Consider the following 144,179-nt stretch of genomic DNA (forward strand, 5'->3'; position numbering starts at 1 on the left):
ATATTATAATGCGTACTGCTTCGTTTACCTTGGTATGGCAGTGACTAAGCCTTGCTGTAAAGCGCGCAGGCGGACGTCACGGCAAATCAGCTTGGTACTCCGACTGCTGGAAGAGCAAAATAGACCGATATATTTATTCAGCTGCTCTATAACGTTGCAAAGAAGTTCAAACTGAAGAAACTTAACTTCAAATTTGTAGCTAACGCATCTCTTCTGCACATGCGCAACGTTATGCTCATGTTTGTCGCCCAAGCATCCGCGCCATTTTTCACGTTACGGTGGTTTGGGGCGTCACTTTTTGCATAAAGAGATACCGCGCTTATTGCCGTCTCGCTCGCAACATTCAATTTATTTAAGCATCGTCGCCTTGGCTGAAGCCAACAACAAGGTTGATCATCGTGGAGCTAAACCAATAAATCAGGCATTGTTTTGCTTTGGCCGGGTGGCTGAATCGAGTCACAAACAGACAGACGGACAGACACAGACAGACAGAGAGACATACAGACAGACCAAAATTTCTGGGTTTAAGTAGCCCAAGAAAGACTATCGTCTTTAAAAAATGAAAGCAGTTCCACTCAACGCAAAACTGCCAAGTGCGGAGCAGTCATTCGTCAGAAGGGTTGTGGCGCCGTCTCGTGAGTGGTTTCAGTATCAGCCTGGCGTTAATGCCGAAAGTACTCAAGAGAACGCGCCAAGGCCTCTGAGAAGGTCTATAAAGATACACTGGATTGAGTTTTCATTACATTGGGGTTATATAATGCATTATTCCTAATTTACTTCTGATTTTATACAACAGTATACTTATTTGCGGCCTACCAAGAGCAACCTCCGTGGCAAATGCGCAGCGAAAGGATCACCCACCACTTCGCATATGAGTAACTTGTGTCTCTGACGCCGCGGGATTGACACCGCCTTCGTAACGCTAGGGAGACAGGTTCTATCCCGACCAGCGGACGCTGGGGTCTTTTAGAATCCTCTGTTTGGGTGCTGACACAGAGTGACTCTAGTGGCTAGATACCGTGCATCGGACGAGCTATGACGACAAGCCAAGACCCTCAAGTGCTCCGCTCTTTAATAAATGGCCGCGTATCTGCTCGCCTCACCGCAGATGTCATCTAAAGACGATAGTCTTCTGGTGGCGCGTAACTGCCTGTCCTCTCTCCCCCGGCCACCACTCACGCTGACTGCCGCCCCCCCCCCCTTTTTTCTAGGTCCTCCCCTGATAAAGGCAAAGTGGGTTTGCCAAACTCAATTTAAGTTTTTCGCTTTCGCACTGCAGGGGCGCCATTTGTTAGGACCTTTTTTTTACCTTGTGCCTGTCACTCAAACTACGTGCTAGAGGCTCTAGCGCGAGCCCTCCTTACTCGGAACATCGCTGGCGCTAGGCGGGACAAGGACGACGAATTACACCCAATTGAGCGCACAAATGAAGGTGCGCTTCATTTGTGTGTAATTCGTCGTCCTTGTCCCGCCTAGCGCCAGCGATGTTCCGAATAAAAAACCAACTAGCCCTGTTTCAAGCTCTGGTTGAGCCTTCGTTGTATTTTAAGCTTAAAATACACCTTTTAACCCGCTCCTTTTCGCAAACATTAGGCCTACGTCAATATTTAATTTAACAGCACTTCCAGTATATGTTATGCAACCATGTACTGCCTCGAGTTTTCTTTTTTTGAACAACGTTGACAAGTATGAAGTCTGCTATTTCATTTAGCAGTTTGGAAAAGTTTAGCCTATTTAAATGTCTCGTTCAAAAATAATTTTTCATTTTTGCCAGGAGGCGGAATCGAGGGACGGACAGACCGGCCAAAATTTTTGCGTTTAAGTAGTTCAAGAGAGGCTATATCGTTTTTAAGACGAAGCCGGGACAAATACCAATGGTTCTCTTAAGGGGCGAAGATCAAAAGACCCCCGAATAGCAATTGCACCCTCATCAGCATAAATGGTGCGTGGTGCGGCCACACTGCCCTCTGTTCAGAGCACGGTGCTCATTAGACGTCCGGTTTCTGTCTACGGAATAATTTAGATCACCGAAGAATACGACACCCACGCGAAACAGTTGGACATGCAAAAGCCTCTCCTTTTAAATCAAAGCTTTCTAGCTCTACCAGCCAATAGTTCCTTCTTGGCGTGCGGGACAACAAACTCCCAATGCGGCGGACGCGGTGGCAGGGTGGAAGGGGGGAGGCGAAGGGTTTCACTCACGGAGCACACTGCAGATGGTGCGGCGAATTTACCCACTGTTCCCCGTGCCGCAGTGCCTGCTCGCCGACGGCGGCGGCGGCGGTACGGCTTTGTCGTCTGCTTTAGCGACGGTTGTTCTGAGCCTGTTTTGGCGCAGCTTCGCGTCCATTGCGCTGTGCCTTCGCACGGCTTCATAAACTTGTTTAAGAGCACCTCCAGGATAACCTGCACCCGACGCAATTAATGGTCTTACGGCAAACATACGTTAACAATTGGTTTGCAGAGCGGGAAAGCAAAATGTACAAACCCCATACAGATATCTGGCCGCTGGAGAAACCCTACCTTTTGCGCATGGTTTGCCACAATGGAACTCTGTTTTGTAAATTGGTGAATACAAATTCAGTTGTGTTTTAAGAGGTATTACAAAAGGCGAAAGTAGCAACTGGTTCTGATAAATACCGAGTATAAAAGTTCCCTCAGCTTTCTCGCAATTGTCAAACTTACTAAACTAACTAGTTTAAATCGGTATAAATGGGAATCACTAAGCTCACATGCCGAATTGTTTCGGTGTCTGCTCTTGTGTCGAGCGGTGGTGTAGCCCCAAGCTAGCACATAAGCATGGCTAGGTTCCTCTGTCTCACCCTTCGAAAGACGCTCCTGACCGCTTTCTTTCACCCGACTCACGGCCGACGCTGCTGCTGTGTTCGGGACGCCGCCGCCGCGAATTCCAGGTAACGGCTTGCAGAATCTCTGGTTTCACTCATTTTAGAGCAACGTGTGTGAATTCAAGTGACGGTGCGTGGGCAATTGTTTTGGGTGTCGTTTAAAGCTTTGCTTTCTAACCACCTTCACAGTGTGGACTCGAGCCAATTTTTTCGGCTCCATTAGAAATTCCGACCTCGCATACAGGAACCAAATTTGCGACCTGGTGCTAAGCACCACAGCTCTTGTTACCTAGCTACGACGCTACAAGGTAAATGGTATCATTTCCCATCCTTCCGAATCTCCAATTGATTGGGGGGCGGGGGGGAGGTGTGAGGATTTCCTATGTTCCGGGGAGCCCCTTTGATAACTCGCTGCCTATTTTGTGGGCCAGACCACAGAAAAATGTTCAGCTTTCCTCTGTGGACCAGACCACAGGGTGATGTTCCACTTTGAGGCTACTGCTGAAAGGGTCCCGCTCGTAGGCCTCCTTCTTTGGCCCACAGAAAAGGCAGTGTCCTTTGAGAACCCCTTGCTTAGATAATTGAAGAAAAATAACAGTCGCGAGAAATGGCACTCAGTTCCCAGCATGCCCAATCTTTGACCTCCTCACGGTCACAGTACCCTCTCTGCCAGTGGCAGGCTGTGCGCTGCTTTACTCTAGCGCTGCCCTCGCATTTCGAACACCGTCCGTAACGTGAAACGAAGTGGACATTCATGTCACGGCAATGCTTCTCTATCACAGCGCTTAGAACTACTCTTAAACTCGGGATCAAATGGTTCGCTTCGGGCTTACCGGAAAGTCGACAGGGCAAACCATCAACCAGCGCACAGATCTTTGTCGGCGCTCCTGGCAGCACCTCCGTCACGAAAGGGCGCGAGGTGGATGAAGACGACGGTGATACTGATGGTGATGACGATATGACCATTTGATGACCTCATCAAGAAGAGTAGCCTTTTCCAGCAATTATTCATTGCACAGTACGATTTTGTCCTGCGAGTAGCAGGAACTTCACGAACGTCAAAAAGAGAACAACGTCTTTGCGCCAATGCGCAGATACATTGATTAATGCGGTTGTATGTTGCTTATATCGCAAACCTACAATATAAAACACTTTTTTATTGCGATAGTATGCCCTTCGTCATAAGTACTAAAGGTACAAGTTGCCACCGGTTGCCCGGAGGAAGTCCAGAAGACAAAGGTGGTGGGGCCCCCAAAGCTATCTGGAGATCGGGTGTCTCCTTGGGTGCAGGCCTGTTCCGCGAAGGTGTCGCGATCTCGCTGCACTCAGGACAAGGCACGCCCTTAACAGGTGATTGGCGTCGGCGTCGTTGGCAGGAGCCGCGAAAAGGGGGCAGTTGTTGGTAAATGGGGCATCACGGTGGCCACGCCCGGGTTGCCGCAGGAGAGAGAGGACCACCCCAAGTCGAAGCCTACGTAGCAGGACCTCCTCCAGCGAGCGAGCCCAGTGAGAAGGTCTGTTTTACACGGTGGGATGAGAGCCCATGTGACACGACGCAGATCTTCATTTAGTTGAACAAATTGTTCATGCGGGTCAGCTGTCAGGAAGGGCAGCGGTCATGGAACCGACGTAAGGTGTTCCGAACTATCCGCCGCAATATGAGCGATGAGACTATTGCTAGTGGACTCACTCCTTAATGCCTTAGAAACAAATACAGCTTTGGCTGCCAAATTTAAAACATTTCGACTGATACCTGCTGATGCCCACCAGTATCATGCAGGCAGCCTTCAGTAATTCTTGGCCCAACCCCTACAACTGTATGCTGTGTGCACGTATGACCCAGAAACTGCATTTTAGTCGGTGTCAATGTGGATGTCCCCGAACTGGACAAGAAGTGGTTCATCCAGATCATTTTGGCACAGCCTAGTCTAGAGAGGGTACAATTCCCAGCGTAGGGCATGCAGCCATGTCTCATTCTTGGCCAATCCCCTCCCCGAAGAGTGTCATATGCACAAGTGGATACAGGTGCCGGAGACTGTTTTTGTTGACACATGGACACAAAAAATCCTGCCAACCTCGGCATATTAATTTTCGCTGTAAAATATCGACTCATAAGCTGTGCGTTCATTTCAAAGTCCTATTCCGGGAGTGCAGCCTGATATAGGTTGTTTCGCTGCTACTTCACGGGAACTGATATGATACGCTTGAATAAATTATCTCTGCTGCTAGGCTTTAACGTCGCTGACTAAGCAAAGAAAAAAATATTTTGACAAGTTGTAAAGGGACCGATTGTTCTTTCCGTGCTTCCTTTTCAAAGAGGTACTCTAAAAAGTCAATTATAATGTTTAAGGCGATCCCTTGGGCATCGTTAGATGCGACACCAAGCAAGCGCATTTTTTTTACCAATAGCAAGTAGATGTTCCTTTTTAAGAATGAACCAGTGGAGTTCCACAGAATCCGAAGATCTACCGAAATATCAGTAAACATGGAAACATTGTGGAATATCAGTAAACATTGCAACACTGTTGGCGGATTTCGAACATGAACTTGGAACACAGTATGGGGTAGCGCAAATGCGATATTCTTTTCCGCGATAGCTACAAGCCAGGCACTTCAGGGGTGATGCGGAAAGTTAATTAACCCTCGGCCAGAGGGATCATTTCCCTCACACAAAATCTATCACAGGGTATGTATAGGCTCATGGATGCTACGTAAGACTTGTGCACCATGAAGACACCACACCAGGACCCACTTGTAAGTGTGTGTAAGTAGAGTTGAAGACAGTTGAAAGCAGTCAAAGGCTGCAACCAAAAATGAGGTCCGATCGGTGCAGTAGCCGCCAATGCCTGTGAGAGAGAGGGCGTCGTGGTAGACGCATTCCTGCAATCGAAACACAAGTGCGGGGGTGAAACGCATCGCTGTAGTGGTATACCCGACGACCTCCGCTCCAGGGGTGAAACAAGTTTCTGGTGTACGTCTCTGGTGACCTAAACACCGGGGAGACCCACCGCCGGAACTGCTTGGGGTTGACTTCAACTTTCAAATCTCTAGGAGGCGCGAGACACACTTGCGCAGAAAACAGAGACAGAGAAAATGTTTATTGTGAGAATTTATGGTGTTCTTGGCGGAGTGGTTCCCTTTTCACAAGAACTCATAAGCCGTCTTAGCATCCACCGCTCTCCCGGTGAGCAGGAGCTGGTCCGTGAGTAAGGACGTGGAACGCGGCGATGTGCTAGTGGTGAATGTTCACTGCGTGCCATGGCAAGGGAGTCGACAGGGTGTGTCGACGGGGACCGTAGGGTACTTGGAATTGGTGTTCTCAAGTGACCCTTAAAAGTGCTGCCAGTATGCGTGCAATTAAAGACTACTGAATTGCATATGCGGCTGGTGTGTCACTCGAGTCAATTCCAGGTACCAGTGTATCAGCTCTACGGTACCAGAGTTCTTCAATGTATACGAGTTGCGAAACTCCCCTCCAGAACTCGGGTGGTGCGGGGCCACCTGATAAGTTTAAATGGACGGACAACTGCACTGGCGCAGTACCTGTGGGACAAAAAGTGTACTTTGCTCAGCAGTTACCTAATAACAAATCTGAATAAAATAAAGCTTGTTTTTCAAGTTAACAAAAATTGCCGTCACTACCACAAGTGGTGCAAGGGTGGAAATGCTTGTCACACGTCTTCAGTGCTGGCTTGATATTTTTCAATGGTATCACCCGGCGCAAATTGGATTCAGCCCTCATCTTGTACGGAAGATAGCTTGGAATTCCTGTCTTTGTTTGGTGGGAGGCCGTTTTCACCGTGTGAGGACAGTACTAGCTATGGACATATGCAAGGCGTATCACAACGTTAGTCACGCTGAGATATTACAGGTCTTAAGTTGTCTTCACCTCCCAGTCTGTGACGTTATCCGATACTTTCTTCAACACCGGTCTTTTTCCATGCGCATCAATGGCGGAAGTTTCGGCTCCTTTACACCAGTGCGCGGGGAACCACAAGGGTCTTTTCTGTCTCCACTACTTTTTAATATCGTTTTGTTTTCGCTAGCCTGGCACCTTGACACTATTCAAGACCTGTATTTCCTCATGTGCGCGGATGACATGGCTGTATGGACAGTCCATCCAGACCTGCCACGACAAGCCTTGTGCTCCCAGCAAGCGTTAACAGACTGCCAGAAATGGTGTATGTGGGCCTCAACCTCTCTCAAGAGAAGACTGCTGCACTTCCATTCGCCAACGCCTGGGGCTGTCGCTCCCTTGCAGTTTCGCCAATCGTCCTGCAGTTGAATGGAACCGCCATTCCCATTGTCGGACACCTTCGGGTTCTGGGCGTAGAGATATCGGCATAAGGGGCGGCAGCTCAGTGGCTCCGATCTGCTCAAAAGAAAGCAGGAAAACTGCTCCACCTTGTTTGCCGCATCTCTCAGAACTCTTGCAGGGCCTGTGCCCGTCTCCTAGTGCGTTCCATACTACAGCCAAGGCTCGTGTACCAGGCACAGTTTCATCAGATGACCCAAGTGGATTTGGGGTCGGCTTGAGATGATTAATGGGGCCGCCATGCACACCATCACTGGCCTCCCCCGCTTAACGCAAATTCTTCAGCTGCAAGCAGAAGCCCAGTTAAACACGCTCGATGAAATCATTCATCAGCGTCGTTCCGCCCGCCTGCTGGAGCATGTACTAGTTCCAGAGGTGGCAGCTTTCGCCCCGTACATGAGCCAGCCGTCCGATACGATGCCAGCCTTTTCTGCCGCTAGGCCGCCCTGTTTCTGCCATCAGGTGACGGACAACAAGCCTCTGACAAGGCTCCATGCCCGTACCGCTTGCCTTCATCAGCCCCCAGACACCGTCTTTGGTGTCCCTGACAGGGCGCCTGTGACGCAACCGGTTATCCACGCTTTCGTGGACGCCGGGGCATACGACTGCATCGTCACCATGGTCTTGACGTGTCCATGTTACCTTGCCTTGAACCAAAGCTGCGTGTACGAGACCTTCCGTGCTCTACCTAGCCTGCTAGCAGAACGTACTGCCATTCGGGATGGCCTGCAGGCGCTTGAATTGACAGTGTCTAGTGGGGTGTGAACTTTTGCTTGACTCAACGGCAGCGATTCGGGATTTACGTCGCGTTGCGCGGGGTACAATCCTGGCTGCATGCATTCAAGTGGTGATGGACACCTACCCATGCCCTGTCCGTGGGTTGTTGATTGGCCGTGACATGCTTCCTGCCCACACTGCGGCAGATCGCGCCTGCCACCTAAGAGACCTCTCACGGCCAGTACCACTTCTTCCAGTATCTACCGTAGAAGAACTGTTGGTGAAAAAGGAGAACCTCTGCCACGCCATGCATGCTTTACTTCCACCGCGTGGAACTGACCTCCCCAGTGGGCTCGTTCGCTGGGAGGAGGTCCTGCTGCGGAGGCTTCGAGTTTGGGTGGCAGCAGTTACCCACGCTTGGCTTGCCCGATATCACGCCCCGTTCGCGGACACCTGCCCCTTCTGTGACTCCTGCGTCAGAAGATGACGTTCAACACTTGTTGTGGACCTGCTCAGGTCTTAGAAACGCCCGAACGCAACACCTCCGAGGCACAGGGCTCCATCCTGGGAGACCCTTAGACCTTAAGCGTTGGATATGGGGACCCCAGCAATGGTCTCTTCTTGGATTTGTACTTGAAAGGGGTGGAATGTTGTACCGTTAAAACTTCCTGTTATGCCGTAGGGCAATCTCTCGCAATAAAAAAAAAAGAAACAGCAGAGCTGGCAACCCCTCTACCCTCGTCGGATACCCGGTTGTTGCACCTCGCATAGAATCCCGAACGTTCCGCTGAGAGTTCTTTATGACTGGCAGGACCGGATCATTTTGAAAAATCTGCAGGCTTTCACATCTCTCCCAAAGTGGACCACGTTAGCGCGGGCTAAAATCGGCGGTAAATGGCTTCGCCAACCCGGCGTGTGTAACGCGAGCTGTCCTGTGTTCTCCCTTTAGGTGCGGACGCGCGTGAACGGTTCCTGCGAAGCCCACGCGCAAGCCTGGACGACGCCTGGCGCTCCTTACGAGGCGCACCCAAACGTGCGCTTGGTATTTGGGGGGGATATTTTTTTCGAACGCTTTTGCGAACGCCACCTGACCAAGCTCAAGCTTAAACAGCTCTGCTGTTCAAATTGGCGCCGCTTGCACTGGTGGTGCAAGGCTGGAGAAACAGCAGAGCTGGCGGCCCCTCTAAAAACCGCAATCAGACTCCCACAATGCACAGCCACGAGTAAGCTGCCAACAAACACCATCGAGGATGTCAAAGAAGCCACGCTGATCGTCAAAAACAAAGGTTACAATACAATGGAACAGGCCGAGCCATATACTCGAAAGAGTCGGCACGACCGCTGATAAAACCAACATCGCAAGTAAAGTCGACCTTGACAAAGAAATACGCAGAAATTTTTATATTCCCAATACCAAGACACATGGGCAGGACAGCCCACCAATGAAGAAGAAAAGCAAGAATATGATATATAGAAAAAAAACTTCACGGAGGGCCTTACACCGTCTACACCGGCGCAGTAATGCACAAAAAACAATGACGATGGCAACTGTCATTGATTCTGACCACAACCTAATAGACTGTTTGACTATCAGGAACACCAATCCCGATGGGGCGGATGCCGGAGCAACAGCCCTTGCTTTCGCCCACTGAGAGAGACAACAGAAGAGGCTTCACATAATTACGGTCCCTAAGCAAGCATGCTACGACTTCGTTAGAGGAAGAATACCACGAGTGGCAGCAAACATTCTGAACAAGATCAAGCGAAGACCCCATGGCACTCACAGGTTAACCTGGACACTCGGCCACGAGGGACATGTTGGAAACGAAGCGGCTAACAGCACCGCCGAGAATTGACGAACCAGGTGGATGAAAGCACGTCGCTTTTCACCCCGCCTCCCAACGGCTATGGCGAAATACCAGAAGCACTCATGGCAGTCGGGGCACTATATCCGGCCCCTCAAAACAAGCTGTGCGCAATGGATGCCACCTCCTGGAGACAGATTTAGTCAAATACTCATACAAACTTCCACAGGTATAGGGCCATGTACCCTGGAAAATGCCGCCCAGATTGTCCAACCTGCAGAAGCACTCCCACACGATACCACATCACCTGGCAGTGCAACAGCAATTGCCGTGCGGACACAACAGAGAAAAAACGAGCTATGGGAGGCAGCCCCCGCCAGCTCGAGCGTGGAAGACTAGGACAATCTTGTCAACCTGGCCCGGGAGAAGGTAAGACTCAGTGGAGCCCTGGACTAGGGACCCCACCCATCAGGGACACCTAAAGTCTTGTTTTGCAATAAAAAACTTTGTTGCTCCTTCGTTGGAGACTCGGCCGCTTCACCTCACATGGATTTCAGAACCTGCCGCTGAGAGTTCCCTATGACTGGCAGGCCCGGATCGTTTTGTCCGCAGCCTTTCACATCTCTCCCCACAAAGTGGACAGCGTCAGCACGCGTTAGAAGCGGCGGCAGCCGGTTTCGCGAACTCGGTGTCTGTAGCGCGAACCGTTTTGTGTTTTCCACTAGAGATCACGCCACGAACGCTCGGCAGAGTGTTCTTCATGGTTTAGTTGGACGATGCCGGGCGCTTCTCCAGCGGCACACGCTCACGTGCGCTCGGTAATTTTGGTATTTTTTGCCAGCTCCTCACGTGGCGCAAGACGACGCGCAAGCCTGGACGACGCCGGGCGCTTCTCACGAGGCAAACGCTCACATGCGCTCGGTATTTTTCTTGGCATTTCTTTTGTCAACACCGACGCGCCAAGCGTAAGTTTAAACAACTCTGTTGTTAAAGCCTAAACAAACTTTGTTGTTAAAGCATAGATCCCTACATAGATTACAACAGCTAATACTTACGTTTCCATTATTTTTCCCTTTTTTTTCTAACGGTAGCAGCCACAAGCCCTTGAGTACTGCTTCAACGTTCTGCCGGCAGATGACAGGCTACTCAACTTGTCCGGTGCTGCCCCCGTTTGCCCCAGTGCAGAGGGCGAACAGGGGCAAGAATCGCAACTCTCCGAAAACTGCAGACCAACACATACCCCACAACACCTGCCTTCACACCATGTTTCCCGCAAAATGCACCGCTACATGACAGCATTGCCCACAGTTAGGCGCACTCTTCACATAACAGGTGCATGCCTACACATCAACTCCCCCTCCCTCACTAACATTACACCACCGCATGCGGTGGGTGAACACTTGTACGCCCGACACTTGAATGCGCCTCTGTCGTATGGATCCCGCACAAACAATGTGACATCAACCGTATTGAAGCCATACAAAAGAAAGCCGTCCTGTTTATCTGCCGCCGATATGACCGCAACTGTTCACCAACTTCAGCCCTTCCATCCTTGAAACTAACCGAACTTTCTGCGCCCCGACGCATGGAATCACTAACTTTTTTTCCACCACATCATTCACTCTTCGTATCGCTTCTCATCTCCCGGCTGTGTAACACTAACTAAGCCGTCAACAACAAGAAGCAATCATCACTTGTGCGTTTACCCCCACCACCGACGCACCGACACATTTAAATTTAACAAGGTCGAGAAGTGGGCTAGTTCGTATACATTCATGTTTTACCAGCGCAAATTAAACGGGACGAGAGAGGAGTACACAAAACGAGCGGTTCAGTTGTTAGAAGCGCTCGTGTTGTGTACTCCTCTCTAGCCCCGTTTAATTTGCGCTGGTAAAACATGCATTTAAATTCAGTTTTTTTTTTTTTCCCGCGCACGATAGAATTTTGCAATTCTTTGCCAGGCCACGTACATTCGCTCCCATTGAATAAATTTTTCAGTGCACTTCAAGAGAACTAACCAATGCATTTTTTTAACAAGCATATTGTATCTTCTCTTATTTATTCCTGGTCTATATCTAACTATGTGCTCTTTGATGTGCCCGTGCGCAGGGCGTAAAACATGCGTGAAAATGTTTTATAAATACGCATACCTTGTTTATTGTTATGCGAGGATATGTCTGTGTGCTTTTATTGTACTTTTTTGTTTACTTTGTTTTTATGTACGACTGCTGTACACCCGTGACTGCAAAGAAACGTTGCACAGTCACCCCACCCCTGCTATAGCCCCACAGGCGCTGCAGTTAAATAAATAATCTGCTGACCAGCTCCGCATTAGCCGTCCTCAGTAATTTGGTGGAGAGGCCCCTCTGGCCATCAAGCACAAAGGCGTCCTGGACTGAGGACGTCTAACACCCTGAGAGCGCCAGAAGCTCGCACTTGTTGCTATATAAACTTCATTCACCCACCAACTCGCTCACTGTTCCTCGTTCCTGTCCCCACCATTCTCATCCCGACAACCATTGCAAAGCCCGATTCGCAGCTTCTAACACGAACCAGAAGAGCGTATAGATTATTATATGCACAGGAAAAAAAAACTAAATTTGTCAATACGGATATTTCTGTTTCTCTATTTTTGTGTGTCCCAAGCAAACATGTGAATTACACAAAAAACAAAAAGAGGTCCTCCGTGGTTACAGTCCAACAACCGCAGTCGATGTCCAATAACCACCAGCAGCGCTTCCAATGGATCCTCGATGCCAGGATCAGTGGTGGCCACACGGCGCGACCCTCATCGGCGAGGATTAATATCAGAGCGCCTTAAGCCCACCGAGCGCTGAGGACGGCATACCTGGAGGACCTCCCCCAAGCGTACACTCCCCTAGGTAAGCCCAGGGCACCGGGGCGGGGGTCGCTTGTACCCAGATCAACCGGTGGGTATCCGGCGGTGGGGTTCGAACCCCCACCTCCCGCAGCCGAGGCGGGTGCCCTAACCACTTGGCCACGGCTGCGGTGAGATTTTGGGGTCAAGTCACTGCCTTTTATATGCACTAGTACAAGTATTGGCCCGTGAAGCTGTACTTTAGGCATTCAAAGACAAATAAAGAGGCCCATTTTTCGAAATCTTCGACGCGTGTCCAGCATTGACCGCATTCAGTGAATTCTTTCCTTCCACCCCAACCACAGCAGTGCCATCGTACTGAGAATTACGTTAATCATCATCATTTTATGAGGCGAAACAATGCGCCGCTTTTTCCGTCGCGGCTACTTCAAAGCACCCGGTGGATTTGCCGGTAACGTCGCACGAACTGGACTATGCCCCCTGCATCATTTAAACAGCACCCTCCTTCCCCACCCCAAAGAAAAAATTCTCCCCGCGAGGGGGACTCGAGTAAATGCGTCGCATAGGGGGCGGGTGTATTGCGTTAACGTTTAGTGTTTGGGGAGTTGGTGGTAGTGAATGCGTTGTATCAGCAGCTTCTTGACGTAGTTTGAATGAGTCAAGGATATAAGGCACGTTCGTAGCCTCCAATTCTGTGTCGGCGTTGTGGCACAGTGGGTAGACCACCGTGTACATTGCGTTCCGCCCGCAGGGTGGAGGGATCGAAACCAGGCGCCGGATAGTATTTTTTTATATATAGTGTAGGGGGAGGGGTGCGGACTACGACTACGGACGTCAACGCGGGTGACATCGTGAGTTACTGAAATGATCTGCATTTAAAAAATGATTGCAGGAGTCGCCAGGCGTTCCCTCTCAGGCTGCTGCTCCTGCTCGCGCTTTCTGGGTTATGAAAGCTGCCCACTTTTACGCTCATTAAATATTTTTCAAACACTGACACCCTGGAGTAAAAAAGCGTTTGGAAATTATTAAATGAAACCAACAAGATTCCACCGGAGCGAAGACAACGCTTTCGTTTTGGCCAATCTCCCCGTGTGAGAGCCTTCCCAACATGATCGAGGTCGTCACCATCATCATCATCAAATGCGCTGATGACGAAGGCAGGGCACGAATGAGACGCGTTGAGTAGCTTCCCTTTCTTCTGAATTTCATGACTCGTGTAGTTGTAATCAGAAATCTCCTTGATCTGGAGTTCTTAGTCTCAAAGCTACGGCTTGCTGCGTTGAAATCGCTGCGAAGTCGCTAATAGGCTGACGGTGGCGATTATGATGATGATTATGATGGTGGTGGTCGTGGTAGTGGTGATGACGATGATGATGATAAGGAATGTCCGTATTACTCATTGAAACTCGAAAGGAATAGAGTTTTAGGGTTTTACCCAATCACACAAAAGTTGGGCTGTCCGTTTTCCCCCCGCAGAAGCCTATGTATATAGACAGCCAGCCCACGGGAATCTTTCAACATATGCAACTTCACTACGAACACTACTTAGGACAAACAAATGAAAGTCACCGCAACCATAGAGTCGTCAAATTTTCACGTACACCTTGCCGTGTACCCGCCGCGGTGGCCCAGTGGTTAAGGCGTTGCGCTGCTGAGCACGGGACGGGGTTTAGATTCCCGGCCGCGGCGGCAACAAGAACGCCCGTGTGTACGAGATTTCGGCGCACGTTAAAGAGCCCCACGTTGTCAAAATTAATCCGGAGCCCTTTACTACGGCGCACCTCTTCACCTGCGTTGCGTCGGCGCGCTAAATCCTACAATCAATAAACATAGCTAGATACGCGATATTTCTAACGAAACAAGAGCCTTTTTCTTCAGCGATACTACTGCCATAGATGCCGATGTATGGACACCATTCGAGCATTATATACCGTTTACAGCTTCACAGTGATTTAACTCATTATGACAAGCAAATAAAACTCGGAGGGATAATACAGTCGTCTTAGCGGCCACTCGTCACATACTTCTCTTTCGGGAAAGTTTTCGGAAAACACGTTGCAGTCGTTTTTGGAACACTCCTGCGGCTCTGTTGTTTTTCCTTTCCCTGTGACCGCTCTGGTTTTTTGTACCACAAGTTCAACTGTTTTTCTACACATTTCTGTCCCTCACAACACTACCTCGAAAACAGATTTCGAGTGCTTTAGCTTTAAATAATTGATACAAAATTAGCTTGTGTGATTTCGAGACAAAAAATTGAACGACGGCGATGCACTGTGATGCGCTTATCAGAGCCTAACAGTGATAAAAAATAAACACTAACAATGATGATGATAACTATGACGCTAACAAAGACGACAAAATGGGCTAGTTAGTGGTACTTCATAAAAGCCTGAAGCTTTATGCCAACAAATATGTGCATGTTCACATCCTGCCCGTATAACTTAACGCACCTCAAGAAGGTGTTGCTTTTCAGGAAGCCAATTTAGCCAGTGACGCTATAAAAAATCCGCGTCTTAATCAATAAAGAGACAACTACAAAAGTGATAACATTGATTTTCGTCGGACGACATGACACCCAGCGTCAAAAAAGCTACCAACAAGTGACCGGCACTGCGTACAAAATGAATTCATTTGTCATACGCTTATAGAATATACAGAAGTGAGGGTCGTTTAACTGAACTTCAAATCGACATAAAGGGGTCAGGGAAAAAAATTAAAAATTAGGACACATCCCCCCCCGCCCCCTACAAAAAGGAGTCTTTATCAATCACAAACATTCCTGCAATGTTTAGGTTAAAATATTTATCTAATGCTTGTTATTTTAACAACTTGCACATTTCTGTCTAACACATTTCGCAATTTAATTCATTTGGATTTCCCACAACATGGCCATAACTAATTATCCTATAATCATGCTAATCGTTCTAATCATTCGCTCTTCTTAATCAACAAGCAACAGAGTAAGCCAAACACTTTAAAATTAGTTACAGCTGTGTGGCAGCCTCCAAGGAACCCTGACAACCAAAATAACCGGCATCTCACCTACCTCCAACCCAATATGAGCGTGTCTCGTCGAGCACTGACCAAACTCTTCGTTCTTTCAATGGCTCTTCTGATGACCTCATTCGTTCCTTAGAAACTAAATATCTCCACACAGACAGAAATTTCACTTCCCTTCCTACACACAGGCCAGCCGAATTCGGACCTTGACAGAGATTTCAAACTTTAAGAACTCCGCACTTCTCTTTCCGAATGCAACAAAAACAGCACCCCGGGCCCGGATCATGTGACCTACCGTCTGTTATCCAACTTGAATTATACATGAAACACCTTCTACCGCATATTAATGCTAATTGGAAATACGGAAAAATTCCCCCACAATGGAAAACAGCAGATATCCGCTATGTCCCAAAGCCTAACAAGTCCCTTCCCCTGGACAACCTTCGTCCTATTTCTTTAACATCTTGTGTGGATAAACTGATGGAACGTATGTTGCTCCGGCATCTACAGCTCTACCTAGAGGCCAAGGGTCTTATCCGCAATACTATGTATGGTTTTAGAAAACATCTATGCACGCAAGACATCTTCCTTCGCATAAAAGAAGAATTTATCATACCAGGCTTTTGAAATCCACCGCGTGCCATTCTTGCATTGGACCTGAAGGGAGCCTTCGATAACGTCGCTCGTTCCGCCATCCTCTCCCGTCTCAACAAAACAGGCTGCGGCTTGCGTACTTACTGGCCGTGTATATTGCCGATTCTATTCTAATATATTCTATATTGGCGTCCCCCGGCGTCCCCCAAGGCAGCGTGCTCGGGCCGCTGCTCTTTCTCATTTATATTAATGATATAACAACTTGTATAAACCAGGACGTGAATATTCGTCTATTTGCAGATGACTGCTTGCTTTTCAAAAATATTAAAAATGTTAACGATAAGGTCTCACTAAACGAAAGTCTCGATGGCGTGCTCACATGGTGCAACCTGTGGGGCATGACGCTAAACCCAGATAAAACAGTGTTCATGCGTATAACTAACCAAAAGAACCCTCTTGAATACCACCACACAATAAACAACACCCCTGTGAGCTTAACAAATAGCTTTAAATACCTCGGTGTAACGATTACTGGAAACCTGTCCTGGTCGGCTCATGTTGACAATATTTGCGCTACGGCTAGAAGAAAACTGGGACTCTTAAAACATAAACTTAAACACTCCCCGCCCAACGTTAAATTGTTGGCCTATAATACGTTAATCCGATCGCGCCTTGAGTACGCTTCAGTGGTCTGGGACCCGCATACAAAAAAAAATATTGGCAAGCTCGAACAAATTCAACGCCAAGCTGTTCGGTTTATTTATAACCGTTATCAAAGACACGATTCCCCTACCACTCTAATGCATAACAACGGAATTCTAACGCTAGAATCCCGAAGAAGAATTAACCGACTAAAATTCCTTGCCGATCTTCAGAACCGCAAACTTCGCATTGACCCATCAATATATCTGACCTGTCTTTCTTCCCGGCCCACCAGGCAATACCACCCCTTTAAATTTACCCCATTGTTCGCCCGCACAAACACTCATAAATACTCATTTTTCCCGCGAACAATATCCGATTGGAACAATCTTCCTGCCTCTGTGTTCACTTCGTCTAATCTGCATGCATCAATTCATCAGCTTTTTCACATGTAGAAATTTTTTTGCCGTTTGCCATTTTTATTGGTGTTTTCTAAGATAGAGATTGTATAATTACATTTTGCCTGATATGCTATGTTTTTATCTTTCCACTCCTGCTTGAGCCTAATTCTGGCCTGCAGTATTGTCTAAATAAAAAAAATGCCGATTTTCTCATTCCTAAAAGCAGGCGATGTCAAATCTGACCCCACTACACTCGGAGAACGAGGCACCCCTCAAGGTTCCGTTCTTTTAGCTTTATACTTTTTTATTATCGCACTTCTAGACCTCCCTCGTAAGCCTAAAGCCATTCCCCACGTTCATCACGCACTGTATGCGGATGACCTTACCATTTGGACTGACACGGGTTTCTTTCGGGGAAATTCAGGATACGTTTCAAAGAGCCACTGACATTGTGAAACAATGTGCCTCATCAATTGGCCTTCGCTGTTCCCCTCAAAAATCGGACCTCATCATTGTACAAATAAGTCCTTCTGCGTCCAATGAAGAATCAGTTCAAATTGCCCTCGATGGTCGCCATATATGTCCAGCCCTTCCCTCAAGATACTAGGTGTTACTATCCAGGCCATTACACGGAACGATCAGTCCATATCCAAGCTCACCAGAGTATTTACTCAAGTTACCCATATGCTTCACTGCATCTCCCGTCGACATCGCAGAATGAAGGAGGAAGACCTTTTTCACTTTATCCGCGCCTTCCTCATCTACATCGTCCCCTGCCTTATTCTCATGAAACGTGACACAGAAGCCATTGATCGCCTCATCCGCAAAGCTATAAAAAAAGCTCTTAATCTCCCTATGTCCTCCGCGAAAACTAAACTGCTCCAATTAGGCATACACAACTCGGGCTCAGAACTCGTCAAAGGGCACCTGTCCAGTCAACGTCTCCGCGTAACTCTAACACCGCCAGGACTAGCACTTTTACAGGACCTCAAAATGGCAACCCCTCAGACCACAGACAGAAATCTCTGCCCCTTAATCGGCGTCAATCCATTCGTATCCACCCTCTTCCCAAAAACACGCATCCCACTTTGCACTCCGGTCGTCGCCACAATCGTGGCCAAGCCCCAGAACGAATCTACGGAAACAATCTGAATGTTTTATACACAGATGCCAGCCCTCACTCCAATCCGGCCCATCACATAGCCATGGTAAGCACCAAAGACAAGATCGTCACCTGCGCCTCAACCAAGACCGTATCTATCTGGGCCGCGAAAGAATTTGCTGCGGCCCTTGTCATTACTCAAACTCTTGCCACGCTTCTAATTACAGACTGTGAGGCAGTCTGTCGTACTTCTTTAGCAGGTAACGTGGCCTCTACCACGTGGAAGCTACTCAATCAACACGTCCCCAACCGGAACATCGACATGCATGGACCACGGGTCACTCCTCACTAACGGGAGATAACTTTGCCCGCAGACAAGCCTGCGAACTTTCCTCCCAGGCCTCTCAAGAAACACCGAGTCTCGTTCTCCTGCTCACATTTGAAGACATCACCCACCATTACTGCACTTCGAGACAACAGTTCCCACCTCCTCACCGGCAGCTTACTAAAGAGAAGAACTAATATTCCGAAAACTCCAGACGCACATTTCCTCACCCAACTTGGCTACATCAGATACACCACCCATACTTGGCTACACCCCACCCAATGCCCTGCCAAATGTAAATTCTGCCCTAAACCATGCACCCTCATACATATGATCTTGGGGTGCGCACATAACTCCGTCCTTCCACCTTTATCCACTTCCCTTACCCTCCGGTGACGACCCAAGGGCCGGGTGCTGTTCTGAAGATATATGTACTCCAAAATGCCCATCACCCACTCTGGGGAAGATCCAAGATGAACCACAGGGGCCGAAGACTCGCATCGTTGGCGTCTCAATATGGCCTGTGCGTAATGAATGATGGCAGCCCTACGTTCCTCCGTGGCACATCATAAGGGAACCCCCTGGATCTTGCCTTGGATTCAAATCGTTTGACTGACCGTCTACGCTGGTTCACTGATATTGAAACTCATGGCAGCGACCATATTTCGACATGCATTAAGATTATGGGATTCCATCACTATTTCCCGCCCACTATAGCCTCTAATATCGACTGGCCTAAATTCCAATCCATAATGGAGGATGCCGAGATGGGCTTCCAACAAGCCTCGTGGTTGCTATCAGTAATGCAACCCAATCATCCAAGAGATATACCTCGTTACCTGCAAGAGTCACGGATTTTGACATCGAAATCAAGCGCCTGCGCGCAATTTGACAGCGCACCGAGCGACGGTACAGGCGTACAAAATCCGTGCAAGGGCTGCCAGACGTAAACAGAAGAAAATACAGTGACGCATCGCGCAAGTCCAGGCACACAGGTGGAAATCATTTTGTGAGTCCCTCGACCCTCGTAAACCTGTCCTTTATCTGTAGAACAATGCATGGACTGGCAACGCCTGTGCAGCAGCGATGCCCGTTCAAGGCATTGGCACAACATGAAAACCGTCGGTAGTTGGAAGTTGCGGAGGATTTCTGCGTGAGAGTTGCTGTAATAACCGATAACGTTGGATCTGCGAGGCACAGCCAATTTCCTCTTTCCCATAATGAGCGTATGGACGTTCTCTTTTCAATGGAAGTATTAGAGGCAGCCCTGGCATCCTGCAGGCGTCTTTCTTCACCGGGTCATGATCAAGTAACGTACTCCACCTTATGCCACCTTGGCCCGGGAGCTCGACAAGCGCTTCTGGGCCTTTTTAGCCAGACATGGACAGATGGTGTCGTACTCCCACAGTGGAAAACAAGCCGTCTGGTTCCATTGTTAAAACCTGGCAAAACTACCCTTGACCTGGCATCGTACCGTCCTATTCCCTGGCAAGCTCCCAAGGCAAGGTCATGGAACGAATGATCCTCACGCGGCTGCAGTGGTACCTCGAATACCACAAATCATATCTAGAGGATTTGGCCGGTTTTCGACGAGGGCGTTCTTCTATTGACTGTGTGGTAGATTTAGTCAAGTTTGTACAGCACGAAAAAAGCCGCAAAGATCTGTCAGCAGCCCTCTTTCTTGACGTCAAGGGGGCCTGTGATAATGTGCTTCACGAGGCTGTACTAGGCGCCCTTCAGCACTTTGGACTCGGTGGCCGAACTTACAAATGAATACACAGCTTCTTGTCCGGAAGATCATTTTTTGTAATGAAAGAAGACGGCCCAACACCTCAGCACATCATTCACCGTGGTGTCCCTCAAGGTGGGGAGCTAAGCCCAATCCTCTTCAACCTAGCGATTATCGGGCTTGTCCACGCTCTACCGAAGACAGACTGTGTATCCTTTTACGCCGGTGACATCTGCCTCTGGGCTTCGGGTGTTAATCGAACTCATCTGCGAGCACGGCTTCGAAAAGCGGCTAATGTGACGAGGCAATACCTCCGAAAGCAAGGACTCAGCATTTCTAGTGAGAAGTGCGCGGTGGTTGCGTTTACCCTAAAAACATGTCCCGATATCCCATCCATCAATGGAAAGTCGATACCTTACTCCAGAAATCACAAATTTCTTGGCGTGGTCATCGACAGTGACATGTCAGGGAGCGTACATGTGTGTTTCTTAAAGAAGAAACTCACCATCATCGCCCACGTTTTCAGATTTCTCGCTGGAAAGACGTGGGGCACATCGGTCAGAGGAAGGATGCAGCTGTACCAGGCACTTTTCCTGGGAGTTTTGCGCTACAGCTTGCCAGCGATATCCGGTACATGCTCCACTAACCTTCGGACGATCCAGAGCATCCAAGCACAGGCTCTCCGCACGTGTCTTGGTTTGCCGCGATGTGCGTAAACAGTGAGAACAATATACATTGCCCAAGACTATCCTACAGCAACTTATGTGACCACTGAGACGCTACACCTACACATCAGGCTCCTCACGAGGCTACCATGTAACCACCTTGAGCAGTTTCCCCAAAGTCGACCACGCTCTTCCTTTGCAGCCATTGTCGCAGCTCACAGGGCTGAGGTACCGTCAAGTTACACGTCTGCGGTCACACCGTTCTCCCCGTTGCGGTGCCTGACAACACCGGAGATTCGTCTCCATGTTCCGGGCATTGGAAAGGCCGACTTACCACCGCTGGCTCTCAGGCAGTTTTCTATGTAGTTATTGCACGAACAGCACAATGACCGGAAGCATATGACCGGAAGCAGGTGCGGTGGTTATACCATCAGAATCAACCAAAATTCAATTCCGTGTTGCCCATGCCATGAGCTCTACGGCTACTGAACTTGCAGCCATCCGTGAAGCTCTTCAATACACTATGGCAGCTCCTCCCTAAAAATGGTCCATTTTTACCGACTCCGAAGGCGCCCTGCAAAGTTTCCGAGCAGCCTTGTGCTGCGGTCCTTTCCACCAACTGGTGACCGAAATTAGAGAGTTATTTCACCAGGCCGTCATAAAGGGCCATAATATTTTATTTCAGTGGCTGACAAGCCACTGTGGAATAACTGGCAATGTTTTGGCTGATGCCGCTGCCCGCACAGGCCATGACAGTGACAGGACCATCTTCCTTCCGCTTTCAAGGACTGATGTTGCTAGAGTGCTTCGTCAGTTCGCGCGCGGACCTCCATTACTGAATGGAATACACCGGACTTTGTGCATCCGCGCCTCCACAACCTGGACCCTCTACTCCAGCGTCGTCTCCCGTGTGGGCCGTCTCGATCACAGTCTACTTTACTTTGTAGACTGTGGTTGGGAGTGGCTTTCACAAAAGCCTACTCTATCCTCATCGGGATGGCCAGTAGTGCCCACTGCGACGCCTGCGAGGTTGAAGAGAGAATCGAACATGTGCTTTGTTGTTGCCCCCAGTATTCATCAGAAAGACGCGTTTTTGCTGCCGAGCTCAGCCGATTGGAGAACCAGCCGTTCAAAGTAGAGACTATTCTAGGACATCGATCCCTACAATCAACTTCGCAGTAGGCAGCACAAGCCCTTCTGCGTTTCATGAAGGACACACGCTTGGATGAAAGACTATAGTGCCCACGAAGGGATTAAACTGTGTGCGCGACCCCGCTCCTATCCCCTCTTTTTTGCCTGCCCTGTCTTTCATCCCCTGAACACCCCTCCCCCAGTGCCGAGTAGCAATCCGGGCTCTAAGACTGGATAACCTCTCGGCCTTTCCTTTCGCTTTTCTCCTCCTCCTCCTCTCCTCCCTCCTCCTCCTTAAGCTGTGGGAGAACCTGACGACTAGCGCCGGCTTGGATTCCCAGCAACTCCTGGTGTCCAGGGCTGAGGCAACACGGTTGTCTATCTGGTCAGCGTGACGCGAGCTGGTCAGCAGGTCCTCCAACTGCTCTGGGAGGTCCTGCTGACCAGCTCGCGTCACGCTGACCAGATCTTTCCTGTCACCCGTGCCAGGGCTGCAGCCAAGGCCCGAGAGTCCTTGGACCGAGGCGAACCCATCCCACCGAGTGGCTGCTCAGCGAACACCATTTTCTCAATTAAACGTTTATTCTCTCTCTCTTCCTTCTTCCTTCATTCGTGCTCTGTCTGTGACATCGGTGAATTTGGTGATGGTGACGGCCTCGATGATGTTGCGAACGTACTCACAAGGAGAGATTGGCACAGGCCACAGCGTTGTAGGAGTTCCGGTGGAAGCTTGTAGGTATGATTTAAATCTCCCAACATTTTTTTACTCTACGGGCTCATTTATTGATTGAGAAAATAAATATTAAATAATACGAGTAAAAGCGGGCGGCTTACTTGATTCAGGAAGCGCGATCTCGAGCAACAACTTGGGTGGGAGCAATTGATGACTCCTGGGAATCATTTTTTTTTTCTTTTTTGGGGGCGGGGGAGGAGGGTGCTGTTTAAGTGATGCAGGGGGCATACTCCAGTTGGTACAGCCTTATCGGAAAAGTCCCCCGGGTGCTTTGAAGAACCACGACGAAAACAGCGGCCTATTGTTTCCTCTCATCGAATGATGATGATTCACTTGGCTCTGTGAAGGATGACACTGCTGTGGAAGGAAAAAGTGCTACACACCTTTCCCCTAACACAGCACGCACTGCTCTACAAATTTTGTTTCCAATTCACACTTTTGTGAATTTCACGAAGCGGGTATACATTAGCCCCTCAAAGCTCCCGATTCCGGGCCAGGTGGGCATGTGCTACGAAGAAAGGAACAACAACGACGACAAAGACTTTAGTTCTACGTATTGCTCGTTACGTACGGGGATAGCAGAGCCGGTAGAGGGGCCGGCTGCTACAGTAGCGAAGACCGTTGTTCAAATCCCATCCAATCACACATGCACAGCGTGTGTGCATCATACATGGACACATGCATCTCGCCAGCAAGCACCAAGGTATCCTGGACTGAGGGCGCCTCTCACACGGAGAGCGCTTGACGATCGCGCTTGATGCTACATAAAGTTTATTCACCCACTCCCTCAGTGTTCCTCGTTCCTGTTCGCACCATTCTCATTCCATGCAAAGCCCCTTTCGCACCTTCTATAACCCGAACCAGAAAAGCATTTGGCTATTATAGACACCGGAAAACGCAAGTAAATTTGACGACAAGGGGGTTTATTTTCCTCCATTTCTCAAAACTAAAAAAAAATACTTTAAAAAAGAGGTCCTCTGTGGTTAGGCCAATAACCACCACCAGCGCTTCCAATGACCTTCAAGGACAGGAGAACCCCGTTTTTCCGTTCCATGGCGGATCGGTGGGGCCGATCCCGATCGGCGAACCAGGACCAGTGGGGCACACTTTCCGATCCTTATCTGGATACGGGGGCCCCACTTATCGCGATCCCAATCAGCGAAGATCATCGGTGAGGACTAATCCCTAAAGGACCTCTCCCAAGCACACTCCCCCTGGGAAAGCCTAGGCACCAGGGGCCGGGGGGGCGCTTGTACCCTGTTAAACCGGTGGGTGTCCGGCGGTGGGGTTCGAGCCCCCCACCTCCCGAGGCCGAGGCGGGTGCCCAAACCACTAGGCCACGGCTACGGTGAGATTCCCGGTGGCATGGCACTGTCTTTTATGTGCACTAGTACAAGTATATGCCCGCAAAGCCGTACTTTAGGTCTGAAAGTACAAATAAAGTGGCGTAATTTATTGGAATTTTGGGCGCATGACGTGCATTCACCGCATTTGTGAACTCTTTCCTTTCCCCTAACCACAGCAGTGCCATCCTTCTCAGAAACCGCGATTCCGCCAGGGGGCCAACCAATGCAGGCGTGATTCACATCGGCTCTACCAAGTACCGCTTCAAAGACCCTCCAAGTGGTTGCAAGGCCACGAAACCGGCACCAATCGACGGAAATTGTCAACGCGATCACCGGGAGACCAAGTTTTACCCAGGCAAGCCGTTATTTCTCGCATTACTCACCCGCGAAGTTTCGAAGCGGCGGTCGCCACGCTAACCCTAAATCAAGGGTTGGCCGGCCATCGGAGGTGACGCAATGGCTTCATCGAACTTGGCAACCACTCAGCGAGTAGGTATAGACCACCAAGACGTCGAGAACACCTCCACCGGCCCTTCCTTCGACTGGTCTACGGTTTCGGGCGGAAAATACGTCAAGCAATTGAGACTCATACCAGCAGCGAGCGGCACGACCCCTGGCTCGCCATCTCCTGCCCCGAGGAAGTCACGACTGCCACCCTAACCGGTGGGCGATTACAAAGTTGTCCTTCGCCCCAGAGGGCTCAACCTTGAGGAGGTCAGCTCCGTTCAACTCTCCCTTGCCGTTCAATTCCCCACTGAGGCCCCGATAGTGATAAGCAAGGCATGGAAAGTTCGCATCGACCCGGACCAAACATTGCCATTATCGGTACACCCAGCCAAGCAGCAGCCAATAATTTCGCCACACTCACCATGCTTCACCTCGGGGGCAAAGTGTACGAGGCCCGAGCTTATCAAACTTCCCCCCACGACTCGGTACGTAGAGTTATTCATGGCATTCCTGTCGAAGCCGACTCCGACTATCTAATTGAAATGGCCTGCGCCCACGACGCCACGCTCATCCAAGCTCGAAGAATGAGCAAATCCAACTCAGCCCTCCTGACTTTTTGGGGGGAAAAGACTACCCCGATATATTTTCCTCGCAGGAGGGGAGCCCCGCTGCTACCCCTTTATGAAATAAGTCTTTTACTGCAGCCGATGCCGAAGAAACACCAAGCATAGGACGGACGTATGCCCCGTCCTCGACACACCCATGTGCGCTCGCTGTGGCCAACTTCACTCCCCAAACCAATCTTGTGAACCGAGATGCGCAGTGTGCGGGGAAGCGCATCTTTCGGGGAACAAGGAATGTCGGCACAGACATCGACTCCGGCCTGCCAAATCCCAAGTATCGCCCTCTCGTGGATGGAATACAAGCCGGAAAGGGAGTAAAAGCAGAGGAAGGCAAAAATATTCACCCAGGGATTGTAGTCGTAGCATGAGCCGAAACCGATCCACACACGGACCATAGGTCACCTGGGCCAAGATCGTCTCTGATTCACCTAATACAAGCTCTACTCCAACCCCCTCAGCCAGAGAGGAGCAACTTCTAAAAGAAAGCAGCGAGCCCAATAATCGGATCCACGCCCTCCAACAAGAGATGTCCAACATGACCAAGGCTATTCACACCCTCACTGCAACCATACAAGCCTTCAAACAAGGCCTACCAACCCCATCATCACCAGCCCCTGCCCCTCTTTCTGACGAAGTGGGTGAATTGCCAAAACGAAAGATTCGGCGCGGACACCTTACCCAGCAGCCAGGGACAAGGAGATGGAGTGCGATGAGAACGAGCAATCTACTCTGCAGTCTGCATTTGATTTCCAGGCCCAACAGACCACTAACCTCTTGTCCTAAATGCAAAAGCAAATGCAAGAGTTCCAGCAACAAACGCAGCAATAACTGCAACTTGAAGCCATCCAACGGCTCCTTCAAATGCAAGCCTCACCCCTCAACACAGGCTTTTCCGCAGAACCATAATGAACGGAAGCTTAAACAAAACTGTGATATGGCAGTGGAATTGCAGGAACTTCTCAAACAAAAAAGGGGATCTGCTGCAATTCTACCAACACTCCACAATCAAGCCTGACATCATCCTGCTTCAAGAACCCAATGGGAAGGCCAAGCCACCTGGCCTGATCTCGTATGAAGACTCTACGGGAAGAAGCACAGCCACTCTAATCAAGAACAACATCGCAGCTACCCACCATACCACACCGCAGAGAGGACTGGAACACACACTCACAGAAGTCCACCCCAAGTCGGTCAACAAACACGAAGGAGATCTCTTCATACTCAACTGTTATTGTCGACCCAGAGCGAAGAAACCTTGGGGCCTGAATGATACGTTCACCGAAGCAATTCAACTAGCCACTGCCAAACCAAACTCTACACTCCTCATCGCCGGCGACTTCAATGCATCACATCAAACATGGCGCTACCATTGGAATTCAGCCCGGGGAAAGGAAATAATTAGACTCCTGATGGACAAAGACCTCACACTTCTCAACGACCCTGACACACCAAACGGACTGGGAACAAGCACAGCTAGAGATAAATGCCGTGGCCTTGTTTTTGTGCTTGAGCCATCTATACTAAAGGTCACCCGGAGTTCCCTGGCCGAAAATAGCGGACCAGAGCACGCTATACGCCTCGAGCGCGGCCTGTAGGGGCGCCACTGAAATCCCCCTAGCGGCCCGTTTCGAAAGCAGGCGCGGGAGTCCCCGGCCCGCTCCGCCCTGTCGCCGTTGCTTTTGGGGCTCGTTCAAGACAGCGATTTACCGTTTGTCCGCGTTCTAAATACCGAATAACGTGGAGCAGGCACTCTGTTTGCAAGCGTGGTGCGTTCACGAGAGTATAAACGTTTATGACGCGATCTTGGTGAGATCTATATGAGCGCCGGGCGTGTGTCACAGGCCGCCGTCCTGAAGCCAGCATTGCATGCAGCTGATTGCAATTCCGCTGCCCTGAAATTTAGTGGCAGTGTCTCCGTATGCGGCCATACACACTATGATATAAATCGACTTTGTGCTCTTACAAAATCCAGCGGAGCACTCATACCTGACAGCGCGTAAGTTACGCCTGCCAATATCAGATATTGGCAGGCATTACATATCAGATATTGATCAGTACCATGAACAAGCCAATGCGGCATAAATTTCACAAGCATTGCACCAAAGAAGTACGATGTTTAATGCAAAATCACCCCGGAGTCAGCACACGACGACAAATTTAATGCTGGGTCGTCTTGTCCCGAGGTGAGCGCTCGCAAAGATTCATCTGTTACATTTATCCTCCACGAGACGCGCGAAGATGGGCTTATAGAGTAATCAGCGTCCGTGACCAAACTCTTCTTCGAAACATCGTCATATGACACAGGGAGACTGCAGAATCTAGCATAAACCGAAATCAGATACCCTTATGAGATACGACACTCTTCCAACGAGCCCGTGTGTACAAGATTTCGGCTCACGTTAAGCATCTCCAGGTGGTCAAAATTAATCCGGAGCCCTCCACTACGGCGTGCCTCGTCATCTCTGTTGCGTCGGCACAATAAACCCTGCAATCAATCAATCAACTCTTCCAACGACACCTCGTATCGCTTGTGAACCGCCTACCCTGTATTCTACAAAAAATGCGTCCGCCGAGTGATCAGCCGTTCGTTGAAGGCGAAAAACAAACGAAAAGTGAACACACAGCTTGTGTGTGTGATTACTAAAACGTTCAGTCGTTGATTTCGCTCCGCATTTGTAAACAAGGATAGTTGAGCGTCCTCCTCCTCACCCCCCCCCCATGTCTAGCGAAATACAAGTGCATTTCGCATCTTCTGCTGAATACTACCTTGCTCAAACAAACGTCGTTAGCATTTCAGAAGCTGCACTCGGTTTTTTTTTTTTTTTTTCATTCCCGTACGACTATTTTATTTATTCCTGACTTGCAGACCATTCATTTTCCCGTGATTTCATTAACATATCCCTTGGTTCTTACTATAAGGCATGAGTGGGCACATATCTGACAATGCGCAGCCTTTGAGTGTACGTAACATTTTCGCGTGGCTTATATTCCCATAAAAGGCAGAAGTTTTTGTCAGCTATTGGGTTATCACATCCCAGAAACATACATTCTACGACGTACATATTCGAAGCAAAGCCGCATTTGTTGTCTGCGCTGCAAACCGAACCAACCTCTTACAGTGCCAATATCAGGTCTAAATGAGGCGACAATAAATAGAATTCACTTGTGCTGACGTGTTCGAAGGTGACAGCGGTGATATGCTGCTGCCGTCGCCGACGCCCGCAAGAGCGGCCAAGGAGCACGCAGAACCGCCTCCCCGGGTAGCCGTTGTTGGCGTTAGAGCGCTCTACCAAGACGCAGCTGTTTTTTTTTTTTTTTTTAAGTGCCCTAAACATGCAGTTAGCTTACAGACGTCACCATAACATGTTGTTTAGTGCGCGGAAAGGCAAAAAGAAGCTAGAGAGAACCAAAACACTGCATGACCACCTATCAGCCAAGCAGCGCTAATCCCGCTAACGCCGCGGAGAAGCGGCGGCAGGCGGCGCAGCGATCGCGAATCTCGAGGCGTATTCGCCCCGAGCGCGAACACAGTCGGCCCCTGGCGGCGGCGGGGCGAACCGCTCCTAGTGTGGATGGCGCTCTCGCGTCGTCTGCTTTTTCACGTTGCGTGCGGCGAAAGACGCGTGCTGCACGCGACAAAACAACCAATATGTGTGCTCGTTTGGCAGTAAGCAATGACATAGTAACCTCTGCGTGCTCGTTTCCTCTACAAACGCAATAATCAGCGGCCGTTGCGGGTTAATGCGCTGGTTTAATTCCACGAAACATCTTCGCTGTGGTCACCGGTTGAGTGTCAAACGTGTTATAAATATTGCTTCCACACATTGCACTTTTTTTATTGTTGAGTGCAGTCGTCTGCCGTTTCGGGAACGTCGAATGGTGATCTTTGAAGCTGGCGTGGCGATTATTTCAAGGATAAAAGTTTAGTACACGAAACGGGTAAGAAGCGACAAGACCTGTGCATACGCGTGCAAATTCCACACCCTTGTAAAATTGCGCTGTGTCCTTATAGAAAGAAGAAACAAACAAAAACATTTACACTGCACACGACCCGTGCGCTATCGCCCATACATTACCGGACACGTATTTTACACCCGCAAGTGCCTGTGTGATCGTGTCCTTCCCGTACCTTTTCTAAAATAAATACCATTTTGGACAGTCCTTGGTTATACTCTGGAGGAGCAATAAACATTTATTCAACTGTATCGAGTTGCTAATTTTACGTATTATTTAAAATACGTTTCTATGAATGCGCAAGAGTATTTAGGGGGAATTTTTCGGTAAAATTAAGCCGTTGTGAGTTTGCGTCAGTCATATGGCATTTCGTGTGTCATTTTCATATATATCATTTTCCAATCCGACATGAATCTCCTAGTCTAGAAACGTGTCTCACTCAGCATAACCAAATGACTAATTTGTTCACGTCTTAACCTCTTAAGGTGGACCTAACTTTAAAGAAAGAGGAGAAAACGCGTAATATAATGAACGTTGTTGCCCACATGTGTGTGGGGTGTGCGCCATGACTCGCTGCTTTTTTTTTTATTTTTTTCCCACAATGCTTGCTTTCAGTGCAATTTTGAAAAAGGCGTCCCACAATTCCTGGACAATCTGGGACCAAAGGGGGGTTAATCATTTTGGAAAATACGTGTACTGCTTTTTCACCGCTACAGAACATGACGCCTAGTGTAGTTTCTATTGTAAGTAATACTGATAACCATAGTTTGGCTTTTCGCGCGCGTTACATGCGTTCTCTTCTCGCTGCTCTTGCAACGTTGGCAGGACCCCCCCCCCCCCCTCCCCTTCCCTAAAAAAAAATGAAATGCGCAGAATTTCATTTTTTAACCAATCCTCAAGAATTAAATGCCAAGACAAAGGCCATGGAACCCGTTACGCTGATTTGCAACGAGAAATAAAAAGGAAATGTTTTACTACATCTGCAACAGCGCAACTTCGTTTATTGCCATCTTTAGGGTTCGTAAGCGACCTTATACGCAAGAATGCAAACACATCTCGCTGTTGCAAGGCACCTGTTAGATTTTAAAAGGAACGCAAATGGTCAACAGAGGAGCCGTCACAGAAAATTTGTGCTCACTTTAAGGTCCCAGAAGCGTGGTTTGCACACTGTAAACCTGCTTGTCACTTTGCGAAAACCTAGCTAAACATGAGATGTTGATTGTACTGCGTGCGTTGACAATTCAATTCGCAAGTTCACTTGCGACGAAAGCTTTAAATAAGTGATCCGAAACCGTTATTCATGAAACCTTCCTTCAGAGTCGCTAAAATTTCATTTAAAAGACCCGTTAAAGCGCGGTTACATTTATATCTTTGCGCTGATCAAAATTCAGTAATTTTATGTTGCCTTTTGAGCACACAAAAAATATCGTAAGCTCTTAGAAAGAATTTCGGGGCAGTTAAGTAGTGTTACCATTTCAGAGCATCCCACAAATTCAAGAATGCGTCATGCTACCAGTGAAAGGGATTGAGATTGCCATTGTAAACATAATTTCAGAGATCGAGGCTTCCTGATTTGTTTCTATTTATGCTTTTATTGAAGGCTCAAAGCCATAGTCTGGAAAAATCGAGCTTGCTACGAGCCACAGCGTACAAGATCACTGTCAGAATTACGGCCATTCTGAAATACCCGATGAGTCGTCGCGTTTTTTGGCGTAATAATGAAAACTGACGGCCGGTTCCATGCTATACATTGAACGTTGAGTAACCGAACTGCAGCATACCACTCTTGTTTGCACCTTTCGTGCGCACATACGGCGAGAAAAAGGCACGAAGCGCGCCCACAGTGTGCATTCCTACGGGCCGCTCAGCGGAGCATCCACACTAGCAGCGCGACGCTGGCGCCACCTACATGTCGAGCTCGCGGCGAATAGTCCAAGTTGCAGCCACAGGGGCCCAATACAAGACAGCCATTGGCAAAGCGCGTCACACAAACTGGGAAAAATTTCGAAAAGCCCGGACTACCTCTACCCAGTCAGAGCTCGGATTCTTGCAGTCCACAGGACTAAGTGAGTTGTGGTGACATTGTGTGTCTGTTATTTTAGGACTAAGTGAGGTGTGATGACTTTGAGAGTTTTGATATGGTATTGGGGACGATTAGGCGGAGCAATTGCCGGCAGCTATGCAAGGCTAAGTCCGCCTTATTCAACAATACTTACTTACTTACTTACTACCCAGGCTCGGAACGCACGTAGACATCACCAAAAAAGCCACGCCCCGGCCACCACCGGGAGCCCTTGAGTTTATCCAGATCGTTAATTGGGGGGGGGGGGGTCGAAATTCTCCTGGGGGGGTGTTGGGGGGCGGTTGGGGGGATATATAAATCCCTGGGTGGAGTGCTCACAGTTGTGGAGTCTTTTTTTTTTTTTTTTTGAAAAAAAAGGGGGGTAGGGGAGGGGGGCGTGGGGGTGTTGAGGGTGGCCCTAGATTTTCTTCTTTTTTTTTTTTGAAAAACCAAGTTGCCACTTCAGACGAATTCGATACCGACTTAGTTCATTCCCGGATTAGTTGCGCCCTGGTTCTTTCTTGGCCACCTCTTCACCTATAGAGGGCAGGCGCTGAGCCACTGACGGGCCATGCACATGTGCTTGAAAGGCTGGAGTCTGTGCGCGTTGCACCTGCAAGACCTTGTGGTCAGAAGACTCTGTTTGGAGCCCGAACATATATTTTCTTTTTTCGCGCACGTTTGCATGGCCCTAACTACAATAAACGAGGTTACGGTGGATATGGTTAGCCGTTCTGACCTCGTGAGCCCTTACAGATTCCCCCAATGACCTACCGCGTCATAACGCTGAGTCGCTATAATACCTATGTCCCTCAACGCATTTAAAGGACTCTGCCTATAGTAACCCCGTTCAAAAATGTCTGCCCACGAAGATTGGCAAACGGCGTCCCCGTTTCCCAACCACAGCGAACACTGCCGCGAAGCAGACCATCGTCAGCGTGTCGGTTCGGCAATCCGTGCCTGCATTCATTGTTTGTGAGTGTTATCAACGTAAAATTGGCTACTATCAAGTCGCGGAAGCAGCCAAAATTATAGGAACGAGGAGATCGTAAATTGTCAAAAATGTCAATCTTCCTGCCCATTGACATTTTTGACAATGGGGAGGGGGGTGCACATAAAATACTTTTGGTAGTTCAGGCCCCCGAAGGAAAGAAAACTAAGGAAAGGCACCTAATATGTCTCCAGTGCACTGTAGAAAGTGTGGAGGAAGCTACGTCGTTTTTAGCATGTCCACGGCATCGAGTTATCAGTAGGAAACTCTCCGGTCCACGGAGCATTAGTGTTGCTAGGGCGGATTTCGCGGCGTACACCGCCCCGGCGTTCGCATGCATGATCAGCGCGATTTGAACGAAATTAGTGACGGAAACGGAAAGAAAGGCTCATTATTGAGCCCGATCGATGAGCTGTTATTTTAATTGAAGTAGCGGCGAAAAGAGTACGAGAAAGGATATCCTAACATGGCGGAGGCGGCTCCATAAAAAGTGGCGTCAGAGCATGGAGGACAGGGCTTCTTCGGAATATCCTGTCCTCCATGCTTGAACCCGACATTGAGAGAGGTATTCCAGCTAAGCTTGCGACGAAATATGCGACACAAGAATTCCCCGAAGAACTGAAACATGGGGTCTGGCTTTGAAAGTGAAGAAAACCGAGAAATTGATGCTACGTAAACTTAGCGAAAATCTAGGAGTGGGCTTTGAAAGTTACGACGGATTTTTTTTTTTTTTTCAACACCCCTTTCTCTTGTCCACTTTGAACTGTAATTTGGGTCCCAGGTTGGGTACGCAAGCCTGACTGGGATGGGCAATTCTGCCTTTTGCGGCCCTGTACACCTGGTTCCACCCACGATGAGTACAAATAAAGTATTATTATTAAAGAAAAGATTAGCCACGTACCTGCTTGCTTCACTGTCGTCGAAAGACCATATGGTTGTCTGCCGCCCCTGCCACGTGACTCTTTCTCCGTTTTCGGCACTCGCTTCTTACGCCCATCCCAAATCCACCCCCGTTCCTCTCCTGATGAATTCAATAGAGACTTGTCCAATGCAATTTGATTTTCGCGCCGTCGCACTGCTCTCGCGCCATCAGTTGGGACAGCGCACATCTTTATATTTTGTTTCTTGTTCCGCCGGGAACAGCACGAGCAGGAGCACTGTTATTTTTGTGCTTGCTTTCATGTCCCATGAGCGGTTACAGAAAACTGTACAGCCTTTCGGTGCCATTTTAAGCGCGTTATTGCTATACTACTACTACTACTACTACTACTACTACTACTACTAATAATAATAATAATAATAATAATAATAATAATAATAATAATAATAATAATAATAATAATAATAACAACAACAACAACAACAAAACGCCGACTACCGGCGAAATACATTTTGACTGAACTGTGCCTGAAGTTTCGATAAACAATGGTGACATTTGTTTAGCAGTTTCTACTCTGGCACGAGGGCTAATGGAGGGGCAGGTAGACAGACAGACCGAAGTTTTCGCGCTGAGGTCGCCCAAGGAAGATCGCCATTTAAAAAAGACTCCGCGAGCTACTGACCGCAACCCCCGCGACTGTTGCGGTCACGCCCATAAACACTTCCTTTTTTTTTTTTTTTGTCAGACACAATTAAAACCTCGGGAACAACAACTTGTTCCACCGTCACTAGGTTCCACCTGCAGAGCAACAGGATTGGTCGAACGCAAGCGGGGTTAGCAGAGCCTTTCCCAAGCGATGCACCCCTGAAGAAGCCTAAGCACCAAAAGGCCGGGGGAACGCTTGTACCCGCTTTTACCGGTGGGTGTCCGGCGGTGGGTTTCGAACCAGTCACCTCCCGAAGTCATGACGGGTGCTTGAACCACTAGGCCACGACCACGGTGAAGAACCCAGGTTTTAACATGGTCTTATATCTGTCAGGGGCGGTATGGCGTTTGTTTTGAAAACGTCTGTTTCGCGCCCACTTTATTGTGACGTACATCCCGTTGTAGGCACAGAGTTGTAGGCCAGCTTTGGGTTGACTTCTGCGCAACTGCTTTGCAAACACATTTTAAACGACTACACCTATTTTAAACTATCTTTTATGTGTTTATTTGAACGTATTTTGAAAACTCAGTGTGATAATTATATGACGAGGTTGAAATTTTTCACTACAAGGGGACCAATGCCGTGTGGCAGTAAAGCGTAAACGGTGTAACAGGTGCTCCGTTTTTCCTGTTTTTCCGCTCTTGGACCACGATGTTGATGTCCATGCCGAGTTCCATGCCGAGTACTTGTGAAATTTCGATCGTCTGCTCGGCAGCTATCAAGCACGCAGATCACCTATTTCACTGTCGCAGCTCGTCGCATAGCCACCACACAGTCCTCTTCGAAAGGCGGAATGCTTCCGCAGGCATTTCGAACGGGTCAACATAACTTCTTGTCCTCCTGTCCGCCGGCGAGCCATGAAGGCAATGACCGGTACGTTCATTTTAGAACTGCCACATTCGTCTGCGCCACAGAACAGGGGATGTCTGCGCCGAGAAGCCGCGGCTCAACGCAGTAGCTCACCTGCCCTTCAGGAGAGGAATTAACCAACCTCTTGGGCGGGTGAGGAGCATCGCTAGGCGGATGTGACGTCACGTTTGCTCGCAGCGTTCCCGCGCGGTATGTTTACATTTTTCCGAGTGCTGCCTACACGGCGTACGTGCCGTAGCGATTCAAGTAGTCGCGTTCGACTTATGCGGTCAACGCAAGAATTCATAAACTGGCGATGGTTGTCGCCCTGTCAGTCGTCGTTCAACAGCTCCAGCGTCTTCTGGCACAACAGCTTTGCAGTTATCTGTTACCATCGGCCGGTTACCAGTTACCATCGGCCGACCAGGTGAGTGTTTTTTGGCGGGTTTGCAATCAGTTCGCATATCTCCTACTGCAAAGCGTGCTTTCTGCTTGCGGCAGTTATATTAGCGACGTTTACGAAATTGTTAACGGCGCGTTCTCACCGTCTTGCATTATTGTTGCTGTTTATGCTGCTCTGTTCGCGTCTGTCGGCGATCGCAAGCTGTTGGCGGGTTGTTGCACGGCGCGGGAACCCGTCTCGCCCGTGGCGCTTCTTTGTCTCTTCTTCAATGTGGCGTCATTAACATCGCTTGTTATCCTTGGGCTAACCTATCTTAATGTTGTAACGAAAATGAACTTGCTGTGCGAACTGAGCGTGACAGAACGCTGTTGGCAAGGTTTTCGTGTGCGCGTGTGGTTCGTGAGGGCGTTGTAACACGCTGCTTTGGCCTCTTGCACCTCTTTCCTGCATCTAGTACTCTTGCTTGCCAGGAGTGCCTGCCAAGGGATGGTTACTTCGTTATGTGTTTTCATATTTAATAGTGAACCACTCAGCGTTCTATAACTGATGCAAATGCAGGCGGAACGACCCCGATAACAACGCAGGGCAGGGGCAGTGCTTGTGTGGTCTTCTCTGTCGTTTGCCCTTCTTTTCAGTCGTCGTAGATTATTTACTGTTGCGTGAACGTTGTTTGATTCTTCACGTTTCATTTTTCTCTTGCAGCATCTCCTGACTGCAGTCGCGGTGCCCCTAGCCTGCGTGCAGCACTCATCCTGCCATTCTAGTGGGAACTGATGTTCGCAGGCCACTTGTCACGACCTAACGGGTTCCCGCCCTTGCCTGGCTTATAATTGATGGTATACTTCAGATACACTGCTGCGTTCTCTCTCTGCATACATTTAAAGCGAGTGTTTACACTAACACAGCAGTGGATAACCATGAAGACAGCAGCGTGTGTACTGGAAATGCCAGTGAAAACAAAACCAAACGATCTACAGATCTATGCCAGCTTGACCATTACAAATCTTTCAGCGAGTGTCAAAGCAATGGACAGCTGGGGATATCTCGTGCGCTAAATTGTGTTCTTCTTTCTGTTTGTTTTCTATTTGCTGGTATAAATTTACGAATTGATAGTATGAGTAAAGTAGACAGAATGTTTTCTATTTGCTGGTATAAATTTACGAATTGATAGTATGAGTAAAGTAGACAGAACAAAGTGATTGCGTTGCTCTTAGAAATGCCTTACACGAAATAAAACTGCTTCCTGCGAGTTCGCACTGCTCAGTGCGGGGAAAAAAGGTTCCGTATAACAAATAATTTGGTGCACCCAAACCCATCTGTGATGAACATATGTCATGCATGGATTATTTAAGGGCATGTTATTAGCTTTGGCAAAACAAGAAAGTGACCTCTTTCTTGTGCAGAAAACTAGTTTAGTTGTAATTTTGGCTCTTATCTGTCCAGTGTCAACAGGAATAGTAGCCTTGATGTGCGACTTTGCGGACACTTTCCTGTCACCTTCCTTCAATGTAACCACAGTGGTGGTGAAGACTCCTGGGCAGTCGAAATCGCATGATGACAGGCAGTTATATTCTACCACGAGAAGCACCCTCCACAAGCCATGAGGCCTTGCTCTGTTTTCAGCTGGGGCTCCTTTCGTTGCCAAGTGCCTTGGTCTTTTGGGGTAAAGCTCCCAAAACAGGGTGGTCTTGTCCCTGTTGGAATTATCATGTTGATCATACTTTTCACCCACAGCTTTCCAGTTCATTTCACTTTTCTAACCCAATTCTAATGTTATTAGTGTAGGGAAATCTGGTGTCCAGCAGCTTGCGTTTCAAAGGGAATAGATGTAGCAACTACATCAAGCACTAGCTGATTCTGATGCTTAGTGGACTTTGCTGTGAGCCGTCCAAAGCACCACAAGGGGAAGCAGTGCTGGTCTTATGTAGTGTACTACTTTGGAGCTGCAAAATTACAATGCACCTTTTTTACCTCAATTTTTTATGCTGCAGTGGAAATCATGCGAATACATGTTTGTAAATGTCCATTCCACCAACAAATTCACGGCATGCCTTGACAGTAGGCGCAGTTTTATGCATCTAGATAATCACCTGTACCCATTTATCACAGGCCTGCAATTTGCACATGGTCGGATTTAAGCACCCTAAATGTGGCAAGTGTAACCGACCGTAACACACAATCTTGAAAACTCTACCTTATCATCGCGAAGGCAATAAGTGGCCCATTGACTAAGAAGCCACTATCCGCTGTCTGTACTAGCACAACAGCTCCTAAACCGGCCGGCAGTGCAAAGAGAGCAAAGAGTGGATTGAGTTCAAAACTTTGGGAAGAGTTCAAACCACATGGGAATCAAACCCAGGACATCCCTAGTGCAAGTCCAGCACCACATCCTTGACACCACTATAGCTCAGTGGGTCTAGCTGACTAAAGGTGGACCCAGGGAGCGCATTATGACCTTAAACTGAAAAAAAGTCCACAGGTACAAGCAACCCGACATACAATGAGTTTTAAATTTCTTGGCAATTCATTAGGCCAGCACATAGCCGTAACATCCCCACTCAGGTGAATTGGCCAGTCACGATGATAGCTGCTGTCAGAAGCTCATGGCTGTTTCACCAATTCCCGTTTGTCTTAAAACAATGCTGCTTAAATTACACACTGGCCAACTGCACCTCATCGAGTATATTTTACGCTCCTAGCATTCTGCAGTAGCCTTGTTTAGTGTTAAAGAACTACGTATTTGATCACATGTGAAGACTGCGATTTCTGTTAGAGCATTTTGTGCTTTCAACCTGAATTGGTTGACGCTCGTCAATTCAACACTGGCTGCAAACTTTTATTGTGGTGTAATAAACATAAAACCTGGATAGAGTAAAAAACCTGAAGAGTAAATTATGCTAGGCTTATACATTGCACAGCGTAGCTGTAAACATCAAAATTCAACTTTTTAGGTTTCACGAGGAAAAGCTCAGCATAACTTGGGCCAGCTATGAAGGGTAACTGCAGTGTAGGGCTATAGGTTAAGTCAGGCCACCTATAAATCTTTGACATGCTTCGAAATCTTGGCACACAGGCATTTTTTTTGTTCTACCTAAACCAATAATTTGGACTTTGGCGAAATGTTTTGTACGGGTTAAACTGCACAATGCAATTGCAAATAAGAATTGAACAAACGTCTGTTGTGTCTATTCGAGAATCCAGTGCTTGCCTAATATCGAAAATTGCATCCAGCAATCGATTCAAGAAATGTACTTGTATGTCCAAGAGACAAGCTCAAATAAAAAGTTACCCTACTTCAACTGCATTCCTTGCATATTTATTTATTTGAAAATATTTAGCACAAAAACAACAGAATGGTACCAACAGGCAGTGCTGTCACTTTTCGTGCTCTCTCTCTCGTGCTGTGTTGTTTTTCCAGTTTATTAATTTTAAAAATATGCCACATTTGCCATTTTAGTTGGTTTTATTTGTTTTGATGTTATGCTGTGTTGCCAACGAAACTTTGTAAATGTCTTCCTAAGAAAAAAATAAGAATACCTAGCATTTGTAAGTGTATGCTTCTTGATGGATAGCAACTCTCACTATATGAAAGTGAAGCCAAGAAAACACCAAAGTCATCACAAACACTGAAGAATGTTTATTGACATGGCATCACATCAATTGCTGGACAAGCAACAAGGCACCATAATGCTGCTCACACAAGAGTGCGAAGTATGCGCCGTGGCTAAAACCACTTGATAAAAATACAAGCAGGCGCTTATCTGCCCCAAGGTGACCCTGAATGAAAATGTGACATGCGCAACACTACTGGAAATCAACAAAAGTTATTGGGTCAGGCATAAGTGAAAAGTGCGGGCAAAAGTCGAGGGCACTTTCATGTGTTGGATGACGAGACTGCTGGCACAAGACAGGAAGGATCGAAGGGTGCTAACTCAGTATTGTATGGTTACAAATACGTGCAGATTGCTACTCACTGGACCAAAAGTGCTTGAAGACCCTGATTTTAAAGCAAAACTTTCTATGTCTCACCAGTGGAATATGCCATGCCAAAAAGGCATTACAGAAAAGCCAACTTTCTCTGACAATGATAATGATCGTGGGTAAAGAAGTGCAGAAAAAAAACGCTTCCTGCAGTCAGAAACAAATCAGGACCCTCGCGGTATGAAACCAACATCTATTCCGTGACACCATTGCAACATGGTCGAAGTAGTTTGAATCTGGATAGCGGTGCATCGAGATGCAAAATTAGACAAAAATGGTGCACCTCACATTCTAATGACGACGACAGTTTGAACGCGAAGCTTTCGTCGAGCAAAATCAAGCGGCGAAGTTTCAAAGCCACTGCAATCAAAAGTCCAAACAGCATGCAAGTAAGTGATAGCTGAAACAGGCAACGTCCAAGCTCAGATGACAATCTAGCAAGAAATCCCTCGCGAGAAAACTGAGTTAAACTGAAAGACAATTTCTCCTAGACACCCTTCCCACTAACTTAAAACCAAATTCCTTAAATGATCTCTTGCGTCCCTCCTACCACCTAATTTAGCGGAGGCAGTGTGGGACACACTCCTGCATTTCATATACCGACCCACTATTTTTCCCTTGCTATTTCCCACCCATACCCGTCGTGAACTTTAACTAATCGCTACTTCTAAGGGGGTCTGATGCACTAGCAAGAGGCCCCCGGGTGTTTTTTTTTAACAGTTCAAGAAACGTTAAAAAAAAAAGACATTATTGTCGTCAGACAAAAGCGTGCACGTTTTTTTTCCTTGCAATTAATTACAGCAACTAATGAACACATGACAGAACAAGTAACAGAGAGCAATGATGAAACTGACAACCACAGATTTGCACATAACTGTGGAGAGGAACTCTCTGGATAGGAGACTGAGCAATAGAAGAGCACAGTAGCTGCGGCTGAACCTTCCCACGCAGCTGAACAGAGACGAAGAATACGGCAAATGGACAAAATTAAGGGTTGGGAGTCTTAGTAGCCACTGTAATTTCTTATCAACCAGGCGTGTGGCTGGATGGTATAGATGAACAGCAACGTGGGAGCTAGAGGACTGCTTGCTGACGACACTACTACCACCCAGTAGTCTGTACTCCACAGTACACAGTAGGAGGAAACAAACTGGAAGTGGGACTGCGAATTGCCATGATGTTACAAATGAAAAAAGTGCTGCGTGGCTGTCACAAGTCAAGGTCAATCACCCTTAAGGGGAAGTGCCAAAACCCCTTAGAGAGAGGATGAAGACATGACATTTGAATCTAGTGGCTAAAAATGAACCATTCATGTAGCACCCCACCGTAAAAGGGGATTGATCTTCACTCATTTCCTGAAATAAAGTTTAAAAGCAGTTCATCCAGGGCAGTTGCCACCAGCACCCTAGAGTAGTATGGTGGAAACACACCACAATCTTTGCTTTTGGGAGGTCTTTTACCGGGCTGTCTACCAAAAAACTCAAATTCTTTTTTTCTAAGTGGGCACCTGGTCTTAAAAAAAAAAAAAACATGGTTTTTACAGTTAGGACGATAAAAATTGGGTGATGCATGTGGTTTTTCATTGAAATTGTAGATATGAAGTTTGTTTCTGTGTAAAACAACTACATTAAACTTTATTTGGCTTTTATGTTTGATTTTTTGACAGCCTTTGTAAAAAAACTGCTTGAGGGATGCAGCTGAACAAGGTACCGGTGAACTGTGCACAAATCAAGGACTGACTGCCATAAGACTAACATTATCATTCTATCTGGTCTGTAGCAGAAGTGACAGCTGTTTGAAGTTTGGGCCTGGACGGCAACACCAGTTTTCCTGGTTCCCATTTTCTAGGCCCGAACTTCACATGGCTGTAACTTCTGCTACAGACCAGATAGAATGATAATGCTAGTATTATTGCACTCCTTGACTTGTGCACAGTTAACTGGTACTTTATTCAGCTGCGCCCCTCCAGCAGTTTTTTTATAAAGGCTGTCGTAAAATCAAACATAAAAATCTAAATAAATGTGAATAGAGTCGTATTACACAGAAACAAATTTCATATCTACAGTTTCAATGAAAAACCACATGCATCCCCCGATTCTTATCATCATAACTGTAAAAATAAAGTTTTTGATCAAAAACTGGTGTTCCTTTCTAACTTGAAGCTTTCTGGCCAGCTCCGGCCTCGAAGGTCAGCTGCGCCTGATCAAAAGGACTGTCAACGCGGCTTGAGCTCAAGGCATCCTGGAATGAGGACACCTCTCTGAAGCATTTTGCGTATTTAATTAAAGTTTATTCTCGCTCTCTCTCTTGCGACTTGAGTCAAAGTCCAAAATCTAAACTGCTTCGACCGTATCAGAAGGGCGCAGTCTGACAGACAATGGTTTCATAATGCAAGGGACACTGGTTCCATTATGACCATGGAAAGCGTTTTTTCTTGAGGTGCATGTGCTTTTGCTTATCATCCTCATCACTTTGTGAAACTCACTGTGTAAAGTTAGCTTTCCTGCAGTGCATTATGTAGCCACATTGAATGCAATCAGTGAGGTCCTGAAAGCTTCACTTTAACAACAGGAGTTACGTGCTCGTCAAGACCCTCGTCTCACAGCAAATTTCTCTTCACCAGCAGGCACAGGCTAGAGCCCAGTCAGCAGGTGCTGCAAAGACATGATGAGAGTATTTAAGCACGAACCTCAAGATGGAAAGGAGGCGGAGCAAAGAGCAAGAAAAATGCATCAGGAGGAGACTGCAAGCTCTGGGATGAGCAAGCTAGGTGTGGTGCTGTCAGGACACTGATGTCGCAACCCAAGCCTGGGAACAAGCAGAGCCAATAGCGCAGTTGTTCCAGCCTCCTCTGAAACAGTGATTCAGCTGATACGCCAATGACACGCCAACAGTGACACGCCAATTTATAGTTATATTCTATATTTATATTAAATGAAGCCAGTGCACGTGATGCCATCTCCCGAGTTGTGCCATGCTTGCACCGCTCACCCCCTTGCTGGTAGCCATGTGCTCGTACCGTGGTCAACCTCAAGTCTTCACCCCTTTCCTTTGAAATCCTTTGTGTGCACGCACAACTCACCACATGCTGTCGAAAAAGAAGAAATAAAAACGTGCATCACTAGAAAGCATAGCTGCTACCCCAACAACAAGTGGAGGGGGCACCCTTTTGTTTGTTTTGCCCGAGACGACTGTCCAGAATGGCGGATTACCAGCCCGCGCATGTGCAGATTGCTAATAGAAAAAGGTCCATTACCGCAATCTCATGGAGTCCGACGTATCACAGACGCTGCGGCACATACATGGCGGCGCACACACAGGGTCGCCCACTTGTGGGCCACACCAGTGAATACAACCTATGAAGTGCTATACCCACCACCGATATAGCATTATCTAGCTGCAGTCAGCAACACTTTTTTATATGTTTACACGTACTTTCAAGCGTTCGGAGGGTCAAAATGGCTGCTTGTCACTGCTTCTGACCGATCATCCATGGGTCGATCCCACCAATCTGGCTGCCACAAATCACAGTAATAACGCGGAAGTCTTCAATTGTGGGCCGGACTGACACACACGATTCGCGCCAGGGCTGTCAAACTGGCGTGGCAACTTTCTGATCGCGGCGTTAACACGCCACAGTGGTTCGAACACTTGCCCAGTATGAAGGTAGCTATTTCTGTCGTCGTTGGTTTGTCGCATAATGCATGCTTTACTGATGTTTAAGTGCAAGACCTGGCAAGCTTCTCTAGCTCGCCCAGAATTTCTCGATACGCAACTCTGAGCTGACGTGTGAGCACGTCTGTTTGTCGTGTGGTTCCTTGTTAATGAGCCAGACCATGCAACTGAACGGTGCGAATGCAGATTTGATGCTTTCAGCGCACTTCACTCCTTTCTTCGATCAACATGAGAGAAACTGTCAGTAATGCTCGTAGAAAGACGGGGCGAGTCAGAAATGCTGCTTGGACACTTCCTAGTACCATATAAATAGTGTACTTAATCTTACCGAGAGCCAAAGCATCATTTTAGGCTGTAGTGAAGCAGACCAGAAAACACCCCTGCCCTTTTTCTTGTCCTTTCTCTTTGAAGCACTCCTTTGTTTATGTATTGAAAACCAATTTGTGCAGCGGCACACTTCATTAGTTATTTGTGTATATGGCTAATTTTTTACATTTTAACATTTATATGTTCTCATTGTAGTATGATACTAATCTTGATCAGTGCATTTTTGAAGCAGAGGTGGTTTTCTTCAGGTGGCAGTTCCTTTTCTCTACAAAAAAGGGCTTGCTGTAAACAGGATCAAACAACAAAAAAGGAAATCTGTTTTAAGTAAGGAGGAAAAAGGTTCACGTCAATTTATAAGGCTGAGACAAAGATTATGGCAGTCACTACACGTGCTGCGGTTCCCGTAGGGCTAACAAGCGATTTGCAAAAAACTGGACAACACTTCCCATGGTGCGGAAACCGAAGATGTACTCCTGCAATTAAAACACGGAATTATCGCTGCCCCTTCAAAGGTAGATAATTGAGCCATTTTGGCACTTGATCTTTAGAAAGGTTTGATCGTGTATCACACCAGGCTATTTTGTGTAACGTTGCCACTTTCACTCCGTGTCGCCGCACATACAACTATATCTATAACTTCCTTTCGAACCACACGGCTGTTATTCAGCTCGGTGACCTACAATCCGACACTATCCATTTCCCAACCATTGGGACGCCTCAAGGTGCAGTATTATCCCCACTCCTATTTAACATTGCCCTAATCCACCTTCCCAGTAAGCTCGCCGCGATCCCTCGCTTACTCCACAGCATATACGCCGATAATATTACGCTGTGGACCACCAGAGGCAGCGACTTTCAAATCGAGGAGGTTCTCTAACAGGGAGCTGACTTAGTTACCGCCGCCGCACAAGTTGGGCTTGGATGCTCACCTGAAAAATCTGAGCTTTTAATCCACCCCGCCAAATCAACCGGCAACCCGGCCCAGACACCCACCATTGAGGTCCGCATTGATGGTAGGGATGTTCGCCAAGTGGAAGTCCTGAAAATACTTGGGCTCTGCATACAGCGCAATTTCACAAACATTAAGTACCTAGCACAGCTGAATTCTCAGGTGAAACAGACGATCGCCCTCATCCGCGGGATTGCTGCCCGCAACAAGGGGCTCAAAGAAACGGAGCGTATCCGGCTGATGCAGGCATTTGGGCTCTGCCTTCTCACTTACTCCCTCCCGTATCTCTTGCCCTCGCGTACCGAACTCTCTAAAGTCAACTGCCGCATTCGAAAGACCTAAAAAACGGCGCTACAAATCCCTCAGAGCACTACCACTGCCAGGCTCGAGAAACTCGGCATTTACAATACTGCGGAGGAACTCATTGAAGCCCACCTTATCGGTCAGCTAAATAGGCTCTCATCCACCCCCACCGGTCACACTCTCCTTGTTACTCTTAACCTTAAAGCCCCTATCCTCTGTGATGACAGGCCCCCGGTACCAGCCGACATTCATGGCTCCCTCACTATCCACCCTTTACCGCGCAATATCACCCTGTTTTCAACAAGCAGCCTAGGGAACTACGAGCACAAGCACTTACAGAGAAATACCCCATCCACCCCACTACGGTTTACGTGGACGCAGCTTGCTATCGATGGCAGGATGCATACGCTGTCGCAGTAGTAATCAACCATCCCAACACTCCTCCTCTTAAATCCCTAACAGACCGCACCAACTGACCGCTGAGGCGGAAGAGGCGGCAATAGATGATCGGTAAAAAGTGCAAATGCTCATGGGTGCATTGTCAGCTCCCGCGGAGTTCTGTTACTTCCGGTTCGAGAGCTCTCCTGGCCTCCCATATGCCGACGGCTTTCACGCGCGCTTGTGCTTGTTGTTTATCTGTTTCCATTGAAAAAAAAAAAAAAAAAAACGCTCATGCATCGCACATTCAATGTGTAACAACAATGAATTCTACTAGGGGCTTCTCTGAAAGGTTAGCACTCTGTGACAAATAAACAACACGCACACACGCGCGTGAAAGCCGCCGGCGTACGGGAGGCCAGGCGAGATCTCGAACCGAAAGTGGCTGGAGCAGACAACGTACCCATGAGCCTTTGCACTTTTTACCGGTCACCTATCGTGCTAGCCCTTACACATAGGCCGCCCCCTATCACTATCATCTCGGATTCGAAAACGGCCATTCGAAATTACGCCAGAGGCATGATCTCGCCCCTGGCGCTCAAAATTCTCCTCAAAAATCCTCCTACCATACAAATAAAGCTGATCTGGAGACTCCGGCCCACATGGGCGTGGGGGGAAATGAGGCAGCACATAGGGCCGCTCGAGAGCATACCGTCCAAGCAGGCCCTAGCCTCGAACCCTTTCACGGAGCCCTATCAGCTTGGGACAGTCTCTTGACCTTCCAAGACATTACGGCACATTACCGCCTCTCACGCCGCCAGCTCCCCCCCGCACACCCGGATTTATCCAACAGGGAAGAACGGCTGCAAGAACTGGTGCAAACCCATATCCTCCCGTGTCGCTACCACCTGCACCGTATTTATCCTTCCGTCTACCCCTCCACCAACTGCACGGCCTGTGGAGCAGTGGAAACACTGGACCATCTTCTTTGGAACTGTCCCCACAACCCCTATCCCCTTTTAGCAGACGGTGGGCACTGGGCTGAGGCACTGGGCAGCTTCGACCTGTCTACCCAGCGGGTGGTGACGGCGAGGGCTGCTGCGGACACCGGTACGCCGGTCACCACGTCCCCTAAGGGGCCTTTAAAGGCTCAATAAAATGTTTGTCCTCCTCCTCCCATGGTGCGGTCACATGCGGTTTTGCACAGATGGCATCTGGCCCCATTTTGTCTGACTGGCAATGAAAACTGCCTGCTTCAAAATAACTAAGACATTTTTTAGCCACATTTATATTCAGGCAGAAAGTGCTGTGCAGCCATTGCATGTAATGTTGCCTAGTATGAAAAATTGTGCTCAATAGGTTTCTGAGGAAAGCTGGTTTCGAGAATTGCATTGTGCCATAGGACAAAACAAAATTAACTATAAATGAAAAACAACACAACAAAAGTCCTGAGTTTTGCCATGCATATTTTTGTGCTCCTTTTCTATCATGTTTACAACCAACATGACCATACTGTTAATTACATTGCACCTTTGGTCTCATAGGTCACCCAGAAAGGAAAACAACTGAAGTCGATTAAGTAGTGTAAGGAAAATTCACTTTATATTGTAAAACAACAACAGTATTAATGTATTCTTGAAAGCGTAAGAAACAACAGCCTCGCCTGGACCTTTTGCAAATGTAAAATAGTTTCTTCTTGTCTTCTTTTTATTTTATGGTGAAGGAATGGGGCTGCTTCTTTTCCACAGCTTGTTAAGTTGGCCAATTTTTATGTGATCAGGTATCTAAGCATTCAGGAGTAGACGTGTCCTGATCAGGTATATCTTGAGTCCAACTGAGTAAAGCGTATTCTGATTTTTATCATGCTAAGGGTCATATTCCGAATGCTCCCCATGAGCACAAACGAGTTGCAGTGAATGAATGAAGATAGCACGGAATTCTTTTATCAACACGTAAATGCCTAAGACTAGTTCACATACTTGAGCAAATCACAAGCACCGCATAAACTTAATGCGGTTGCCCAGCAGTTGGGCAACATGCGACTATTTAAACTAAATGCATATGCTACTCGATAGTTTCCCTCCAGCTTAGAGACTGCCTTTTCCATGTATTTTCTAGTTCATAAATATACCATAGAATGCTTGGCTGCAGCAGCTCTCATAAATTACAAAAGGACAAGAATAAGATGGGCATTGCTTCCACAGATGATCCCTTTGTATCATTCCTGACATGAAATAGCCAAGTGAATCTTTGGACCTTGGTAACAAACTGTTTCAAAGCACAGTGCAAACCGTGTTGAACAAACAGCATTGCGTCAGGTGCATAGCCTGCGACACTGTGCAGCTGAAAAAAATATCTATGTCTTTCTGCTTCATTTTCCTGTGTCTACATATGCAAAGTGCCTTTATTAACAATAAAAGCAGGGCGGTAGGAGGGGTGTAAACGTTTAAAGAGCTTACGGCAAAATAATGTGACACGCTTTTTTTAAACATTATGTATGAGCTGCCTCACGTAAGAGGCATTTCTTACAACATTCTTAGCCCTTTATGGCTTTCTCACACAGCTTAGATGTCGTGCGAAAAAGGCAACTTAGTCTAACAGCTCAAGGCGAGGTAGGTGCACCTTCTCCCGTTTGCACTCAAGAGTTTACATGAGAAGGCATTAAGTAATTGCATCATAATCGAGTAAACTGAGGTCACTTCGCACTATGAGGCACAGGGCAGTGTGGTAGACCTCTCAATCAAGGATCTTTAGCGTAAACCAAGACATTGTGTACAGAAGGTTGTTTTTTTTGGCTTTATAAATTCAATGCAGCCCCGGCAGCCAAGAATCGAACCCAAGACATTGTACATCCCTGCAGCCATAGGAAACCATGTGAGATCTGAGCAATCTGGCACTTGAGAAATCTCATTACGATGAATAAAGCTACCGTGCGATATTACTTAGTGTTTACAAAAACCAAGGATAGACAGCATAGGGGCACTAGATACATCCTTGCTTACACAAAACTCAAAAGTAAAATTAAAAAAAATATATATATATGACGCGGCCATCCGAGGCACGGTATATCTATGGTGTTGACTAACACCATGTACTGTGCCCTGGCCGACGACGTAATTTATGTTCCTGCCTCCACTGGAAGCTGGAAAGCACTGTAAACAGCCCTGCGGTCAGCCATAACCCATTACACGCCCAAGACTACAGTGCAAACTTTGTCGTGACGGAAACCACGTACGGTGCTGTTTGCACGAAGGTCACGCCAGCCCACCTCATAGATTGTGCTATATCGGTAGTGCATATAACAATTTCTGGTGGGACTTCACTAGGTGGTACATATAGCATCATCCATAAATTTTCAACAGTAAAAAAATGAAGGTAGTAATTAAGCAGTGCATGAGCTATCCCTGCCTCTTCATTGTTTCACTAGCTACTGAAAGACTTGTATTTGAAAATGTCAGGCTGGAATGGATGCATAGACCAGGTTGGTTTTTTGACATTGGCATAAATAACTAAACTTGATTTTTAGTACACACGCTGCTGTCTTCATGGCTATCAACTACCATGTTACTGTAAACCCTCGCTTGAAATGTACACGGAGTGAGAACGCACTGGTGGATCTAAAGTATACCATCAAATAGAAGCCAGGAAAAGTCGGGAACCCGTTTGGTTGTGACAAGTGGCCTGCACTAGAATGGCAGTTCCCACTAGAATGGCAGGATGAGTGCTGCAGGCAGGCTAGGGGCACCGTGATTGCAGTCAGGAGATGCTGCAAGAGAAATAAATGGAACATGAGGAATGAAGCACCGTTGAGGCAGCAGTAAATAAACAATCTAGGATGACTAAAAAAAGGGCAAACGAAAGCGAAGACCACACAAGCAGTGCTCTTGCCCGCCCTGCGTTATCCGGGTCGTTCCCGCTGAATTTCCATCGGTTATTGAACGCCGATTGATGAGATGAAAACACATAACGACGTAAGCATTCCTTGGCAGGCACTCCTGACAGCAAAAGTGCTGGATGCAGCAACGAGTGCAACAGGCTAAAGTAGCGTGTTACAACGCCCTCACGAACCACACGCACACACGAAAACCTTGCCAACAGGGACCTGTCACGCTCCTAACTTCACCAACAGATCGTACTGCAAGTTCATTTTCGTTACAATATTAAGATCGGTTAGCACAAGGCACGTTGTCTAGAAAAAGCGTCGAGGAAAACAAGTGATGTTAATGACGCCACATTAAAGAGACAATGAAACGTCATGGGCGAGACGGGTTTGCAATGCGAGCGAGTTTCCGCGCCGTGCAACAAACCGTCAACAGCTCGCGACCGCCGACAGACGCGAACGAGCAGCATAAACAGCGACAATAATGCAAGACGGGGAGAACGCGCCGTTAAGAATTTCGTAAACGTCGCTAATATAACTGCCGCGAGCAGAAAGCAAGCTTTGCAGTAGGAGATATGCGAACTGATTGCAAACCCGCCAAAAAACACTCACCTGGTCGGCCGATGGTGGACAGTTGAACGCCCACAGATAACTGCAAAGCTGTAGTGCCAGAAGACGCTGGAGCTGTTGAACGACGACTGACAGGGCGACAACCATCGCCAGTTTATGAATTCTTGCGTCGACCGCATAAGTCGAACGCGACTACTTGAATCGCTACGGCACGTACGCCGTGTAGGCAGCACTCGGAAAATGTAAACATACCGCGCGGGAACGCTGCGAGAAAACGTGACGTCACATCCGCCTAGCGATGCTCCTCACCCGCCCAGAAGGTTGGTTAATTCCTCTCCTGAAGGGCAGGTAGTAGCTCCGCCGTGCTTGCGTTGCGTCACATCCGGGTGTTCTCTTTTAGCCATAGAGTTTCTCAAATACTAGTAAGAAACTCTATGCTTTTAGTAGGGTTGCCACCTTTCCCCGAAACAAAAAACCGGCCCTTCGGGGGAGTATATAGAATGTTTAATTTATGTGGGAAAAAAGACGCCATGTTTTTGACATGCAGTGCCATTTATTGTAGTGTTTTCTTAGATAGAAATCAACATAACGTTTGTACTGAAAGTGATTTCACTGAAAAGTAACCGCAATTGCTGACCGCGGCGGTAGCATTTCGTTGTTTTGCTCCTCCCTTAGGTCCCCCTCCATCTCAGGCAGTGCGCTCGCCCGCGTATTTTCTCTGCTCGTGTGTGTTTGCGCAGCTTGTAGACACATATTCATCGTCTTAGTTGTTGAATTGATGCTTATAAAACGCCAAAACGGACATAATCACGGCAGAAGGGCCAAAAAGCCGGCCAATGACGGCCGGTTTTAGATATGGACTGGCAACCGGCCCGCTGTTTAAAAAACCGGTCGGGCCGGTCCAAAACTGGGCAGGTGGCAACCCTAGCTTTTAGCCAATCAGGGCTCGCTCAGAACGGACACTTGTGAAGCTGACACGAAACGGAAAACCCTCCAGAATACCGCCCCTGCATCAGTTGAAGTCGGACGTTGAAGCTGCTACCCTGAATTTTAGTTTAAATATGGCCCTCGTCAGTTCTAAGGAATGGAAACTTCCTCAAACAGGGGTGGGTCATTGCGTCACAATGCTACACAAACACTAAAATGAGAGAGAAAAAAAAAAGCGCTGGTTGAGAACACGGTTACCAATATAATAGTATGCGACTCTGAGACCACGCGCTGCTAAAAAATACACAGATATTCCATCTGCAATTACTTCTTTCCTCCTGCACTGCAGTCATTCAGTTTTCAGTCACGACAGAATTGATGCCAGCACCTGGACTTCTTAGGTGGAAATAGCCACTGCACATAGTAAATACATGTGTACATGGGTAGGAGGGGACCTTCACGGTGACCTCTTCAGGTTGTGCAATCGTATCTTTAGAACATACATGCCAAAATAAGTACATTTTTAAATTACCATCCAACGACCGCACATGCAAGGATCTAACCTCTTACTAAGGTTTTCCTGTCCCTTTTTACTGCCCAATTTATATCTAGAGCTCGTTGGAGCAAGGACAACCATACAAACCAGGTGGGCAGCGAAATGATGGCAGTCATCTTCTGTGATGCTGGAAGCAGATGGCGGAACAAGTCTCATGTGGGGTGCTGTTCCAACATTCATTTCTTACCTGCATACCTATGGTCTGAGGGGAACCCGCAACAGTGACATCTTGGTAGGGGTGAAAAAAAAAAAAAAAAGCTGTAATGGCAGGATACCTAGCGCATGACCAAGGGCAGGGGGTGCTGTAGGCATAGGACTAGTTCAGAAAACAATCTGGAGTCTTTACAACAAGCTAGCATTTTTGTACTGCCTAATCCAGTCCACCAATCCTGTACCATCATCCCACAAATAGTCCAGGACTGTCGGCCCATTGCTGTTAAAGTAGAATGGAACTTTGTTATGTAGGTAATCTACACGGAAAGCAGCCAGGAGGCTTTTAGGTAATCTACACAGAAAGCAGCCAGGAGGCTTAGCAGTGATACAACCCTAATAAGCTACTCAACCTTTGGTCCATGGGGGGAAACCACTCCTTCAAAATTTTTGGTCATGCATTAGAGGAAGGCACTGTGCCATATGATATTCTGTTCCAAGATAACTGAAAGCCGGGAACTTCCCATGCAATGCAGAAAGTTAATTAAACATGTTGGTATGACGCACCCCACCTCTAAACTGACATCGAAGACTATCTTATTAATACCCTTGTGAACAAAAATTATGTGTAGAATTAAGGCAAGACAACATTTTACAGTAAAAAACACAGATCACTGTCCTTGGCTAAATTTTTTTGCACTGCTGGTGCTCAACTCCAGGCCACCGCCTCCTGTATTTTACAAACGCATCGCCTGCTTCCCAGTGGGAGTGAGTGGTACACCTGCAGTGCCCATATGTCTCAAGGTGGGGCCCCGAGCTGAACCGGGATCACCAGACCAAAACTGAACTCTAGAGCGGCTTGTGCCTGGTTGCCAAGGCAACTGATATGGTGGCTATGTTTGAGCCTGCCAAAGGAAGGGCGCTCCCGCCAGCGTTAGAAAATTCAGACTCGCGGCGTAACACGTTTTGCCAACGTAGCCGCTTTCCACCATGCGTCGCCCCAAGATGAACCGGTCACGTGACTAAAGCGCTGGGAAGGCTAGCGATTGGGGGAGAGTGGCCGGAGTTAAAGGAGAGGGCTTGATTGGCCGGTCTGGGCTGATGGGTTTGGCATTGTGAAGATACAGGAGGCGATGTCCAGGCCGTCTGCGCCAAAGCTTGTGGTTCTGCCCATTAATAGGCCATACAACAGGGCTCTTTTTGCATTTGATCAAAACAACAGAAGGAGCGGTCGCAGTGAACCAGTAGGTGGCGCTAGGTGGGTACAGGAAGCAACCGGCTTGTACCGACAAGAGAACGGAATCTCGCCAGTACCATCCCCTTCCAACTGACAGAAAGCTGACACCACCACATAGTAAATAAAAGGCTGCCTTCAGTAAGTTTCCCCCCCGCTGCACAAGGAGTTGAACCACAGGCAGGTGCATCCCAACTGCAATTCAACCATTCGACAGAAGAACCACAATGCACCGATCAGCTCACACAGTCACAGCCTTTAATGCGCCAGTTTTTAACAACCAGGGGAGGGTTGGGGGGAGGGGGCAGCCGCACTTCGGCACCATTCACACAGTGTGGATGGAGAGGGAGGGGGACAAACAGGAGGGGAGAAGAGACAAACCCCAGTGTAAAATTGCAAAAATACCGTCGGCGCCGAGTGTTCCTTTCACTCCTTGCCGCGTCGTCCCCGCTTCGCGAGAAAACCGAAGAACAAAACGGGAGGGTGTGGCAGCAGGCCCCCTTTTTTCTTCCCTCTTCAACTTTTTTTTGTCCAGGCCAGCTGCTGATGTGCCTCTTTTTCGATCTCTTCGCCTACTATTGAACTCTCTCCCTTGCAGGTTGAAGACTTGGAGGTATACCGCGTGCCTATTTGCCTAGGATGGTGTCCTTGATGGCATCCACGTACTGTGCTGGAACCCAGTAGATCCAGTAGCGGGAGGCTTCTGTCGTCCCTAGCTGAAGGGCCTGTGCGGGTAGAGAAGTGTCGTTGAATGCACGTGCCACCACTGTCATCCGACTGTCAAATGCCAATTACTCAATGAATCAGTTACTTTCTCCCTCTTCCGAAAATATCATGAGGGGGAGCGTAAAGAGAAGTAGGGGAGAAAGGGGCCCGTATACTAAATTTCGGTTATGTCAGTACATCTGCATACCTGCCAGATTTGCCGGGATGGCATTAGGGAGATCTTACCGGGGGTGGGGGAAGGTGGGGGGGAAGGGGGGGGGGGGGGTAGTAGAAACAACAGAATGGGTAACTTTACACACATTTTTTTATTTACTTACAAGATAGCAGGAAATGAACTGTTTCTTCGCCCAAACTACCAACAAGGTACACCACTTAATTGTTCGACGTTGCTAACGCCACCCTTTTCAGAAAGTTTTGGAAATAGTACTGCAAGCGCAATAAAAAACAGCAGGAACTGAACTGTTTTGTTGTTTCGTCTAAACTAACAACAAGCTACACCACTGGAGACTTGCTAAACCTTCAGAACGGCCGTGCTCGTGAGTAAATGAAAGTTGCGGCGGCGCTGCATTTCTATAAACAGTAAACTAACAATGGGGCGAACAGGTTCACCGTCTGCGCATGGCTGACTACGCTTTTTAAGCACTTCACTGATAACGATGCCGATTGGTGTCGGGTTGGATTGTCAGGTATACTTCCGATGCGTTGTGGCCATACTGGGAAAAGGATTAAGCCAAAGACGGGTGCGTTTTCGGGAGATTTTTGTTTCGGTCGTACAATCGTACAAAACCATGAAAATTCGGGAGTCTCCCGGAAAATTCGGGAAACCTGGCAGGTATGCATCTGAGCAAATATCAGTTTGGCCTTGTGGCGCAGACTTTAAGTTACTCTTCTGTTCCAGAAGAACTTTCACGAGCTTTTCATTTCCTACAAAATTCGAGATCCTGCTGTCTAAGCCCTCATTCACACAGCCGTCACCTTCTCCGTCACGGCACCGTCACGTCAACAAAAAGCGACGTTGACGGAACGGAGAAGTGTTCAGACTGGATCTACACGGGAGCTCTCCGTCAGATTACAGGGTCGTCTGCCTAGTGATCAGTTTAGCCTAGAATTGAGCGTTTGTAATCTGAAAAGTAAAGAAAATGGTTTGTGCTCACTTTTTGCGAAATTTAGCCGTAAAAATTTGTTTTCTGGTTAGCTGGTTTAGCGCGGGGCATGGTCCCGTCACGGTGACGTGACGGAAACGTAGAGCTCGGCCTCCCGTCACCGTCGCACCGTTTTCGGCGAGAAATCGGTCGTAAAACGGCGCCCATGACGGAAGACGGTGACGTGATGGTGACGTGACGGGGTGAAAAACGGCTGTGGGAATGAGGGCTAAGAAGACAATAGAAAGCATTTTCTAGTCTAGCTGGACCAACTAGGTGTTTTTTTAGTTGCCCTCTGCCATGGCACCAAACCGCTCGGGTGCAGTTTTTCTAACCAACCAAATCCTTGCGGTTGTGCATCAGTAAGCACTGTTTGTTGCGAACTAATGCCCAAATCAACTAGTTTCTGTAAACGAAATAACACACCTCCGCCTGCCACGCTTATGTCGGCGACAAGGTTTAGCGACAAACCAAGCCAAACTTCACGAAAACAACCTTAAATAGTGTGCGTACACAATTCCACAGCAAACACGTGTTGAAATCACTCGTCGAATTCGTACAAGCTCTCAGAGCCCTGCGTTGCCCGGCAAAAACTTGACACTCACCATTATGTGGTATTCTTCGTGACCTTCGATAGCTTCGCTAATCACTTGTTTGACGGAGCTCATGTTGATTTTTTCTGTCCTCTCTGAAATATGAAAGCAGATCACCACCTTCAAACAACAGCACCATTCACAAACACCACAGCTAGATGTAAACAGCTGAAATGTCACAATAGTCACGGCAAGCTGTGAATGATGATGATAATGTTAGCCATGGGCAAAAAAAAAAAAAAAATGCACACTGTGGTTTGCAGGGTTCAAAAAGAGGTGCCAGTTATCTCAACCCCTTCGCACCGTATTAAATTCACAGCACGTAACGCTCTTTCGCACTTTATGAACACACGCCGTATAGGTGAGCTACTGAACGCGAAAAATAGAAAAATTCGAAACAATATGCGAGGCCTGCTGAGCAGGTCCTCCTTTGACGTGGTTATTGATTTCGCATTTCAAAAATGCTGCAAGGTGTGTCTTAATGGTAAATTGCTGGGAGGTCAGGGTACGCAACTTCAACAGTGACCGCGTGAGGTCATTTTTAACAGCTTAAACAGAAGTATGTGTACTTTCGAACCTCTGCCGACCTAATACCAGTAACAGCACATATACACCTTGATCTCATCCTGGCTAGCAATCTAGCAGCCAAAGCGTGTTAACTACCCACCTTAGTCTCACTTGCGCTGTGCCATAATGATAGACAAAACATGCTAACAAAAAATATTGTCACCACTTTTCTGCACTAGTGGTGGAAACCATGTAACCTTTCCTGCAAGTGCAAAAAATTCAACGAGCACCAATGTAAATGTGGCAGGGTATCATACTAATATAAACAAGAGGAAAATCTGTTGGTACAATCGCAAGCCAATGTGGGTGCCATCACAGAAGCAAGAAGCGTTCCTCTCTTGGCTTGGCTTGCCAAATCGACAAAAACGGGTACCATTTTCTTTAGTTTTCATCATGCATGAAGCTAGTAAGAAATTACCAAGTAGATCTTTTGGAGCTTTGGAGCCCTGTTTTGCTATTGATAAAACAACTTTAAATAAACACTTTACCATAATATTGTTGCTGTTTTGCAGCCACAGGCAGCTTTAAAGCTTGTTGGCGACCCACACAGAGTAACGATGGAATGTTCCTCCACGGTACATGACACTCCGCTCGCTGAAGTGCGGCTCGCTCAGATACTGGTGCCTGATTTCCCCCCAGTATATATTAGTGCACTAGCCTCAAGAATGTAGCAGGTGCCTTGCCCAGCGATTAGGAAGGCGTTTTGCACGCAATCAGGAAGGCTGTTTCAGTGAACCCAGCCAGAGAGCCAATCACGCTTTAGAAGCGACCGTTTCCTTCATTTCACCGTCTTTCATTTCCTACTATTTGCACGCTTTTGAGAGATGATAAAATAATAAGCGACCAGAAAGCGCAAGACGAGGGCTCGGCCAATCAAAACATACCAAGACGACGGCGCATGGTGGTGGTGTGCCGGAGATACAGTGCTACGAAAATTGCAGTTCTTTCGTCAACTTGCGCAAATAGTTTATTACCTCAGCTCACAGAAGTATTTTTATGGCACTTCAACAGGGAAACTTTGAAACTGTTCTAAAAAACAACCTTAGGGACATTTTTCGTTACCTGATCCTGATGTTTTTTTGATTGATTGACTGACTGACTGATTCATCAATCGATCAAACCGCTAAAAACATCATAACCTTTGGGCTGCTCGGAAACTCATGTTGCGATTCCAGCATTTTTCCCCCATTGAAGCAGACGTGAGCGTAAAAAATCCTTGCTTATGAGGATATTTTGGAGCAGTCTAGCGCAAATTTTATAATTTCCATGCTTTTGGAGCGGCTTGGCATAGGAAAACGGATTCGTATCAACAATGTACGCAGGTGTCTCACCCTTGCATTAGAAATGCGAGCCGGTTACAAATCGGTCAAAAACAGAGCAAGTGCGGACAGTGGTCCCTGAGTGATAATGTGGCGCCACCTATGAAGGTGGACAGTAAACAAAAGAAAACACACCTTTCGCTGTTTGCAGCAGCCTTAGTCAACATACTAACTGTCGTTTCAGGTACCTCTCTAGAGCACATCATCGCTGACAACACGAAACACACAATTTAACCGGCGAATTGAAATCGTGTCTAAAACTGTTTAATTTCTATGAATAACGCATCCTTTGCTGCCAGACAAGCGCTGGGGGCACTATGAAACCCCAAATTTTTGGAATAAAAACAAACCTGTATTTTATCTTAATGGTCCCCTTAACGTAATGATTGCTAATAGACTGCTAACGCAACAGGGGTCCGCCAAGGACTCAATGGAGGGGTGAACAACAGAAATTAGGGGGCGAAGGGTGGACTCGGCTAGCACTCGGTAGACGTGGCTTGGTTCTGGAGTGCACACAACCAGGCTGATGATAACGATGATGCTAGACTAGTGTGAAACTCCATGTTCGTAACGACACTAGAGAGAACGGAGTCTTCTTTCCCGCTCACCTTTTGTGCCGATCCACACCTGGTCTAATTCGAGCTTGAAGGTGAGCCGAACCTTCCCTCCGGATTTGTTTAGCATGCCCGAGAGCGGGGCAGCTGGCAGTGAATCCTGCACGCAGTGAAAACACAGAGGGCGGGCATCAGCAACAAACCGTGCAGCACATAATGAACGCTAACTCGCAACCGTTAATGGAAAGACCGACTTCAAGGGAAAAAATAAAAAATAAAAAATCTGCCTGGACAGCCAGAAGAGCACAGCCTAAATGCGAGCAGAATTTGTTTGCTGAAAACCCTGGTCTCCTTGCCCTTTAGCCTTGAGGCACTGGCATCGATAATGCATTGGTATGGACAAGCTGCAGCTCTTTGAATTGGGCGCCGACATGAGCAATCTCTTTGTAGCGTGCTTTTAACTGTGCTCGCAAATGCAATTGGTAGCCTGTGTGTTTGGCCATTTTATGAGCAAAGTAATGCCACCGGGAACTATTACAAAAAAGAAAGAAAGAAAGAAAGAAAGAAAGGAAGAAATAAGAGGGACATAACTTTGGAAAGTAACGCAGCCCTTCACATTCACATGTATTCATCCAAATCTAATGTGCCTATTTAACTTGCACCAATTTTTGTGATGAGTATAAGAAAAATGTCTGGCAAACCACACATAGTGTTTGCCCCCTCCTAACTTAGGTCATGAAAAAAAAAGAAGGAAGGAAAAGAAAAAGATGGGAGTTCAGTAAGAAGAAGTCAAAGAGGCACTTGCTATCAGCTAGACCTTCTCTTGAACTTTTATCGGCACAAGAAACCCTCACAGAGCCTCGCAGAGCCACTCAAACTGGCTGCGCGCGACCTTTGCACATTGCACATGACATGCCTACACTCACCACATGCCAGAAGGATATAATTGCCTCCCGTGCATACTTTTCTTTTTTGTGCATGTGGTGCTGTAGTGTGAATACCCTGCACCGCTTTAGGTGCTCTCCTTCAACGCAAAAAGATAAACCTCGCTTGCAGTTTTGTTATGTTTATTTTGGTGCAGCCACAGTCCACACAATTTTTGAAGCTTTGCTTGCGTCAACGTGCGATTAAAGTTGCCCTGCCGTGTTGACAACGATAAGCAACGCCTAGGGCTGTTTTGGCTGACACTCTCTTCTAAACACGTGTGCAATTTTTGAGACATACTTTCTGGGGGAAAAAAGGGGCACATTATAATCGGGTAAATAGAGCGATTTCTTGCATCTGACGTCCACTGCACAAACATTAAGCATTCGTTTATTTCCAGTTCAAAGATGGATGTCGGCAGAAAGCTGGGTGAGTTGCTCCAGCATTATGGCAGAGCACTGCGTACAGTTGGAAGCAAAAGCCAGTGCCATATTCAATTGTACCACTATTTTAATGCCCCATTATGACTGAATCATTTACCCTAATTTATTCAACTGAGCCAAGGACTGAATCCCAAGGAAAATGCAGAGTGCACTCAAGCCTAGAACACAATTTGGAAGGTCTGACACTGAATATCGTATGGAAACAATGCCTTATAAGTCAAACATGGGAGCCCGCTAAGTCCCAAAAGCATTCTCGAACAGCACATCAAACGTGCATGGTAGCTGCAGCAACACCAGCCACTGAATGTCTTACAAGAGTACAAAAGACATCCGTATGGTTATAGCCTGCAAACCCTTCAAATGTAAACCCCAGCACACTGTTGCAAAGTAGCCTCTTTCACTCCTATTTTTGGACAAACAAAAGTCGAAAGCCGCCCGGATTGACACAAAAAGGAAAACAAGGACAGAAGAAAGCCTCATCTTTAAAGGACAAAACAACGTAGAAATAAAATCAAGTACTGTCATGCTGTAGACCACAGTAATCCCTCATTACAGGCAAACCTCGTCACATGAGACACTGTTACAAGAGACACTTCGGTTATAAGACACATTTGAATAAAAGTGGTTTGGTTGGTTTTCCTATGTTTGCAATATTGCCAACAACGCACAGAAGCAATGCGGTTACAAGGGACACTCTGTTGCAGGGCAATTATTTTTGGTGCCTAGAGTAAATTCTTCACTATTTAGAAGAGACATGATGAAAGAGTGGCCTACAGGATGAACCACAGGAGGAGGACAATGAGGATATTGCAGGGGGCAGAAGGTGTCAGCAGTTGAGGCTGATGAACATCTAAGAGCACTTTAACGGTATTTTGGGCAACACAAAGGCTTGAAAGTGAAGTGCTTTACCTGCAAAAGTTGGAAAGGAAGAAAATACAATCTGCCGTCGCTAAAACTAACAAGAATGACTTCTTTAAGCCACAGCGAGTGTTTCTTGTCGACTTGTATACATAATAAACTGATCCAGTCGAACTCCCCAGTGCCTTTAGATTTTTGGATTCAAGAGAACTCGGTTACAGGAGATACACTGCCCAGGTCCCTTTACTGTCTTTTGTAACGAAGTTTCACTGTATAACAAAGTCCTCAGGACCCCAAACTGGCTTCATTGGAACCGATACTTCGTTAAAAGCACGGATTATTTGCTTTAAATACACTTGAAACGCTTAGAGGGAAGCGAGACTTCCCTCTAAGCTCGTCCTGGAGCGCTCGTCCGTGTGTATTCTTTCTGTCCCTTGTGTTTTTGCTGCGCTACATTTGTTCACTATGAATTACCAACTAGACCAGTCTACAGATTTACTTTGTGAGACTTCAAGTGCAGTGATTTTGAACTAACAAGGCTTCCCTGTACATTGCAAGTATCTTACAAAGAAACGGATTCACTTGGCTCACTTTTACATTACGGATTCCTGGGATGGCGTCCTCGGGAACCCCCTTCTCGACAACTTTCTGATGAAGCTGCAAAACGCAAAACAAAGCACAGACATTACTAAACAGTCGACAGAGCGGAAAAAGGATACTAGAGCTTTTGCTTGTTTTTTAAACCCACTATAAGAGGAAACATCATGCTTTTTACTGCCATGTTACACGCATCTGAAATGAAAACCTACTACAACGTAGTTTGATACCGAGTCAGATAGCCCATACAGATACATTAGATAATGTGTCGAAAATTCGAAACTATTCACAGCTTCTAGTTCCCAAGGCACTTGTTATTGAATTAACTACATCACATACATATTCATTTGAAAATGCCGTAATCATCCCCCCCCCCTTCCCCACCAAAAAAAAAAAAAAAAAACTTGCCTGAAAAGTGACGTATACAGGTTGTTGCAAAGATAACTGGAACACTATAAATTTTTTTCATGAGCAAACCGCTGCTCGGTTCGCGCTCAAACCTCACGTGGAGGTCTCATTTTGTGGTCTATTTTGTTTGACACCGGGAACGACGACAGTACTTATTTGTTTATTCTGAAAATAAATAAATAACAGTGATGCTACTGGCTTAGGCCGCTTTGGAGCAGCTTTTGAAGCAGCAAAAATGTGTTGTGGAGTAGCAAAACTGGCTTTTAGAGCAAGTGTTGATAGAAGCAATTTTAAGACGTACCTCATTCATGATAGACAACCCATAAAAACACTATGTGCTGTATGCTTTTTAGCGATAATCAAAAAAAATTAAAAGCACCCAGAATTATGAATATCACCCACGGCTAACCTAGTCGCATTTAGAAGACAAAACAAATCAGGACATATCACTTTATTATAAAATGGCTACAGAAAACAATATTGTCAAAGATGAGCTTGTACATACTTGTACATGAGGCATCACAGAAACAGCTCATTTAACATTTGATACACAAACATAGCACTTATAAGAAAATGACTTAATACAATACGAATATAACAGGATTTTGTGCTTGTACAGTGCTTGTACAATGTGCTTGTACAGGACTTCTACAGTGCGCAACATCCTTGTCTAAAACACTGAGTTCAACTTCAACTAGTTACCTCTCACAACTGCGGACTCAAACTTGTCACAAAAAACGTTGAGGTCAAAATATACGGTCAAGACTTCAGAATGACACAATAGTTTTCTTCAAATGCTTTTCAGCCGAGGCAAGACAAGGCTACAAGTACGAAACCTGTGTCATAGACAAGCGTGCTGTTGCCCTCTGTACATCAAAAATCACAGAAATAGAAAGTAAATATTACAGCAGAAACTTTCTACAATAAAAAAATAACACACGAGTGACTCAAATACAAATCAAACTTTTCGAAAGTAGGTCGATTCCCGCATAGCAGTACAGCTAATGAACGACATAAGCATGGATGTACCACAGTCAGTACACTGGTATACCAATCACGGGCAACATTCAAGCACATGCCTACTAAGTTAAAATACACATCATCGAAGGAACAAATGCAAAATGACTGCCATGGAACTTCTGCTTGGGTGCTCCAATGTACTACGGTGTAAAAAAAAAAAAAAAAAAAAAAAAGATTACAGGGATCGGATTTAAAACACTTCAAAAGTGTAAACGCCTACAGAAATATCCCTTGCGTGCAGTCTTTTTTATTTTTTTTTTTACTTTCTGCCATCTTTTGAACGGCCACCTCAAGTCGCGCTTCCCCTGAAGTTGACAGAGAGTTTCCACTTTCAACTTCGGCGAAGTCTTTTGATTTAAGGCCATGGGCAATGAGAAGTTCAGCATCTGTGAGCATCTTTTTTTGCTGTCTCCACTTCCTTTCGGAGATCTTGGTCCTTGCTGCTTGGGCCCGATTCAGGCTCCTTACGTGGCCGCTTAGCTGACTGTTCTTTCTCTAAGTCAAGGCGTTCAGTGTAGTTTCTCTTTAAATTCCTTACCACCCTGAGAACCTCAGGTGTAACGGTGAAACTAGTTGGGTCAGAGTCAAAGCGCTTGCAATAGGTCATAATGTGCCGAATGCCATTGATGCTTTCTAGTGACAGCCGAGCCCTATCCTGTAGGAACCGGCAATTTTCGCTAAAGCCGCTCTTGACATCAGAATTACCATGTGGGATGCCGAGAAGACCCTTCATTACCTTACTAAGAAGTGGGTACTTGGGTATATCATCACACCATACTCGTCAACTCTTTCAGCACTTTCAAGTGTTGTATCCAGTTGGAACACTGTACACTGTGTACTCATCCATCAACATGGAAATTTCATCAGGCTGGATCACTTGAGGCAACTTCATAGTGAAGCGCCTTAGTTCAGGCCCTGATTACTCTTTTTCCGTGGCATTCGGATAAAGGCATCGCAGGCTCTGCAGTGTCACGTTTCCAAATGTAGGTCTCGACAGCAGGTAGTCAGTGGCCTTTAGGTAAAAATTTCTGGCACCCAACCGAAAAGCCTTCTTCCCAGCTGGCTCCCAGTCAGACATAGCTGCCTCAGTGTCTGCCCCTACTTCTGGAGCAGCCTTCCAGACCGTGGGTGAATTTATTTCCAGGCACGGCAAATCTTTCCCATTTAAAGAACGGCAAGCTTCAGATCTTACAAAGCGGCCAAGAAGCTTCTGCACAAAAACCGCCATCTCTTCATACAGACAGTGCACCAGTGGTTCGCTTCCTTGGAAGAGGGTAAGAAATAACAGAAAAATTTCCGAAACATTCCTAATGAATAGCAGTTTGGCGTACAGGGTCTTGTCAGCGAATGCCCTCCTCAAACGTTCGCGCATCTGATTGAACCTGACAATATGAAGGACTTCACGGCTGGGAATTGTTCAATCAAGCGCTCCACGACCGGCCCCAAAGCGAGCCACCTTGAGTTAACGTGGCGCAAAAATACATTCTCTGACAGACCAAAAGCTACCTGCTCAGCTTTGAACGATTCAGGCTGTGCAGATGAACTCTTAAAAAAGTAATAAACATCGACCACAGCAGCCTCACCATCTGAATCAAAGGCACCCATGCCTCGGGCAAAGGAGTTGTGTACTTTATGAAGGCAGCACTCCCCTATATCCATGATGTCTGGGTACGCCTCTCGCATCTTTCTCTTCAAGCTCTTCATTACATTTAGACCATCCGCAGAAAAGCAAATGATGTTCTTTTGCGGCAGGCTCATCATCGCTTTTTGTACCTCGCCTGCCAAAATGTCTGCAGTTGCCGAACCCAGTCGGAATGATTGCAGGTGTTCCACGACGACTCGCTGCATTTTGTTTGTTCGAGAAGTGCCTAACTACAACGTCAAGTTGTTGGCATCTTTGTTCCGGAACAGGTGTTTCATCTAGAGGAATAGAGAGAGAGAGAGAGAGAGAGAGGAAAAAAAAAAAAAACACATCCGGCCTGTTGAGCTCGTCAAGCACAAGTTTCTTAAAATATGGCCCAAGGCCATCGCTAACTATATAGGATGTCTTAAATCTTTTACTAAGAAAATTGCTTGGCCATTTCAGAGTCTGTAACCATTTCAGAGTCTGTAAACATTTTAGGAAACAGGTCACTTGCAGTGTCGGCGCGAGAGTGAGGAATGCCCTTCAGTGTTATGCCAAGCACAAAAAGAGTCTCTGCATTTGTCACGCGATCACCAAGCAAAACGTTCCCTGGAGTCATGAATTCCAGAGTTGGCTGGACTGCCTTTGGTCGATGCAGCGCGCCTGAAGTGTCTCGGTGACAACTCGTGGATTCAGTGTGCCGTTCAGAGGTTGCTTGTCGCCTTATTGCCACTACGCCATGTTGCCGACAGTTGATGCTTTAATTACAAACAACACAAAAACCACTTCCTTCATCCGCATGACGACACCATGTGGATATTTTGTCCCCATTTTCGTCACTCTCCAGAAGAATCTCTTCATTGAACTTTGTGCAGCGGCCTGCACAATAAAAAAAAAAAAAAAAAAAAAAAAGAACAGGCTCTCATTTATACACAAAATGGATTTGCTATACAGAAACTAAAAATTGCTCGTTACTATGACGACGGTAACCAACGGTAAAAATAAATGGTAGATCTGCCATCGCTTTGAACCCATTACAGGGGCACTTTGCAACGGCGGTTAACGCAAGCGGCAGCTGAGTACCGTGACGGTCGTGGGAACTGCAGGTGGTGGCTGTGCTCACACGGCACTTTCCATGTTCGCTTCCGTTTGGATCATTTATCAAGTGACGCTTGGCATGTTACCTCGCGAACTCGAAAAGAAATTTAATTTTCTACGCTGCATGTTGCACAGCGTATTTCTTTCACTCTTCGCAACCATTGCAACCATCCAATTCACGGCGTTGCAAATGGTTGCATCTGTTGTATTTTTGACGTGGTGAAGCGTCCCAATTTACGATAAATCGCTTGTACTAACTGCAGCACCTCTGCCCTACCACAAGTTAATTTGCAAATGCATCAGCAACAGTGCCCACATGAAGCGTTTATGCAGCAGCACGCTCGCCATCAGCGGGGACACGTTGTAGCTAGGCGCAGCCATCTTGCCCATCTGCCGAAGGAACGGAGACCAGCGACCTCCGTTGGCATGACCATGTAACCCCGCGTAACTGCCGTGAAGGCCGACTACCGTTTTTGTAACGGCCGTTACAGTGCACGTGTAACAGGGGTTCAAAGTCAGGGCAAAAGAACCGCTCCGTCCCTTTTGTTTTCACGCTGCTATGCCTAAACACGGTCATGAAATGAGACCTTCATCGACCTGCGGTGGCACATGTACAAGAAACGCAAAATACAAGGAAAAGGTACGAACCTTTCAGCTTTGAAAACGCCAGCGACTGTCAACGGGCTTCGCACCCAGTCGTCCCCAACAATCCAGTTGCCGTTCACACTGCAGAACGCATCTTCGCCGTCACAGCAACGGGGCTCAAATTGCCTTGGCTTGGCTCGGATTGCATCCCGTACGCAAGTGAGCTGCGATGTCACTTTCAATGGGGAACCTCAAGTAGTTAGTTTTGTTTCTGAAAAAAAGTCGGCGTGCACCGTAGGGCGCAGACTCGTCAAATTTTGAGGAAATGTAGCAGGATGTTGTAGCCAGGGCACTCAGGCGCAGTTTGGCGCAATTGGCGCACCGGTAGCATCACTGGAATAACGATTTTTGCTTATGGGATAATGGTGGCCGATTTGGATGTGCGAGCCAGTTCACGCTGATCTTGGAACGACGGCGCCACCTGTGGTATGTAGAGCGAAATGGACGATGGGGATTCACGGTAGGAAGGAGCCAAATGGTGCAGCAGACGATCAGAAAATCTCTTTCGTCCTTAGTTTACTATGACCCCAAATTGTTGCATAACAGCTGATACCAATCATAATAAATTTCCCCACATTTAATCGTTTCCAATAAACATTCAATTAGTTTCCTCACCTGCTCTTATGTTTTCTGGTCGTCTGCTATCTCACTTGGCTCCTTCCTACCGTGGAAAGAGCCAAATGGGGCAGCAGACGATCAAAAAACATGCTTTCACATTTTCTGATCGTCTGCTGCCCCATTTGGCTCCTTCCTGCCGTGGAAAGAGCGAGAATCCACATCGTCTGTTTCACTCTGCAACCCCAGGTGGCGCCGCCGTTCCAAGACCAGCTTGCACTGGCTCGCACGTCCAAATCGGCTGCCATTTTCCCATAGGCTAAAATCGTTTTTGTTTATTTTCGGAATAAACAGGCAAGTACCGTCGTCGTTCCAAGTGTCAAACAAAATAGACCACAAAATGCGACCTTCGCGTGAAGTTTGAGCGCAAATCGAGCAGCAGTTTGCTCAGGAAAAAAATATAGTGTTCTAATTATCGTCATAACAACCTGTACACAAAGAGCGCCTATTCTATACTCTACTTACAATAATTTGTCCAGAATTACCCCTCGCTTCAAATCCCAATTGACCCCACTATTCACTACTACTCACTCCACAAAGGCAACTAGTTCTCACTTGCAGCCTCCACCACAGACATGTATCAACCCCCTCCCACCACCCAACTCAGCAGCAGGAGAACTCCACAGCCAATGAGCTGTTGCACTAGTCAGGAAAGCTTGCAAGGGGAACTGACGTGGAAAGCCCATCACACAAGTTCCATCAGAGCCACGTTGTTTGCTTTACGAAGCATATGCCAAGATTTGTAAATCTGTCTTCTGTGTGTCCAGGTCCCATCCACAGATGCAGTTAGTTGTAAAGCTGCAGATTAAAGATTTGTTGCACGTGGGGTGAACAGCACCTCCCTTCAACTGCAACCTGCAGCCAAGTTAAAACCAGGACATAAATGACCGCTTTCAAATTGCTGACTAAGACAAGATGCAAGCTAGGTTTCAGAACTGCAATAAAAATAACGAGAGGAAGACACCATCCTTTGTTACAATGACCTACCTATCCCCAAGTGTCTCACACACACTGCAGGCACACACACAAAAGTAAAATGAAGTCATGCTTGCACCACAACATATGGCCTCACCTTCTGTTTGCAGATTGGCTCTTTTGTTGCTGAAAGAAAACACAAAAACAATGTTGATGAATGCTAATGGCAAGACAGCACATATCTTAGTCAGAAGCACAAATCACTGATACAATTGCACAGATGCCTCTGCTGTGCTGTCAAAAGAGCACAGTGAAACTAAGTCAATCAGTGGGAACTGAAATCACCCGTAGCCATGCTGGAATCCCAAATACACTTTCTGTGTCCATCGGCCAATTTTTAACTGCAGAATGTACACAACTGGATGCACTGAACTGTTGTGGCGAAGATAGCCGACACTGGATGTCGTGTTTTTTTACGCATAGCTTATCACGCTGCTGAAAGGGCATGAGTTCTTTCTAGGGCGACCAGATAACACAAAGCGTTATCCATTGACATTCAAACCTCGAAGTATTACGATAACAAGCCCAAGGCCGAATAAGCAAGGCCAGCCTTCGCAGGTGCTTGAGGCAAGGCGAACGACGACATACGTACTTTAGATCACACCTAAGGTGTGTAAGCTTGAGACATCTCTAGCAAGCGTTTTTGCTGGCAAAAAACAGCCCCCCAGAAACTCTACAGTCTTTGACCGGCAAAAACCTCTGGCATAAATTGTGCATAGACATCCCCCTCCTGGGTTCATCTGATTCCATTTGCAAGTGACAGTTAATACACCTCAGCAGGAGCCTTATCTGATAATGGATAACAGTTCCTTCTAAAATGCACCATGTGAACTGACAGCACACGTAACATATTGTTAAGTACATGAATGGTAGCGGCATTACGAGAGCTAAGATCTTCTGAAAATGTACGTGTGCATTCCAAGTCTTGACCTCACCCAATAGGACACTGCATCTGTTGAATGTTACAGTTAAATCCAAAGCCCGTTATTATATTACGAAAACTTCATTTCCCTTTTTCCGGCCCTGAAGAAAATTTAACCATTTTAATTTGCATGTTCTCAAAAAGCGCGTTTTCCAAACGTCTTGCTGTTTGTTTGCAAGTGCTTGTTATGCCATTCATCTGAGTGTCTGAAATTTCTTGCGGTTTTTTGGTATCAACCAAGACCCAACTAGCAGCCCAGTCTTCTACCTTGTTGAAAGCTTTGCAAGCAGTTGTTCCACAATTTTATAAACCAATAACTGACCGTACTTCGAAAACAAAATTTTGGGGCTAAACTTGACACTTCTCTCATTTTTTTCCCCCCCGAAGCTTGTCGCAGCTGGACTACACAACGGAAAGCTAGCAAGACCATTTTTTTTTCTCTGTAAGTGCTCTCACGGGTGCACCACTGAGAGAGTGGCTCGAACAGATAGTAAAGCAAAATGAGAACTTATAAAACAACACAGCTTAATCTCAATTTTATTATACCCTATCAAATTTATAGAACAAATGGCTGGGGAGTTACCTGACTTGCCAATGCTTGATATGTTCTCTTTAACATCTTGATTATTTCTCTGAAGCTTGCAATAAAATTGTCCTCATTCTCAGGACAGAGCAGTCTTTTTACTGGCTTGCATTCTGCCTTTTTGGCCCTTTTAAAAAGAAGAGGAGACAGAGACGCACCCTGCGGGGTGTCCTCCTTGAGCTGCTCGGGTGTGGGGACCTCGAGGTTGAGCACATCGTCCAGGGTGGAGCCCACCAGCATCAGCTTCATGTTGGCTGAGAGGTTGAGATCGCGCAGGCTCTTATCGTCGTCCGCCTTGGGGGCCCCTGCGAGTCAGCCGTAGAACAACACCCACTTGATTTTTCCGAATATTGGTGCCATATTACCAATATTCACCAATATTAGGGGCTGGGGCTGTTGGTGTCTCCTGTTTTCGTCGTCGTTTTATGTAGTCACGGTACTAAAGCACTGGGAAACTCCTTTACGCCTCACTCTAGAACATAACGCGAGCTAAAAAAAAAACACTGAGACACTCATTTAGGCCTCGCGCTAGAGCGCTTCATGCTTCAAAGACAAGAGACTTTTACACAGCAAATCTGTATACCGCTACCCTCAAACGGTTTCATCTCCGTTGGCAAAAACGCCAAGGCGCCAAGAATACACTTGTACACTGCATGCTTTGTCCCTTCCCAGGTTTCACGTTAATGGAGATGGCCCCAAGATTTTTTTTTTTTTGTTGTTGTTGTTGGCTTCCACATTTCTGGTTCAGCCTACGTTTCTGACAATCGACAGGTCAAAGACCGCTTCTAGACTAAGGCAAACTTCCAAAAGTGCGTCACGTAGTGTGCGTGTTGTCTTTTCCTTCTTCGTCCAGTGCTAACGTTCGCTAGCAGTACGAGTTAATTTGCCAAAAGTGGTCTTCCTTTGAGCCTAATTATTGCTCACACCCACTCAGGAGATCCCGTCAGCTTCTCCTTCATACCGCTTGAGAAAACTAAAACAAACAAAAAGTAGGCAAAAAACGAGTGGGTTATTATTCATTTCGTCAAAGCTAACCACACACTATAGCCCAAGTAATACTCCGCCTTCCTGAAATAAACCACTGAAACAACAAAGAAAAACTCCTCCGAAATAATTTTATGTCAATCTATTTTTCTTATTTGGCTTGGGAAGAGTTAACTTCTTTTTGCATGCAAATAGGTTTGCACAGTACTTTTCCTTTCCAAGAGCAACAAGTGTCTCAATTAGATTTTTATGTAAATAAAATTCCAAAATTATCACTGACAATGTCTGCTTTAGGCTTCCTTTAGTCGTATGTTGATTTCTGATGTTTATACATTCACTATCACTGTGTCAGTTACAATATAAGCAGTGCTGTGCTTGGGTTTATACATCGTTCAAAAGGCTAAGCAAAGCTACTAATACTAATTTGCATTCCACTAATAGATTGGCAATGGCAGAACAAAGATTTTACTCTGGAGAGCCACTAACTGCTGTAAACAGCTGTGCAGGAAAAAAGCTCCATAGCAGCATGATTCTGATTGTGGCAAAGCAACCTATCAGGTGAAAACACCACCACCAACAGAAATTGTCATACTTCTTATCAGCTTTGCTCCAGTGCTTATTCAGGAACTACGAATAGGTGCCATTTTTGTATGCCCTTACATATGAAATCCCCAATAGGCATAGTTTGGAAGCTCTGTAAGTTTATGTGAATAAAGATTAAAAAAATGAAATGGCCACAGATCTGAATATTTTTTACAGCCAATGCAGTTACATTTGTAGTCCTTTCTTTTTAATGCACTGATGGTAACGTCATACCCTCTTCCCTCCCCTGCGACTGTCAAAATACTGTCCTAACTAAAATTTGACAAGTCCTAGTAAAAAAAAAATGAGCTACTTCATTGTGCTTGAATGGATATCATTGAATGGCAACAGCTCAATAGCTTAAAGCCTGCTTCTGACACAACCTCGCCAAGCAACTACTAAGCACACAAGTGCATTCTTTCAAACTTGGCACTCCCAATTCATCCGTTTACTTAAGTGTGTCGTCAGCATAACAAACAAGCAAAATTCCCTGGGGTTTTTCAGAGAAAGCAAGTGGGAAACCCACCTTTGTAAATGAGTTTCTGCATGGCCGATGGTACACCTGCGAGAGAAGGCGAGAGAAAGCCACTTCCAGCATCCACAAGCAAAGCAACCACAAAGAGGATGACAGAGCACTGCATCAGAACAACAAATACCGGTAAGCTAGAAAAACAAAGCAAAACAAATTTTAGATTAACAACCTGATCAACAAACAAATCTGTGACTAGTTTAAGTCACTAGTCTCATAAAGGTGCGGGCCTGTATCCCACTGCTGCCACCAGCTGTTACGTATTCAGCGGCTGAACGACCCACGCAGTGCCAGGAAGACATTCCCCCATTTATTCCTTCAGCAAGGCACTTTTTGTGAGCTACATGGCCAACCAGAGGGCAGCAAAAATAAAGGAAGCAGATGCTATGGCAAAAGGGGCAATCTTATCAGGAGGCCCACCGCGGCAAAAGCATAGGATACAACATAAAAAGGGGGGGGGGGGACAAACTGAACAAACATTAAATCCTCGCTCATGGTGGCTGTGGCACTGAACGAGCCGCACTTTGTTAGTGCCTACCGAGTGTTTTCTCTACATCATTAGCACTGTGCCAATTGCTTTTTTTCCTTTGTTTCTTTCTGTAATTCTCAGACAACGTTTGAAATTTCAAAATTCGTGCAACAAAAGGGAAAGGAGAAAACCACCTTGACGGCCACAATGTGGTTATAAAAGTAAGCTATACAGAAGACTTTAGACCTGGGTGGGGGGAAAATACAGAAGAAATACAGAAGATCCGGTGTTTCAACCCGCAACCACTGTCGTTCTGGGAAACTGTCATTCTACCAATTCAGCTACATTTGAGTACTCGTACCACTGCAATTCAGCTGGATGTAAACCAACGTCCCTAGAGAGTTTCCCTTAATTATAATCGGGTACAACTCAAAAACGACAATGGAAGTTGCCACTACATCTCATCACCACCACAGTTGGCCGTTTCTCTGCGTGGCGCAAAAGGTGCCTCCCTAAAAATATTTTGAACGTGACACGCGCTGTTTCTGTGATTTCTCAAACTTAATCTGCTTGTAAACTACTGCAGTGATGACAGACAAGCTAGGTGGGAAAAAGCAGACGACACCCAGTGTTAAGCGCAATGCCCTTTCAAAAACACATGCGTTTTGATATCACAAGTTCATCACTTTGGCAGAGTGATACACTATAGAGTCTATTGCCGTACCTAACATGTGCTTGGGTATAGCTGCTTTCTAGGTTTATTCCAACCAATATCAACCAGATTTCTCGTCTACACCTCCAGCTACGGCGTCATACTAGGTCCACCAGGTATCTTCAAAACGAGCCAGAAACCAACACTTTGAACACTGCAGCTCCAATGCAATGCATCTTCCTTAAAAAAAAAAAAAAAAAAAGTCCCACCTACTCTGGCGCAGCTTGCACTAGTGAGGAGAAACAGACAAGGGCCTCTCTTCCTTCGTCGGATACCTGGCTGTTGCATCTTACATAGATTTCTGAACTTGCCACTGAAAGTTCTCCATGACTGGCAGTTTTATTATTTATTTCCAACCTTTCGGACCCAAGTGCGCATTTGCCTTCTCGTCTCGTAATGAGGCGACCCAGGAAGGTGAGATGGAATGGTTTTTGCACACTATGTGCACCTGAATTCGTTGTTGGGTGTATTCTTTCCGCTTCAAAATTAACCCACTGACTGACCTAAATTACATAAAAGATTAACTAAAAGCTGAAACAGATCTGCCCCCTTAAAAGGGGGCAAGAAGAAAAGAAGGGTGCCCACCGGTGAGCCTCTGCAGCTCCTCCTTGAGGGCGGACATCTTTGACGAGAGCGCCACCTGGACGTCGTACCGCCGCTTGTTGTACATCACCACCAGGGGCACGGCGCTCTCGGGGGTCGCCTCCTCCCCCTCCTCCTTTTGCCCCTCTGCCTCCGTCGCCTCTCCCCCCTCCCTTGTCACGCTCTCCGTCGACGGCTTGGCGTCCACCATCACGCCCTCCGTGTCGCCCTCCTCTGCAAGGCGTGCCACCCACCACCCAAAACGTCAGAAAAAGCCAGGGGTGACGACACTAATTGCTTGCACAAAACACTGTCACTGACATGAGAAAAAAAAAAAAAAGAAAGGAAAAGGGCCATTTGAACCCGTGAACGTGAGTGATAAGCGAAGCTTTTGGCACATGACAAACCGGACGCAGAACTTAGGCGAAAGGTATACAAACAAATTTTATTTCTTTCGAGAGCTTAAAAAAAAAAAAGAGGAGAGTTTTGTGTCTCGTACACTATAAGTACACACAGTCGTAACCATAAATTTTGCAACAGTTTTACGCGATTAAACCAAGTTTGTTGAGAAAAAGCTTGGTGTTTGGTTTAGAGTGGGCAAAGAAGGTGCACACAATTGTATGGCAAGGCAAAACACAGGTGCTGCTAGGCACAGTGCCCACGTGGGGGCAAATGCAATGGGAAGTTAGATTCAAACAGTGCCTTGCATCCTTTTCTGATGGCACATGCCCTTACCTTGCCCCTATCCACTTCCCTGAAACCCTCCCATTGGAATGAAAAAGTTACTAGACGCTTTTACTGCAGGGGCAGTTGCCACACAGAACTGCATGTGCTGTTGCTTGACCTAGAGCACACGAGGCGCTTGCCTGAAGGTCACACGGACGTTACCAGGCGTTACCTGGGTTTTTACCTGGAATAATAGGCTTGTTTGTTGTTCTTCGGAAGGAAGTGCCAAGAGTGCAGAATGTGAGGACAGGTGGTTAGTACATGCAAACACAAGAACCCTACCTACCTCCATCCACTCCTCACTAATGAGTTGTTCCTGCCACTTCCCATTGAAACCAACGTTGAAATAAACTTTCATTTGATTTCATTGTTGTTCTTGGTGAGGGATGACTTAATTCTCCTTCTTACCTTACTGGTGACACATCATTGCCCCTTCAAGACAAACTAACGAGGGTCATCCATTCTACACTAGATCAACTAAAAAAAATCTGACGCATTTAAATTAGGAAGATTTTGTTTACCTCAACTGCTGGTACAACACAAATTCTCCAATCACTGCCCCCTCTCTTTGATAAAAGTTCGGCGAAAAATTCCAAACACTTTCCCAGCATTGGCTGCAGCTGGCTCACAGCCTGGTCTGCGCATTCCGTTGTTTGTTGTCATGAAAACCAAAGCAAAGAAGCAACGAACCGATCTTTTTTTTTACCTCACTCTCACTCCAAATGTATCAATAGGTCGAGTGTTCACTTGGCTTCTCCAACGCCCCCCCCCCCACTCCGCATGTAACCGTGGAACTCCGAAAGTAAAACTCCAAGAGAGCAGTTACTAATCATCTATCAAGGTGGATGATTCTGCAAGGCTCTCAACTGCGATGATGATGATCACAATGACCATTATGGCTACAATGGTGGAAATGCCACGGAGAAATGAAGAAATGGTGGAAATGGAGAGCAAGAGAGGTAAGAGAACACGCCGGTCCACTGAATGACTATACATCATGGCCCACTGTGAGCGGAGGGATCACAATACCATGCCTCTCGGGAGAGGGCGCAGCAGTGTGCGACCAATTCCTCTTCATCTGGGAAAATAGACTGCGCATGTTTATGTGCGTGCACGCCTGCCCATCCCATGTCACCGTGCTCTATTTTGCCAGAAGCTAGACATAAGCTACATACTGCAAAAGAAAACAAAGCAGAAAACGTGAGAAGGCTGGGCCACTTCAGCTATAGGTTGTATTCACTGGCGAGGCACACATGGAGTCCACCATGTCAGTGCGCCGTAACTGGTTATGTCGGGCTCCACAAGATGGCAGTACTTGTCCATGCTAAGCACATGATGTGTGTTGGACGTTCCAAACTGTACCAACCGAATGCTAAGTAACTGCTCAAGTACAACGCGAGTGTGATTAATAACATCTATGTTGACACCACTGTTGAGGATCGGGTTGAAACGGAGCAGACAACACACGCCTGTGTTTTGTTTTTGTCTAGGCGTGTGGGCATAGGGGCACAAGCTGTGCCATGTCCATGGCCGTTTCTAATGTTGTCAAGCGAAGAAATTGACAGCTAAACGCTTCAATGAATACCACCTATACACCAGCACCGAATTTCGGCAAATTTCCCTCATGAAAGACTAACCTGTGTAGCTGATTTTTGCGCTTCTTATATGCAGTCCTGTCTACTTGCGAGCCATACCTTTTTTAGAACAAAGAAAAACCACCGCCAACAGGTGCCCGCTAGTAGTAAACCCACCTACTATTCCCACAGCCACCACAGAGGAGGGATCACCCTCTTGATAGCTTGATCTCTAGTCTGTGGTGCAGCACTACCGTCCCCCGCGAGAGTTCTCCGCTCACCCTGTGTTGTGGGTGCGCCGTTCTGGCCCTTCTCCTCACAGCTGGTCTTGGGAATTTTGGCCTCGGTCTCCCCGCCCTCTTTGTCGACAGTCTGCTGCTGCTGCTGCTGGCCACCGCTGTTCTTCTGAACACCCATGTCCGCTGCAAGCAGGAACGGAGCACCCGTCACGCTCACCCTCCACTGTCACTTGCACATTTCTAGCCATCACCCCGCACGGCACTGTAGCAAATTCACACTGCCTCACACCTCACATTTGTTTGAATTGAACAGAGTGCAGGGAGTTCTCGTCTGCGCAACGCCTGATCTAGTAATTCCTGTACACAAGTTTGCTCTTGTCTCACATTGAACTAATACCCCTGTCACACGGGCACTTTCAATTGCGATTGAAGAGAATCGCGATCGAGTTTTCGAGTGCGCTCGACGCACTGCCGCTGCTACACGGCCCGTTTCAAGCGCAATCGAGAAGTTGCACCGGTTGCACTCGTGTACGCAAGATGGCGCTAACAATGTACTTCTGGCTGGCGTATGATAATTTTGCGTGGTCATAGGTATACGCAACTACATAAATGTTACCGCACACTTATTTGGGTCTTGACATAATTTGTGGCGTTAGTTGAAGTTGTCACCTTCTGTGCCATTTACCGAGCGGGGACGAGAGTATCGCCGCTTTCGTTCAATCGCGCTTGAGAAACCAGGATTGAGTTCAAGCGGGATCGAGGTTGATCGAAATTGAAACTGCCGTGTAGCAGTGCCCGATCCGGATTGAGCTTGGCCCGGATCGACTCAATCACGATTGAGAAGTGCCCCGGTGACAGGGGTGACACGCTGCCCTAATTGATCACCGCCTTGACAAAATGTCATGCACTCCGACAGCCCAAGTTACAGACAGCTCGGGTATCTTGCCAGTCGATAGACGAGGGCAGAGAAAAAAAGTTACTTGTACAATTGAATCCTGCTACAATGAAATTGACAGGACGAGTGAAAAATTTTGTTGAATCGGAATTCGTTGAGTCGAAATCTGCCCCAACATACCACGGAAGGGTAAGAAGAATAGTCCCGTATATTACCTGCATTATTGACAGCATAATGCAATGTTTAGAAAAAGGAGTGATGCGCAATTATGTCGTGTTTATCAGCTAACAAACATACCAATGGTTATATGTTTTATATCTGCACATAAGGAGCAGGGGGAAATGCAGTGGCAAAACATACTGTTGTAACCACACGACATATCTACCGAGCGGATTACTTGCAGATAGCTACTAGGCCGTCAGTTCGAAGCCCGCCTCTCGCATGTGGCAGGAGCGGTGCCTATATCTTATCCCCTGACTATGCACGGCTGCAACTGACCTTGGCAGGCAAACTGGGCACCCTTGCCTTTATCAGGACCGCACACTCGCGATTCAGATATGATGACTAGGGTTCCAGATTCAACATTAAAACTATTTTTGATTTTGACTTTGAAGGATTGTAAAAGACTGCGAGGACAGCTGCTCGCAATGCATACATGTTGGCACTGCACCAGCAGCAGGGCACATGTTTGTGCCACACGCAATTCCAGCTGGATACGGATTGGCTGCGGCTTTGGCTTGGTAAACCGGGCCTGCGCCTCTTGTAAAGATGGCCAGTCACATCGTTATCACCATCAAACAATGGCGTCCATTTTGTTTTTGTTCATAAATGGTGGTGTGGGTGCACGGCGCAAGTTTTTTGGTGAAACTGAGTGTCCTGAATGTATAAAAAGTTAGATAGCTGACGGGGAATTTGAAATATTTCATTGAAGCAGAAATTTCGTTCAAGCGGAGTTCATTGTATCGGGGTTCAACTGCACAGACTAGGCATTAACGGTGCCAAGGAATTGCCAATAACCCTAAAGGAAACGCATGATGACATCAAGCCAGACATGCGCACACTGATGAATTAATCAGCTACCCTTTCTTCAATGCTGGGTACCTTATAAAAGACGTGTGTTTGCTCAGTGCAGAAACTAAGGTTAATTCATTTTGCCCAGGGAATCAGGGCTAAAACGGTAAAGTTGCTGCTACCAAGTTCAAAAGGTGGCACAGACATTCACAAACATATACAGGCTCGCCCTTCCTTGCTTATGAGGTGGGCATGCCACAGGAATAAATTTAAATAGTAAAGATATGGTGTGGCTATCACTTCCAGGTTTATTTTTTTACCATTTCCCCTGGGACTAAAAAAAGCACGTGAGACAACCTTGAGAGGCTACCCATCCAGTGGGATCAGTAACGTCTCAAAATGTCAACGAGTACTAATTTGAGTAACGGCAATTTCAGTTCTTGATGGCTGACCATGAGCCCGTTCGTTCGCACCCACTAGTGAAACAGTGAAAGACAGGGCTCCTAAAAGAAACACCAAACACAGACACATGCGTTTGTTGTTCCTCTAAATTCCCACATTTCCCCCACTATGGCCACTAGGCACAGTGCCAAGTCCAATTATACTCCCGTTCATGGGATTGAAGATAAGAGTCTGCAAGTAATATCTGAATCCCAGAGCATAGATCGCACTAAGCTGAACACAAAAGAAGTGTCACACCAAGCCATGAACTTTCAATGTGTTTCCAGGCAAAGCTCTTATGCCTTGTACTAGAACCACACTCCCCCCAACTAACACACTAAGCTTCTAGTCACAATCAGCGCGAGGATGGAGAGGTAAACAGCCTTTTTTTTTTTTTCAATGTTTACATTCTTACTAATAAGCAACCATGTCCAACAAACCAGGTAGTGTAGAAAGCAACCCCGCTGTCACTAAGATTTGCACTCACAATGCAAATGACTCACTGGGTAAAGAAAAACAAGCCCATCCAACAACAGCAGCTACGCATTGTGAACCTCAGTGCAGATCTTCCCTTAGGAGACAGCACAATCGCTACAAAAAAGTCACTGTCCCTGCATACAAGTCTGCAGAACAAAGCACACAATGTGCTTAGTCCCATTCAATACCTTTACTAGAGAACTTTAAGCAGAAAAGCTTTTCTATTTAATGTCACTGACACCAACCGTCCTTTATAGCCCTAACCGCCAAGATAATAAGTTACTAACACCATGAATAGCTGTATTAAAAATGTGCATAGCTGTTCCCCTACTAACAAGTCAAGTACTGAACAGCTAACCAATGCAACAAACTCTGTGCCACATATGCTTGCTATTGAAGTCACCAAGGCACAAAGAGGAAGAAGAGCGATTCAAATAAAAAAAAAGGAACTACAATGACAAGCTACTACATGTAAAGCAAGAGCATGTCATTTTGAGTGGTTTACGCGCCAAAGCTACAAGTCAGCTATGAGGCACATCATCGTGGAGGGCTCCAGATTAATTCTGACCACGGGGGGGGGGGGGGTGATCTTCGCATGTGCTGAAAACTGAATATGCGGGCATTCTTGCTTTCCACCTCCATCAAGAAGCAGCCACTAGGCCGGGATCAAACTTCCGTCCTGGGGTTCAGCATCACAATGCCTTAGCCACTGCAGCAGATTCAGACGGCATGCAACAATAGAGAGACACTGGGTTATCTGGAGTGACGCGATCTAGGAGCGAGCTGCCCAGATAAGGGGAGGATAAGTGATGGCACTTTAGCATGCCTGCTAGGACAACAAAGACCTTTTCTTTCCTTATTTCTGTGAACGCATAAATAGATCCACATGACAAGCAGACATATATATCTTAACCAGAGAAAAACTTATCTTCGTGTGTGGTGCCAACATTGACAGCCCTCAAAATCAATACAAATTAATGATACATAATAAGCAAAGTGCCCCCAGCGATTATAGAAGTTCATCAAAGTTTTCTAAGAACATCCCTAGACAGTGCTTTCAAACAGCTGAATTGGAATGGAAATAACAGTACACAGAGAAAGCTGAACTGAGTGGCAGAGCACTGAATTCCGCTTTCCTTGTTTGCCATTTGCAGCTTAACATTCGAAATTTTTTGTGACGTGTTTGTCTCTGTGGTTTGTGCTATGCTTACTTGCCAATGAGCGACCCAGCTGCATAAAGCCGTTTCGCAAACATAAATAGCATTAAGCAGCTCCCATATGGGCCAGAACGATAATAAAAGACTGCCGGGAAATCGGCATGTTCCCCCGATAACAATAACCAAAGTTTTCACAAGCATTAAGCTCATGTTACCACCTCACATCACTCTGTTAGGGAGCAGATTCTAAGCTATTCCTTTGTCACTCAAGCTTGACGACAATGCATGGCAAGCCACATTGCTCTTAAATGTCAGTTCATTTTGAATGCAGTGAGCCCAGTTCCATATTCAAGTGTCTCTGCTGACAGATGGGGTGCTAAGCAGTGCTCGAATGCTGCAACAATAGCCCGGAATGCTAGCTAAAAGCCACTGAGCTGTTTCGTCAGAGACATTTGTCATACTGCCGTTTTGTTAGCCGGGAACGGAACACGGCTTCTGAACCACTATTGCAGTAGTACAGTACAAATATGCGCCGCGATAATGTCAACTCACGACCAGCAATTGAATGAACAAGTAAAATACAAGGTGTTAGTTTTACGAATTATAGTTAATGAAAAACATCAGGAGTCTTTTTTTTTTTTTCGATGTGTTGGCCGTAATGTGTGGCTACACCTGCGAAAATACCACACCACCACATACAAATAAATCAAGACGCATCTTGACGCGGTGTGTTGTTGCAGCGATGATTATGGGGGGAAATGTAATGTTCGCGCTGCACAAATAAGCTGCCTAAATAAGGGAACACACGACTTTCCACGCCGGTTTAGCTAACGTCTCAAAACAAAAGAGTACAACCAGCATCAACGTCAACAAAACACGCGTTGCGGGCCTATCTGAAGGGAACTACATTTCACTCTCGCGAATCGCAATATACGTTGCGAATTGACCATTCTGGCCATTGCGAACAAAATTAGCAAGCTGGACAGCTCGTAATTAGGTTAAGTAATTTCGCGTCCACTGGTGTCAGATTGCAACATAAGCACTTGCGCAACCACTGATGCGCCCAAACGGCATAAAATGACTTGCAAAATTAAGATAGCTAACACCAGAAGCCAACTAGAGCGCCAACACAACCCACCACGTGCACTCATCAAAAGCCTAATGCCGTCACACCAAGGAAGAAACGAGCGAGCGAGCAACACGTTTTGCGGTGCGTAAACACAACAACGCAGCTCAATGACGATGCGTTTTTTTTTTTTCTCTCTCTTTTTGAATACAAGTTTGAACTAGCAAACTCGAACGGTGCTGATTTTATAACCTCTAACTAAGGAAATGCGGGAACGCGGACAACGGAAGCCCGTGCAAGCTGGGCTGAAGAAAAAAAAAAAGGGCGCAAATTGAGCAGCTCCGAACGGTCGACGCTGGTAGCCCAAACAGCTGAGCTTTATGACCCGCAAACTGACGCGTCAACTACGTCTACTCCCCGCTTTTCAAGAGGCTGCTGGTGTAGACTTACTGCTCGAGGAATCGTGCGGCCTCTTAACGCTCGCGTCCATTGCAGTCCGAGCGCGCTAAACTCGATAATCGTTATTATCGCGTCAGCAACTCACTTTCGCCATCGCTTGTGTTGTTTTCAGAAGCCATGTTTATGAGTGTCTGCGGAGCTAATTTGTTAACAAAACAAAATTTTGTGAAAATATACGCTAAGACACACAAAAAATTATAAAAACAAAAAATTTAATATTTTTAACATAATTTTTTTGTTTTATTTACAAAAAAAGTTGTTTTTCCTACCCTTTGCTGCAGCGCTCTTTTTGGTCTGCACGCGCCGTGCACGCTGGCGCACGCTCGCGGAAGAAAGTCGCCAGTTTTGCGGAAACTCTGCTGGCATAACGAGGCGCGTGATCGTCTGCAGTTTTGCCTGCAATCCAGGCTTGAGATTTTTTCAGAACTTCACTCCTCTTGACAGTGTACGATGGCATATTGCATGTGGAATGGCGCCGAGAAGTACCGAGACACGTTTGTGGCAGGTAAGCGATACTGGCGATACCCCGAAACTTCGTTGATTCGCGACCTTGACATCTTGCACCTGTCGTTGCTATCGCAACGCTCTGACGGCCGCTGCCCTCTGCTAGCGCTAAGCTGCCACTGACCTGTCACGTGTGTGTTCCGTGCCACGAGTGTCAGGAGTCGGTTAATTCATTCGTGGTTTCGCGTTTGGAACACACAGCGCGGGCCAATTTTTACGTCTCGACAGGAATCGGGTGACGGTATAGGAACGCAGCCGGATGACTGACATGGGCAGCAATGCGGAACGAAGTAGCGGACGTGTGGTTTCCTGTAGGCCCGCGATAATCGCGCAGCGTGTTCTTGGCGGAAAGCGATTTTCTACGCATGAACTCAGCTGCGTAGTCTGTCGCTGTGCGCAAAAAATTTGTTGAACTAGCAGTTTGATAAGATCGCGATTGGACAGCGTATGGTATTGACATGTTGAAGTTGTGAGCTGTGTTTTACAGTGAAGATTGTAGTTCAAACGCTATGTGCGGTACGTCCTGCTTCATGCGGATCAAGGGACTGAGAGTACATTTCTAGCCGTGAACGTTCATCAACTGTAGCCTCAGTTACCGCTATTATAAATCTATGTTGACAGCTGTAGCTTTTCTAAACTCACGCAAGGGATTGACAGCATCACTCTTCGAAATTTACCAAATTACGAGCGCATTCCACAGGCTCCCTTGATCAGGTAATGATAATCGGAGCCGTAGCTCTCCATAAAAGGCTCTATATTGTGGACTCAATGAGAAACTGATGTGGGTTCAATTCAGGGTGCAACCTGGCCAGACCGTGCTTCATTCAATTCTTGACTGCATCATTGCCTTCTTGTTTGAAGATGACGGGGGCGCATGTTCTTTAGCTTAGCCAGAGTATGCTGGGTAAAGAACCCGCTAACTCACAATCATGCGCACTTGAGCTCGGGTGCCACAGAATGGTGCGTGCCCACGGGGGCTGCCCTTTTACATATGTTTAGGCAGGGAAGGGAAATCTTTACGTCCAGATGAAATGCACCCATACGGAGACAGAGGAAGGCCTTCTCATAAACTCATGCAGTTGAAAAAAAGTTCATCCTGGTCTAGGGTGGTCGCTCTGCAAACTGAGCTCACTGCGAGGCTAGCTGTTCATAGTACAAAAGCGAATTGATCAACAACTAGAAGTGAGGAACAAGCGTTAATTGAGCAGTTTAGGAGAAATCCTCGAGGTGGACGAGTTTTTGCAAGCGGAAAATTTGACAGAGTGATGTTCTGGCAGTCCGATAGGCAGGACTCTGGAACCGCAATCAAGTATGCTAACTGGTTAGCAGCAAAATGCAGGGCTTTAGGCTAGTTGTTACACAGCTGGTCGAAGTGAAACAGTGCACACACACAAAAAAAAAAAAAAATGACCGCCACCCTGCCCTGCGAAAGGGGATGTCCAGCGAAACTTTTGTAAACCACTACACATGCCCATTTTGGAGGGTATGAAATGTTCCTCATCATCTCGACGGGCTTGTCACTTGCGCTTGGCTTCTTTGGCAGCAGGGACTGACGTATGCGCTCACCCTCGAATGATGTGAACCCTCCCTTTTTGCGAGCAGCTGCAAACCTAGTCTTTGCCAGAAACGCATAAGGGGGTCCTGTTGTTCACGGGTGCCTTAATGTCTGTCATGTGGTTTCGATGCTTGTTTTGTGGTTCTTGTAACGAATACTGAACTCCGTGCTGTATGCCTGATTGCAAAGAAAGATCGCGCTGGGCTCCTCTGGCGGCAAATGCTGGGTTCTGCCGAGCCTGACGCATGCGCTCGGCGTATTGGTGAGAACTACTGGGTCCTGCCTGGGCTTTTTGTTTACGACACGACATTTTCAGCCCAACAAGAGGCTAACAGCTCACTGTAAAAAACAAACACAAGTCAATAGACAGACAACACTTGTGTTGTGTGCCCTTGGCCTTTGTTCCTATTTTTCGCATGCTGTTTTACACCCACGAATGTTTCGACGCATTCTCAACAGGAATAGCGGTATAAGCGAGGAGTGCGCCATCAGGCTTATCCACGCTTTCATCCTATGCCACATTTCTTGCGTCGTGGCTATGCTCAATTGGAAGAAAACCGAAGAGAAACGCCTCGATACCATGATTTGTCGTGTTTTTAAGGCAGCTTTGGGGCTTCCTATCAATGCATCCACAGATCTCCTACTGAAACTAGGGGTTAACAATATGTTGTCAGAAATCGCAGAAGCCCAGCACACTGCGCAGGTAGGTCGACTGTCAGGCACTAGAGCAGGCAGAGACATTCTGGTCACTCTGGGCATCTTTACCGAACAGAATAAGGAGAGTGTTAAACACCTTAGCAGAGAAATCAGAGACTCCATCGTGGTCCGTCCTTTCCCCAGAAACGTCCACCCTGTCTTTAATCAAGGAAGGAGACTGTCTCGAGCCAAGGCACTTCTAGCTGCAGCTCTCGAGAGCCCTACGGAGTCGGCTTTTGTAGATGCTGCTCAGATAAATGGAAGACAGGCCTTTTCGATAGCCGTCATTGATGCTCAAGAACGGATGTGCAACGCACTTCCCGTGTTTACCAAGAATCCGGAGGTTGTTGAGCAAATGGCCATTGCACTTGCTCTGCTTGATCCTCACCATAAGGTCATTTATAGCGACTCTAGGGTGGCCACTCGCGCCTTCGCAAAAGGAGTGGTTGATGCCAAAGTCTCCAAGTTATTGGATGATAGACACATTAGTAATCATTCGATAGTCTGGTTTCCAGCCCACATGGGCGACCTCGGGGGAGAACAGCGGAATTTCAATGAATCCGCACACGAGGCGGCGCGAGGACTCATCAGCCGCGCACCCTCCCAACCACCCCAGTCTCCACAAAGGGCTTTCAAGGATCAACTTCAGACATACAACGAGCTCACCAAGCACTTCTACTTAAATCGACGGGAATTTGCGCTCCCACACAAAGGACTCAACAGGGCGCAGTCAGTCACTCTCCGCATGTTACAAACGGACTCATACGCCAATCCTTGGAGGATAAGCCACATTGACTCGGACTACGACGGAACTGCTACGTGTTCAAAGTGTGATGGGCGTGTGAACTTGGGTCATATGTTGTGTGGTTGTACTACGCAAGCCTCCTATCTGTAGGATAAGGTCAAGTGGGACAGTGCTCTGAGGAGCAGTGAACTTAAAGATCAACTCTGGGCTGTCCAGAAGGCCCGCGTAGCGGCGGAGAGTCTCGGGCTCCCCGTCCAGACGTGGGAGATGCCCTCTACACCTTGAGACCGGTCAGGTGTCCTTCAGGACCCTTTTTGGAAATAAAGTTTCACCACCACCACCAGCCGATGACTCCATCCCCTTAATTGTAGATAGCATTACTGTAATCAGACGTGACCGCAATAAAAGGGCCTGCTCAGTAATGACACCTTCTTTGCTGTGCACTAGGGGAAGAGTCAAAATAACGGTGCTACGCCATGACGGGCCAAACACCTGCTCAGGTCCTCAAAAAATAAATCACTGCAGCAGTGTTGCTCAGTCATGAAATGGTTTATTTGCTCGGTAATTAAATACAGTAAAAGCTCATTGGTTCGAACTGCAAGGAGGCGCCATTTCCGCTCAAATTAATGAAAGTGAAAGGAAGTGAAGAAAAGCAGTACTATCGCGATACGCGAAACACAAACAACGAAACGCATGGCTTTCAGTACATGCCACACATCCTGGTGGCAGGCTGCGGATGTACAGTAGAACAAATTACGAGTTTGTGACAAACCTTGGTATGTAAAGACCATAGTCTTTCCATCGTTTGTTGAGTGCTGTGCATGAAATAAAAAAATTAAGGAATATAGCGGTGCACACCGTTTTTCATGCAGCGAAGCGACTAAGTTAGATAGCGCTCATGTGAGCAGGCACCGAGGGTGACTGCAAGACAAATGAAGATGCTCATACGCCGAATGATGGTCTTTCCTTATTAAAGGAGCCATGAAGACAAAATACAAGTTGGGTTCACTAGAAAGACTGCTTAGTCCCGATAACAATGATACCAATATCGCCGTAATCTTCAAACAAATAACGCAGATATTAAAGAAAACGTGTGAAGCAGTCGCGACCCCATAGCTAATTTCCTGCAACTTTTCTATGACGTCACGGAACCTTGTTTGCGCGCTTGGCGGCCGCCTAACTGACCTGTCTCAACGACGCATGACTGGACGTCTGTAATGGGGCCTCTAGTGCCATTTGACCACATCACTTGAATGCTAACGTGCAGTTAACGCACTGAAAATTGTGTTTTATTGTTGGCCCGTATGACGTCATTCTTGCTCATAACACGTCACTGTGGCGCAAAATTTGAAAGTTTTTAAATACTTCTTGCTTTTTTTTTTTTTCGTTAAAAAACATCTTTTGGCGCTGTGATGGAGCTTAGTGACATACTGAATCCTAGTTCTTTTAAATTAAACTAAGTTGTATTTTCTCTTAATGGCTCCTTTAAGGTTGGACACGAACTCTCATAACTTGCGCATGCACACGTTGTTCGTCGCCAGGAATTTAGACATGTACCGAAAGCCGCGCTTCGTTGTTCGTGTTTCAATGTATCACAATAGTACACTGTGGTTGCGAAGCAATGGACATGCCAACAAGTTCGTGGTTTATAAATTCTGTGATTCAATTTGCATTTTGCCTTTTAAGGCGATAGCCTGCAATGATGCTTGTACGAGGAAATGAAGCCGGAGGCCTTCTTTTTGACTTCTGCAAAACTGACATGATTTCCAAGCAGACAGCCGTACATGTGTTTTGCCGTCCATCTGCTCGTCGTCACCGGCAGCGACAGGCTCTGCACCTCTGACCTGAGATATGATGCCCTCATTTGTCAGCGCGCCACTGCACTCTTATCCACATCAACGTAGTGTGCAAAAAACGCATCTTCCAAAATGCACATCTGGGGATTTTAGGGTGGTTTTGCTTTATTTTACTATCTTTCTCTGTTATTCTCTCCATTCGGCAGGGGATGCAGCTTCGTGTGTAGGCAGCGGGTGCGTTTCACTGGCTGTCTACTAGGGGTCACGCCACCGGTGCGGTGGCACTTACTTCGAAATATCAGTGGAAGAACCTACTCGCGTTTGAGTTAATGGCTTGGTTATACAGGCTTCAGTGGGTCTTGGCCGGTCGAAGTTGTAGTTTTAATTATCCATAATTTTGAATTGGCAAAGTTTGAATTCATGAGCTTTCACTGTACACGGTATTCAAAGTACAGAAGGTTGCCCTAAGCTCTTTTTTTCTGAGTGGATACTACCTGTTAGTGCTGTTAGTAATTGGTCGTTAATGCAAATTTTGGAAAGCCCAAAGAAGTTGTACGGAATGACTGGGAAACTTCGAGGTTATACTCTAATGTGGTAAAATGTATATCAACTGTTAGAAGTACAGAAGAGGGAGTTCTTTTAAATGAATGTTCAGATGAGAGTTTAATATCAGCTGCCGGTGAGTTCTAAGCCACAGGAGTGGTGACACGCATTTGTATGTCGTAGCTGCTTTGTACGCAAATAACTATTCAGAGTCAAAGTGGCATTATTAAGGTTTTTCCTATTAGGTGGTATCATACCCCTAAGTTATTTGAGTAGCACCTTCTTCTGTTGAACTAAGACAGCAATACCTGGAAGCGAATTGAAACAGCTGTAACAAACAGGACAAAGGACAGAAACACGAAGACACACACTTGGGGGGCTATTACCAAGTTTTTTTTTGCTCAAACTCTAGCCAATTGCTGGTGTGGGGAGCGGTTAAAATTTGACTAGTAGGGTTCGTCCTGTTTTGTAGTCTTTCTCGTGGTTGTTCTACTAGTCAAAGTTTTAACGCTTTCCACACCAGCTATGCAGCACCAACTAGGCTTTACAGATGCCCCGGTAACGTTAATTTCTAGCCGATTTTTTGGCAAAGGTGCTTGCTACCCTAGAAGCATAAGCATGCATGTGTCAGAGGTTTCCCCCGTGTTCAACGATTTGTTTTTTTGTTTGTTTGTTTTGTTTTTCAGTTTGGACGTTTGAGTATTGGGTTGGTACTTCTTATTTCTCATGCTGTATCTCCTGATTTGGAAACAGTTAGTGCGTATCTTTTTTTTTTTGCTTAAAATGGGTTTCTGCCGTGTGACAGTTTTTATTTTTCTTGATGTGGGTTCTTTTGTAATTTTTTGTCGTAGAATGGGTTTTTATTATAACAGTTCCTGCTTAAATAAGTGCTGTGGCCACTATATTTTTTGTGTGATTAAAGCATGGTAATTTATATGTATTCATCACAAAATTTTTTGTAATGTACCATTCCCTTCTGCTGTCTTGCTTGGTCCTTAGAGGACAGCGGTATATACTAAAACAAAAACTGTTTCTGTCTCTTCGTGTTTTGTCCCTTTTTTGTGTCTGTATGCTGCTTAGCTTTTCTACTGCAGTGGACACAAATTGATGATGAGGATGCAACTTAGTTTTTTTTTTCTGATTTTCTTTCTTAACAACATTGTGGCAATGAGTACTTGCGCTACCAAAAGGCCTTACCTTTGTGTGAAAATAAAATTTAATCTTTGCTTGACGGTGACCTGTTATATTCAGCAGTTCCTGGTTACTGTCATTTCCTCAGTGTAGTTGATGGCCTTGAAAGCTCTCGTGTGAGGGCATGTACGGCCACGGAAAAAAGTTGACAGACCATGAAAATGGCAATTTTAGTCTATTTCTGTTCAGGTATCAACTCCACAAACTGCCCTGTACATGTGAGATGTCATATAGTTACTGAAGTAATGAAAAATGCCGCACATAGTACCCCGGGCTGCTGTGTGGCCGAGAAATACCCCAAAATTGCTGCTTTCGTGGTTCGTAAACTTTTGCTCTTAGGTGTACAGTTCTAAGCTGTGCCGCTTTCGGGTCATCGCGAGCAACTCCTTGTCTCCTTGTTCGCAGGTACCTACGTGTGCTCCCAGTGCGGCTACGAACTGTTCTCAAGCCGATCCAAGTTTGCCCACCACTCCCCGTGGCCATCCTTCACCGAGACGGTACACGAGGACAGCGTGTACAAGCGGCCAGAGATCGGCCGGCCAAGTGCACTCAAGGTGGGTTCACTTTGCGCAGGAGTTTCACCTTTTTGTCACGGACCTGCCGGGGTGGCTGAGTGGCTAAGGCATTTGTGCTGCTGAGCACGAGGTCGCGGGTTCGATTCCCGGCCGCGGCGGTCGCTTTTCTGATGGAGGCGAAAAGCAAAAATGCCCGTGTGTACGAGATTTCGACGCATGTTAAAGATCCCCAGGGGGTCTAAATTAATCCGGAGCCCTCCACTACGGTGCGCCTCATCGCCTGCGTTGCGTCAGCGCGTTAAACCCTACAATCAGTCGAGCAATTTTTGTCATGGAATGATACGCTTGCTGGTTCACGGTGAAAATTTATCCGTATGTACGCACTTCACAACGGTTGTCAGCATGATATCATCATAACTACACCTTGTTAAGTAAGGGATGAGAAGTGTAAGGTTTAGCTCGGTCACGATCACTTTCCACTTGAGGGACTGTGATGTGTCGTGTCCTTAATGAGAACCAGATTGAGGCGGAGTGCATGTGTGTTTGCGCGTGTATAAGTGTCATCGTCATCACTGTCATCGTATTCGACGTTCTTACCCATTTCTATGATGCGGGTACTGGCCGGGATTTTCTTTTTTCTCCATTAACAAGCCTGGTACATTATGGTTGGCCTTTCTTGACAACTTCCCATTGGCTAAGGCATTGTGCAGCTGAAGATGTGGTCATGTTTCGAATTTCCAAATGATGCAAACGAAACTCTGGTGGAGCAGCAAACTGCACTAGACACATCAGCGCAAATGACGTTTGGTGCTTTATAGTTTATTCTATGTGATCCTGATTAACGGGCATGGCGTGTCGAGTTGAGTGCACCTTATAATTAGGGCTCTATATATTGCATTTTATAGCAGAATCATGCGTTGTTGTTTGTACGGGATAATTTCACGCTGTCACTTTCAAATTCTGCACTACACATCTGCAGTGACATAATATAGAGGAAATAGTGTTATCATCTGTCAGTTGCACATCGACCTTGAAGTGGTAGAGTCAAACAAAACTTAAGGCATTATCACAATCGCACGGTCATGTTTCTTGGTGGTGACTTTGGTCGGCACACACCAGCAGCACAAGCGAATCCCTGTGGCATCAAGGTCCCAATGAGAAAATGGCCAACACGCCACTGCTGCGTCTGTTTTTCTTAATATCTAGACTAATTGCTTGAAGAAGCCATGCAGACAACCTACAAGTTTGTTTTATGCGAAATATTTTGTATTTTATAGTGCCCCCAGCGCTTGTCCGGCAGCATACGATGCTTTATTCACTAAGAAATTGGTCTTAAATTGATCAATTTCTCAGTTGAAATTTCGCTTCTCCCACCACATCGTATGTTTTGTGACGTCTGCGATGATGTAACCAAGACAGGTATTCAAGCGAACGTTGGTGTGCTGTTTAGTCGGCAGCGGACTGCGGAATGCGTTGTTTACAGTTAGTCCTCCTAGATGGCGCCACCATACTGCGTATAACTGCCGCCTGCCTTTGCTTTGCTTCTGGCCATATTTGCACCTGGCTTGTTTTTGTTACTGCAGGTAGTAATCGTTTCGTGAAACATGGGGTATGCTCGACAAACAGGGTCACGTAAGACAATGTCTCTTACGCCAATCAGCCAGGGTTGTGCGAGACAACCCCAAAGCGCCCAACTACTGTGCAGCTAAAGCAAGCGTAGTGCGCACAATACCAGCAGCAGTATGCACTGGTACTTCTGTGTTTACGTGCACTCTCATTACTTCCTTTGTTTATCCCTCCATTCTCGCTGCTGGTAAAATGAATATGCGTTACATTTAAGCAAAAATAGCTTGTTCTGCGAGCTTATAAGACCTGCCTAACTTGCATTTGCTTAGGTATGCCTGCCTTAGCCGATTGCACAGCTGTGCATATTACGTCATAGGTTCTGTTGTGGGGAATGAGCTAGTGAGCCACATAGCCTTCCCTTTTTTTCGTAATTATAGTATAGCTTATTTGAATGGAGCTTACGTTAAAAGTGGTGTCAGTATGATTCTAACGAGGCAATATTTTGAATGAACCAAACTTGTGTTTTGTCTGCATGACTCCTTAATGTTTGCATTAAAATTTATGACACTGTTATTTGGCAAAGCAGTTTTTTAAACAAACCAAATGTTCAGTTTTTTTTTTCATTGTCGCCTTATAAATAGCTTGGGAGAAAATACGCTTCTGTAGTTTCTTTGATGACAACTACCTCAAAACAATCGCGTGATGCTAAACGAGGTCACAATCACTCTTTTGCCTCATGCTTTCTGACAGTCGAGGTTTTTCTTAGGCCACCCATCATCATTCGCACTTAGTATGAGTGCCTGCGAGTGCGAGTGCTCGCAGTGAATGTGAATTACTAAAGATGAGTGCACTTGCATTCATTAGCGCTCACGGTGAGTGCAAATTGACTGAGCTGTGCGCACATGTGTGCGAGTATTCACGGTTACTTGCACTAGCACTACCATGGTAGCATGAGCAGCATTGATTAACTCATTAATGAGCCTAGCATCATGTATTGTTGAAAGACTACTCTTGGCGAACTTGTGAGTGTGAGTGCACTTGCACCCACAGTGAATCTGAGTGAGCATTTCTGAGTGCATTTGTTTTCTCAAACACTCATAGTGAGTGCAATTTTACTCCCTCAAGCTCATGAGTGTGGGAAAATGCATGTGTTTTAACCATGTTTGTTTCCATTAATTGGGAAAAGAAAAGCTGTAAAACGGCTTGACTGGTCGTGATGATACTGGAATTTTCGAGGTTGGATAGTGGGCATGTGCAGTGTTATAACAAGAAACGTTATGAACAGAAGAGGAAAGGATACGCACGAAAAATCATAATTTTTCTACTTCAAAAAAAAAAAAAAACTAACGCTGAAGTTTTGTTACTGAAATGGCAATATTAATTTTCAAAATCGGTTAGCTTAGTTAAGTGGTATGTTTAAGTGCCTGTTTTCGTTGATATGACTGACGTCTCAGGCCTTCTGCACCGCAAGATTGTGTAATGAGAAAGCAATGTTTACTTTTGTTCGCACTTACATGTTTAGGTTAGTCGTTGGTGCACTCATTAATCAGCCCGTTCTTATGAGATGTTTGGGGGTGAAAACTCATTTCACGAGTTTTCGTTGCCCAACCTCGTCTCAAGCAGCATCCCTCAAGCTCTCGGTCTTCTTTTGTTTCCCCAGGTGTACTGCGGCAAGTGCAAGCAGGGCCTAGGGCACGAGTTCCTCGGCGATGGCCCCGAGGGCCGGTCACGCTTCTGAATATTCTCGGAGTCGCTGCGGCTGATCCCCAGCAGTGACCAAGGTGACCGCACCAAGGGGACGGCCTAGGCGCCAAGCGCTGTACCGGGTGCCTTGCATAGCCCCTACTCCCCCTCAACCTCTCGGTCACTGCCACTCGAGTCCTCTTTCTAGTCTCCGAGCATACAGAAGCCTGGCCCCTAACGGCTGAGCCCTATTTTTTACGGATATAGCTTAGGCAGATGTACTACGAGTAGGCTGTGATGACTGCAATGTAGATTCACTTCCTTCAAGTTGGTCTCCAGTACGGTAGAAGCCTGTTCATACATTCACACGCTGTAGCAGCCTAGAGTGACTGAGGTATTTTATTGGTGCCTCAGGGGCTGTATTTCTGCTAGAAGCGCCCATGTGCACAATGTCGGCTTCACTTTGAAGAACCATGGGGGGTTTAAGGGGACGTGCTCCTCCAAACAACTTTTTTTTTAATAATGAAGTTAGGAGGCTGAAATTTTCACAGCTTAGAGAGATTGAGCTCCTCTGGTCATATATGTAATCAGATTTTGAATAGCTGCTCCGGATAAAATGTTACGCAGCATGACTTTCAGAAAAATGGCTTTTTTGTGCACACTTTTTTTTATAGTAAAAATTTTTTCTGAAACTTTTAAAATAGCCTAGGTGGTTCCTTATGAACTACAGAGTGCACAAATCTACCTAAAAAAGCCTCATCATCATTTTCCTCACCACGAAAAAAAAATGACTGGTAGTGTGCCTTTTTTTGTTCTGTATATTTTTGTTTTATGACCGCCAGAAATATCTAAGGACACAAATTGCATAATGAACAAGATTTGTGCACTCTACGTGTTATAATGAACATTTGTGCAAAATTTCATCCTGATAGGACAACTTTAACTGGGAAAATAAGTGTGCACAAACTCAGAAAACGGACAAAAACAACAAGCTGAGAAAAACGCAATTGAAAGTTTATTTCTTTGGCAGATTCAGAAATTCTTGCTCGAACAACATGAAATTTGGTGGGGATACAGTCTGAAATGTCCACATTGAGGTACTAAAACTAGAATGCTCCTGCTGCATAAGTTGCACCCTCACGGTTTTTGCTGGGGTAGTCCTTGGTGTGGGACCGTTTCACCAGGCTGCGGCAATGGGGGCTAGCCTTAGCAGTCAGCTTTGCACACATCTGCCTGACCCTCCGCTGGTCACTTGCATTGCTTAGTCTGACCAGTTCTTCTGAAGGGAAGATTCCCAGTTCTTGGAGAACTTGCTCAAAGCTAGTGTGGCCTCTGTTGAACCACAACCCTGTGAGGGCAGTGGCAGTCTCCACTACAGTGAACTGCAGGTTGTACGATAGCGTCCTGTGCCAGATGCGCAGTGCTGCTTCCGTCTCCATGGCATGGGATGAGCAGTCAACATTTTTTTCACACACAAGAGGCATGAAAGGCTTGCCACACTTCCTCCTCTTGCTCATCAAGCTTTTGGTGGCAGCTACAAGTACAAGTAGTTTGACAGCACCTCAAAATCCAGGCAGAGACCAGTGTCAAGAGAAATGGCAGTGCTGTTGTGTCTCGTGTCTTTGCTTCTGCCAAGTACCATCAAAAATCACACTGAGGTCAGTCTGACCAGCTTGCAACGCAGTTACTTGCCTTGCTTCAGCAAGGTTGTCAGAGACGCCTTTTGTGGCCGCAACATGAACTTTCTTGGCAGTGTTGTAGAACGTCTTTTGATGCTGTGGTTTTGGTAGACCAAGAATGGCACAAAACCTGCATAGCTGATCGTGTCCGATGCCAACCGCGCGTGCAGCGAGTACCGCTTTCACATTGACGGCGAAACTATCACGGGGAGGCCGCAAACCGGAACTGCAGAGTTCCGGTTTGCGGCCTCCGCGACCGACGGCGGCAGCGCGCTGCGACGAGTAAACAGAAGAAATCACTCCCGAAGCCACTCCCGCAGGGCACTTCTCGTTTTTGCACTTCAGTTCCAGTACCGATGCGAGGCCCTTCCGCTTGTTCGCAACCTCGACTACGACGAGTTCGCACTTCCCGCACGTCGCGCACACGGCGGCACTCAAGGTCAGTCAGAGCGCCGACTCCACAGATAACTGCACCGCTCCCGTGGCTGGCTGTCTCCTCACCTTGGAAGGCTGCCGACTTCTTCTCCGATGCGCTTATAAAGTCGATATCTTCGCTGATAAAATCAGCCCCGCCTGGTAGAGCCGCGCTTGCAACGCTTGAAGGCCCGGCGCCGTTAGGCCTCACGGTGCCGGTCGTGCCGGCATTGGCCGTGGTCGTCACAATGCTGCGCCGCTTGCGCTTTCCTTTGTACCGGCATGAAGTACGCTGCTTCCGGCGACAAAAGTCACGCTTCTCCTCACCGTTCACGATTAAAAACACACGATAAGGAAATAGAAAAGATAGCGCGAAGTAGCGAACGGAACGATGCGGGCGATGGCGGCTCGCAAGCGGCAAGAGCCAATGGCGGTCCCGCTTTCGCGTCACGTGATTTAAATGCCCAGTGGGAGCTCGCAAAACAAGCGGGAAGAAACATTTTTTTTATTTTTTTTACGCGGAGATACGAAGCTGGCGAGCGGCTCAATCGAGAGAAGAAGGCTTGATCTACCTCTCTCAAGTGACCAAAATGGCGGCGAGCCACGCTGCCGTGCGGAATAAATTCTCAAACCTGGCCGAAATTTGGCTTGATTGCGCGATTTCTTGGGTCACCGCGAGTCATTCAGACACATTTTTCACTAAGTTCTCGTTCGTATTTCGTTTTCATTTTTTTACCCATGAAAGAAGGATAGTCAAAGATGCTAATGCAAGGGAAAACAAAAAATCGGTATATTTCGAAAAAATCGCGTTTTTTCAACCCGCGTGTCCCCTTAAATTAATTCAATGTCCATATTTGTGGCCATGTTCAACACCTCAGCTCTTGCTTCATAACATTGTCACAAACTTTAACTCTGTTGGTAGGATTGCCAGGAAGCTGCGGCAGCAGCCGAAACCCGTATCATACAAGCATATTCTTGTTCAGGGAGGTTGTAGCAAGCATCTGCTTTGTTTTCCCAGCCCTGGGTAGAAGAGAACACTTAGGGATGCTTTGAGCAAATTCTACTGTACAGCCTTGTAAGGAGTCACAGGGTGAAGATTGTGCCGATTTATACCTAGCTGTCTCCGTCTTGGTCTGAGTGCCCTTGTTACTGTGTGTTCGAACTTCGTAGTTGTCGTTTTTAAAAGCATGTGTTGTGTTGCTTACCTTGTGTTACACATACCATTTTCCCTTTCCAGCCTTTTGAAGGCAAATTAAAGGGACCCTGCAACACTTTTCTTTTAACTTTTTTCTCAATCTTAAATGCTTTCGAAATGTAGTCAACAGTGCTTAGAATACAGGGTCACAAAGTACTCAGCCAAAAATTACTGCTCTGTGCTCATCAGACAAGCTGGAAATGTGCTCAAAAGATTTATAGATTTATTTACAAGTTACTGTCGACCTCTAGTACAAAGCCCTCGGCGGAAGGGGGCGGTAAAAAAAAAATACTCGACATGAACAAGCGAAGGGAGCAAGTATGTGGCAATATGCCTCACTGAGAAAGGTTCATGTGCAGTGATATCACTGTAGGCACAATTTCTCTCTCTCTCCCAATCTTGGTGTTCTTCGACCGTTGGAACCTTTCATCATTACAATGGTGTAATGGCTATTGGCCTGCTTTCCTTCAGTTACAACAATGAGTGCATTCGATGGCCACGTTAGGAAAAAGCCACAAAGCAAAGTCGAAACGAAAGGCGGATAGTTCTGCTGTGACGAGCAAATCGTGCAGTGCAGCAGTGGCAACATTGTTTTCTGCACAGAAGCTTTTTTTAAGGCAGGTCATAGTTGTACATTGGAGTAATGAGTGTCATAGTGGACATGAGACAAACGTGTAGAGAGTACTACAGATTTTGTACTACTTCCAGACACGAAGGAAAGAGTGAAAGCGTTTGTTGGAAGTGTTGCAGGGTCCCTTTATGTATGGCGCTCTGCGGCTGCACAAAGATTACAGTCCACTCCACATAAAAAAAGGGCTTGGTTATCTTGAAGGGTATTGAGCTTGCTATCTCGCCAAAGTAGTTCTGGAGTTCTTCGGAGTCGTTGAGGCCTTCAAAGCAAATAATGGACAGTAGCCAGTCAATAATTTTAAGTCCGGAATTCCACACAACACAACCTTACTAAGTCCTCTCCCACAGGCGCATTCTTAATTCAGTGAGCATTATTGAATCTCAGTAGCCTTTTTGAGCATACTCTTTTATTTATTTGATCCTGTATTTATTATCTATTTATTTGTTTATTTATTTATTTAAATATTCGAGGCTCAACAGAAGCCTAAGGCTGTGGGGAAGAACATCTTTTCAGTCACACAAGACAGCATAAAACTTTGGGACTGACTTCCATGCAAACCCACGTCATATAGCAATAGTAGCATCCCGAGAGGGCATGGAAAACTTACGAGAAACATCTATTTTCTGATTGCTGTGTCAGTGTCTGTTCACAATAGCTGGCTAATGACCTTTGACCCTGGGTGTGACAGGTTCGTTTTTTATTTCTGGTTCAACAGACTGTAGAAGCTCTGCATACATTTTCAGCTATGCTTTCATTCAAAGATAATGTTGAAAACTTGTTTGCTTGCTTCAACAATTTTATATAAAAAGGCTCGCATATTTATTTATTTTCTGTAGCCTGCAGAGGTTTTCATACCTAAAGCTTTCATAAACTCGAATAGTGCTAAATTGTTTGCACTAGCCATTCTCGAGTCTCCAGGCAGGTTGTAGTTTTGAGAACAACTCTCTTGTTTCTGGTATCCTGGGGTAATGTGTGGCTCATGTCAGTTACGGGAACTTTACGCATTTATTGCTCGTGCTGTTTGGTACATGGGGAGATGTTGAATGGAATCTGTCAATGTGCACCATGTGTAGTATTGGTGGTCGTCATGTGTGGCTCTGTTCCTACAACCCTTGTTGTGTGTGCTGTCTATTGTCTCTGGTGTGGTTGTCAAGCGTTCTATACCCAGTGTCGATGGCACTCCCAGTGTTTACCACTTTAGTCCTGGGTTTGTTCCTCGGGAGGTTTCTGCAGTTCTAAAGGTTTCGGGGTAGAGCGTGTCTGTGGCACGTACTTATTTGTTGCGAAGAGATTTGGATTTAAATCGTGCTACTCAGATTACGGCTTTGCTTCTGAATACACAAGCCGTTTATAATGATTCTAATTGAGCACCTTCGCTATCGCTGGTCGTTTTCATGTCTGGGTGCTGAGGCAACCTCACAATTGATAATTACAAACATCTAAGTGTCACAATGAACGCGTTTCATGCGTATGGTGTTGCTGTAAGTACATTGCGCTCTGTGAGCATCGGGCCATGTTAAGGAGCAGAAGTGCAGCCAAAAGTCCACTGCACTATATTAAAAAGATGCCTTTCTTGCTTACTAGAAAAGAAAAAAAGAGAGCAATCCCCACCTGCTGACACTCAGACGCTGTAATTGCTTTTAATTGTGACAGCATTTCATGGCCAGCTCTGTTCACAGTTCTGCAGCATCCACCAATTGCTGGTCCATTAGTTTATACGCGCTCCAGTAGGTTATGTTCTCTGCCAGGAATTGTGGAGAAGGTTGTGGGTATCATCATCTTCCCCGCTCTGCTTTTGTAGTGCAAAGTCTTGCTTCTCCTTCCTCTGTTACCCGCAGGAGGTATGGATGACACACGGTGTGCCTTAGGGTCTTGCTCTTGCACCTCCCCTATTCAGTGAAATTCTTTCCTCGCATTGCATCCTCACAGCATCTTGCTCATCTATTTTCCCCATTGCTTGGCAAGGTGGCATACTTCAACATGTGAACAGGCATTCACTGTTGGCTTTCACACCACTCTGTCCACCCTTTTTCCTCTCTTTCGTGTCCTGCTTTTATAAGTTCTCATACATCTTCTCCTCCGCCTCCTTGTCATCAGTGCCTTCCATTGGAGGTTGTTCGATCCTTGCTTCACTTTTCAGCTCCGGCTTCCAACACTGAGAACACCGCGGGCGGCTGCTTGGACCAAAGTCCGAAACCTGTGGGCCTTCTGTACCGCTGCAACTTGATGTAAATACCATCCACTTGGCCTGCTAGCATGTTGCGCGAAGCACCCAGTCATGAAAATGATCACTGAAACCAAAAAGAAACATAGTCACTGTAAATTAAGATGGCTCAGAGTGCGCCTGCCAGTCTTGGCGTAAAGTGTGTACAACACTGCATGTTGGGTTAAAAGAAATTGTTCTTTGTTTGTCTCCTTGTCTGGGAGAGCTACTTCATTAGGGAAATTTTTGGAATTATAAAAACTGCAAGTAATTACTGATACAACCTCTTTAGTGGTGCAAACATTTTCGGATCAGAAGTGCTTTTTAAGGAAGATCAATGTTAGCTGTGTAATGTTCTACTACTACAAGTCAGACATTGGAGTAACGAGTGTCATAACGGACATGACACAAACGTGAGAGGTTGAGATTATGATTTATGCTTCTGACATTTTTCCATGGCTTACCCGCAGTTCAACTACATGGTTGTCTTGCTTTTGAAATGTGCTCTAATGTTTTTAGAACTAGTCGTTGTAAAGTGCAATCTACATAACTGTGGGGCACGACCAGTCATTTGAATTCACAACAAGTCATTGTGATACCAGAATTCTGAAATGCAACCCTGCAAAGTGCAGTCATGTGGGCCTATTTTGATAACATTTGTGTAAAATTTTCGTTATGTACTGTCATTTCTATAGTTTTTACTTTTTACTGTTATATTGCTCTTACCATTGTCTGCATAGAAATTAGACACCATCTTTATGCACCCCATCTTGCTACAGCTTGGTAGACTGTGAAGGCTAGGCTTTGTGGTCCACTTGGTAGAATGCTGTTTCTTTGTTTTTGTTTTTTCCAAAGCCCCTCTTCTAGTTGAGAAGGCAATGCTTGCCGTAATTGTGAAATGTCAGCCACTACAGGGGCATCTGATATGACATGCCCTCAATTTGGTGTGTCAACTCCTGCCGTGCACATTTCTGAATTCAAGCTAAATGCAGAAAAAAACAATCACTGCAGACCACCTTTGCATTGGTTGCCAGAAAAGTTCTTCCCTGAATCTACAGCAAAGGGTATTAGTAGATTTTGTCCAGCTTCGAATGAAAGGTGCACTTGACTCTATTATGCTGGGTATGGTGTTCTTCGTTCTGCTTGTGACAATTCAGGGTGACTTGTCTACTGAAGCCAGAGCCCACTATTACTCTGTGCCTTGTAACATAGCCTCTGGTTCAGCACTTCAGTCCCCAAATCTGAACTTATTTCACGTGTCGCGATCAAGTGGGGGGAAAAAACAGCGCTTTCTGTGTGCCAGTTTAAAGGGGCAGACAACCAATTTGTGTGGAGTATATGCTCTCTGTCCCAAATGAAAGGGCATCACTTAAACCACCTCGAACTGAAGCGGTTTTCCTGGTAGGGTTTAGAGCATTTGAAAGCAGAATATTGAGATCTACCAGATTTGCATAGGCTGCCAAAATGAATGTCGGCAACCATGGCAGTGAACTGTGCATCAACATATGTTTAACTGTACGTGAGATGAAAAGAGGTATTTAAGAACTTCGCCCGAACTAAACCAGTTATAAAATGCAGCAGCCTTTTCTATTCTTTTATGCCGTTTTTGGGTCACACATTGAAACTGATGGTGTTGTTTGTATACGTACGGTAGTGTTATGCACTATGTGACGCCGCCTTTCAGATTTCAGAAAGTTTGCTGCCAAATTAAAATTATTTCCACCAATTTATTTGGAAATTTTTTGCGGTTACCCTACTGCATTAAGTGCTGGCTTTCATATAAGCTGAGGACATACACTCCACAAAGAGCAGTTGGCTGTCCTTTTAAAGTGAATGTGAAAGCAGGGACGTAGCCAGAGGAGGTGTTTGGTGGTTCATGCACCCTTTGAAATATCTCCCAAGCACCGCGTAAGCAGGCACTAGTGTCCATTCTGGCAGACTTCTGTCTTGCTAAACCCATAACATGACCCCCCCTTCCTAAAAAAAACAAATCTGGCTTCGGCCCTGCCTGAAAGTATAAACCCAACATACATACGCCGGATGTGTGTTGTTAGAGGTTGATTCCAGCCACCTATTGTTATTATCTGTGGTGGAACAAATTATTGATCTCGTTATAAAAGTCTTCGGTGAGTGTCCTGAAGTTGAGATTAATATTTTGTAAGGAGTGGGGCATATGACCGCCGTTTTATCTTTCCCTTGCCCTGTTCCCACCCTTTCCTTGATTTTTAAATGCCTCCACATTCGCGGAGCCCCGTGTGTCCTGACAGCTGCAAAAATGACGCGGTGTTGGTAAAGCCTGCATAAAGACAGGCGCAATGCTGCTGAAGTTCTGTACACTGCAACTGCCGGGTTTCCAACACGAGGCCTCAGCATGCTGGAAGGATTGTTTTGTTTTGTAGAAAGCTAGTGTAGTGCACAGTGCAATGTTGGCCAACTTTGCCTTTTGCTGTTGGTAGTGCTCAATAAAAATCACACTGTCACGCACAGCTTGCTAACATGGTGTCTGCCTCATTTATTCCTGGTGGTTTTCTGAACCAGGAAATTGTTTTTTGGTTGTTCAAAGTATGTATGTTCAAGGGGCCATGAGCACAAAGCACAAGTTTGGTTTATTAAAAAGATTGCTTTGTCCCAGTTACGATACCAATTTTATCCCAAACATCAAACAAATAATGGTGGTATTAAAGAAAACGTAAAGCAGAGGTGCTCCTTAGCCACTTTCTGGCGATTTTCAGTGACATCATAGAATCTTGTTTGTGCAATCGGCGGCTGCTGACCTAAGTCACCACCAAGGAACACGACTAGGCAATTGTAGTGAAACATCTAGTTTGGCTTGACTAGCATTTAAATGCTAACGTGCAGTTATCACTGATAAAAATATTTTCAGTGCTGGCTCATAATAAGTTAGTGTAGCCTCAAATTTGAAAGTTCTTCCAGTGTTTTGTGCACTTTCTTGAATGAAAACACTTCTTTCGCAGCTAATATAGAGCTAGGTAATGCCTATGCTACACAGCAACTTTCTTTTGACAATTGGCCGGTCGCTTATAAGTGCGCCGTATATATTTACAATGGGGCACTTGATAGACTGTTGGTTCAACATCCTCTGGAAGGCCTTTGAAATGACCTTGTAACACAGGTGCAAGTTACCAGGCTAGTTGTTTCATACTGAACCAAGTTATTGCTTGTCTTAATGGCCCCTTTAAAGCTGTTAGTTTGCGCTATGTGGCAGAACCCGGAGCTCTGCACTACGGCGTGCCTCACAGCACAGGTGTAGTGGTTGCACGTAAAACGCCCAAAATTTATTTACTTTTGCAGGCTGTATAGAAGGTGCCTTGGGCCCTCTTGCCTAGGCTACACCCGCTGTGGTGGCTGTGTTGTGCTGCTGAGCATGAGGACGCGATTTCGATTCCCGGCCGCGGCGGCCACTTTTCTGATGGAAGCAAACAGCAAAAACGCCCGTATGTACGAGATTTCGGCGCACATTAAAGATCCCCTGGTGGTCACGAGTAATCCAGAGCCCTCCACTGTGTCGGCGTGTTCAATCAATCAATCTTGCCTAGGCTACAGCTTTTCCACACTGCTGTGTTCATCGTTTCCATCGCGGTTGAGACGCTGTTCGCATTGTACCTTGACTTCTTGAGCATGTCGCTTACAAGCTGTTTCGAGGCTGAGGGCACACTGCGAAAGGGGTAATGAAGTACCGCAACATCCCTCGCATTTTGCTTTTCGTTCACAGAGGCTTGCACTGACCTGCAGAACATGAAATCAAGGATGCACGAAATGATAAGTCGCCAAACCGATCGGAGGCACATAGCCTGGCTGCTTCATCGAGGCTAGCTTCGCCTGTTGTGTGCCTTCGTGCTCAGGTGCCCTATCCTTACCTCTTCTACAGTTCGTTTTCTTTCACCGTCGTTCTTTCCTCTTCACTGAGACTTATGGCCAAATGCCAAGTCTGTCCTCCACTTCATCTTCTTCCTCGACTCAGCTAAGTGGAGGATAACGGAATGCTTTTACATGCGAAAATCGCTTTCAAGGGTCACTTTGACTGGAGGCTTGTGTGGAGGAGGGATTCAGAATACAAGGGGAATCTACCCACTCTGTTGAGACCACACTGGATGCTAGACTGCAAAAGGGTAAGACCTGTGCCCCGTTTCATACGCATTGCGCGATGCGGTGGAAGCTATTGAAGTAGTCCACAGCAAGAAGTAAACAAATTCTATCGCTCTACCGCGTGTCGTGTGTGCCGAAGAATAAAACACGTTCAAAGAGAAAGGGTTCGAAACAGCCTGGGACCTTTTTCTTTTACAATTTTTTTATACAGTGTAAAGGTGAGAAAATAAAATCGGTGCAGGCATTGTAATGCTGCCTATGTGGCTGAAGAAAAAAACATATCCTCTGCTCAAAGTTCACGAGCGCTCATCTTTGCACTTCATTTGGATGTGTGGCACCATCTGGTTTTTTTTTTTTTTTTTTGTAACAAATACTGCACAAAAAATTACTTCCACCTCCCCTCGCGGGAACCCCTGTGTAGATGCGACGCATAGGGGGTTCCGTTGTTGTTTCCGTTAGGTTGATTCTCCCATCGCGTGCAACGTGCCGTGAACCCCCCTGCCGCGGCTATGACGCAACACAATCCACTTTAAGCCAAGCCAATCCAATGGAATCCAATCCAATGCCCCTCGCGAGAGAGTGTTCGCTATCAGAGAGGAGAGGGGGTGAGCGGCGGAGAGCGCAGCTCGCGCGGCGAGGAGAATGGGGGAGGGGTGTGGACAGACAACGACGCCGTATGGAGGGACAAGGCGAGTGAATGAGATGCAGTCGCATCTAAAATACTACCGAATATTGCACCAGTAGAGGTATTTAAACTTAGTCTGTTCTGGTGACCCTAACAAAATAATACGCGAGTTCACATTCACAGTCTTTGCAATTTTTGTTGCTTGAAGCAGCATTGCAGGCTACGTCATGGCCGTGGCCAGAAATGTTTTTCGGAGGGGTTTATGGGTTATCGTAAGGGAGGAGTTTTCCCAGAAGGAACACTAAGCCTTGCTTACACGTGCAGCCCCCAAACTCCCCATCTGCCTACGGATCTGTGCTACATATTAAACGGTATAGAACGGGGTATAGAAATGTCAACCTGAAGGCTGCATTGTCGTTGCTTTTTTAATTTTTTGTGCAGATCCGTGCTAAGAGTAAATGGATGAAGCCAATGCTGGGGAATTCGTTTTACTGTTGTGCGCAATTCCGGTTCAAGTAAAGAGAGAGCGAGAAGCGAACGGAAAGGTCGAGAGGTTATCCAGGCTTAGAGCCTCGATTGCTACTCTACTGGGGAAGGGGTGTGCAAGGGTTGAAAGAGAGGGCAGGCAAAAAAGAGGGGAAAAGAGCAGGGCCGCGCACACACTTTAGTACTTTTGCGGGCACTATGTCTTTCGGCTAAGCCTGTTTCCTTCATAAAACGCAAAAGGGCTTTTGTTTCCCTCTGCAAAGTCGATTGTAGGGGTCGGTGTCCTAGAATAGTCTCTAGTGTGAATGGTTGATTGTCCAATCGGTTGAGTTCGGCGGCCAAAACACATCTTTCTGATGAATACTGTGGGCAACGACAAAGCATATGTTCGATTGTCTCTTCAACCTCGCAGGCGTCGCACTGGGCACTACTTACTGGCCATTCCGATGAGGAAGGAGTAGGCTTTTGTGAAGGCCACTCCCAACCACAGTCTACAAAGTAAAGTAGACTGAGATCGAGACAGCCCACACGGAAGGCGACGCTGGAGTAGAGGGTCCTGGTAATGGAGACGCGGATGCACAAAATCTGGTATATTCCATTGAGTAATGGAGGTCCTGCGCGCGAACTGACAAAGCAGCCTAGCGGCATCAGTCCTTGAAAGCGGAAGCAAGATATGGTCCTTTCACTGTCATGGCCTGTCCGGGCAGCTGCATCAGCCGAAACATTGCAGGTGATTCCACAGTGACTTGGCAGCCACTGAAATAAAACATTATGGCCCTTTATGACGGCCTGGTGAAATAATTCTCGAATTTCAGTCAGCAGTTGGTGCAAAGGACCGTAGCGCAGGGCTGCTCGGAAACTTTGCAGGGCGCCTTTGGAGTGCGTAAAAATAGACCATTTTTGTGGAGAAGCTTCCATAATGTATTAAAGAGCTTTACGGATGGCTGCAAGTTCATTAGCCGTCGAGCTCGTCACATGGGTGACACGGAATCGAATTTTGGTTGATTCTGATGGTATAACCACCGCACTTGCCGAGCTGGAGGCCGTCACAGAACCATGTTTCATTCACTGGTTTATACTTCTTCCAATGGTGACCTCCCATCTGTTGCGCTACGCATTATTTTGCATTTGCCTTCATCTGTTTGTAAACTCTGATGCCTGCTATGCGCTCATATTTTGTGACAACTCCTCCTTTATTGGCCATGAAGTGGGTGGCAATATTTATTAATACAGTAGAACCTCGTTACAAGAGACACTGTTCCAAGAGACGTTTGAAGGAAGACGGTTTGGCCGGTTTTCCTAGGTTTGCCATGTTAGCAACATTGCGTACAAGAGAGACGTTTTTTGGTTCCCTTGAGTGTCTCTTGTAACGAGGTTACACTGTACAAAGCAAGTCTGGTCAAATATCTTTCCTTATCGTCGTGTCCGATTAAAAATACTTTCAGACGATTGCTGTCCTCAAAAGGAATAGTCAGGACGCAGAGAGCCGCCACCCAAGATTTTCGGAGACATGGGAGGACTGGAGAGAGTACAATTGATGAGGATATTGACTCTGTGTGTTGTCAACTTAAGACTGCTCATTAGCCATCTTCGGTCTCAAGCAATGCGCTGAGACTACGCGACTTCGACTGCTTGCATCACGACGACGTGGCAATTTCAATGTCCTAGCCGAAAAACAAAAAGAAAACAAGCAGAGGGTTATGTAGGGGGCGCCTACTTTGCTGTGGGAAGTTTGTTCTTAATTTTCACTTTTCCAAGTTTTCTGTTTTTTATTATTTCCTTCACTCGTTATGTGGTCCCCCCACCCTCCTACTAAGGAAACTCCCGCGTACGCCACTGCAAGAAGCTCTGTTTTTTTTTACCGACTATTTTCAAGATAATGAAGTGTTACACGGTGTCAGCCACCTTCCTTGCGTCTACATTACCGGGATCGAGCGCGGCCTTGTTGGGGCTGCAAGCTTTGTGACCCGGGAAGAATTCGAAGCCAGATTCTATGGAGAACCACAACGGCCTAACCAGAGGTTAAGTACAGGAATTCAGTGTCGTCCTCGTCGGAAAGGTAAGGGACTATGCTGACCGCCTTTGTTTCCTCGCTGTGTTCGAAGGTTTGTCTGTCGTACCGGGGAGGAATAGGAACCATAAGATACGTCAAACGGCGGCACTTGTAGCTGAGACGGCTACGTTCGGGTAGCTCGATCATATAGTTAACCGCAGTTTCGTGAAAGGAAGGGTGCGAGAGCGATTCCCATCCTGCCTATTTTTTTGTCCAGAAAGTTTATTTTTTTAGTGGCCCTTTAGGTTGGAGATTTCAGTTCTTGTTTTTGTTAAGTTAGCTTAGCATAGATCGGGCTACGTTAGGCAGGGCGTCGGACGGACAGCGGCGGGTGCGTTCGGAAAACTGTTGATAGCATTCACTGACATCCGATGTATGTCTAGGCTGGCAGCTCAATGTACGCCCTCCGTGCATTCAGCCAGCATCATTTCAGCGAAGCTGCATATATCTAATCCAATCAGTTCTCGCGCCTGTGTGGAATGAAAACTTGGGGACTCCTGTTCAGCGTATGAACTCGCAATAAAAAAGGTCTCCATATTTTGATGTAAGACGCCTTGTATTGCTCCTAAAGAATGTCTTTCCAGCTAGGAATTGGTGTTCAGAGGTGAAGTCGACTTTGTGGGGAAAGGACAACAACGTGTTTCTGCAGTGAAGGACAGCGAAACGGCAGAGACAGCGGAGGACAGCCGAAGCTGAGTATTTACCTGCACGGTTTCTTTCTCGTTGTGTCGGGGTTTCAGCCGAGATGGCGCGTAGAAAGCTGGTACAGTGTAGTTAGTAGCTGTCCGCGGCACGTGGACGCAGAGGAGTTTCAGCGGGATGGCGGCGAGGCAGACGAAGGGGCAGGTACGTGTCGGTTATGCGTAGTGGTGTCGCGGCTAGAACGCGTAGAAGCGGATAACTCGGGGTTAGCTAAGCGGGTTGCAGAACTGGAGGCAGCGCTAAGTAACGAACGCGATGAACGGAGGACAGTTGAGGGAAAGTTAGAAGCAGCTGAGAGGAAGCTAGAAAGGAGCGTCATTTCGCCAACAAATGACGACCACCTCGGCCCATGCAGCGAAGCGGAGGCATGCGCCGAGGTGACACCGGGGGTGGAAGTAACGAAAGGCAACAGCTACTCCCACGTGCTGCAAGATAGGACAGCAAAACCAGTCGATAACCCGGGTACCAGTAAAGAGCGGCACGTGGCAGATGATAGCGTGGTAATCATTGCGGGTGACTCTAACATGAAGAGGAGCGGCGCTGCCATAGTGGAAAGGGTAAAGGGGGATAAGCGTGTGAAGGTGGGGTGTTTCCCAGGTCAAACGATGCAGACGGTGATGACGGCAGCGAAGGGGCAGCTGGCCTTGTCTAGTAATGCTAGAAACCTTGTGGTGATTGCCGCGGGGCTTAACGATGTTCTAAAGGGAGAGGAGGGTAAACTTGGCCAGGAGATAGCGAAGGGGGTAAAGGAACTGCGGGTGACGGCCCCAAATGTGAGCATTGCTGTCTGCACCGTGCCGGAGGTGATGAAGCAGGGCGTGAATACCGAACGGGTAGTACTCGCTGCTAACAGCGAGATCGTCAGGTGCGGCAGGGAACTTGGGCTTGAAGTGATAGACGTGAACAGGGTAGTGGGCAGCATCGGACATAGGCAAGCTTTTCAGTGGGACGGGATTCACTTCAGCCCCAGGCTAGGAAACGAGGTGGGATGGCGCTTAGGTGGGAGAGCGGTAGCTTTTTTAGGGGGCCCCGCGCAGCTAAGGAAGGCAAACTAGGAGACAAAGGGGAAGCAAGAGACACATGCATACTCAACGCGGGGAGGCAGCCAGGCCTAGAGCTAAACGAAGAACCTACGGACGTAACTGAGAGCGTTGACAGAAGCCATTTAAGTGGAAACAATGGAGCAAACAACTCTGTAAACGACAAAAACAGACCCCGTAAGCGGAGAGGGAAAAACAAATGCAATAAATATTTAATCAGCTACATAAATATGCAGGGAGGCAGAAAGCCAGATAAGTGGGTGGAAATTCAAAAGCAACTTGAACGGGAAGGAATAGACGTGTACGCTTTAGCCGAGACTCACCTCCGGGACCTAGAAGCCCCACCTATCATAGACAATTATGTCTGGGAAGGTTGCAACAGGACCACAGGAATGAAGAAAGGGGGAGGTGTTGGCATGCTCATTAAACAAGGGACCGACTGGCAGAGAGTGCATGAAAGTTGTAAAGAGCATCTATGGGTTAGAGGCACCATAGAGGGGAAAAATACATGGTTAGGAGTGGTGTATCTGTGGACCGGAAGTAGTGCTAAGGAAGAAAATGAGGAAATGGTAAACTGTTTGAGAGGAGATATAAGTGAGTTCAAAGATTCGGGCGAAATAATCATAGTTGGAGATATGAATGCCCATATAGAAGGTTTGGATGGATACACAGACCACAACGGTTCTCTAGTGATAGATCTATGTCAGGAAAACCGGCTTGTAATAGTAAACACGGAAAGCAAGTGTGACGGACAAATAACGTGGGAAAGCGGTAACAGGCAGTCCAGCATAGACTACGGTTTAGTATCCGAGACAGTATACGGAAGGCTGCGGGAAATGAGGATAGATGAAAATGGAACAGACAGCTTAGGAAGCGACCACAAGCGGTTTAGCTTGCACTTTGGAGGCGTAACCCGGACAAATGCAGAAATAGGTACAATAGGAGGAAATAATTTGAATAATGAGCAGTTAAAGATCATCGCTGATAGATTGGAAGATGAAATCAATAAATACACAGGCAAAAATTGGGATTACGATGAAATAATTGCGTTCATGAAGGGTAAGATTAATGAAGAAAAGGAACGAAACCGATGGAAAGGGAAGAGAAAGCCGAGAAGCTGGTGGGATAAGGAAATAAAAGAGGCTATCGACCAGCGAAGAACGGCGTCGAGAGAACATAGAGAAGCAAAAAGAACTAGTATGGAACCGGAGGTAGTGAAGGAAAAGTGGGATGTCTACCGTGGGAAAAAACTAGAAGTGCAGAAAATGGTGCAAGCGAAGATCAAGCAGAAAAGCGAACAATGGATGGCAGAAATACGGAAGAAGGACAAAAGCGCATCCAAGAAGTTTTGGAACCATGTAAAATCACTAAGCTCAAAAAACGATAACCATCAAACATTCCTGATTGATGAGGAGGGGAAACACTTAGAAGGAGAGCACGCGTTAGCGCATATTCATCGAGTGATTAGTGAGAAGTTTAGGATAATAGTGGTAGGGAAACCTGCACCGATAACATCAGCGCCACAAAAGACTGCGGAAAGGGAAATAAGTTTGAGCAACCTTGATTGGAAAAAAGCAGAGCAAAAGGTTTCCCCTCAGACAGCAGTGGGCCCGGACGGAATACCAATGCAACTGATAAACCTACTTGGACCTAAAAGTAAGGAATCGTTTATGAGGGCAATAGATAAGGTAATAGAAACCAAACAAGTACCAGAGGACTGGTTAGAAAGTAGGATGAATTTAATATATAAAGGCAGAGGAGACAAAGCCAGTATTGAGTCATACAGACCACTCACAGTAACGTCGGTGGTGTATAGATTCGTAATGCAGGCGATAAAATCAGAAATTCAAGCATGGATGGAAGAAAATGAAATACTTGGGGAACTGCAGAATGGATTTAGACAAGACAGGCGACTGGATGACAATCTGTTCGTGATAACGCAATGCATTGAAATTGCGAAAGCACAGAATAGACCACTATGGATTACGTTCTTGGACATTAAAGGGGCATATGACAACGTAAACAGAGAACGGCTGTGGAGAATGTTGAAACTCCTGGGATTAGATGACGAGTTAGTACAGTTCCTTATAGCAACCTATAAAGACAATAGAGTGCACCTTACTTGGGAAGGACAGAAATGCGCCCGGCAGGTCAACATCCATCGGGGACTGAAACAGGGATGCCCTTTGAGCCCAATACTGTTCATGCTTTACATGGCAGGGTTAGAAAAGAAACTGGAAGAAAGTCAAGTAGGGTTTAGCCTAACCCATATGCTGCAAGGCGAAGTGGTACAACAGCATATTCCGGGAATGTTATACGCAGACGACATTGTTCTTTTAGCTGATAACCAAACCGATATGCAGCGGCTAATAAATATTTGCGGCCAGGAAGCCACTGACCTCGGGTTAAATTTCGGTGCAGAAAAATCAGGAATAATGGTTTTCAATGACGCTACCACCGACGTAGTGTCTATCCAGCAAGGCGAATTACCTAGAGTCAAGGAATATAAATATTTGGGAGTGTGGATAAACGAAGGGGATAGCTACTTAAGTACTCACGAGGAGCAACTTAAGGTTAAGGGAAAGCGAAACGCAGCTATAATGAAGCATAGAGCTCTGTGGGGGTATAACAAATATGAAGTAGTAAGAGGAATGTGGAAAGGAGTAATGGTTCCGGGTCTCACGTTTGCGAATGCTGTACTCTGCTTAAAATCAGACGTTCTATCACGCCTTGAAGTAAGCCAGAGAACGGTAGGACGTCTGGCCTTAGGCGCGCATGGAAAAACAACTAACGAAGCAGTTCAGGGAGATATGGGCTGGGCGTCGTTTGAAGTTAGAGAAGCTCAGAGTAAAATATGCTTTGAGATGAGGTTGAGGGCAATGGATCAACGAAGGTGGGCAGCTAAGGTTTTTAGGTACCTATACTTGAAAAGCGTGGACACGCAGTGGTTAAGAAAGACTAGAAGGCTAACGATGAAATACGGAAAGAACAGTGGGGAATCCAAAACAGCCAAGGTAACCAAAAAAGAGGCAAGGCAGATTGAAACGAATAAATGGAGGGAAAAAATGGAAGCCAAAACGTCGTTAGAGATGTACAGGGCTGAGAAGATGAACATCAGAAAGGAAAATTTCTACGATAATTCCCAGGGCAGTGCTTTGCTTTTTGAGGCTAGAGCAGGTTGCCTGCGAACTAAGAGTTTTGTGGGGAAGTATTCACAAAATGATGGGGTATGCGTGGTCTGCGGAAAAGAAACAGAAACTATGCGGCACATCGTGCTAGAATGTGAGGGTATCCATCCAAATCTACATGAAGGGAATATTGGGCTGTCAGAAGCGCTAGGATTTAAGGGTATCACAGAGGAAGTTAACCTCAAGGCTGTCGAGGGGACGAAAAGAAGATTAGAATGCTGGTGGACGAAAAGCAGGGAGGGGAATATTGCCTAGGACAGTTACCACTTGTAACAGAAAAAAAAAAGTATTTTGTGCCTAATAAGCTTTTTGTGCCTGCCCTAAGCAGCGCTAGTATTGAACCAAAAGTGTAAAACATAGGTATATTAGTTTTTTTTGGTAAGATGACATGTCATCGCCCCGATACAAAGGGGAAACCAATAGAAATCATCATCATCATCATCATCATCGGTGTAAGCATGGTTTTTGTAAGCTGGCTTTGCCACATTGTTTGTGGCGCAGTGAAGCATGACAATCTACGGAGGGAGTATGGTTACAGCCCCACTTTATATCCCTCTCATCTGCCTCCGCCATTTTCCGAGTCATAAACTGCTCGCTACGCGCGGCGTCTGTGTCCCCCCTGCCGTTCTTATGACCCCACTGCGCAGAGGACTTCGCAGTTGGGCACAAGTACTGGTACACAAAATAAGATCCGGGGATGTTTTACGGAGGGCGTGCTTGCAAAGTGACTGGCATACGTTTCCCGCCGCTCAAGACGCCTGAAATAACCCATGAGAACTATAGGGAGACCACCATAGATCATGCTCCTCGTGTAACGCGCCAACAGTGCCCACAACCCAAGCAACCAAATTTGCTTGGCCTAACCATGGGCCATCAGGCGTTTGCCAACCTGGCCGACGTTGGCCCAGGATCGGCAAAATAGGTTGGGCCAACCATGGGGATTGACATTGGCCTCCGGCAGGCCAACCTATGGCTCCAAACGTTGGGCCTACCTCATTGGCCAACCTGGCCAAACTCGGGCCACAGCAGGGCCACATTTGTTCCGATGGCGGATGGCCGTCGGTTCTTCATCGGCAGCACCATGGCAATTCTTTTTGCTATGTACTACCAATAATAATTTCTTGTCTTTTTTTTTTCTGTTTTACAAAGCGAGGCCGGACTGGTAGCTTGCGAATGCAATCATGCAGTGGACCCAAGTAAATGATGAACAAAACTTTCCGTTTAGCATGTTTATTTGTGCAACTTTGAAATGAATGGACCCACGCCCGCCATGCCGGAACTTCACGAAGGCGTAGCAGATCTGTCTTGTTCTTGCAACTTTTGTTGACGCCTCTGGCCGCGGCCCCCCTCCCGGTCTTGAGCCCAAATTTGAGTCATTGCTTGATCACAGCGTCGGTTGCATGGTGCGACACTTCGCGGTGGTTGGCCCTCAAGCAACCTGCAAATTCAAGACATACGTTTCACAGCATTTTGCTTTAGTGTCTGACAGGCAAAAAAAAAATATTCTGCGCCCCCCAACTTTAGCCAGAAGTTAGACGTGATCAGAAACTAATTTCCTCCAGCAAAAGAATCAATATTTGGGCAAGTTAGTACTCGCTATTAAACATTTACAGTTGCAGCGCATAAAATATAAGCACAAGGAAAAATGCGGGATATTTATTTGGCTTTACGTTACTAAATGCTAAACTAAACCGGGTTACCACTAAGCACCAAGTAATGCCGTACATTGATTTTTAAAAGCTAAAACGGAGCGGCTACTCTGCATTTAAATTAAAAAGATTTTGTACATCAACACCCTGACTTGCATATCGGAAGTTTCATGTGTGTGTGTTACTAAAATTAAGCCTAATTTTTATACGTTTTTGAAGCATGTCACTGAATCCAGTGATGATCTCTTTGGGGAAGAGTGTACAAGAATTGAGAACCGTTACCATTACGTGTGAAGGAAGTTTGCCGTGCTGATATGTGGTTTTGTAATAAATTCTCTTTTCACCATTATCTTCTCAGTAGTGCGTTGGTGTTGTGCGGTGTAGTATTCGTCGCAGGAACATATGCTTCTCGATTTGTGATTCTGTACGTTTTTACTGAACGTCCGAAATACATCCAATTTGTGACGTCCGAATGGACGTACGGAAGCGTTAAATCCGAACGTCCCGCGGGCTTACATGGTATGTCCACGGGCTCTGAAATGGACATCCAGCGGACGTCCGCCCGCTAGAGCCTCAATGACGTACGTTGAACGGCTGATGGACGTCCGGCGTTTTCTCGGGTGAGGAGGCGTGGATGTATGAGACAGTGGCGTAGCTACAAATATTTTACGTGTACACCGACAGTAATAACAGAGGGATCTGCAGCCCAACAAAATTGTAGTCATCTTCAGGGCTTATTAAATCGGCACCCTTTTTATTTTTTTTTATTCTAGTACATGTCGAATCTTGATAAACAGAAATCGCTCGTTGGTTGGTTTTGTATTCAGATAACGTAAAAAAACTTTCGGTAATCGGTACTAAAGTTTTCCCGTCCCCGTGTAAACGGAACCAAAAATGGAACTTCTTGTTAGTCCTGTTTCCAGCTTGAGCATCAGCTTTTTCCGGTACCTGCTGTTTCGCTTTTTGGTCCTTGTTGACCTCATAAGCCTCGTCTTGTTAGCAGTCAGCCGTATTTACGCGACGAATGCAACATCGCAGTTCTTGTTCAAGTCGTTCGATCTCGATTGAAATCGCCGTGGTTACAGGGTTAGCTCCTGCCGCCTGGTTTGTGCCATCGTGTTGCTTTTCGTGCTTCACTACCGCGTCGCCGCCTTCTAAATTCGGTGGCCCGTAGGATTTACCTGATTTTGACTTGCACGATTTGCCTGAATGTGACAGTGAAGGTGCATTGAGACGCAGGAGGTAACAGAGCACTGTGATTTAAAGGAGATCCCACTGGACTTTGATGAGCATGAGCACATCGACAGTGCTGTTGCGACTTGCCCTGAGAACACAGTGGAGAGCATTGTTGCGGAGGTGTGCAATTAGGAGGACGACGAGAAGCATTAGCCGGAAGATTAATCTCAAGAGATAGCTGCCGTAGAACATACCACACTTCAAGGAGCACAGTCAGCTGTGCCGTATCTAAGAAATTTTTTGTAGCGTAAGCTACACTGGCCGAGGTTGAGCAGTTTCGCGTGGACCTTGAGGGCTGTGCTGCGCAAGCGCGAGGAGGATTGGATTGCATTAGATTAGAATGGATTTGGATTGGATTGAATTAAATTTGATTTTATTCATTGGGATTGAACATCCAATCCAATTGGAGTACGGGTGTGCAGAGAATTGGGTCTGCACATTCGCCGGTCTGCGCATTCTAGAGGAGTGACGTCATAGCCGCGGCAGACGCACTGGCGCCGGCGCGTGCCCAGCTGTGCGCCTCCGTTGCACAGTAGCGAAGTCTGACGCTGCGCCGGAGCCGCTTGATAGCCGTTTCGCGTACGTGGCTCCTGGAGAGCCGTGCTGCGCATGGGCGAGGAGCAGGGACTGGAATGGACTGGACGGGACTGTATTTGACTGGATTGTATTGGATTGGAAATCGGTTTAGCAGCAGTAAGCATGGTAATCAGCTAATCCTAGGCAACCAGGAAAACTAAGAATAACAGCTGAACCTTAGCTCACGCTACGTATATCCTGGCATAGCCGAGCTAAGCCATAAGCCGGGGTTCATCAGGGGATTTAGTGAGAAGGGCCTCCTGTGCAGCCACATGAGTTCGTAGTTCCCAGGGCGGCCGGTTCATGACCGGGGGTCCAGTCAATGCGGACCTGACAGCCTGATGCTTGAACTCCAGTGATTTGATGCAAAATTTAAGTTCCACGCCTGTAAAATCTGCTAAAAAAGCAAAGCTGAGTTCGGCACGCGGGCGGCCACCTCCCATAGCGGCGGGGGTCGCTCAGAACGCCACTCGCCGCGGTATGTGCGTACTTGAAGCTCACCCACGGGGGTGTCGTAGTTTATATCGGTGCACATATGTGAAGTGCTATTGCGCCGGCGCACGACCCGAGATCGCGCACTGTACGGCCGTCGAGGTGGTAGCGCCATCTGTCAGGCCAGGGTAGGTCGTTCAGGGTACACCGGTCATTCTGCTTCACAGAAGTTTTAGATGCGACGCTGAGAGCATCTCTTGTCGGCGGCCCTGTCCTTCCTGCCTGCGTCCGTCGTCGTCGTCGACGTCCGCTCACCCCCTCTCCTCTCCGATAGTGAAAACTCTCTCGCGAGGGGCATTGGATTCGATTGGATTGGCTTGGCTTGGATTGGATTGGATTAAAGTGGATTGTGTTGGGTTGTGTTCCGTCATAGCCGCGGCAGACGCACTGGCGCCGGCGCGTGCCCAGGTGAGAGCGAACACTCTCTCTCAACATCTGCGGGTGTGCGGCCCAGCGCGCTCTCCGCCGGTCGGCGGCGCTGCGCGCGGTGCTGCGCATGTTCAGTACTCTCTCTCTCCACGGTCTCCTCTCCTTCGGGCGCGCTGCGCATATAACCGGTGTTCCGCTCTCCGGCGGCCTTTCGGTCGACGGTTGCTCTCCGTTGCGCTTGAGCCCCGCTCCGTGTCGCATCACACCAGGGTTCCCGCGAGGGGAGGTGGGCGTAATTTTTCTTGTTCCACTTGCTTCAGTGCTTTGGTTACTGAAAATCGTGAGATCGGAGCGGAAAACACTGCCGTGATAGCTAACCTGACAAGAGGAGGCCTGAAATTTCCGCAGGCATGGACAGTTCATATGGTACTGATGAAAAACTAGCTGCAGGGAAATTATGTTTCAGAGAAAACATGTGAATGGCTTTCCCTCCTGTGGTAATCAACGCGGCGTTGTGACTTCGCAGACGATTTCTTTTCTGGAAGGACCGGACATTGAGACGTGTGAAGATCGTCACACTGCTCAAATTCTTATGGGCTTGGTAGTTCGCGTTGCAACCGATGTAGTTCTAAACAACTTTTGCAAGCTCAAAAATCACATCATACCAGACAGTGGGCGGAAGAAGGCCGCAGTTCGCAAAGCCGCAACTCTGAAGAATTAAAGTTTTGTTCCTGACGCAATAAAAATGCCTTTGCGAACACTTCATTGCTCGTGTCTTGTGATTTCTAATTATAACGGTTGGAGTAGCTATTCAGTATTTCACTCGTGCCCACAAAGGCTGCTTATATGACATGGCATGACACTAGTTAGCACCCATTAACCCACACGGTTTAAGTTCTAAAGCTCAACAATGCTGTTTGTGTCATTATATCTGAATGTTAGGTTTTAACAGCAAAACACAATAAATTATAAAAATTATGTGCGGTGTAGTCGCGTGGCTGGGCACATTAAATTATTTAAATAATGAAAAACATTGAATGAGGGGCTCAAAGCTGGGGTACTCTTCAGTATAATGTATTCCGCTATAAAATAAACACCTATAAATAAAACACATAAAGCGGTAGTCGTAAGCGTGAACAAACTATGGCAGTTAATTTTTACAGCAATTACGAGAGAAATAGGAGCGGAATCACTATACCAAACAGTTCAGAACTTATGAGCATCTAACTACGGCATTAACCGAACTACTGGCCTAACGGGCGCGTCGCTCTGAAATAGCGGAACCAAACGCGCGAAAGGTCCCTTGGCGTGACGTCATGGGACCGGTGAAAGGCCTTATTAAATACAACGACTCCAAGTTATTGGAAGGTAGAAACATTAGTAGTCATTTCATAGTCTGGTTTCCAGCCCACATGGGCGACCTCGGGGGGCAGCGGAACTTCAATGAATCCGCACACGAGGCGGCGCAGGGATTCATCCAGCCGCGCCCCCTCCCAACCACCCCCGTCCCCACACAGGGCTTTTAAGGATCAACTTCATGTTAGTTTTTGTGGTGTGTGCAGCATGACCACGATGCGAAGGGCACAGATTGCGGCAGCTTCGCGAGGAGCCGAAAGAAACGACGAGCGGCCGTCAAGCTGCCATCTTCTTTATTGAAACGTAATACGCACGAGCGCGCGGCACGCGGGAGTAAGACAATACGCCCGTACAAACGGGGAAAAAAAAGCCACAAAAGCGGAGGACGCTGCGCGCACTCTGCAGTGAGTCACGGAGTCTCTTGAGCAGGCATGCGCGCTGCAGTGCACCTGGCACCATCCGGCGGCCGTTCATTACGCAACTAACACTCCCCCTTAATGAACTGCCACCGATTTATGGAGAACGAAGTGCACAGCACACACTTTTCGCTCCCAAGCACTCACAATGCGCATGTGTCTTCTTTCCATTTAGCTGCTTCGTGAAAAGACTCGCGCTGTTTGTTGACGACTCAACGTATTACAGCTGCAGCCTCCCTTCTTCGATCTTTTCCCTCAGGAAGAAATACTTGAGGTCAATGTGCTTGCTTCACTCCGAAGTCACTTGGTTTTTAGCAAGAGCAATAGCGCTCTGATTGTCCACCTTCAAAATTTGCGGTTCCTGCGCAAATTCGCTTGCGGAAAGTTCCCCCAAGAATTGTTGAAGCCAGAGCGCTTCTTTTGCGGCTTGGCACATGGCCACGTATTCCGCTTCACCCGTTGACAATGCAGTGCATCGCTGTTTTCTGCTGCTCCAGGAAATAGCAGCACCAGCCAACGTAAACACGTATCTGCTGAATGACTTCCGTTGTACGCAAGTTCCAGCTTTCCTGAAAACAAGTGCATAAATTTGCACTTTTGCACATCTCCCTCAGTAAAGGGAACTCTTGTCAAATGGAACTAATTTGTTCGGTTCCTTGAAGTTCCGTTTATCGAGTGTCTACTGTATATTAATTCAGTGTGTAAATGACATAGGCAAAAAAAGGTCAACGACGGAAGGAAGAGGGAGGCAAGCGACGCTAAGAAGGTTTCGGAGCCCGAAGCTCTTTGGGGACACGTGACTCAATGAGGAGGCACCTTGTCATGTCTAGCAGTGTCTGATTCATCCTTTAAGCAACTCCATTCTGCTCAGGTGTGCCAGGGATGGTTAGTTGGTGCTTGATGCCATGCTCAGTCAAGTACTCCTTGAAGTCAGTGCTGGTGTACTCTCCCCCGTTGTCACTACGTAAAACCTTCACTTTTCTGTCGTGAAAGTTTTCCGCCGTGCATCTGTACTCCTCGAACCTCTGAAGCACTTCGCTTTTAGCCTTCATAGGATACACAACGGTGTACCGTGAGTAGTCGTCAGTGAAGGTTACGAAATAGCTCGAACCGCCCTTGGATGTCGGCTTGATTTTACCGACGACATCTGAATGAATCAGCTCCAATGGCGCTTTGGCCCGAGTTGCCTATCCCTTCGGGAAGCTTCTTCTTCTCAGTTTTCCTAAGCGACAAACGTCGCAATGATCATCCATGTGATCTTTGCCGGTTCCGCAGAGGCTACGAGCAGCATCCTGATGCAAATGGCCCAGCCGCCGATGCCAAAGAGATGTGTCTTTTGCTTTGGCGAGCCTCGACGACACCTCTTCTTCTTTCACGGTGTAGAGTCTCCCCTGCTTCGTTGCAGTAAGGCCTACTTCTCCGTTGTCTTTGGAAACGAAGGCTTTGCCGGCAGCGAACGTAACTTGCAACCCTCGCTCCTCAATCCTTCCAACCGATAGGAGGTTTCCGTTCAAAGCAGGCACATACAGAACATCTTCGAGCGTGATGTTTGTCCCACCGCACTGCTCAGACAGCTGAATCTCGACTCTTCCTTTCCCTTCGACTTTGATGGACTGTCTATTTGCGGTCTCCACTGCTGATTCGCATGGCATGAAGTCGGTGACCTTTGACCTTTTGAACGTCATGTGATCAGTAGCACCGCTGTCAAGGTGCCATACACCGGGGTGTGACGCTGCCTTTTCCTTCGCACATAAGGCCATATGCGTTGCTATTTTTTTCGTGTGGAAGACTTCTCTTCTTTTGCTGGTCCTTCTATTCATCTGGTAACTGGTCGCAGTCCCTCGCTATATGACCGATCTTGCCACAATCAAAGCGTCGGACCTTCTTCTTTTGGACACCTGACGTTCGTTGGCGAATCTTGTCGTCTTTCTTATGAGCAGGCTGATAGCTCATCTTCTCGTTTTGCTGCTTGCTGTCGGACGTGGAACAAATTTTACTGACCAGCGCCCTAGTCTGACTGCCGTCGTTGTCGACGCTCTCTTCATTGCGACGCAGCTTTCTTTTTTCTTCAATGAGCAGCATCGTCTTCACTACCTTCGTGCTCAGTTGGTCTTCGTCCTGCTCCAAATTGAGAATTAGCGGTTCATACGCCACTGGAAGCCCCATAAGCATTACCAAGGCGACTTCTCTGTCGTTGAATGCATGTCCTGCACTCAACAGTTTCCTGTGCAGCTCCATGAGTCTTCCCAGGTAGCTGTGCATTGATTCTTCTTTCTTCATCCTTACGTTGAAGAAATCACGCATTAGCTGGAGTATATGCAGAAGTCCAAACATCGAGTGCATCTCCTCAAGCGTGGTCCACGCTTCTCTCGCAGTTTTACTTTCGCCGATGTCATCCAGGTAATTGTCCTCAACGACGAGGAATAGAAAGGTCAATGCTTTGTTGTCTACCTTCTTCTCTTTAACCGTCATTTCCTCAGAATAACCGAGTTCGATGGCGTCCCAGCATCCCTTCTGCACGAGAGCGGTTCTTGCCCTTATAGACCAGGTATGGTAGTTGTCCGCCGCCAACTTTGGTAGCCTGAACTCGTCTGATGCTGCCATCTTGGCGGTGAACTGAATGCCAAACAGAAATGGTCTTCCCCTAGTTCGGCAAACGCACAACCTCTACTTCTAATACTCTTCTTTTTCACGCCACAACTGCAGAACACAACGCGATGTCAGTCCCTTCTTCCCGACAGTTTCGTTTCTCCGCAGCCGCGTCGTTCCGCCACTTACTGTGACTGCCGGCTTGTGTAAACACCGGCTTGAGTGGCGTCAGCAGTGAAGCAGGTGTCGTATGACGTTTTGTCCTTCTAACGAAAACCACACGCCCTGTTTCACACTCTTCGTGATTAGGCACACACCGTGCGTCAGTCACTTCGTCCCGACACTTTCACCACCCCACACGCTTGTCGCTGGAACTTCTTCCGTGGACTGTAGCACGTGAAGCAGAGAAATGGGTGTGGCTTGACTGTTCACGCTTCTTCATGGTCGAAACTTTCGCAGCTCATCACAAAGCAGTCCGTTGCAGTTCTTCGCCAATGATGGTCGATGCACCATCCTGGGACCATAACCTGTTAGTTTTTCTGGTGTGTGCAGCATGACCACGATGCGAAGGGCACAGATTGCGGCAGCTTCGCGAGGAGCCGAAAGAAACGACGAGCGGCCATCAAGCTACCATCTTCTTTATTGAAACGTAATACGCGCGAGCGCGCGGCGCGCGGGAGTAAGACAATACGCCCGTACAAACTAAAAAAAAAAGCCACAAAGCGCAGGACGCTGCGCGCACTCTGCGGTGAGTCACGGAGTCTCTTGAGCAGGCATGCGCGCTGCAGTGCACCTGACACCATCCGGCGGCCGTTCATTACGCAACTAACACTTCAGACATACAACGAGCTCACCAAGCACTTCTACGGAAATCGGCGTGAATTTGCACTCCCAAACAAAGGACTCAACAGGCCGCAGTCAGTCACTCTCCGCATGCTATCCGTGGAGGATGAGCCACGTCGACTCGGACTACGACGGAACTGCTACGTTTACGAAGTGTGACGTACGTGTGATCTTGGGTCACATGGTGTGTGGTTCTGCTACGCAAGCCTCCTATCTGGAGTATAAGAGCAAGTGGAACAGTGCTCTCAAGAGCAGCGAACTTAAAGATCAACTCTGGGCTGTCCAGAAGGCCCGCGTAGCGGCGTAGAGTTTGGGGCTACCCGTCCCGACGTGGGAGATGCCCTCTACACCTTGACGCCTGTCAGGTGTCCTTAAGGGCCCTTTTTGGAAATAAAGTTTCTCCACCACCACCATAGAGAGGGTGTTGCCTGCATAAGTCATCGTAGACGTCACGAAACACATGTTTCAGCGGCAGAATCAAAGTTTTTGCCTAAATTGTTTAATTTCTCAGTTAATAAACCATCTTTTGCTGCTGTACAAGCGCTGGGGGAAGTAAAAAACACCAAAACTATCAAATAAAACAAACGTGTATTTTGTCTCCATGGCCCCTTCCCGATAAATTATGTTTCTCCACACTAACGACAAGCGCCAGTGGTAAACCTACCCTCGTCCGCATAACAGGCAACGTTAACGCACTGGTTCCTCACCGCGGTCGTGGCCTAGTCGTTTGGCGCACCGGCCTCGGCTTCGGGAGGTGGCAGGTTCGAAACCCACCGCCGGAAACCCACCGGTAAAAGCGGGTACAAGCGTTCCCCCGGCCCTCGGTGCGCGGGCTTCGTCAGGGGTGACGCTTGGGAGAGGCTCTGCGTACCCCGCCTGCAGGCCCGTTTCGGGCTCACTGTTTCGAACGACCCAGCCTGAGAAGGTGGTTCGACCTACTGGGTATACCCCTGTAGGTGTGTGTGTGTGGCAAAGGTGTGTGTATAGCCTTCAATGCACGGACGTTCCGTAATCTGTGCAGCGAGGTAACTTGCGGATGCATCCCCGATAAAAATCTGTCCGCAATAAGGGCGGGGGTTGCGGTCAGGTTGTCCGCGAGCCTCTTTTTTTCTGTTTTATTCCTTCATCAAGATCATCAACAACATGATTGTGCTCACTGAAGCCACACCTGCCGAGTGCCAACTGAGTCCAGCTATTCCCCGAATTTCCACAGTTCATCCACCTATTGTGTTCTTGGGCGAGCTCTATTGCGTTTACGATCTATTGGCAGCCACTCTGCTAAGCGGATGTTGCAACTGATGTCCCTCGTGCGCATGACAAGTCCTGCCCATGTCTATTTTCGTCGCTTAATTTGAGCAAGAATGTCATCCACACAACTCCGTTCCCTAATCCACGCAGCTGTTTTCTTATGCCTAAGCTTGGCTACATCAATACAGTTTAAATAACCGAATTCAAACCATCTGCAAAAGCAGCAAAAGTAACTACAGTAGCCGGTTATTAAGACGAACTTGGTTTAGACAAACTCCATATGGTTACGAGGAACAACATTTTGGCTCTCGTAACGTCCACAGCGTAAAAAACCCCCGGTTAAGACGAATTTTTAATAATACGAAAAAAATTTCACCGTCCTTTAGAGTTCGTCTTAACGAAAGTCTAACAAATGCCTCAACTGTTATTAAATAAAGTGTGCAGCCGCGATGCTGTGCAAAAAGAATTCAGAAAGGCAATAAAGACTGCTCACGCGCGGGAAAATGAAAGAATTACAGTTTATTTAAAGGTATGTGATCCTCTGTCTCTAATGGTAGGTCTGTCGTGATTGTCTATCTCTGTTGTGACAACGACTTATCCATCGAGGGGCTATACAGTAAAATCTCGTTAATTCGAACCGCGAGGGTGTCATCTCAGTTCCAATTAATGAAATTTTGAACTAAAAGTGAACAATAACGACAGTACACTGCAATTAGGAAGAAGCAGGACATGTACACATTTTTATGCTTAGAAAGCACGTGATATTGTGGCCTGCCTTTGGTTACCAAAGGCGACAGTCAGCGCCTTCAGCTCTAATGAACGAATGTAGTGAAAGGCCTCATCATCGCCTTCTTAAGAACTGAAAAAAAAGACGGACGGCATTCCATCGGGCCATGGCTGCTGAGCGGACAGCCGCACTACACCTCGTACTCGTCCTCCTTGTCGCCCCTGGCAGCGACAGGTAATGCGCTATTGACCTGAGATATGACATAGTGCACCACTGCGTCCTCATCGACGTTGTTTGCAAAGAATGCGTATTCCAAAACGTCCGCCCTGTGGGATTTAGGTTGGCTTTAACTGGCCTCCTCTGGTCTCCTCAGCCTTGTGTGTAGGCGCACCGTGCGTTTCTCTGCATGCCTTGCGCCGGCGCGGTGCCACGCAGTTTCAATTATCCTAACACCGATAGCCACCCCCCTCCCCCCGCCTCCGTGGTATTCTAGTTCACTATATCCGTCGTTCGATTGTTGGTTGACTGGAGCCAAAACTAGCATGTTGCGTACCCACTTTAGACGATCGGCCAAGTCAGACAGATCTCATTGCAAAATAAGGTTGAGAATTATAACTAGGTGGAGACCAAACGACGAAGATTTTGGGGGAGGTAATATATAGCGATTTTGATAAACAGAAAATACTGCGATGGTATCCTTTTTACGATAGTCATGATCCTTTTCCCATTGCGTTGTTTTCTTGTCCCTGTTACTATGGCTGAGGGCATTCGCCATTTGTTAACCTTACAAACATGCTCTTACTGCAACACAGTGTCTAAAGTGCCGTCTGACGGCACTCCAGCGCAGTGCTCCAGCCATGGCTAAAGCGCCGTCTGACGACATTTGAATTTTTAGGACGGCTGGGACAGACCAGAGTGTCGGCCGTTGTGGTGTAAAGGTTCCCTGTTAGCTTCCTGCTTCTGAGGACGGTGGTTCGAGTCTGGCTTCTGCCTTATTTTTTTTACATTAGAAGTTTTAATTATACATTCGGTGGTTCAAATGATTTATTTTCTGTTCGTTAGGCTATGTTAGGTATAGGCACCGGACACTGAAGTTTGCCCGCGACTGCTGCGCCGCCTCTCGCAGCTTATTAGCAACTTTGGGTCGGTGGATGTCGCGACCGGCCGTTCAGCGCACGTGAAAACGCGTGCTGCGTGCGGCTCGACGCTGTGTGGCGGTCGTTCTTTAAGAAACATCGTTATAATGGCAAGTGCAGTGCCCGAAAGGATCAAAATGCTACAGGAAAGAATTCGTGGCAGCGCCACTACTGCTGCGTGAAGGACTACCACAATCGCGAAGGGCAGCCTGGCATCGTTCTGTACTGGTTTATCGGGCAGCCGTGGGAAAAGGAGAGTCGCAAGAAATGGATTTTAACAGCACGAAGAGTGAAGTAAGTAAGAAAGCCATGACATTTTTTGTCAGTGGAAGGAGTAAAAATGTGAGTACGATTACCGTTTATGCGCTGCGCAGACACGAAGGGCCGCAAAACAAACGTTTGCTTTCAGTGTTTCATACACATCGCACACTCCGATATTTCTGCATCGCATGCCGTAGTATTTGCATAACACAGGGTATTACGTCTTCCTCACTATTGTTTTATCAGCAGTAACTTTTTAAGCGACATTCACGGCAGCGAATGGACGCCAAAAGGCGGCACAAGAATATGTTCACAGCACTTCGCGGGTGGTGCCAAAAGCAATGTCAAGACGGTGAAGACGCATATCCCGCCTCCTGCCCTACATTGTTCCCCGAAGTGTACAGAGTTCGGCCACGCATTCCAAGCGAGAGCGTGGCAAGATATCAAAGGCAAGGTGGCATTCACATGCGTTGACTCCTTTAATGCGTTTTGCGCACTCAAAAAGTTGACGTTATTTTGACGTTATTATTTTTTAAGCAGAGGGGTGCAGGAGGAGGAGGAATTCCTTTTGTGGAGAATTGTGAACTGCCAGAACAAATTGTATCACAATTAGCCGTTAAGACGACTCTAACATTACTCACAAGAAAGAAGCCGAAACTAAACAATCTGCGTACAACCCGCAGCTCCGCTGTATCAACAGATTTCCCACTCTGGTGGAAGCTAATAACATTTGGAATGCGTTGAAAATTAGTGGCAACACCAACCGAGCCGAAGAAGGGCCACCGAAATAGTAACTGTAGTGTAGTTGCGCGAACAGAGAAAAGAACACAAACACGCCCATCCTGCCATGGAGCGTCTTTGTTTGTATACGCTAGAGTCACTTTATTGGGCTGTGATACAGGAAAAAAATGGTATTCACCTGAAGAGAAGCGCTGTAGATAAGCTTTTCCATTGCTGAGAATGGGACTTCGTAACGATGTCTGTCCCGTCAATCTCTTCCGTGGCGTGCACGCGCCCGGCAACGTACAATCTCTGTCCCTTCTCGCGCACACAAGGCCGACAGTAAACCCCATAATTGTCCGGTAATCGCACAGAAGCACTTGAGACACGGGGAAACTATTTGCCAGAGCAGTTTTCTAGCATGACACGCCTTCCAAAACAATCGCAGAATTGCAAAAACAAACAAAACAAACTACCAACAAGTGTCGAACATGAGAACGCGCGGCCGCCGTCTGCCTCTCACCGACCCAAAGTTTGCTCGCGCTTCCGCGGGGCAGCGCTGGGTGTACTTATTCGCCGCGCCCATTGCGAAGAAATTCCAGACGGGGCATCTTTTATCAAAGCGCCAGTAGACGTCGCCTTAGTGGAGTGCTTATATTACCGTCGGACAGCACTGAAGACGCAGCTTTACTGTAAACTTGCTTTGCTCCTTTCGTTATTAGCGTGCTCAAACAACTGGAGTAGGCCTTCACTAGGTCCTCCTTTAGTTGGATAGAGCCAAGGGCAGGGCGTGGTGCCATTGAGGCAGGCTCTGCGCCAATTCTGTACGCTTGGGCTACTTGGATCCCAACGTCAAATTCACCAATTCTCTTCTCTTTGGTTTTATACTGCCTGTGCCGTCGGGCATTTTGGGAACCATCGCTCAGCGACGCCGCCCCCGAATTTCCGGGCATTGGAACGACTGGCTTCAGAGAATTGGCATATATGGCGAGAACCCCACCGAGAGAGGACAGAGAGATAGAGAGAGAAAATGTTTATTGAGTTTTAGAACAGGAGTGGATCCTTATTCCAGGAAGCAATGTGGATTCCGCAAGGTCGGGTTACCGGGAGTGTGCGGTCCTCCAGGCGGCCTCCGCTGGGCAACAGTATCTCCCCATTGCTAAGGGGAAGGGGAAGTGGAGGATAAAACTTTTATTGAGGCCCAATCCGACTCCTTGTGAGGAGGCAGACCAGTGGGGAGACTCCTTAGTCCAGGAGTCCCTGGCTGTGGCTGGCAGTCCGGGCCCGTCTCACCAGCTGGGAGCCGGGTTCAGAGCTGGACAGCTGCGCCGCCCACTGTGAAGGGGAGTGGTGGGGATTGGGAGGGAGTTCGGGTGTGTGGGAGCATTCCCATACTGTGTGATAAAGTGTATACCCCTTTCGGGGCATAACTTGCCCTGTGGTGAGTGAGAGGTGGGGAAGGTCAAATGCCAAAGTGTATTGTGAGGGAAGGTCCGGGTTCGAAGTTGACGGAGAGTGATTTCATTGGGTTTTGTTGGAGACGGGTGACGTGGAGGGAAGGTGCGACGAGAAAGCTTGCAGTGTGTGAGAATATCGTTGTACGTGAGTAGGGGGTGGGCATTCAGGGTGGGAGGAGGGGGGTTGGCGGCAATGGCCCGGTGTACCACTTGTCGGGCCGCGTCGTGCGCCCCTTCATTGCCGGCCAACCCACAAAGGCCAGGGGTCCATAGAATGTGGCCCTCCTCACGGAGGTAAGTCGAGTGTTCAATGATGCGCAGGGCAGGGCGAGGAAGTAGACCTTTTTGAAGATGTCAACAGGCTTCCTGCGAGTCCGTCATTACTATCACGTAGTCGCGACGAGTGGAGGTAAGGGAGAGCGCAATGGCTATTTTTTCAGCTTCAGTTTGTCTTGAGGCTCGCGTGGAGGCAGTGGCGACGGTACGGTTTTGGCTGTCTACAGTCGAGATGGCGTAAGTCGATCGTTTGGGGTATGGGGATGCATCGACGTAAAGCGTGTCCGGAAGATGCTGGTAGTGGGTGCTGATGTAGTTGGTTCGGGCGGTGCGACAACCGTCATGCAGGCCTGCGTGCATGTTTCGGGGTAGCGGGGCGACTTTAATGTGATCGCGCAGTAGCGGAGGGAGGCGTGCCAGGCGGTGAGGCGGAGTCGGGGTCGGATAGCCCAGGCAAGCTAGAGTACTGCAGCCAGTGGGCGTAAGGCGTTGAAACAGCGAAGTTCGTTGAGTTTCACACAGCTCTGTCCAAGTGTTGTGTATTCCCAAGCGTAAGAGCAAGTCAGCAGATGTGTTAGCGGGGAAGCCGAGTGCAGTTTTTTACGCTTGTCTAATTAAAATGTCCAGTTTCTTATGTTCTGTTGGTTTGAGGGACAAGTAAGGAGCTCCGTATGTGAGGCGACTGATGAGGAAAGCTTGAACCAGACGGGCAGTTTCAGCTTTTTTCAGAACAGTACGTTGGTGGGTGAAGCGCTTAACTAGTTGTACCAATTGAGTAACTGTTCGTTGAAGTCCCAGGATGGTGTGCGAGCGTGAGCCGTCTCGTGGTATTGTGAGTCTGAGTACCCTGAGATGGGTTACTACAGGAACGGGGCAACTCTGTATAGTAAGAACCGGGTCCGGCGCCGGCGCCTTGTGGTTTCCAGAGTTTTTTGCTGAAGGGTTAACAGTGCGGATTTTTCCGGGGAGCAGGTCAGACCACATTTAGAGATAAACGTGCTAGCTATGTCTATGGCTCGTTGAAGTGCTTCTTGTTGTTCGCTCATGGAACCTGAGTTAGCCCATATGGTGAGATCGTCATCATATAGTGCATGGTGGAGGGATGGGACGGTGTCCAGTAGCGGAGGCAGATCTTTGAGGGCTATGATAAATAGTAAAGGAGAAATGACTGAACCTTGTGGTGTTTCCCGGGGGAGCGCTGGGAAAGATGGTGTGCGTAAGTGGGCGATCCCCACTGGAGCGGTGTGGTTGGTAAGGAAAGCTTTCACATACACTAAGAAAAAAGGGTAGAAAAAAAAAACAGGGATGTATAGAAACGACAGATGGCGACGAGTGTACTGGCCAGTAGGAAGACGCATTGAAACATCCTCCTCGCGAGGGGCACGATCAAATGCAGAGCATTTCCGGGGGCGCACGACGTTAAGTAGTTTGCGTTACGTTAATGTGGTTGCACTTGTGGCAACTGCTGACGAGAGAGCGCTCGTCAGCAGTAATTTGAATGAGTCAACGATATAAGGCTCGTCACATAGCGTCTCATTCTGTGTCGGCTTTGTGACGCAGTGGTTAGAGCGCCAAGTACATTGCGTTCCGCCCGCAGGGTCGAGGGAGCGAAACCTGGCGCCGGATAGCATTTCTTTTTTTTTTTTATATAGTAGGGAGGGGTGCGGTGCGGACTACGGACGTCAACGCGGGTGACATCGTGAGTTACTGATATGCACTGCATTTAAAAGGAGGAAATCGAGGGTTTTCTCCCCCGGACCAGGGAGATTCTCCCTTTAGCTAATTACACGTAGCGCCCTCTGTACGGCCGCTACGAAACACGGAAATGGGGGAGGAAATATTCTCCCCTGTCGTCTGCGATCTGCTGTCGGCGCCGGCGCCGAAAACGAAACCGTTCATCGTTGCACTGTGGCTTTCGCCGATCGGGCGCATACGACGACTATGACCAACACCTCCCCTGTGATTTGCTGCTTGCTTTTTTTCTCGCTGTCTTTCTTTTTATTATTACCATGTGCCCGCCACGCTAACGCACGGCTCGCCAGCCGTGTGTTTGAAGCACATTCTGTGGGCACCGCTGCATGCTTGCTGTGTGCGACTCGCCTGCGCCCTGTTCAACGTTACCACTGCATTTGTGGACGTTTTATACTGACGCCCAAGGGTGAAAGAGGTCAGCGATGATAGCAAACTGCCCCTTTTTTCGTCAACGAGCACGGACCGCAGCATATTGACGCATCAGTTACCAACAACAAAAAGCCCCCATTCGGTAAAATTGGCTGAATGGTTGCCAGACCAGCGGTGCGCTCTACGGTAAAATAGCGAAGGCGAGGCAATAAGCATCATTACCCAAACATACCTGCCGCACTGTTTCGTGAAACGTTTTTTCTTCTTTGAGCTATTTTACTGCTTCTTACAAAACCTCAAATTAACAAAAGTTTGCAATTGCACGAGTTTTATTTGATGAAATAACAAAACCCACCTAAGGCTTACGCACTGCCGTGGGGTATCGAAACAAGCAACGATATCACTGTTCCTACCTGCATTCTCGGCGATCAGGGTTATAAATACTTTGTCGCCATTTCAATGTTGTGTTGTGGCTTGTGATCATGCGGACATGTGTAAAGTGTGTACTATATGTTGTGGTGTATTACGCTTGCGATGTTGTGTGTTGCGTGTATTGTGCGTTGGCAGTGCCATTAATGAAGTGTATGTCGCTGTGTTGTGCTATGTGTCTTCCCAATATGTGCCCGCCCACATGCGGCCTCTGTGATGTTGGGTATAATTATATGCGTTATCCTTAAAGGAAACCAAGGAAACACCTTGATATAATGCCCACTGATGGTAAACACCTTGATATAATTAGCCCACTGATGGTGATGCCTACTTTTTTTGCGTCATCTATCGGTCATTTTAAAACGTTTACAGTTGCTTTACTTCGCGCACGCCAGGGGGTGAGCATTGTCATCTCCTCGCTGGGACGGTTACGATGGTTGCGACAGCGACGGATACATTTTTCGTGTTGCCTGCATTGCCTTTGCGCTGAGATTGCAAACCATCCGCGTTTTGATGCATCGGTTGTAGCAAGGTAAGACGACTAACAACAACTGGTTGTTCTCAAACGGCCGCTCTGGATGCTTGTGATGTCGAGTGCGGTGAACGGCGGGGCTACGAGCCTTTCGGAAATAAAGTCGGCATTTTGGAAGCAATCGGTATGACTTCTGCTTTGTTTACGGCGGCGCGTTCGCTCTGAACGCGTAGGCGGGGCGCGCAGCGAGACGAATGCAAGAAGTCGCGCATATACGATTGGCGACATCGCTTGCTAACTGCAGTTCTGGTGCTCGGTAGGTAATTTCTTGGTTATTTTAGCGCATTTTAGGCGCACACAACCACGGTAACCTACATATTTGTACTTCCTCGATCCTCAAACGGATCAGCTCGGTAGGCCTTTCTCGCATGACAAGCCTTGCTTGGGTGACGCTGCCAGGGGAGGAACACTCCTCCATTAGCTCACGAAAGGGGGAAATCTTCCTCCACTCCTAGGGGTAGAAACGCGCTCCTCCCTCTTAAAGGGAGAATCTTTCTACCTCTTAGGGAGAAATATATGATACATTTCTGTTCCACCCTTAAGGGATAAACTACCACACCCTTTTTTCTTAGAGTGTAGTTGTATAGCCGTGTCCCAACATGGAGAGTGGCCAGGCTGTTTAGTAAGGCGTCGTGGGTAACGTTATCAAACGCGCTCTTAATGTCGAGAGCGAGGATACAGTGCTTGTGATGCTTCGGAAGGTTAGTTAGAAGGTCTTCTTTGAGCTGCAGGAGGACGTCTTGGGTAGACAGTTGAGGTCGGAAGTCGTACATCGTCGTTGGGAAGAGGTTGTGATCTTCTATGTACGCCGTAAGGCGATTGTGAACCATGTGTTCAAGCAACTTCCCGAGGCACGAAGTCAGTGAGATAGTATGCAGGTTGGGTACCTCGATTGGTTTACCAGGTTTGGGGATCAGTGAGATGTCCGCGTGTTTCCACGCGGGCGGAAGCGTCCCTTGTGTCCAATTGTAACAGCAAGGCCAGGCGTCATGATCATAGATGAGATTAAGGAGTTGGTCGAGGCTGGCAGGAGGAAAGTTGCGTATTACACGATTCGTGATTTTGTCATGTCCTGGTGCTGTGTTGCGTGTGAGGTTGGGGATCGCTGCCTCGAGTTCTTCGTAGGTAAAAGGTGTGAACAGCGTTGCGTTTGGGTTCCCAGTATAATTTGAATAAGAAGGTACAGGACTCTGGGGAGAAAGTTTGTACTTTTGCAGGGTGTCGAACCGAAAAAAATACCCGTTCGATTACGGTTCTGGTTCAGGCGAAATAATTTCGTTCCGGTTCAGTTCCGCTTCGACAAAATCACGTGCTGAACCGGTTGCCGAACCGGTTCGGGAGGTTGAACCGGTTCGCGAACCGGTTCGATGAGTTGAATTATCACTGAAATAAGAAAAAAACATTTAGTCGTTTAAAACGACAGCCACATCAAAATACAAACAAAAATTCAAAATGCTGCTGTTTCCCAAGGGCAGTGGCGCAATCGCAAAGCAAACTTTAAGCAATTACGAGATGTTAGAAAAACAGATCAAGTGGCGACGATTTACCACCTACCTTCTCGCCCGGATTTTATGTTGTCCTAGCGACTATTCATAAAGCCACCGCCAAGAGATATGACGGTGGGATATGTTTTCTGCCCTTTCCTTTTTTGTTAAAATCGCAATCGTCGATATGGAATCGCCCATCACGCTGACCTTGAAACCTTAAATTTAGGCCTGGTACTGGCGTGTTCAAATACCAGCGCTTAATACCAATGGCACACATTTTTTTATATTCGTAACAAAACAGAAAAATCCTACAACAGGCACATAAATACTACCAATGAATTAGATTATCTGGTCACCCTAAATAATTTGTTAGCTGTCACCTTATCGAATGGGCTAGCCACACTTTTGTCAAAAGTAAGCTTTAGTTAACGCCCAGTCACTGCATTATTGCTCTGACCACTGCAATTCCTTTTGCGATAGCTATACTGGATGTGTGCATTACAATAAGTATGTCATCATACCGCCTGACCCCCGGCCATCGTTCCGTGTGCTAAATTGCGTAATCTTATAGCAGATTATGGTGTTACAAAATGAAAAATAAATTTGACGCGTGGAGCATGAGATGGGACTTTTTTGGGTAGACGCTCTTTAATTCGTCCACAGCAGTACTCCCCTCCGGAACGAGTAGCAGTATAAGTAATCTAGCGAGTTGGGCATTCAGTACAAGTGCACCTTCGAAAAAAAAAACAGATCTGAAAGAGACAAAACTGCAGAACAAGCAGAAAAGATGATCGCTGGGCGAATGGGACAGTGTGAGGTACCGGCCGGCCTTTCTGCACGTGTAATCTGCTTTATTTCTTTTTCTGCTTCCAAGACAAGGCCGAGAGCTGCAGTTTCTTGCCTAGGGATTAAGTGCGCACCTTAACAGTTTTTCCTGACATATGTGTTGTTATTTGTATGTGTAAAAAAACGGAACTCCTCCACTGTACTGTCCTAAAAAACTGACCACGGAACTCACTTCCTTCGCATTGATGACAAGTTTGGTTGTGGAAGGCAGGGCAAAGAAAAGTATAGAGCAATATCCACGTTTCGGTGCTTCTTTTACTTATTCGGTTTTACTTACTTTTTGCATAATATATTTTAAAACAACGTGAATCGCCTTTTATTTTTTGATGTTTTCAGTGTAAACACATTAAAAAAAATTGGAGCATTTGATGCCCCGTGCTAAATCTCTGCTCCGAGGCGCTGCTTATGGTGCAGGCCGGCAGACTTATTTTAACCAGCTGGTGATATTAAACGTGCGTCAAAATCTCGATACACGGACGTTTTTGATATCCACCCACTTCACAAAAACATGTCGTAGGGAAGGGAGATCGAGGCCACTTGTGGTCAGCAACAAACGGCTTAGCCACTGAGCAGCTCCTGCGGTCAAACTGGTCAAGTATTGACAATTTTCAGGTGTCGGACCTTTTAAACAAATTATTAAATGCCAAACGTTTGCACACATCGGGTGTGGGCTTCCGCTGTTGCGCAGTGGAGCACTCCTGCAGTCTGATTGCTCCATTAAAGTAGCAGCTATAGGGAAGGGCAAAGTCGTTTTATATCCCCTGCATGCTGCCGAGAATGACATTTCGTTTGGTCAGCTTGCATTACGCTCGCGTTTCCAGCAGCAATAGACCGTTGCTACATTGGTGCTCATTCATTTCCCCTGTTACCCGCCGCGGTGGCTCAGTGGCTAAGGCGTTGCGCTGCTGAGCACGAGGTCGCGGGTTCGATTCCCGGCCGCGGCGGCCGCTTTTCTGATGGAGGCGAAAAGCAAAAACGCCCGTGTGTACGAGATTTCGGCGCACGTTAAAGATCCCCAGGTGGTCAAAATTAATCCGGAGCCCTCCACTACGGCGCGCCTCATCGCCTGCGTTGCGTCGGCGCGTTAAACCCCATAATCAATCAATCATTTCCCCTGTTGTTACGTAGAGTGTGATAGTGTTCAGTTGTCTGGAGGGGAAAGTGTGCGAGCGGGTACGAAGCTGATGGTACGTGAAAGAAAAAAAGGCCTGAATTGTATTGACTGTGCAATATCCACAACGGAAGGTCGAACCGTTTCGGCATGAACCGGTAACCGTTATTTCTTTTTTCGGTTCAGTTCCGGTTCGGGTTCAGCGTGCTCAAAAAATAACGGTTCGGGTTCGGGTTCAGTTCCGGCAAAAATACCGGTTCAGTTCCGGTTTTCGGTTCGGTTCGGTTCGGGTTCGACACCCTGCTTTTGTCGTAAGGTCTTGAGGAAGCTTTGTCCATCTCCTGGGAAAGCATGCATGAGTCTTTGGATGTGGTGTTGAGTGGTGGTCTTCTTTCTCGGCTACCCATTAGCGATCGAAGTAGGTGCCAGGTTTTGCGCGTAGTAAGCGTTCCTTGTAACTGGGTGCAAAATTGATGCCAATTCTGCTGACTGAGTTGTTTGGCGTAGTCTTCCGCTTGCTTTGTGAGGCGGTACTATGCGTAATAAAAGGGGAAGGGGAAGCATAGAATAGGAAAATATGGCGTACAGTGAAGGTCTGGCCACCTTGGACGCCCCCTAATAGTGCCCATTTAAAGTGTGCGTTCCGACCACGCCGGATAAAAAAGGTGCTGACCCATTTTGAACGCAAAATAGGCGCTCGAACGAACCGCACGGTACGCAGTACAGCAACGCGAGCGGCGGCCCGTGGCAGCGGCTGCTCCTCCCGCCGTCACCCAGGAAGTTCCCACACGGCGGCGGACCAATCACAGAAAAACGGCGCCGCCCTGAGAGGACCATGAAATTCTGGTGTATAGGTTGGCTCCCATCTCTAGGGGAAATGCAGGAAGAAGCCATGCACGTGACATCCCCAGAGCCACCGTTGAAGGTCCGTGGGCCACCGTAGGATAAAGTCGATGCCTCGAAGGTGTAGAATTCTTGCTGCGAGTAGCGACGAACACATCCACAGGAGGCGCTGTGAACGTGTTGTGGACGTGCACGTGTGGACAGGAGGCAGGCACAGCTGATTTTTAATGTGCAGGAGAGAGTAGTAGTGCAGCAGTAGAATCGCCTTATTATTCAATGGCCGATATTCAATGGCGTGGAATGCATGCAGGCAACCATGCGAGTGCGCCGCCATATCTGTGGCCAAGCGTCTGTTGCTAGGCGAAGTTGTGCGCACGGCCTCCAGATCAGGCACCCCTCTTCTCCTCCATGCAACCGTGTGAGTGCTCCGTCACTCGTTACGTCGGGCTCCGTGGGATGGCGGTACTTGTCCATATCCGTGGCGCATCGGCCATGTCTGTGGTCGTTTTCAGTGTTGCCAAACGAGGAAATTGACCGCTAAACTTTTCAACGAATACCACCTATAGGGGAGCACAAGCGCCATGGTTGTAGTTAAGATAATGCGAGGAGAAGGTTCCCAAGTTCACTTAAAGTGGTCATTGTTCATGATTTGGTTCACTCAGCACTGGCAGGCTCCACGTGGCTTCTTCTAGAGGAGCTGCAGCAATCAGGGGGGAAGTCGGTTGAGATCATCATTACACAAAGTTTGAATAGACGGTAGGCTAAGGCGTACTCGATTATCGTTCATAAAATAAAGGATCAGTTCTTTCTCGATGCAGCTGTGCTGCTTTTGACGCCGATGGGACGCCACCGCTCAGGAGTCGCTCGCGGCGATGGCTGAAATAAGCACATTGCCAAAGTAAATGGCACAAGTTCGGCGAGTACAGTAAGGGCAACGTTGCGGGAAGTAACTAGCGGGAGCTGTTCATTTAGGCACGGTACGAGTGGTCAGGGTCGATTTGGCATAGGTTTTATAAGCCATGATTTTGCCCGGGCGTGTAAGGGCTTATAAGGACTGAGAACGCCTACCAGAGTGGCATACCTCAGGCGTTGGCTACTTTGAGTCTTCGAATATCATAGTTTAATCTCCTAGTCTTGTTGGACGCGGACATGACATGACAAAGACGTCATTAAATCGCCTGCAGTAGGCACCCCGTTGCCAGGATACATGGATACATAGACGCGGCCTAACGTCGGTCCTGTCTGGACCCTCTACTCGTCAGCGTCCTCGCTGCTCGCCCCCAGGCTAGTCGCCGTTACCCCGAGGGGTGGCTGACGCGTCGCAGCTTTCGCTCGGTCGCTGTCTTTCGAGGGCCTCCAGGATCTGCTGGACGGCCAGGAGTTGGTCTTCCTTGTTACAGCTCCAAGCCGCGTCTTGAAGCCACGGCGGGATCACAGTCTCTGTTTCCGCGTCTGCTGGTCTTGCTGCACAATCCCACAGGATGTGGATCATAGTGGCCCGAGCCCTGCGGCACACCTTACACGTGTCGTCCGGATACTGTTCTGGGCATATGTGCTTCATTATGGCCGTAGTCAGTAACGAGCCCGTCTGCAGCTGTCTAAATAGTACTCCCTGCTCCCTGGTAAAATTGGGGTGCGGCGGTGCCATTACTCGTCTGTTCATCCGATAATACTTTGTCATTTCGTGGAACGTGCCCATCCTATCTTTAGTTTCCGCCCACAGCGCTGCAGACAGGCTCGTTTCTGCTACGCCGCCAGATAATTCTCGCGCAACAGAGTTCGCCGTCTCGTTGTGGTTGTCCGCAAGTTCAGACACATCTGTCCCCACGTGGGCGGGGAACCACTTCACTGTTACTTTTCTGTCCGTAAAATCCAACGCGGTGAGCACCCGCACTGCTCCACGACACAGCCTGCCCTTGGCAAATTTCCTCACGGCTCCCTTTGAGTCACAGATGACTGTCTTGGTGTTTTGGTCCGCGATGGCCAATGCTATGGCCACCTCTTCGGTGCTCTGCGCCTCATATGTTTTAACGCTCGTTGCAGAGACTGTCTCTCCGGTTACGGCGTCGATCACCACTACAGTGAAGGCTTCCCGGTTACGGTACTCCGCTGCGTCGACGTATCGGGTGCCAGGTGCGTTGCCGTTTTGCTCGATCATGGCTTTGGCTCTCGCCTTTCTCCTCTCCTCATTGTGGATAGGGTCCATATTCCTGGGGATGGGTTGTACCCGCGTCCCTCTCTTGATGTTAGCCGGTATGTCCTCTTGTCTGTTGAGTGGTCTACCGCTCGTTCCGGGCTCCAGTCTCAGTTTGGCTAAGATGGCTCGACCGGTCTTGGATCCCTTGAGCCTCTCCATCTGGGGGGCTTCGCTGATTTCCTCTAGCGTGTTGTGCACGCCGAGGTCCACCAGCTTCTCGGTGCTTGCGCTGTCGGAAAGACCGAGTGCTGCTCTGTATGCTTTGCGTATAGCTGCATTTAGACGATTGCTTTCCGCCGCTTTCCAGTTGTGATTGGAAGCGACATACGTTATATGGCTAACGGAAAACGATTGGATCAGCCGTATCAGACTGTCCTCCCGCATGCCGGCTTTCCTGTTGGCCACCCGCTTTATGAGGCGAGTGGCCGCTGTGACTTTGTTTAGGAGTTGGTGTACCATCTCCCCGTTGGTGCGAATATCTTTTCGATTTGAAAGCCCAGCCCTCGGATCTTCCTGACCTCAGGAATATCTTGTCCGTTGCCGGTCCGTACCACGATTCTGTTGTTGACCGTGTTGTCCTCGCTCGTCTTTAATTTCCACCTCGGTGGAATCACTAGGAGCTCCGATTTGCTTGGCGAGCAGATAAGTCCCGTTCCTTTCAGCTGGTCTTCGATGGTATCGACTGCTTGCTGTAGTGTTGACTCGATGTGTCCGTCGCTGCCGCCTGGAACCCATAACGTTATATCGTGGGCGTATATGGTGTGCCGTACACCCGCTAGCGACTCAAGGCGGCGAGTGACCCCAATCATGACGAGGTTGAACAGCAACGGCGAGATAACCGAGTCCTGTGGGGTCCCGACTCTGCCGAGCTTCTTCTCTTCGAGGGTTTCGTCACCTGCTTGGATCTTTGTCGTGCACCGCGTTAGGAAGTCCCTAACGTAGGCATACGTCCGGGATCCCATGTTCAGTGCGCTGACTTGGGCTAGAATTGCCGAGTGCTTTAATTTATCGAAGGCACTTTGCAAGTCCAGCCCCAGTATTGCCTTGTCCTTGGTCCTGGTTTAGTCGTCCAGGATCTCAGTCTATAGTTGGAGCATCGCGTCCTGCGTGCTCAGCTTGCTCCTGAATCCGATCATGGAGTCGGAATACAGGTCATTGTCCTCGAGGTATTCCTGCCATCAGTTCATCAGAACGTGCTCCAGCACTTTGCCGACGCACGAAGTCAGAGATATGGGACGGAGGTTCTCGATACCCGGCGGCTTCCCTGGTTTTGGTTTTAGGATAGTCTTGGCTGTCTTCCAGGTCTGGGGTAGCTTGCCCTCCCTCCAACACTTGTTGAAGAGAGCCGTCAAGCTTGCGATCGCATCCTCGTTGAGGTGCTTGAGTGCTTTGTTCGTAACCTTGTCTGGACCGGCTGCGGATCGGCAGTTCAGCTCGTGTACCGCCGTCCATACCTCCCATGTCTCAATGTCTCTGTCCAGGTTCTCGTTCACCATGCCCCAGTAGTCTGGATGCGTTTCCTCTGGGTGTTCTGGTAGATACTTGTCGTTGATTCGTTTGTGCATCTCCTCCTTTCCCAGTTCCCGTAATGCCTTGTTTAGGGTCTTGTTCAGACTGTCTCTCTGGTGGGACTTTGTTTTTGTTTCGTCCAGTAGGTGACGGAGCATGGCCCACGTCTTTCCTACGTGTAATTGGCCGTCGGCAGCGCTGCACATGTCGTTCCACTGCTATCGGCAGAGCGATCGGCAGTGTTTCTCGATGGCGTGATTTAGCTCGACCACCTTGTTTCGTAGTCTCCGGTTGGTGCGTTGTTTCTGCCATCTCTTGTGGATGGAGGTCTTTGCCTGCAGCATGTGCGCTAGGTGGCTATCCATCTTTACGTTTTCCACATCTGTTTCAATTTCCGTGGTTGCTGCTGTGACGTTTTCCATGATCTTGTTAGACCACCCGTCCACGTCTTGTATCTCTTACTCTTCGCCCGGTAATAGGGTTCTGTAGAAGTCCCAGTCTGTGAGCTTGTGGATGCGCTTCTCGTCCGATTTTCCTTTAAGCGGTATCGTCACCTCGATTATTAAGTGGTCGCTGCCTAGGTTGTGGCCGGCGTTGATACAAGATGGGGTTCGACCGCCTTGTGATATTCTAACGAAGGTAAGGCCTGGCGGGGTGTCTCGGCCCGTTGAATTGCCGGTCCGCGTCGGCTACATTGGGTCTGTTACGAGTGTAAGTCCCTCTTCCGTAGCATCGGTTAGAAGACTGTTTCCCTTGGCGTTGTTTGTGATGGAGCCCCATGCTTGGTTGTGTGCGTTGAAGTAGCCGCATATGATGAGGTTGTCGTCCCTGCCGGCAGTTCTGCAAGCCTTACGGAGGAGTGCATTCAATTTCTGCCTGCGGTGGCTCGGACTGCTGTAATGTTCATGATGAAGGTGCTCTGTTTCCGCTTCTGTCTGATGATAACTTCGATCATCGTGTGTTCGATCAGTGATTTCTTTAGTCCTTCCCTTTCCTCGTACTTCAGTCCCTTCCTCACCAGGGTGCACACGCCGCGTCCCTTGCCGTTGGCAACTTGTCTGGGCGGGCTGGCGTAGGTCTTGTACCCTGAGAGGTGGGTCTTCTCTACGGGGGTCTCCTGAATCAGAATGATGTCGGGCTTCCTGGTTGAGTGTCGAATGTGCTGTTGTATGACTGACTTCTTACTTGCGAAACCGAGGCAGTTCCATTGCCAGACCACGAGGCTGTTAGCCTTTACTGTGCTGCTTGTGCTGCGGTCCATGTTGGGTTGCTCATGTTTAGCTCTTCTCTGAGTTGTTGTAATACTGCCGCCATGCTCTGTTGCACGGCCGCTGCTACACACTGTTGTACTGTTGCCGCCACGCTCTGCTGTACAGCTGCTGCAATATTCTCTGCATCGATTCCGTTTGGCTTTGAAGCGCCTGTTCCAGTCTTGCGAACCGTGCTGCTTGTTGAGCCTCGTTCTGTGTCATGCGTGTTATCTTCTCTATATTGTCTTCCGTTCTGTCCATTCTGTCGGTGAGCTTGTGCTCCTTGAGGAGCTCGACAGCTCTCCTCTTTGGCGCCGGCTCTGAGGTTGCTGATGGTTTCCCCGCTGCCTCGCTGTTGTCTGCGGTCGCTGGAGCCGCTTGCAGTATCTATGCCACTTACTGTTGTTGGCTAATGCTCTTCATTAGTTCCATGGTCTTTGTTAGCTTCCGTTCCAAATTTTCAATGGTTTTGCGTTGTTGCGCGTCCTCCCTGCTTAGCCTCTCCACTGTTTCCTGTAATTCCCTGTACGCTTCGCTTTCCACGCCTTGTCCGGTCTTCCCGCTGGTCGGGGTGTTCGGTCCTCTCGACGTGATTGGCTGTGGCTCTGCTTTCCTCTTCCCAGTGTCTTGGGCTATTTGGCTCCAGCTGGCTCTGTCTTTCGACTTGGATCGTCTCCTGCTCACGTCCCGGCTAATGCTGCCGCTTGCTAACCTTTCTGATTTTCCGATTTACGGCTTAGCGAGCGGGGCGCTCGCTCCTGGCTTTTTGCTCTTCCGTTGTTCCCCAGCGCTGGGAAGCTACTTGGCGCGAGATTTTCCTGTTCTCGCCTACGTCTTTCCTCCTCAGCCTCCTTTCTTGCCCATCTCCTTTTGGTGACCACGCACGGCGTCTTGTACTTGTTCTTGCATGGCTTGCTTCCGGTGGGGTACATGCCGTTGCATAGCTTACACCTCGGTGTGCAGACCTCCGCGTGTCCTTCTGTCGGATTCTTCATTCTGCAGTCGAAACACACTCGTACATTTGGTGTTGGGCATACGTCTCTTCTGTGGCCTACTTCTCCACAGATTGTGCAGAAATCAAAGTGTTTGCGATACAGACTGCATTTCATTACACCCGATCCGTAGAAGACCACGTTCGGTACCTTGTCGCTTTCGAAGGTGACGATGACCGTGGTTGTAGTTCCAATTTGTCTAGCCCCCGTTACTGTTGGATTATTTTCCGTTATGATCCTTTCCATTATGTCTTCTTGCGTGTGTTGTATTGGTACTCCTCGGATTACTGCTTTCGTCATGCTATCGGGGGCCGTTGCGTATGCCCCTACCTCCGATCATGATCTCTTTAATTGTAGAGTACTTGCATTCTCTAGAAGAGTCCGGGGTACTCACAATTACGATGTTTTGCTCGTTGTTGGGTAGAAAGGTTTCTTTCGCCACTTCTACTTTGGTGATGCCGGCCGCTGCTGCGATCGCCTCCTCGATGATCGCGATGGGTATCTTCGCAATGCACAGTCCGCCTCGCGGGCGCACGATCACTTTGTTGTCCTCCTTCGGCAACACGTTGGGCATCCTTGCTGCCATCGTTGCCGCTGCTGCTGCTTTCCTTGCGAATGTCTTCCTGTCCGACGGCGTCTGGGGCGAAGTGTCCTGCGCTCGTTCCTCCTTGGGCTTTTTATTGCGGGTGACTACCTTCCAGCCCACCTTTTTCACGTAATCGTCTGTCGTCACTTCTCCGGTAACCTCAATGCACATCCGGCCCGATTCGTCTACGATCGGGATCGATGACTCCTCGGGCGACGAGGCCATTTCCATCGCATCAGCCATGCTTGCGTTCCTCGGTGACAGTTGGACAGTGGGGAGCCAGCACGTGCACGTGGCGGTCGGCCACGGCGGGCTCCGGTGCACGCGCAAGTGGCTGCTATGCTCGCTCGTGAATTCTATCGTGAGTTCTATATGTTCATGGCAGGCCTCACTTCAGAAATTCGAATCGTCGTAAGATTTCTTGCAGTCCACTCACCGACTTGAGAATAGGTTTGTTCGACGCCGCTCGCAGCGAGGAATCGGGAGGGGCAAAGTAATCCACTGGATGGCAGATTTGGCTGAAGATTGGGCGAAATTTAACGGGAGCCCACGCACCGCATGCCAACACGACTCGGCCACCTGGTGGCTCTCCTTGGACGGGGAGGGACAATGGGATGCTAGTAGCCGTGGGAGGTGTGCAGAGCCTCTCCCTGGCAGCGCCTTTGGCCGACTGGTTACGTTGCTCTCCAATGGTATGCCCAGACAGCGCGGTTGGTGTATTTCCCTTTCGAGATCTCGGATCAAGTAGAGGATGTTCGTGGCCGTGTGATTTGTGGCCGTGACCGTGTGTTTTTTTCTGCAAGTCGAAACCAATATGAGACCGAGGCATACAGCGCTACATTGAAAGTAGCAGGGATCATGAAACGGCTAGCTAAGACCATGCAATGCTACCGATGCACTATGACGGGCCACCGTGCAAACAAGTACCGGCCGAAGTATGTTGCGCGGCATGCAAAGGCAGGGATGCTTAAAAGATGTACGATCCGGATTTTCAAGCGACGCGCCGCGAGTAGCTGAAAACTATCGTCTCTCGTGCTATCAAGACAATGAAAGAAAACCGGGCGCAGTCGACCTCCGTTCCAAGCTGCCAACTTGATGAGGCCGTAAATTTGCCGACCTTCCGTAGCTGGATCTACGGGTCGAACGAGACGTCCTATGTACGGGGCAGTTTCGACTGAGGCAGCCAACGCAGGTTCATCAAACATCCCGTAAAGCCCGTTCTACATGGAGCGAATTTCGCCTGCGAATCCGCTGGAACGAACATTCGCACTTGCGAAGTTCGCAATGCCTGGAATTGTCGTCTACATGGGGCCTGCGAACGCCGCGATTTTCGCATTTCAGATGCGCCTTGTTTGCAGACTGAATTAAGTTTGCCACCAGCAAAGGTTGTTGTGATTTTAACAAGGGTAGTTTTATTTTACTTTCTTGGCAAGTTGTTTCGGCCTGGTTTGCGGTAAATATAAGTTTATTTGCGGTTTTATATAAGAATCGCCAATTCTTTATCAATATACGCACACACAGCAGAAAAGACAAACGTTTTGGTGTGCCCGCGCTTTTGTCGCGCTCATACAAGCAACGCCATCTGGTTTCCAAGCGTGCAAGTGGTGCCGAGCTGTGCTCCTATTGGCCGCAGGTCCGGCCCCTCTACGCCGCACACGCCGCACGAGCGGCGTTTGCTCGACCGCTTCAAATGTTTGGCACTTTGCCGCAGCAACGAAAAAAGGCGGTTTTGCCGCACGAGCGGCGCCGCATCAGCGAATTCGCAGGCGAAATCGCTCCATGTAGTACGGGCTTAACGCGGTTGGGACTGAAAATCGTCACAGAACATGCCTCTCCTTGAACACTTTTGCGTCCGATTCTCCTTCCCGTGTTAGGAATTACAAGGTCGTAGAGGTTCGCTTTGCAGCCGGTTTGTTGGAAACGGGCACATCATCAAGGCGATAGTCATTCCAGTAATCTACCACGACATCCCTGCTACCGATATGGAATGCGTTTTCGCAACCAGGTTGCGCGAGCAAAGCTACGGCCTGGGAGGCTAACTGACTGTTCTGCGAGGATGTGGTGAGAAAGGCATCAGCCTACTCATAGGATCGGACCAGCTGTGGAAGTTTGTGACAGGCGACATCATAAGCAGCACGGAATGTTAGAGCACTGCACGGGCCTAATTTTCAGGCCCGAGCCCGCTTTGTGAAGTCCGAGCCCGACCCGGGCTCGGCCCGGGCTTGGGCATTCATAAGTGAGCCTGGCCCGGGCCCGGCGCAGGCCCGTCTTCTCAAACGCAGGCCCTGCCCGGGCCCGGTCATTTATTTTTGAGCATAGGGAGGGCCCGCGTGTGTGTGACCAGGCCCGGTCTTAAACAAATTTTCTTCGGCGTCTATTATATTTTGTCCAGTGTCTTCGTAGCGGGCAATCACACGGAGCATCTAGTCTGTACAAGCACGTCATGAACTGAAACGCAAAAAAAAAAATAGTTTAAAAGTGCACGTAGTTTAGCTTACACCGTCTGCAGTTCACGCCACATCGGCGTAATAAGAGCTCGTATTCTTGCGCGAGAGACACCATCACCTTTGATGACCAGACTCTTGGCAACTTCACGTGGTTGTCTCGGCCACAAGTTCGTGTCGCTGAAATTTTTTGCTCCGTATTTGAATCCACGAGTACGTACCTGCGTTGAAATATTTTACCTGAAGTGGATGTTAAGCGGTGGTGTTTCTTTAGAACGCGAGTATGATTCCCAGCCACGGCAGCCGCATTTAGATTGGTGCGACATCTAAAACATCAGAGACATAGGTGCACAGCTTCAGGTTGTCTTGATTAACCCCTTCCCCGCTAGGACATTCCTTGTAATCGTATCTTTGGTATGTTATACACCGAAACATAAAATCTTGATGCACTACATGAAATGTAATTAAAATTACACTATAGTGACTATCAGACCTAGCAAAACACGTTTAAAAAAAATGCGTACAGCTAACATCAAGAAGCGCGTAATAATAAACTCAGAATGTCCATTTTTTATCCTCTTTTCTACACTTCATACGGCCGGGGCTATGAATTCAAGCCCGAGCCCGGCCCGGGCCCACGGCGCCGAGCTCTATCCGGGCCCGGGCCCACAGAATTGAGCCCTATCCCGGCCCGGGCCCGCCGATAATCGACTTCGGGCAGCTCGGCCAGGCCCGCAAACCGGGTCGGGCCCGGGCTTTTGGGACGGCCCGGGACCGTGCAGTGCTCTAGTGCCACGGATGTGCAAGGATTGTTCGTGGTAAAGACCAGTCTCGGATAGATGCTGCAAGGCCCTGTCAGAAGACCGAGGCTTATACATGATTAAACGACGAGGGTGACCTCCGAGGTGAGGGCGCAAGTATAACTCCACGATGAATCAAACGGGATCCTGCAAGGGACCTACGGGATCTACATAGCAGCCCGGTAGCCCTATCACGACGAGTTGCGTCCGTTGCACAGTACACAACAGGAAGTGACGAGCTAAAGGCACTAGAGCGACTCGAAGTGTATTTACAGAGTGAAGCAAAATCTTGTAAGCATCCAACTTGCCGGGAAACAGATATGAGATGTTGTATGCATGAGTGCGAACATCCACCTTTTAAGGAATTGAGCCAGGTGCCGACATCATCCCAGTCTTTGCAGGTCGCAGAGAAGTGCGATGTGCCCAAGCCTACGAATCGCGATTGTGAAGCAAGGGATCAGACGCGTGTTATGCTAAAGTCAGGAAAAGCTTCGCTGACCGATACAAGAGCACAGACATACTTGAATGGCTACAGGGCCCGTGAAAACAGCCTATACTGTTTAAATGGTATTCATTTGAACGCGTCGGAAGCAGCGTGCTTTAAAATCGGAATGCACGAAAAGAAAACAAGCAACCGGATGCACCGGTGGGAGAAAAAGACTGTCATGCTTGAACCGGTGTCAAGGTTGACGTTTCACCAGGAATTGCGGTGCATGTTCAAGCCAGGAGCCTTAGGTACACGTTATTCCTTTTCTACATCTTTCGTGAGGTCGGGAGTATGTCAGAAATTGTAATAAGGAAGATGTGGCTCCTGGAACGCACCACCACATTAACATCATCATTGTGCATTAGAACCGCCATTAAAGGGTTCGGTTGTGGTGTCTAGCGGCTCTGTTCCCTGGCGGCTCTATATTGAGAAGGTGGGCGTTTCGCGACAGGCAGAACGCACGATTCAAACCCCGAGAATGGCAACGTGAGAGTCGGTTGCGCCGAGGACCTTCCTGCGCGTAATGGCGTCAGAACGATCGCGCACGGTGGGAGTAGCCCCTACTATCGCGAGAAGTTCTGCCTTTTCAGCTAGCCTATAAGTGTTGGAGATGTGTGGCGATCCATTAGTTCTCTGAGAGCAGCTTCATCGAAAGAAGCGTGCGTGAAGACGTCTACTTCGTCGTCTGATTTGTCATCCACTAAGATGCAGACCTACTGTTCGCGAGCCGTTGCTTGACGTACAAAGATTGGACGGCGGGGGGTGATACCACTCTTCCTTCAATCGTAACAGAACTTCTAGCCATCCTGGATGGGTTATCCTCATTAGAGCCTCGCCTACGCATAAACCCGCCGTCGTGCTTTCACCTGTACCCAGACTCCACACAGGCAGTCCGGGAACGCCGACGCGTCGCCGAGTCACTCGACTTGACCTGCGATGTGCATCGCATTGTGCATGTGCATCGCACCGACCTCTCTTTCACAACTTTTATTCCCCGCGCCACCACCGATTCATCTTTCACAAGTTGCGCAATTGGCTAACAACGGCGGTAGTGCCGTTATCAGGTGATTGCGGAGAATCAACAGAAGCGCGCATGGGCATACAAACGACCGAAAGCCGCCGCTGCCGAGCCTGCAGCCGCCGCCATTGCCGCCTAAAATTCCACATCGCCGAGTAGCCCTAATCCCTCCCGGTTGAAGAGCAACTTGACCGTTTGGAAAGCCAGAGTGAGCCCGTAGTTTTTCTTCAGCTTCAAAGGGTTTCCGAGCGACATTTTCTCCATTGTATATCACGCGCAATGAGGCCATCACCGGTGGCCGGTTTATGCGCGCACAGGTCGGCGCGGGAGAAGGGCGGCGTGTGCGCACAGCTGGGCTTCATGCGGCTGCCGACAACATGCCCGCTGTACTGGTGGGAGATTTAATCGCGGCAGTCTCATGGCTCAAAGCACCCTGTCTGCCGTCGTCCCTAATCGAGTGGTTTGGGTCTGCGTTGGAATGTAGACAGACAGTAATATGCCTATAGCGGTGAGGGAAACTGAGAGCAACATCTTTGTCCGCTAGAATATAGGTCGGGGCATTTCAGGTTTTAACTCGCCAAGGGCCGGCCGCATGTCGTTCACTGCTAGAAAAAGAGCGGGAATTTGCGAGGGTCGGCCGGAACACAAGCGCGAATGGGCATGACTACACAAAGCCGCTGCCGCCGACGTTGCCGCCTCAGGTTCCACCTCGTCGAGTAACTGCGAACCCGTCCCGGATGCAGAGCAACTTGTCCGCTTCTAGGCCGACGCGATCCAATGTTGCTTGTTAGTCGCAAAGAGCTTTCTGAGCAATATTGTCACGGTGTCTTTCACTTCCATACACGCGCACATAACCGGTTGCTGGTTTATGCGTGCGCGGATTAGGAGTAGAGAGAGGAGTGAAAGTGTGCAGGCGCAGCTATAGGTTTCATGCCCTTTCTGCTGACATCTCTGTTGTGCTCGCGGGAAATCTAAACGCGGACGTAAAATAGCCAAATCTAACCAGCCCAGTGCCCCCACTGGTTCAGCGCATTGGGTTTGTGCGTTACACAAATGACGAGGTAGGGAAACAGACAGCTCAATGTTTGTCCGCTAGAATAAAGCTCGAGTCATTTCAAGTTTAATTTAGTTTACTGGTTAGAAAGTCTGCTCAATGGCAAATTACAAACAAACTTTTTTTTTCGCGCACACCGTGGACCGCGCCCAGCTTCGCAGGTCATCCTTCTTCCCGAGTGGAAGGGCACTATTTTTTTTTCTTGTTTTTTACCACTGCGGTGATAACAGCTTGCACAGCATAGATGTCAAGGCTATTGGGCGCAAGATATGAGGTTCATGTGGTGGTTTCCCAATATCCGCCCGAAGCCACGATTCAGGGAGTTTACTGGAGATCCACACCTGATTCACCGGGTCCAGAAGCATCGTGAGAGCTGGGTCGTCAATATTTTTGTACACCTCGTAAGTAAGGCCGTCGGGACACGGATCAGTCCGTAGTTTAGTTTGATCGATCG

General features: G+C 47.6%; 1 protein-coding gene and 1 pseudogene across 3 annotated transcripts; one reads left to right on the top strand and one right to left on the bottom strand.

Annotated features, from left to right (window-relative positions):
* Window positions 1-52,271: 52,271 nt before the first annotated feature.
* Window positions 52,272-79,680, bottom strand: LOC144138580 (ubiquitin domain-containing protein UBFD1-like). 2 transcript variants are annotated; one of them, XM_077670939.1, is made up of 10 exons: window positions 79,637-79,680; window positions 74,088-74,228; window positions 71,510-71,740; window positions 69,741-69,776; window positions 67,807-67,953; window positions 66,241-66,269; window positions 59,753-59,818; window positions 56,991-57,096; window positions 54,509-54,591; window positions 52,272-52,760 (listed from the first exon to the last, which is right to left on the bottom strand). In XM_077670939.1, the coding sequence occupies exons 1-10, from the start codon at window positions 79,668-79,670 to the stop codon at window positions 52,662-52,664; spliced, it is 972 nt and encodes a 323-aa protein (XP_077527065.1). In that variant the 5' UTR covers window positions 79,671-79,680; the 3' UTR covers window positions 52,272-52,661. The 2 variants fall into 2 exon arrangements, with proteins under 2 accessions (XP_077527065.1, XP_077527064.1); XM_077670938.1 differs by having other exon boundaries at window positions 79,543-79,679.
* A 190-nt stretch (window positions 79,681-79,870) lies between these two features.
* LOC144138582 (methionine-R-sulfoxide reductase B1-like) lies at window positions 79,871-97,741 on the top strand (annotated as a pseudogene). Its single transcript, XR_013315906.1, has 4 exons — window positions 79,871-80,056; window positions 86,987-87,135; window positions 90,323-90,443; window positions 96,405-97,741. The product of XR_013315906.1 is annotated as a methionine-R-sulfoxide reductase B1-like (transcript).
* The last annotated feature ends 46,438 nt before the right edge of the window (window positions 97,742-144,179 follow it).

Source organism: Haemaphysalis longicornis, unplaced genomic scaffold, assembly GCF_048455015.1.
Source record: "Haemaphysalis longicornis isolate Haplotype H1 unplaced genomic scaffold, Haemaphysalis longicornis Haplotype H1 scaffold_5, whole genome shotgun sequence".
Taxonomy (NCBI): Eukaryota; Metazoa; Arthropoda; class Arachnida; order Ixodida; family Ixodidae; genus Haemaphysalis; species Haemaphysalis longicornis.

Excerpts from the sequence above, each read along its gene's own strand:
- LOC144138580 (XM_077670938.1), bottom strand. The coding sequence starts at position 79,582 with ATGGACGCGAGCGTTAAGAGGCCGCACGATTCCTCGAGCA. Across the intron at positions 74,229-79,542 it reads GCCGCACGATTCCTCGAGCA|CGGACATGGGTGTTCAGAAG; the intron begins GTAAGTCTACAC and ends TCCTGCTTGCAG. Across the intron at positions 59,819-66,240 it reads AGCCAATCTGCAAACAGAAG|CTTCATCAGAAAGTTGTCGA; the intron begins GTGAGGCCATAT and ends TGCGTTTTGCAG.